At 38.9% G+C, this 144,179-nt stretch overlaps 1 protein-coding gene and 1 long non-coding RNA gene across 6 annotated transcripts; one reads left to right on the top strand and one right to left on the bottom strand.

Moving 5' to 3' along the window:
• Window positions 1–15,531: 15,531 nt before the first annotated feature.
• On the bottom strand, window positions 15,532–114,290 carry SATB1 (SATB homeobox 1). 5 transcript variants are annotated; one of them, XM_026496946.4, is made up of 12 exons: window positions 89,759–89,969; window positions 85,847–86,023; window positions 84,949–85,075; window positions 84,079–84,202; window positions 65,362–65,473; window positions 62,600–63,054; window positions 54,854–55,066; window positions 46,268–46,423; window positions 19,406–19,609; window positions 18,725–18,820; window positions 17,132–17,140; window positions 15,532–17,021 (listed from the first exon to the last, which is right to left on the bottom strand). In XM_026496946.4, the coding sequence occupies exons 1-12, from the start codon at window positions 89,967–89,969 to the stop codon at window positions 16,518–16,520; spliced, it is 2,388 nt and encodes a 795-aa protein (XP_026352731.1). In that variant the 3' UTR covers window positions 15,532–16,517. The 5 variants fall into 5 exon arrangements, with proteins under 5 accessions (XP_026352731.1, XP_026352729.1, XP_026352728.1 ...); XM_026496944.4 differs by lacking the exons at window positions 17,132–17,140; window positions 18,725–18,820 and adding an exon at window positions 114,108–114,290 and having other exon boundaries at window positions 89,759–89,993; XM_026496943.4 differs by lacking the exons at window positions 17,132–17,140; window positions 18,725–18,820 and adding an exon at window positions 92,697–93,208 and having other exon boundaries at window positions 89,759–89,993.
• Window positions 114,291–132,836: 18,546 nt separating this feature from the next.
• LOC130544408 (uncharacterized) lies at window positions 132,837–134,692 on the top strand. The gene is made up of 3 exons (XR_008960660.1): window positions 132,837–133,132; window positions 134,079–134,155; window positions 134,562–134,692. It is a non-coding gene; the product is annotated as an uncharacterized LOC130544408 (long non-coding RNA).
• The last annotated feature ends 9,487 nt before the right edge of the window (window positions 134,693–144,179 follow it).

Raw genomic sequence — 144,179 nt, forward strand, 5'->3', positions numbered from 1 at the left:
ATCGCATGCTTTTCTACTCATGATTTTTTTGTCATCAGTTACAAGATGTCCTGATATTCACCACACTGTTCCAAAACCCGGTGGAGTTGTGGAGGTGGCAATAGAACAGAAGAAAAGAGACAATGATATGCATGGGTGGGGCTTTAATTTGCAAATTAGTAGCTTCTAGTATGGAGTTTTTAAGAGTGAAGACAATTATCTTTATCCAATGTGCCATACTTTCCCTGTTAACAGAATCTTACTTTAGGAACTGGGGCATGCCAATCCATAGCTCTTAAATTTCAATATGAGTGCATCTCCTGACATTTTGTTATTGGAAGAGTCTCCTTAAGAGATTTAGAAATTTGCATTTCTAGAAAGCACCCATAGCATTCCTCTTCGGACCACTCTGTGAAAGCCATGGCCTTCCTCAATCTGTAGGTTATTAATGCCCCCAGGTAAGCAGTTACCTAGAATTTGGCCCATTAGCCTGCTCCACCCCCATCATATTTCTAGTAGTTCTGGGATTTCCTGCTCTATTTGAAATTTTGCCAATAAAGTTATATTAAGAACAACTACCACAGTGATGGAGATTTAACAAACCCAGTGCCAACTTGGCACCCATGAGAGGTAAGAATCAGTGGATAAATACCTCAGTCTTCCCATCCATAGCAGGGCAATTCTGAGCTTCATTCTACCTGGTTCCTCTGAGTCTATAATACGCTACTGTCACGCAGCTCTATGTCCTAGGGTTTGCTTTCATGGGAATCCAAAATAAAATAGGAAGTATTCAAATAAATACGTGTTGGGTAACTTTTTAAGAGGAGTTGTCTAAAAAGAACACACAGCAAATAGAACATTAAATAGAGAGAATGCACTAAGATACTGAAAATTTCTGGGCAAACACCTTCTCCCCTCTCTCACAACCTCTGATATTTAGACTCCTTTTCCTGGGTCGATAAGCAAGACTGTCAGCCTTGAGCTGTGAAGCCACCTGTTAAAAAAGAAAGGGAAGAGAGCTTCTTCCTGGTCTCCTTCAGTAATATTTCAGGGCTTCTCTCATCAGAGAATTCCTCTTTAAATATACTGGGCTGTGTTTTTAATAAATTTTCTTTTGTTCTGACCACATTCAAGACAGGATTTATGTTCACAATTCTTCGAATAAGATTGCCTATTAGTTTTCTCTTCCTCCTGACTGAATAACTGTTTTTTTTTCATGTGTTTTCCTTTTATTCAACTAGTAAGATTTAGGCTTCAATTAGTCAGCCATTATCACAGTAATGTATAATAAACCACTCAAAAACTCAGTGGCATTGAACAATAAATATTTATTCTTATGGTCATGAGTCTGCTGTTTCACTGTAAAACCAGCTAATCTAGGGTGGGCTCAGCTGGGCTCTGCTTCAGTCTGAGTGTTTGGCTGAGCTTGGTTCCTCACTGTGAGCTGGACTCAGATCTAATCCATGTGTGTTTATCCTGGGCTGAAGGGGAAGTAGTTACCCAAGACATTTAAAGCTTCTGCTTGCCTGCATTGACCAAAGCAGGTCCATGGCCAGCCCCAAAATCAAGGGGTGGGAGAATGTACTTGGCCATAGCAAGGGTGTGGATGTAAATCTAACCACATGAGAGCCAGGAACTGTAACTAATAGTTCAATCTCCCACAGAGTCCTGGATGGGATGATGAATGGTCTTGTTTATGATCTGGAAACCTTGCAGTCTGCAAGGTTGACACTATGTTCATACTACTAATAATGTGATATTATCTGACTAATTTACTCTTATTTTTTCATGAGTGTGCAGTGCAGTTTTCCAGAGTGTATGAGGTCCATAGCATGGCGACAGATTGACTGCATGAAGCAGATAATCCAGCTATCTTCTGAGAAGGCAGATATGAAGATATTTGCAAAATGTAAAATAATGCTATATTTTCAAGAATTTTTTTCAAATATATGGTATTTATTTATTTATTTATTTATTTATTTATTTATTTATTTATAAGTAGGCTCCACGCCCAGTGTGGAGTCCAGTGTGGGGCTTGAACTCATGACCCTGAGAGCAAGACCTGAGCTGGAACACATAACCAATTGAGCCATCCAGGTACCCCATATGGTAACTTTAAAGAAAAATATATCATTTATGTTAACAGGTAATGACTTTATAATTGTCATTTTAATGAATTTTTAAATAAATATTTTTAAAATATCTTAGTTTTGCCAAATATAGTTAAGTATTAATAGTTAAAATCTACATAAACAAAAGCTCTTTGAGGTCTTCTGTAATGTGTTTTAATTCTTTTCCTATGTTTTTATTGTGGAGAAAAACACATAACATAAAATTTACCATCCCAACCATTTTTAAGTGTACGGTCATAGTATATTTGCATTCTTGTGAAATAGATCTTCAAACTCTTTTCATGCTGCAGATCTCAAATTCTGTACCCATTAAAAAACAATTCTTCTTTTCCCCCCTCCCCCACCCCTGGTAACCACCATTCTACTTTTTGTTTCTATGAATTTGACTACTTTAAGTACATCTTGTAAGGGTAATTATACAGTATTTTTCTTTTTGTGACTGGTTCATTTCACTTAGCATAATGTAACATGTGGCAGGATTTCCTTCCTTTTTAAAGGTTAAATAATATTCCATTGTGTGTGTATATATAAATATATACACATATATTTACATATATATACATATGTACATATATATATACACATATATACACATACACATTTTGTTTATCCATTCATCCATCAATGGAAATTTGGGTTGCTTCAACCTCTTGGCTATTGTGAATAGTGTTGCTGCAAAAAAAGGTGTGCAAATATCTCTTCGAGACCCTGCTTTCAATTCTTTTGGATTTATACCCAAAAGTGGAACTGCTAATTTGTATGATAGTTCTATTTTTAATTTAATAATGTATTTTTAACTAAGGTTTTTATTTTGAGATAGTCATAGATTCATATGCAGTTGTGAGATATAATACAGAAAGATCTATGCACTCTTTACCTGGTTTTTCCCAATGGGAAAGTTATAGCACAATATCTCAAAAAGGACATTGCCATTGATACAATGAAGGTCCAGAACATTTCCGTCAACACAAGGAGCCCTCATGATGCCCTTTTATAGTTAAACCCACTTCCTTCCCATTTCCTCATTAACCTCTGTATTGACCTTTCTTTCTGGGCTTGAAAAATACTGTGCCACTTTCTTTTTGGTCTACATGGTTTCTGATGAGAAATCTGCTGTTTTTCAAAATGTTTCCCTCTGTATATTAGGTGTTATTGCTGTCTTTCTGTTCAAGATAATTTCTCTGTCTTTGGTTTTCAGAAGTCTGATCATAATGTGTCTTGGATTTCTTTGGGTTTATCATATTTGGATTTTGCTCAGCTTATTGAGTCTGTAGGTTTATGTCTTTTGGGAAGTTTTTGGCCATTATTGCAATTACTTTTTCAGCCTTGCCTTCTTTTTCCTCCCTTCAGTTTTTTTATTTCAATTATTGTACCTTTCAGTTATAACATTTCCATCTGGCTCTTATTTATATCTTCTATACCTTTGGTGAAACTTTCTACTTTTTTCTTTGTAATTGCTCATTAAAGCATTTTTATGACTGCTTTAAAATCTTTGTTGGATAATTCTGACGTCTCTATAGTCAGTTATAGTAAGTGTTTGTATCTGTTGTCCTTTTTGTACACTGTTGGAGATTTTTCTGGGTTTTGGTATGATTAATTTTTTTTTTTAACTGAAGCCTGGATATTTTGCTGAGTCTCTGGATCTTATTTCAATCTTCTGTGTCGGCTGACTTTTTTTGACACTGATCTGGCAAGGGAAGAGGCAATACCTCCTTACTGTTACCAGATGCGGGTACAAGTCCAGCTTCCCCACTTGGCTCTCCTTGACATCTGGTGGGGTTCTCTTCATTATTGCTGGGTGGGAAGTGGAGTTCCAAATCCCCACTAAAGCTCCAGTGATATCTGCCTGGCTGGGAGAAGTAGGAATACCTTGTTACCGGTCCTCACACGGTCTCCACTGACACCTCCTGGGCATGGAGGAATGCTTTGTCACCACTAAGCAGTGATGAAAGTTTTGACTATCCACTAGACTTCCTCTGACACCACCCCACCGGTTATAGTCTCTTGAGAGTGGAGGTCTAGGCTCTCTACTTAACTTTGCTGGTCTGGGTAGAAATAGGGTACAGGTTTTTTCTGTGATGGAGTAGGGCAGTTATTGTCTAAGTTTTCTGTGTTCCTGGCTGCCCCTTTTCTTTCCCTTTGGCTGGAGAGAGCAGGTTGTCAGAACCTTCTTTTGTTTATGCCTAATGGCATTTCTGGATTTCTGCCTTCTTCAGCTCCAAGTCTGGGATATATGAGGCAAAAGGGAACCCAGGGAATGTACCACTGTGTTGTTCTTTGGGTCCGGAGTTCCCTACCTGGTCTGCCTTCTTCTTGCCACCTTTTAGAGTCTTTTAGTGTTTATTCTACATGTAACATCAGGGTTTTCATTGTACTTAGCAGGAGGCATATGGAAAAGTATCCCTTCTCAATTTTCCAAGAAGTGGAAGTCTCAATATTTTTTACAAGTACAAAGAATTCCTGGGACCAGAAGGTTTGGGAACTGCTGATTATATTCAAAAGTTCTCAGGTTTTAGATTTCATGGATATATAGTACAAAATAAAGGACTTTAAAAGGTAGTCTCAATAAAGTCGCTTTCTATTCATTACACCACACAAAATAGTAAAAAAACAAATGGTCCTCTGATAATTTATCACCATCTCCTCACAAAAGAAATGTATTATACTCTCAAAAGTTATAATCCTTCAAAATGTACAAATATCACATCATAAAAAATTTTCCCTAAACAGTTTTTTTAATTTACCTAAACTTCCTCTGGTCCAGTGAACACTCAACTCTACATAAGTAACCAATAGAGAGACAGCACATGGGTGTTCCTGCTCTAGTTTACCTCTCTGGCAGTGGTGGTTTTAAACTCAAACTACCCTGGCTCATTGTAAGGAAAATATAAAATTGTGTTAAATGAAATTCTCTCCAGATTCATTTGTGAGTTTTCAGAGAAAGGCATCTTTTCACACTTGAACTATAGAATCAAGTTGCTTGTTTCATGTAGGACAGTGCACTACATAAACCCAGGTTCTGAGATAACTGTCCAATATGGTGGCAATAAGGTCCATAAGAAGGACAGTAATGGCAGAAGCTTGTTGCTATTTTTGGATAGATGTTTATTATAAGTTTCTTCTTTCTTATGTTTTTCTTCATGTTTTTACCTAGAGGCTGTTGTAATAGGTGTATTTTTAACACTAAATAAATGAATAAATAAATTAATTAATAAAATATTGGGTCCAATCCAGATAGAATTAAGCTCTGCAGCTGCTCTCCCCTAGACACACTGACAGCATTACTCAGTCTCTGAAGGTTTCGCGAGCCCAAGAGTTAAGAGAGACGAGGGCAGAGCCCTTTGATCCTCCTGGGTTCTCTAGTGGCAGTAGAATGTTTCTCCAGGACATGGTACCCAACCACTGGGTCTACAGAAATAGGATTTGTGAAATAGTGGAGTTTATGTAAGAAGGAATCATTGAAGTTCCTGTGGCCTTGGTTTGCTTCAACGGAATTCTCTCTAGACTGAATCATTCCCCAAAGGGCCATCAAGCTAAGTGCCAATTTAATCTCAAATCCTTGAAGCTTACAGTTGTCAGTGGTGTGTCCTTCTCTAGATGGAAATAGACAGATCTAGCTTTCTGCTGGGCCAGGAAGCACTGATTGCAGGAGAGAGCAAATGCTCTCACAGTCTAATCAATCTCACAGAGCAGATGGATATGGCAATTAGTGCAAAAACAATTTTGCCAAGAATATTAACACTTCTCGAGTTTATCAAGAAAGGGTGAAGTTTCTAGTCAATAATTTTCTAAATTTACAGGAGAGTCGCTGGTGAGCAACAGGGTGTGGGATGTCTAGTCTTGTGCTCTTGCATAGGCCAATGAGGTAACCAGTAGAAATGAAAGAATGGGGTTCTTCATACACATCAAGTGAAATCGTGGAGTTCAGAACAAATGAATTTCTAGTTAATATATGCTCTAACTCTTCTAAAAACTACTGACTGATAATTTTGTTTTAACACAAGTTATTCAGAAGATGTTTTAATTCCTTTCCTTTGCAAACCTTGGCACAGTTTAGTGATCTACAGCAAAGGTTGACAAACATTTTCTATAAAGGTCCAGAGAGTAAATATTTTAGGCTCGATGGCCATATGGTCTCTTTCACAGCCGCCCTAATTCTACTGTTGTAGCATAAAAGCAGCCACAGAGAATATAAATAAATGGGCATGGCTTTGGTTTCCAATAAAACTTTATTTATAAAACAAGTGGCAAGACAGATCTGGCCCATGGGCCATAGAAGTCTAATCGAGGGCTTTGGTATGGTCATTTGATCCCCTCTAATAGTATAGATAGAATACTTTCTCTTTCCGAAATTAAGGCACTTATTAGAAGCACCAAACTTAAAAAAAGGCAGTGTTTCTAGAATGATTAAAAGAGGTCAGTTTGCATGTGGTTTCCAGGATTTCTTTTTCACTCATAATATTTGTGCAGAAGGTATTCTTCCCCTTTGAGGAATCTCACTTGCCAACCAAAGTCTTCCTGTATCTTCCCCAGCATCTTTGTCCTTCTCTTCCTGAGTCCCTCTTCCTTCTTCTAGCTCTCTTCTCTTTTTTCCTGAGTTTTATGTTTTTGCACAATCCTCCCCTACTCCCTTTCCGTATTTCAACTTCATTTTCATCAAATAGGATGTTGTAGCATAGCCTATCAACCTAATCAAGAAGAGAATGTTATAGCTATGAACCTTTAGTAAGGATAAAGCAGTGAGTGCCAAGGCAAAAACTATAGCTACATTTTAAGAGGTGAAAGATTTGTTGAGAGATATGTTCACTAGGGCCAGTGACATAAATTCTCTGTGCCGCAGTTTAATATCAATAGTATAATGATAATAATACATCTACCTTATATGGTTGTTATACAGATTAAGTGAATTTGCATTGTAAATGGCTTAGAACAGTGTTAGTATTTAAGTTCAGGAAAAAGGCAAAGATGTCTTCTCCATTTTTATTCAACATTGCACTGGGTGTTTTAGAAAAGAAAAGAAAAAAAAAGAAGATATTTAGATTGCAAAGAAGATATAAAACTGTCTTTATTTTTATATGAATTGATTATCTCTGGAGAAAATGTGGTGGGGGTGTGCCTGGGTGACTCAGTCCATTAAGTGCCTGCCTTGGGCTCAAGTCATGATCTCAGGGTCCTGGGATTGAGCCATGTGTCAGGCTCCCTGCTCAGCGGGGAGTCTGTTTCTCCCTCTGTCCACAACCCCCCATAAAAAAAAATAAAAGATCTTAAAAAAAATTTTTTTTTTAATTAAAAAAGAGAAAATGTGATGGAATCTACAAAAAAAAGCTACCAGAACTACTAAGTGAGTATAGGCTAGGTTGCAGGATAAAAGATCAACATACAAAAAAAAAAAAAAAATCAATTCTGTTTCTATATTCTAGGAACAAACAGTTGGAAATCAAAAATTCTAAAAATATATGTGATAAGGTAAAAAATATGAAATAATTTAGGGATAAATCTGATAAAGATATGTGAGAACTGTACATTGAAAGCCATAAAACATTGCTGAAAGAAATGAAAGAAGACCTAAATAAATGAAGAGATATATCATATTCATGGATCCGAAGATTCAATATTGTTAAAAGGCCAATTCTCCCCCCAAATGATCCATGGAGTTAAAGCAATCTCAATCAAAATTGAGCAGATGTTTTTTTGTGGAAATTGACAAGCTGAACCTAGACTTCACAGGGAGGTGCAAAGACCCAGAATCACCAAAACAACTTGTAAGAATAATAAAGTTTGAAGACTTTAGATTGATCAGATTACTTGACTTTAGGACATCCAGAGCTATTGTAATCAAGACAGCATGGTCTTGGTGGAAAGGTTGATAAAGAGCAAAAAAATAAATAAAATAGAAATTCCAGAAGTAACACACACATATACAGTCAATTGATTTTTGACAGAAGTACAAATGTAACTAAGTGTAGAAAGAATCGTCTTTTAAACAAATGGTACTGGAACAATTGGAAATGTAGATGCAAAAAAATTAAAAAAGAAAAAAAAAGAAAAAAAATTTTGACCCATACCTTGATACCTTGTACCATATGTAACAATTAACTCAAAATACATCATGGATTTAAATGTAAATGCTAAAACTATCAATCTTCTAAAAGAAAAGACAGGAGAAAATTTTTGTGACCTTGGACTGGGCAAATATTACTTACATATAACACTAAAAGCAAGACTTTTAAAGGCAAAAACAAAATTGTTAAATTGGACTTCACCAAAAAACTTCTTTCTGTTCTCCAGAGAACACTGTTAAGGAAATGAAAATAGAAGCCATGGATTGAAATACTTGCAAATCACATATCTGACAAAGGACTTGTAGCAAAAATATATAAAGTACTTTCAAAACTCAATAATAAGAAAACAACCAATAAAAAAAAAAATGGGTAAGGGCGCCTGGGTGGCTCAGTTGATTAAGCTTTGGGCTAAGGTCATGATTCCAGGGTCCTCAGATCGAGCCCTCGTGTTGGGCTCCCTGCTCAGTGGGGAGTCTGCTTCTCCCTCTCCCCACTCCTGCTCTCTCTCACTATCTCTCTCTCTCTCTCTCTCAAATACATGAATGAAATCTTTAAAAAAAAAGAAAGGAAAAACTTTTTAAAAAATGGGTAAAAGAACAAACACTTCATAAAAGAAGATATATGGATAGCAAATCACATGAAAAGATATTTAGTAGGGAAATGCAGTTTATTACAGAAATCCAAATTAAAAGCATGAGTATCACTACACACCTATTAGAATGTTTACAATGAAAAAGTCTGACGATATCAATTGTTGGCAAGGAGAAACCATCAGAACTCCCATGCACTGCTGGGGGTGCTGTGAAATGGTACAACCACTTTGGAAAACAGTTTGTTAGATTCTTAAAGAGTTAAATACCTATGGTATGAGAAATTACTTTATTTCCAGGAATTTACTCAAGAGAAATACAAGCATATGTCCCTAGAAAGGCACACAGAGAAATGCTCATAGCATCTTTGTAACAGCCCCAAGCTGGAAACAACCCAAATATCCATCAACTGCATAATCGACAAAACAAATTGCACTATATCCACAAATGGTAATATTTCTCAACGATAAACGAACTGAACATGGAAGAATCTTAAAATAATTATGCTTAGTGAAAGGAGGCAGACAAAAGTGAGTGCTTTCTGAATTATTCTATTTATATAAAATTTTAGAATATACAAACTAAGAGTGAGAGAAAACACATCAGTGGTGTCATGGGGATGGTGATTAATGAGGATGAGAGGGTGGGAGGGAGGGATCATTACAACAGGGCACAGGGAAACTACTGGGATGATGGATATGTTCATTGTACTCCCAATTGTGGGGGGGATATCTATCTATCTATCTATCTATCTATCTGTCTATCTATCTATCTATCTATCTATCTATCTAATCTATCTAGCTATCATCTATCTATCATCTATCTCAGGGTCCTGGGATTGAGCCATGTGTCAGGCTCCCTGCTCAGCCTATATATATATATATATATATATATATATATATATATATATATATATGCATCTACATGCACACGTATCTATGTGTGTGAGTATATGTGTATGCATGTGTGTGAAAACTTATCAAATTGTATGCTTTAAATATGTGCAGTTTATTGTATGTCAATTGTACTTCAATAAAGCTGCTTAAAAATTTTGGTAGTGTACCCTAATAAATTGTATAGGACCTCATGATATGCATTTCTGTGTCAAGCATACCCTTCAATTTGTGTTATTTTCTATCTAGATTTTGGATTAATTTTGTTGTAGTTTTTCTTTTGTTGTCCAATGTTATTGCAGTACATATGGAAGTCTTAGCTAATTCTTTTTGTAATAAGATGGGGTATAAAAACACACACAAATACAAAAATGTCATATTGCATCAGGACAGTGGGACGTTAAAGGCTAACAAAAGGTTCTTTACATGTGTCACTTTAAAAAGCCCCACTGAAAGGATTGTCCATGGGATATGGACCTCATTCCATATTTCTTCTAAGTTGTCTGATCTCATTCATGCACTCACCAAACATACATTTCTGAGTCACGATTTGACTAATATAAATACATGATATTGAATTTACTTGCTCTCATACGGATGATTATAACTGTAGTTTAAGCATTATATGAAAAACTGTAGATACTAGAAAGTTCTGATGTTAGATGTGGCGTCTCATCTCTGTTTTATTATTTTTTCTTAAATGTTCAGTAGAATAATCTATTTTCAGAATCATTGTGACACATTCTGACATTGGAGTGGTTTGATTTTATTTGATGCATTACTCTTTTTCAAAAATAGGATAAATGCCAAATGCCTCTATGAACTTCAGTGTTTATAGCCCAGGATTATTAATTAAATGTAGTTCTTCACTTGAAAAATAAGGCTACTGGACTCAACCAATTGGAGTGTGATTAATTTAATGTAGTTTGAAATGTAGGAATGACTGAGTGCAGTTAACTTTTTAGTATGTTATTTCTATTTCTTGAAACACACCCCCGTTTACAGATTTTTTTTTTTTTCTCCCCAGGCTAAGAAGATTTCTGTCCTTTTTAGTTTAGCCTTTATGGGCACATTGCAAATATGCCACCTCACTATTTCTCAGGTCTATTGTAGTAGGAGCCAATTCTTCATTTCTCTGCTTCTCACCTGTTTCTGTCTATTTATTTGTGTATAAGATGTCAAAGGAAAATGAAAAGTAACACCTCAAAATACCACCTTGAAAAAGAAAATGCCAACAAATTCTTTTCTGCACCTGAAGCTTTTAATTCTTTAATCCACTATGGAATGTTGCTTAATTACATATTTTATTATGCATAACTGAAAATTATGTACTTTAGTTTCAACAATGATATGAAAGCACGTATTGTTTATAAATAAAGAGAGGTTGGGTTGTCTCTCTTTTTTATGTTACAAATATTTGTGGAATTCTCACAGGTTCTCCATCTAAAATTGGCTTTTTGAAAATTCTCAGAGAGTTCTGAGAAAAATTTCATTTCAATATTTTCTCTAGAAATCAGAAAATTCATTCCTTTGCAAAAAGTCAGATAATGTCAGAATATCATTATGGGCAAAAACCACTGAACAGTTTGAATATTTTCATAAAAGTTTCATCTTAATTTTAATGAGTTTCACAAAGTACTTATTAATGGGAAAATGTTGCAATTGTTGAACTGGGGATGAGTCATCAGGGGTTCATTACATTATTCTTTTTTTCATATATCTGAACATTCCTATAATAAAGTGTATTTTTTTTTTTTAGAAAAAAAATATTTTGTGTATATGGTTCTTACACCAGGACAGCACAATCTGGGGGTTAATATTTCGTACGCTTGCTCTCGATTACTCAGTGACAGACTTTTTCATATTAGCAAAATAAATGCTACATTAGATTTCTGAGAATTTCGAATGGCAATGAATGTTTTTACCTTTTCTGCATTTGGAAAATCTTTTATTAAGGAGAAGTAGCGATAGAAATGCGAGGGTAGAAGGTTTGGGTTTGAAACGAAGTGGCCACTTAAGAGCTGAACAAATCAGCCAGTTTGAGTTGCCCCCCCTCCCCACCCCGGGCCTTTGAAGGGGGCATCTCAGTGCCTCAGAGTGGGATGGAGACGGGTTGTGGCACTACCGTATATAACGCAGCATTCTGCAGATGGTGTCGCTGTTATCATTTTAAGCATATCCGAGTGCGCTGCTAGTAACAGGGCCTGAGAAGGTAAGAAGCCTTTGAAAGAGATCTGGTCAAATGTGGGCATTAAAATGGGAAACCGAGGCGAAGTAGGTGAAACCTGTCCCCACATTAAGATGCTCACTTTGCATCACTCTGCCACAGACTTGATGAATTAACAGACGGTAACTAATGGAAAGTTCTCGACATCCTCATTTAACAGATACTCTTTGTTCTTTTGTGAGTGGAATATCGGACCAGCACATGGGGGCATCGTATCTTTCGGCGGCGGGGTGTGTGTGTGTGTGTGTGTGTGTGTGTGTGTGTGTAGACATGATTAGATTCTTTCACTGTAATGAAAACGTATTTAAATACCACAAAAAGCAAATAATCAGTAACGGTTAAAAAAAAATCAACTAATAGGACAAAGATAATGTTCAATATTTAATCTAGAGCAAAACAGGTCACTTCAGAGTTTCGTTTCCTTGGCCAGGCAACCAGTATAAGGTGCTGTTTTACGGCATTTCCTCATCAAACATCATCACAGAGAATGGCGCCCAAGTCTCGTGCTTTTGATCACAATAGGGATATTAGCAGTTGAAAATAGTTGACAGAAGCTGACTTCGTGCACAACCTTGGTATAAGGCAAGAAGCCATAATGGAACTTTTTGGAATTATTTTTGATAAAGTTAAATTTGGAAATACATGATTCATATAAGTAGGGTAATGTAAGAAAGGCTTAAAAATGTTGCTCCTCTTTTAAACATTAATTCCAAACTATTTTTATTTAACATTTGGTATTGTTAAACAGGTAATAGTATTCTGGACATACACCTTCCACCACATTTAATAAGGGTACTTTATATTTTATCAAAAATGTGCATGTTAATAGATTGTAATTTAACCTTTGTCAAAAGACATGCAAGTATTTAGTATTTACATTAAACGGACTGCCTCCGAAGAAACACCGAATCTATAACATGCCCCCTTTAAAAGTCAAAAATATTTATTTGTAAGATAAACTATAGCATCAGTATCTTCTGATAGTTTAAATGTGATTCATATTTTTGGACCTTCATTGGTTTCCACACTATCATGCAAATTTTTGGCTTGCTTCAGCAAGATAGTCCTATTTTTATTGGCTATATAATAGGGTATATACATTTTAGCTGCTCTTTTTGAAAATATCACCAGGCAGTTCAGAATACCTCATTTATTGATAATATCGTGACAATCAAGGACCTTAATATCAGCTGATGATAACAATAGGGAATAGGGCAGAATTTAATAATGGCATGTATGGGACTGTCATTTTTACTCAATGTTGAACCATTTGAAAATGTTTTCTACTCAAGCTATATATTTTAGATAAGCACAGTTATAGATACCACTACTTGGGAAAAAAAAAAACCAAACACTTCTTTTGAGCTCAGAATTCCTTAGGACTAAATGTTAATCAATACACATTTTATACATAATATGTACAGACTTTTTAACCAAGCGCCACACAAGTAGGGCACACGGATTAGTTACCTTGGTTTTCAAAGGTTATGTGTCAACTCTGCATATTACGTGCCAAGGAGATACTGTCAACATTATTTTTTGCATAATGTGCAAGTATTATATGGCCACAGAGTGTAATACAAATTAGTGGCAAAGTGCTGAGGGAAGGAATCCATGACAGATTCAGACGCACAAGGTTGAATATTACCCGTAAACTACCTGACTCTGCTAAGGTCTTAGCACAAAGCGCTATGTCATGGGCATGCCCAGCTTTTAAAAGTTTCTGACGTACTTGGGCACAGTGAAGCTTGTTCAAGGAGTTTTACCATAGCCACTGGTAGTAAGAGAACTGGTATGAACAATAAATGACATTGGGGGAGCCGCGTGGAAAATCACCCAAACAAATCATTTCCAAATTGTGCCGTCTTCCCTGAAAACAATTTTGCTCACTCCATCATGACCATCGACTGTTTTTTGATATGTGCTTTTTATTTATTTATTTATTTTTGGTTTAAGATAGCGTTATTAGGAAGATTATGCTGCTTAAGTTGAAGGGTCTAAGTGAGACTATTATTAGTATCATATTGCGTTCTTACACACACTCATCAAATTCATTCAAAATGTTATTTCAAAAGAAATTAGATTATTGGGAATGGCAAAATCATATTTGCAACCCAAATTTTCCTTCTAAAAAAATTAAAAGTTCTGGCACCTTATATTCTGTTGGGCTGGTAAAAATAAATAAAATCAAAGTCTTTGATTTTTCCCTCTAAACCCAGGGCGGGGGGGGGGGGGGAGAGGAAGAGAGGATTTTGTAAAAAGCTTTACGGCATGTTAGTTTCTTTATTCATTTTTTACTACATGAAATCTAGTTTCTATTTTATTAATTCAAATTTCTTTTCCTCAAATGGTTTTCTCAACTCTAAGTGAGCAAGAATGTTTAAAAGTTGTTTTCTCATTTAATAGAAAGAATTGAAAACTTTTTCAATACAATTTTAAGTTACAGCAAACCAGCTGCCTTCAAGGCAGTTCAGCTGTGCTTCAAAAGTAAATAGTACTTTTACAGCTGAATTGGGAGTCTTCAATGATGCCATTTTAGTTTCTTAAGTAAAAGTTCAACATTAAAGCAGCCCAGTTGCCTACCAATGAGCTCATCAGTGCCTGGAAGAATGTTAGGCATGAAGAGATTGGGCAATTTCAGAACCAACTATCAAGGAACCCAGATTCCCTTATTAACATCTAGGAAGTCTTAAAAAGAAGCAGAAGAGATCAAGTGAATACAAAAAACTAATAATAATAATCAAAACCCGAAACCTTGGCCTCAAATCCTTTCCATGACCATTAGCACACCTCGTTTTATATCGTGGAATGTATGGAGTTTTATGTTGCGAGAATTTTGAAGAGGTGTTTAAATTCCGGGTGTGTTATTCTTATTTTCTTCCTTTAGTTCTTATAGTTATGACATGCACAACCAAATGAGCTCAGAGTTATTAACTTATATTCCATTTATAACTTTAAAAGATACATTGCTTACTAAGAGGTTTTTATACAGAAGTCCACTTTTCCCTACTTACTTTATGTTACTGTTAAAGGCCTTTAAAATATTTATACATTAGCTTTAAAAAAGTGTTGCCATAATTAAATATTGTGAAATAAATGTGGATGAATTCATTCTCAGCACATAACTCCTAGAGACTAGACTTACGTTCTTGGTGGCAGGTCTTCTGACCACCCTACTATCTCTGTTTAGTAGGCAAATTAACCCCAAACAGGTTATGGTCTTCATTGTTAAACTTAAAAAACGAGCATGTGTCTGTGGTTTAAATTTACAGTGTTTCAAGTGACTTTTCAATCGCTCTTTTTAAAATCAGTCAAATATCATCAAGAAAAGATTAACATGCACCTAACTGAGAGGGCCATCTCTGACTCTTTGAAGTTACTTCACATAAGCAGACAAACCCTATACCATGTCATACCATACAAACAATTTTAATTGTGTAGTTACAGTCAATAACCACTCCTAATCAGAACATTTCTGCATAAAGAAAATTGTGATACACTTATAAAAACAACCAGCTGTAACAAAATAGCTGGTGTTTTCATAGCCATAAACTCATAAAAAAGAAATACACCTTTATACAGAAATTTTATACAGATGTAGCTTTAAAATTGATTGTAAACCAAAGGAAGACACATTGCAAACATCAATTATTTTCACATTAATTGCATAATTTTCTAAGGTGATCTATTAGTTTTATTTACCTAAGCTTATTTGCATGATAGTAAAAATTGCATACAACAATAAGAGTGAAGCTTATAGTATGAATTGCTTGGATAACATAGAGCACTTTTTATAGGCAACTGTGTAAAGCACATTTTCTCTATTTAAAACTTTTAAGACACTTTGTTTTACTGCCCATCAAAATACATTTATAAATAGAAAAGAATCAGTATGGTAACAAGAGAAGCAATATTACATTTAACGGAAACTTCCAAAAAATTAATTACAACATGATGCTGCAGATCTACAAATAAATAATGAGGACTAAATTGTGTTTCACATTTTTTTTCATTTTTTAAAAAATCATGTAACAATGAGAATGAAAAAAATTACAGTGAACTTTTATTTCCAAAATAAAAACAAATTTGAATTACGGCAGTGCCATATAATACAAGGCATTTGTTGGCATATGTCATCTTTAAACTGCATTCCACAGTCTATAGTTCTTTTGTAACATACAATAGAGTAACAAACTCTTTTTTTTTCTTTTTTTAAAATAAGGGGCGAGTTTCCAAAGATCAGTGTGGAGTGTTACAGAAATAATTAAAGGAAGGAAATAATAATCACAGAAGTTATAATGCTTGTTTGAGGCTCCAGAATAATTAAAAAAGAAAAATCACTGGTATCATGCTTACGGGGTACACACCTTGATGTGTCCCGTGAACACAAATTTTAATTTTTAATACCAAACAATCCTCAATGCTTCACCTGGGGCTGCCCAGCAGTTTGTAAAACAGTAAAACATTTAGTGCAGTCTGTATTATCCTTTCTCAACTTTCCTGTTTGTGCAAGTTTCTGAAGATTCATTGGCCAAACAATGAACAACAAAGGTTTTCGGAGAGAATACAAGGTGGACTTCTCCTGTCGTTAGTAAATACCAGTGGCACTGTTGAATGAAAATAATACTTGGATCTCAGTCTTTCAAGTCAGTGTTAATGTCCGTGTTTCCTTCCACTGACAGCTCTTCCTCTAGCTTCACCGAGAAAAGGGTGTTAGCATTTTTGTCTTGGACACTCTCTTCCAAATCCTTGAGCAACTCCTCTTCTTTGTATTCGGCCACATCCACCTCTAAGCCGGAGTTGTCCTTCAGTTTGCCGTGGTGCTTCAGGTAATACCGCTGGTTCTGAAAGAACTTGATGATGGTGTACTTGGGCAGGTCAAGCTGCGCGGACAGAGTCTGGATGGCCTCTTCGTCCGGGTACAGGCCTACGTCTTGGATGAAACTCTGGAGGATGCCCAGGGCTTCCACGGAAATTTTCGTTCGCGGCCGGGTCTTCTGCCGGTTCTCGTCCTCGGCCTCGGCGGGCGAGGCCACGGTGGGCTGCCGCGGGGGGAGCCGGGGCCCGGCGGGCTGCTGCGCCTGCGCCTGCGGGGGCGGCGGCGCCGGCTGCTGCTGCGCCTGCGCCTGCGGCTGCTGCTGCAAAGAAACAAGCGGACAGTCAGAGCTCTGCCTTCTGCCCTGGCGGCCGGGCAGCGCCGGCCAGGAGGACCCAGGGGACTGGGACTCCCACCTGTAGCTTCTCCCACCTGTAGCTCCTCCGAGGGGGACAGGGATTCAGGACGAAAAGGGAGGCCAGCCAGATGGCCCACGGCATCAGGGGAAGAAGTCAAAATGGTAAGAACCAGGGAAGGGAGGCACGAGTAGGGTTTTGCGGGGCTACTGGGCTCCCTTATCAGAGCTCCGTGGAGCCTCCCTACCCTTCATTTTCAGGCTGGCTCACGGAAGTGAAAGCTCAGCGCGCTGAAAATGTGAGCCGTGAACTTCACCGGAAGGATACGCATCAGAAGGCGAAGACAGCAAGGCAAATTATGATGTAAATAATTAACAAAGATTTAAAATGAAGATTGAGGAGTAAGGATTTCAAAGGCATTTTAGAAAGGAGTGCTACAGAGCCGTGGGGTAAAGACACCCGTGTTTTGCCCCATTTCATCCATGGCTTTAAAGCATGGAGCGAGAAAAGTCTTATTTCAATTCCAAAGAAAATGGGATAAAGGCCTGCTCTTCTTCACCATTATCCCTTAAGACTCCAAAGGATTTCTGAGATTCTCACGTTTGCGAATTTCCTACCAGTCAGTTCCGATTTAATACACACAGAATTTCTTACCAAATTGCACTAGGCTGACACTGCAAGTTTTTTTTTTTCTTACCAAAAAATAAAAGTTTGATCCCCCATACAACGGCTAGCAAATTGTTTTGTCTATAGTAAACTCATGTGATTAGGATTTAAATTTAGTGTATACAGACACGTTTTCGTAATTAGTGTCTGTATATGTGCTATAATTTCCATACACAATTATACATAACAAATGTGTGCCACGTGCACATACCGTATACTCTATGTCCATAATTTTTATCATCAAAGCAAATCAACCTGAGTAAGCAGCAAAATATTAGAGCGTTTGTACTGTGCCTAAGCATTTCCTTTTATCCCAAGAAACAATTTTATTAAAAAACAATTTACATCTTCAAACAAGTACTATTTGTATTACTATACGTATACCTTTCTCTTTTTTTGTTTTTGCTAAACAGTAAGTTTTTCAGGCTTTCATGATTATTTTAGTGCTTGATATCCTAAGGGATTCTCTTTTCCAATTTATCTTTAATACACACTCAAGGATTTTTTTTTTTCCTAGTGGATGGATAACCCTATTATTGTTTTTAGCGCTATATATATATATTCCCCACCCACCCCCACAGCAATACCAAGAAATAATGCAGGTGATTCAACAAAGACAGTAGAATTTTAGGACTCTGGAAGGCAATGGCATTTTCTCTTAAAGGGAAAAGCTAAAAACATCCCCTAAGATGTGACAGAAATAGGTTCTAGAGCTCCAGTTCATTCAACATGCTTCCTTAGAAATCAAGGCCATCGGGCACCAACAAACTACCTGGTCCCAGAGCTTTCCAATCTCGATTCATAGCGGTGTTCCCTCCGTAGATGAATGGAGACAAGTCCCATGACAGGACTAGCTAAGCACAAGGCTGACTCTGCTGGCACAGTGCTCTCTGGCCACCACCATGGTTAGGATGTCCTTTGCAAGTCTGCAAATTGTGACCCAGGGAGCAGGTCTTTACACCACCCCCGCTCCAGCTGGCATAGGTAGCTTGTGCCCGCTCACCTGAGGAGCAGCACTGAGCCATGGTGCAGGGGTCAGCAGGCCTGGTAAGCAAACGCCTCTAGACTCTCCTTTCCCAAGGGTGGTGGGAGAGGGGCTCTAAAGGAAAGACAAACAGACGTGACTCACCCCTAACCTGTGTTCTGTGAGGGTGAGGGCAGACAGCTATAAGGTGAAGGAAGGGCCAAGGAGTCAGAGACAAGATTCCAATTAGGTTTCCCTCCCCTCCTCTCTTTGGACAGTATCCGAGGTAGGAAGTTGTGACTGTATAAACCTCCTCTACAGAAACAGCAGTAATTCCCTTCCTCAAGGGCAGTATTGGTCCTCATTAAAAAAGTGGGTGGTATTTATAAAATGGATTTTTAAAAAACAAAAACAGGACTTGAGCTCTCACACAAAAAACAAGCCGATTCTAACAAAGATGCAGTTGCCAAACCAGAAGTGTGAAAAAGGGGGTTCCTGCCACTTTGTGGGTGGGGAGATGAAGGAAGAGGAACACAATACACATGTTGGAAAAAGTGTGCGGATTTTCCTTGTATTCCCCTGAGCAAGATGGCAGTGTATCGTTATCTCTTGCTAAAGCCTATGTTTAGACTGGCGGGAAGAAGAGAAACGCTAATTTCCGGGCTAAGTTTAAAGCTCTATTTGCTTAGTGCTATATTCAATCGGCCAAGGTGAACGAACCTGAATCTGCTCTGCTGGAACATGGATAATGTGGGGCGGCCTGTCGCCATGGTGATGCACCGCGTTGCTCTCCTGTTCATAAATGGCATCACGTTCTGGCTGAGGAAGACTGAGGAACCTTCGGATCATGGAGAGGTTCTCCCACAGAGTCCTGTTTTCTGGAGAAGGATCTTCTTTCCAGCGTAACAGCTCACACAACCACCCCTTAGAGACAAGGGCATAATAGGTCAGTTCATGCCTGGGGGTGGTTGATATTTTCCATTAAGAGCTAAAAAGAAAAGACCCTGTGAGGTTAACTTTTTTCATAAGCTCAAAAACACTCCAATGTGCTTGAAAAAATGTTTTTTAACCTGTTCAGAGACAATAGCTGTGGCTGTCAAGGAGGCAGGCTCTGTTTCTAATAAATGTTCAGATTTGCATCTTAAAGGAGGGTCATGTTCTTTAAGATTCCAAGGGCAAGACACATTTACCACGGACTTGGCAATATGTGAAATAGAAAAGCAAAGTTGAACGTGCTTCTTGTCTTGCCCAGCTTTCTTGTCTGATGAGCGGCCATCTGAGATCCTGAAGGTCTTTAGGAAGAGACAGCACAGATTTTTATAATAATTTGTTTCCTAAAAGGGTTCCCGGAGTTTATGATTTTTGTACTAGGAAGGAAACTGTGTGCAAACGTGTGTGTGTGTGTGTGTGTGTGTGTGTGTGTGACAGAGACAGAAAGGACACGTGCAGTAGAGTGAGCAAGAATGTCATCCGGTGTAAAGCGTAATGATCAGAATGGGCGTTAGAAAACTTCTCCAAGAAACAACTTTCCAGAAAGACATCTCAGAGCCTGTTTTTTCTGCCCATTGCGGTGCACAACATATGATTCACCAGACAAGAATTTTAATAGATTTCCTGAGCTGAGAGAGAAGAAAATGTCCAATGAATGCTAAAACCTGAACCTCTCTGATGACTCCCCTAAGGCCCCATTTTTGATCCTCAGATTATCAAGAACGGAGTGGACCAAGAGAGTACATCGTCTAACATTTCCTAATCCTCATCCCAGAGGTTCTTCATCTCGGCTGCCGTGATGGACACTAGGCAATGCGGTGGAGAGTAAGAGGGAGGCTGTCCCACCCAGACCCCCTTCGCCAAGCAAGGCAACCACCTCTAGCTGGCGTGCTGCCTGCTGAAAGCTCACAGCCATACTCTTCTCTGGAGCAATGTTTGCAGTCATCTCACCTGGAGATGACTGGACAGTTACTCCACATCCTCACTGACCTCCTCACACCCTGGGGTGGCCAGTGATTGGCTTACCCAGTGGTACAATGTCCCTGCCCTCTTCCCCCAAAGTGACAACTCACTCAACCCTTCGATTTACTCTCTGGAGATGGCCCTCCCCCTTCTTCTTGCTCCCTCCCCCCATCAATACAGACTACCTGAAACCACATTCTTACTGGACCCCTTCCTCTTCTCTATCCTCTCTCACTTCTTCCAGGTCCTTCACCAAATCATAGACACTTGATTCCCTGTCTTAGGCTCTGCTTTAGGGACTTGACCTAAGATGAAGGGGCTTCTTGGAAATTCCAAGTAAATTAGTTGGATGGGAGTGGAACGAGCAGAGTTTCTTTATTATCTGATTTTTAGAACTAGCCAAGGAGAGGTGTGTGTGTGTGTGTGTTGTTGCGATTGTTGTGTGGGGTGAGACCAGTGAATGGTATGACTTTTTTTCCCACCTTCCCAAACTGAACTACTGGAGAAAATTCTCCTTCCCCTTCTAACTGCAATATACAGTGAAAAGAAATAAGGCCCATTCTTCCCCAAATGGCCTATTGGAGAGAATTTAAAAGAAAAGCTGGAGAGCTGATAACATCAGCTTCCCAAGGCCCACCTACTAACCAGCCAAGGGTGAGTGACTGTTGCTAAACCTCAAGAGACCTACTAATTTTTCTGAGACATTTGTTTCTCTACTCGGCAGGTCTTGTAATTAAACAAACACGTATGAGGGGATGGTCACGCAATCATGCACTCATTTAATGCCACTGAACGCGTAATTCAAGGCTAAGAGAGCAGGCGGTAAACTGCAGATTGACCTGAGAGAATATTAGTTAAAAAATAATAATTGTGATTAGAATGTCACTGAACATGCTTCTTTTCTAACCATGGCGATTCTGTGTTTATTTCCAGAAAAACATGATGATGTGTCGTATTTCAGCTCTCCTTCTAGGAGTGTAATGTTAACTCTCGAACTGTATTTGAATATCTGAGCTATCTGAGACCCACGTGCATTCGGTGCCCCAGAGATGTTTATTGAGCTCTTATTGGCCAATATTTGCTATCGGATTGAGCCATGAAAACATTTTACGTATTCCTACATCTCAGCCATTTCTTAACACTTTACCTGTAAGTTTTGATGCTGTGCAAGTTTTAGACCTACGTCTTCCTATAGGCTTGAATATTAACTATGGTTCAGATACCTCTCCTCCCCGCCTCTGTCTCCATTCTTCAGCTACGGCAACGGGCAGGCCCCCATGCCGAAACGGAGCAAATTGCTACAGTTCTGTTTACCTTTCAAGATGTTAGAAGGTTCACAAAAAACAACAGAAAAGTTGTTTTTTGGGGGGGAGGGGAGTTTTTTGTACTTAGCTAGTATCGTAGACTATTGTAGTAAGTGCTAAATGTCGAATATCTAAGATTTTTTTTTAAATAAATAAATGCATGTAACTAAAAATTACTAAAAGTTAAATTTTAAAAACAATTCACGTATGAAAAGCTTCTTGGAGAGAGCTGAAAAACTCCAATAATTTTTCCAATCCTTTAGAAACTTTTTAAAGTAACAGATCAGTTAGCACTCGGATATATGTGAAAAAACATGTGGATCACAGATGTTCTTTGGAAAAGAAAATCATTAGTTCTTTTAAAATGGCTAATAATGATAGCTAATTCCTAAACAATCACACTCATGCTGGTTTAACAAATATTTCAGAAAAGGAGCCCTGACTCATTCAACAAATATTTTGCTCATATTGTCACTTCTGTGTCTCTATGCTTATGAGATGGATCCTTATTTTTATTAATTGCCCATGACTAACATAACATTTCCAGTAGTTTGCTATTAACCTCTGCCCTTAAATAATACTTCTAATTCCTTATCTAAAAATAATTTGATGAATTATAAGTTTGAAGCATGTCTCTGCTAGCCTTTCAAGAGACATGATGATTTTAAGAGACTGAAATCAGATGCTTCTTAGAAAAATATTTAACGGTGCAGCTGGGAACTGTTAGTTCTACAAGGGTATTCCAAAAAGAAAAAAAAAAAAAACTAGAAGGGGGAAGTGCTTTTCTTGATGTGTGTATCTTTTAAAAAATAATGGAAAACAGACATTTTGACACGCTAGCTCTTTGTCAGCAGAGACACTGGCGCATTCCCAATTTACGCTGGCAAAAATAAGATTAATTCATTCTAATACTATTTAAATACTTGGAATATTCTGACTACCTCAAATCCTATCCATTGAGACTCGATGAATGATGACAGTAATCTGATCTATGTTTTGCACAAAGTGACTAAAAAAAGCCAAATGCTTTCTAATTCCCCAGTACCTTTTTCTAGGTCACTTTTCCATAAGTGATATTGTTAGAGCAAATAAACTTGGTAAGACAATGAACATGTCAGACTATTGTAATATTTGACAAATAATGATGATTCCCCTAAGTCCTGTATTGGTTTTTAAATGATAAATGTATAGATTTACTTGATAGAGGAGAGACAAGAAATGAAATGCAGTACTTTGTTGCAAAATGTGAACATAATTACATTTTTAAGAGCAGTCTCTGGGACTTGAAATATTGTAAGACCATAGGCAGGAGTAGTGAGCTACTCCCCAAATTAAATTAGGATCGCGACGGTTCTGTACAGTAGAAAAGACAGGAGAGTAACAGCCTTAAAATAATGAGACCGATCCCTTCTCAGAAAACTAAAATGGTACAAGGAACAACCTAAACTTTAAATGTAGTAAATTTGCCAAGCAACATTACGCTGCATATAAAGAGGGCAAAATATAAACAGTAGCCACATGTAAATAAATTAGTAAAACTTTCAGGATGCTACTACTTTTCAAACTGACGAAGTTTAATTTGACACCTTCTGTTCTAAACCCTTTGTTTCTACTCAAAATCACGCCTTGAGCTGTTGCTATCAATCACAGCGCTCCCCTTATTACTTAAAAAAACTGGCATGAACCCTGAAGAAGCTGAAAATGCCATGCAGATGAATTCTGAGATAATATGTTCAAACCTGTTATATACAACACAAATCCTGTAAAGTTATGTATTGTAAACCTACATTTATTGAGAACTAAAAGTCTTAAATCCATCTGCCACAAAGGAAATACTGTTATGTACTTTATAGTAACCAAGAGCCATCTGCAAATGTCTTGCTACCGTAAGCAAGAAAATGGTGCAGAAGATGCTAAACCTAGGACTTGCATGAAATAAATAACATTCGTTTGACTGGTTTTGGTGAGGGATCTATTAAAAAAAAAAAAAAAAGTAAGATCAGGGGGGATAAAAAGGAAAGGGAGAAAATGCAGACTGACTGCCAAACCAGTCCTGAAAAAAAGCAAAACAAACTCAATGACAACACAATGGCAATTTATTATGGTCCATGAAACACATGACTGTATGCTCATTTTAAAGGAAAAATTAGCAGTTCTAAACTCAATATTCTAATGATGTGCTTTACTGACAGAATCTTGTTGTACCACATTTAAATAAAAATCCTGGCACCTCCATCTCTCAGCTGCTAATTTCCAACCAAACTCAATCCCTGATTTCCACTCCACTCTTTTTAGAACAATTAATTCAAGTCAATTCACTTTGAACATCTTAACGGAGAAGGGGGTGCGCAATGATTTTAATTGAGTCAGAGAAGTAACCTTTCTTGAATGAATTTATTGTGCCTCTACAGTCTCACGCACGTAAAAAAGAGAAGCCCTTCCAAGGGCCTGTTCTGTGACAAAGCTGGGAGCACATAACACACAAGACAACTCGTTTTCCAGGGGAAAAGAGGCTTCAGTATTCTCTAAGAAAAAAAAGTCATTTCATACAAGATACAGAGATGTATCTATTACTGTTATGTACATATACATTTTAAACCCAAGAGCCATAAAAAAGAAAGAAAGAAAGAAAATGACAATTCTAGCTGCAACGAAGAAGGAGAAACACATTTTAAGAAACGGAAGGATAATTTGAGTTCTAAAAAGCAAAACATTTTATAGTCTGTATTTATTCCCCCTCACCCTCATCTTTTACGTGTTATTTGCAGGAGTATTTTGTTCCAATCTCTGGGGCATATAGTATAATAATATATGGTATTAAAAGAAATCAATCTAAATAGGGACGTATTTGATACAAACATTTTAGTGGAAAGCATGAATTACATTTTAGCTAGTAGTAGGAACAAGGATTAAATACATAATCCATTAAATAGTACTTCCAACACAAAAAAATTCAGTATTGTAGACTAAACTACACCAGGCATTTTGAATGAGTACATTTTCAACAACAACTAACTATAAAGCTAGCAATTTATCATTCAGCAAATAATTTTCTACTTTTAAAAGAATCCGTAAGTGTTACTTATGCTAATGAAGACAGTTTTTAATCTGCCCACAAACACGCTGATAGAGGGCAATTTTTTTTTTATTTACAAAGCTGTCGGCACTCAAGGGTAATTTCATATCAGTGTTCTATAAGCTGGGGGGAAAATGGGTTCTAATTGTCAGAGTTGCGGAATCTTTCACCTTTAGCACGAAGGTTTAAAGATCTCACAAAGATGCAAAGTGATTAGTGACGTTTTAAGCTACCCCTCTGACATCCCAGAAGCATTCCATTTTCACACTTTTTACGTTTTACCACTGCCTCAAATACAGTCTTAACACACAGTACTGCTCTGGGGGCCCAAATGCAGACACATAAAGGGGCTCATGGAGGGGACAATCCCGGCTTCCAGGCTTGAGGCCTGGATGCTTCATGCACCAACTTCGACCCTCTTTTTCACGAACGATCATCACACTTCAAACAGTGAGAAACAGAATAGTGGCAAAGCAGTATTGAAAGCATTTTTAAATTATTTACTAGGTTAAGAGGGTGAGATGATACTTTAAATACATCAAATTTCATCGTCTAGGCCATTTTTTGGTGGCAAAGTGGTATTGATCTTTCCAAATGCTTAAAATTAACTATTTTCCAGAAGGTCATTATTTGATTAAAGGCATTAAAGTTGAGGGCAAGAAGCGATGCACTTTTTCTTCTTCCCCATTCAAATCATCATATAATTTAATAAAAACCATCCCATCATGTCCTGTAATAAAAATGCTTATCTTAAGATACTGTTCTTTACCTAACATATTAACCTTTAAATGTTATGAAGTTCTTCAGAAAAAAAACCTTTGCTAAAGCAGATTATTCTATAACATAATGAGAGGCCCCCACCATTAACATTAATAAAGATACATGTTCTCTTCTATGGAATTAGTAGGAAATACATTAATCTTTCTCCCCAGTTTAATAACATCTACTCTGGGTATAGTGAAGAGAATCTCAGCAGGCGTCGTAACTTTTCCTGCTAAGTTAACAACGGTCTTATTAAAGAAAACATGGGAAATAAGTTTGAACAGAGACGTACCAATAAATTTTCATGCTAAAAGTAGCACATTACATTCACTTTATTTAAAGAGGGGTTTTAAAAAGAAATATTTAGGGTCGTGAGTTCAAGCCCCATCGTGGGTGTGGAGCCAACTTAAAAAGAAACATATTTAAATGGCATATGTGTGTGTGTATGTATCCCCAAGTACATTTATTTTCAAGGTATGGCTTCTGATATTTGTATTTGCTGAAAAGAAAAAAAAAATCATGATATTTAAAAATTACTATGATTTTTATACTTCCAAACTGGAATTTTTAAACTCTCTCCAGGTTATATAAGGGACTTAATATCTTAGCCAAAAATGTGTGGGTTTCCATATTGTGGAAATAGGACATACAATGGCTACCCGTAAATTTCTCATGAGTCCATTTTTGCTACTTTGTCTTTAAGAGGTTAAATACATCTAACAGAGTTTCTGGAGGTTTCTTCCCCACCCCCCACCCCCCCACCCCGCCCCGGAGGTTTGTGCTCATACAATCTGAGGAAAAGTCCCCATTAAAATTTAGTGAATTTTGAATAATCAGAATCATTGGTAAATAATTTTTATTATGCAATTTTGCTTAAAATTTAAGCAAGTAAAAAAAGGAAAGTGGTTTTTATGTTCCCCTCTTTTCTACCTTCTCAAAGCCACGGACTTTATAGCACACATAAATACAGTGTTTTCTTTTCCTACAGATTGTTTGATCCATAATAAGATCATCAGATGACAATCTGGCCAGAGTAGATAAAAACAGGCTCATTTAAAAAGGTTGTTGGGCAAGGAGATCTTACAGTTTAAAGAATATTTTCAGGAGGGAGAATCTGAGTAGGGAAAAGGAGGAATGAAGAGAAAAGCATGAAACTGTAGATAACATATTAAAACTAGAAAGAAAATAATCTTATAATTTGGAACAGAATTCCCACAGAAAGGCTGAACCTTCCTTTAAAAACATTAGATTTGAAAGATATCTAACTTAAAAGTTTAATTCTTCTTATACTTCATAAACTAACCTGCTTTCAAGACAGTTTCTTCAAAGGTTAAATGAAACAAACAAAAATCTGGCTTACATGCCTGATGCTTGAATATGGGCTTAGAAAATTAATTTTTTGTTTTTTCCCCTCAACCTAAAATGTATTTTTGACATTATAGAAGTTTCAGTGATATGATTTGGCTCCTGTTTAACATTTATACACACTGTGCCTTAATGTCTTATATTTTTTAAAAGATTTATCCATTTATTTTAGAGAGAGAGAGAGCATGTGTGCGTGAGCAGTGGGGAAGGGGCAGAGGGAGAGGGAGAGAGACTCTTAACTAGTCTCCAGCTGAGCACGGAGCCTGAGGCAGGGCTCAATCCCGGGACCCTGAGATCATGACCCAAGCCGAAACCAAGAGTCGGATGCTCAACGACAGAGCCACCCAGGCACCCCAATATCTTACTTAAGCTTTTATTCTCTCCTCATTCTCCACAGTTACTGTTGTTAAAAAACAGAAAACTCAGTACTGCCTAGTTTCATCAACGCTAGCCTTGTTTCTATCATAAAGAATCATCTCCTTTCCACCTGTCCATCAATGACTTGTCAGTCTGGGACCCTTCTTCCTCGAATTATGCTTTTAGACACCAAATATTCTTTTTAATTATTTCTGATGGACAATTATTTTGATTTCTGAACAAAAAAGCTTTTAAGTAATCATTCCTTTTCTTAACGCAGGGGAAAAAGTACACCAATGATGCCTAGAGCTTTGGTGAAGAATGAGAGAACAAGTGATGTCTAATTTAGCCTATGGAACTTCCTGACAGGTAAATTACAGGTGTAACTAAGCTTTCTGGAATCCCCCTAGCCATCCCCCTAGCCATCTTTGAGATGCCCTTGGACAAGAGACACTGGGATCACTGCTCTGGTCTTCTGTTTTCAAACTGCCAAAGTTATCTTACTGCTCAAAATGACTTTTCAAAGGCTTCCCATTATAGAGAAAATGCTCACACACCCTAGAGCGGCCCTGACGGCTGCTCCCAATAGCATTCATGTCCTAATTCACTGGACTATTTATTAGCTGTTGTCCCGCATTTCCCCACATTCTATTCTCCATCCTTCATACTAACAGGAAAACCTTTTCTCCTTTTTCCTGCCCATCCACATACTAAGTCTCCTTCAAGTCACGCTCGAGCACTCAGTATGTCGATAGAGTGTTATATGCCACGTAGGCGCTTATGTCCGTGAACTTGAGCAAATTACCTTTCTGAGCCTCAGATCCTCCTCTACAAAGAACGGACGATAGTATTAATAGTATTAATCTTGCAGGATTGTGGCTGGTACAAACGAAATAGAACACATTCAGCCCCGCGCCTGGTCCATGATAATTACAAAAAGGTCTGATGAACTTAACTGAAAGCACTTGCCTAAAAATGGTTCACAGTATATTTGGGAGGCATTCAAAAATAACTGCCAGTGCAAGGCCGTGCATGAGAAATAAAGGTCAATGCTGGACAAACACCAAGTGGGATCCAAGTGGCGAGGAGGAAGAGATGGGCTGAGTGGTCAAGGAAGTCTATACTGATGAAAAGTGATATTGGGGGGCGCCTGGGTGGCACAGCGGTTAAGCGTCTGCCTTCAGCTCAGGGCGTGATCCCAGCGTTCTGGGATCGAGCCCCACATCAGCCTCCTCTGCTATGAGCCTGCTCTTCCTCTCCCACTCCCCCTGCTTGTGTTCCCTCTCTCGCTGGCTGTCTCTATCTCTGTCGAATAAATAAATAAAATCTTAAAAAAAAAAAAAGAAAAGTGATATTGGCTTGGCCTTGAAAAATGGGCAATATTTAAAATGGGGTGGATAATGAAAAAAAGAGGAAGATGAATTAGCGATGTACCAGGAAAAACAGGTAGACCAGTCGCTTTTTGAGCGGACTATGCCCACCATTCTTTTGCTATAACTCTTTACCATACTGGACTTTCTGGGAATACTTAATTCCTGTGACCTCACCTCCTGTACAGACAGTACTTCTAAGATCCATTTGTTGAGAAAGCCTGGGTTTTCATTTGAATTCCTATTTTACTACTTACCAGCCCTGGTCAAGTTATTGAAATTCTCTAGACCTCAATTTTCTCCTCTATAAAATGGGGGTAATTTTACCACTATTCATAGGGTGTGTGAGAATTAAATGAGACAATTCCTGCAAGGAGATTGGCACACAGTAACGTTATGATGAATGTCATTACTGTTTTTATTATTGTTGTCATGATCACAAAGAGAATCCAAAGGAATGTGACTATCTAGGGAGTTAATGAAAATAATTCAGTTATTACGTCCTAACCTGAACCCACTCTCTTCCTCCCACAGACTAGGTTCTCCTCCGATGTAGTTTAACTCAATTAATAGCATCACCACCCACCCAGTCACCTGGGCTGAAAGGCTGTTATTTGAAGTATAAATTGGTATAATCTTACTGAAAGGCAATGTGGAAATGTTGAACGTAGAAATGTCTAGTAATCACCTTTAAAACACAAAAGCCTTTTTTGATCCAGTAATTCTACTTCTGAGAACCGATCCTAAATAAATGATAATTAAAGAGGTATACAAATAGTTAAGTATCCTAATGTTCGTGCTAGCATTATCTGTGACAGCAAAAGGAGAATATGACTTAAACGTACCTCAATAGGGAATTAAAAGGTATGTGTATCATCTGAATAAATGTAAGACATACACACGTACACACGTACGTATGTACACGTACATACACGTGCATGTGTGTGTCTAAAGAACATGAGGCTATCTTTAGTTAACTGGGATTATGGGTATTTCTTATTTATGCTTGCATTTTTTGACTTTGCTATAGTAGCTGTATGTTTTTAATAAAAAAAAATAGCAAACAGCTTCAATTAAAAATCTGATTTTTCGGGGCGCCTGGGTGGCACAGCGGTTAAGCGTCTGCCTTCGGCTCAGGGCGTGATCCCGGCGTTATGGGATCGAGCCCCACATCAGGCTCCTCCGCTATGAGCCTGCTTCTTCCTCTCCCACTCCCCCTGCTTGTGTTCCCTCTCTCGCTGGCTGTCTCTCTCTCTGTCGAATAAAATAAAAATAAAATCTTTAAAAAAAAAAAAATCTGATTTTTCTTGTCTGTTTGCTTTGTGAGGCAACCATCATGAATTCCTACCAGTTCTACCCCTTCAGAACGTTTCTTGAATTGGTTCCTTATTTTCCATTCCTACTGCTCTGGTTCAGGCCCGTCAGCACTTCTTCCATGAACTAAGGCTGATGGGTTACTTGAATCCAGGCCACCCCCATCTCAGCTGAATTACATTTATCACAAACAAACGTCCACACAAATAGCCCTTTGAATGGCATCCTCTTCACTTTCCTTCACCCAAAGGGCCTGGACAGGCCCCGAGGCTCACACTTCAATGAGTAAGTGTAAAAATGAAGCAAAGGATTCCCTGTAACACTGAAGTGGCAGTAAGGTCGGGGAGAGAGGAAGGTATAAAAACTGCACAGTCTGGACCCTTTAGTTGGGGGCAAGAAACCGTACACAGCTCTGTTATTCCTGAGGATACCATGCATTGTAGCAAAGTCCAACAACTTGCATTTATAATGATGCTGCATTTCAAAAATCAGATTCAAACTGAGCTCAGCTTACCAGGTTTCAGGAGGCCGGGAAGCGCTCTTAAAGGCTTCTGTCAAAAGCAAATACATCTGATTGTTCAAAGAAGCTGAATGGGAAACTTCTCTCTTCCCAAACCCCTCAATCCAAATAAATATGTGCTCTTATACGGCAACGTTATGAAGCAAATTTCTTACAAGTTGCCTCCTGAAGTCACTATTAAAATTTTACAGTGTTTATTTTTTTATTCAAAATTGTGAAGATCATGGAGAAAAAAATGTTGCTGAATTTGCACATATGCCATGTGCAAAGAAAACAAAAAAGAACTATAAAAATGTGAACTTATAAGATCAATCATTTTTAGGTGATGATTTACCTGATACAGTGGTTTGTTTGCTTACAGAAATAACTTACTACAGGTTATTTTAACAAATATTTCTGCCAATGCATTTTTAATTGATTTATATGAAACTTTGCAACACTGCAGATAATCTCCGAGAATGAGCTACACGTCCCATTATGTATATTTAGGGGCTGGGAATTAAAAATTTAAATCTTCCCTCTATGATATCCTAGGAAAGATAACAAAGAATTTTTAAAACCAGGGGAAGGCAATTTGGGGTTGTAAAAGTTATGGGACTCATATCCTAAGAGGAACAATTAAGCGGGCAGGGTCATTATGAGCTCCCGAGCTGCTTATGATTTTGCTGATAAAGTAACACCCATTTTGTGGCCAAAACCCACATCATTTTATCCATTATGCAAACCTACTAATCAGAGGTTGGCTTAATTGAGGGACTCAAATCTTGTGATTCACAAGGACACTTCAAAAAAAGAAAGCATAAATATTTCTAGAAGCATCATGTGAATCCCAGTGACAATGGCTGGGTTATAATTTCACCAATAAAGGGAGACAAGGGAGGCTGGGCTCTCTGCACAGGCCATGTCGGTCACTCCTCAAGACCACTGATTCTGTTTGATACCTGGGGAAGGCAGGCTCCGAGAGGGCCCTGGGGGAAGAGGACAGGAGTCTGACCCTACTCTGTCTTTCTGAGCACAGAGTCCCCCTCTTCCCACCCCGACTCCCTCAGGAATGTGCTGAGTTTTGTGAGGGCAAAATTGAGAGCCGAGGAAATGTGCTTCTGAATCGTTTTATCCCTCCACAAATAATTATTAAGTGCCATCTATGTGCCGCCTACTGTGCAGGCTAAGAGGAGATGTGGGGACAGAGAGACAGATACAAGAGGGAGTCACTTCCGCCAGCACTTACAGTCCAGTCAGGGAAGAAGAGCTTACACTTCAGACGGAAGTTGATATTAAAGGTGACGCCCCCTGACACACAGTCTCTAGTCTAAGGGCAAAGGCCCTCTCTCACCAAGTCCTGCACAGTACGTGGCATCAGAGAGTCGGAGAAAAGGCTGCCGATCAGGTTTCTGGTTTTGCTGTTGTTTTAAATGTTAGTGCAATGACTCTGACCTCCGCTTACATGCTCTGGAGTGAAGGGCATTTGAAAAATAAGCATACTATAAAATAATAAATAACAAACATTTCCCTGGTAAATTTAAGAACTGTTCAGCTAATGTACTAAAAAAATATGTTAAGTCCTCCCCCCCAAACATATAATTTATCTAATCATTGATCTCATTTCTTTTGTGCCATCGACCCTTCTGGCAAGCCGGTAAAGCCCACAGATGATGCCTTTCCAGAACAATGTTTTTGTGTGCTGAAATAAAATACCGAAGATTATGAAGAAAACCAATTATGCTGAAATACGGTTATCAAAAATTTGTGATATAGTAATATAAACGCTTCTTTATTAACACACTAAATAACGAGCTCTAACAACAGATCTGATAACTACTGTAATTTTATAGTGATGAGCAAAGATAACATTTTGAGATATCTGCAATAACTTAATGTGATGTGAAAATATCTGCGATTTTTACTGCTGACAAATTCATACCTATTGTTAGTACTACTATGATTTATTGCCCATATTGGTAATTGAATAAAATGTCAAATTTCAGTAACATGTTAATGAAAATGAAGATTTCTTTTTCTATCCAAGTTCATGGACCCCTTGGGGGAAGGTGGGCCACAGGTTAAGAACTCCCACCACCCCGCATATATTTCAAATATTCTTCTAGAACTATCTTATATAAACTCCCAGTAGTTTAGAAAACTTTGGTATTTATGAATTCATGGAACAGATTTCCTGGGTTGTTTTGTTTTGTTTTTTGGGGGGGGGTTATTTTTGCCACTAAAGGACCATGCCTGTTAGAGATGGGTTGGAGGAAAACAGTTAATCACTAGTACGATGGTTCCCAGACTGTGTCCTGAGGAGCCCCAGGTTTCCATCAGGGCGTCTCAACAGTGCCATGGTTGATGAGAATGCCCACCCTTACCCAGTCTTCTAGTCGACCAAAATGGGGGAAGACTTTTACTTGGTTTATTTATTTCAGTGCTGGAGGAGATTTCATTCATAAACCAATAGTTTGACAGCTTAACCATTTTTGATTAACAATTGTACTAGCACATACAGACCTGTTTCTCCTGGTCCTCTTACAAACTCAGAAAATGGGTTTATAACCCGTGCATAAAGCACCCATATTCTAATTTAGTTAACTTCATCCCATCCAAGTAACCGTTGTAAAGGTAGACAAGATTAGCAGATTATCCTTTGAGAAATTCTGTCAGAAGAGGAACTCTAATGAGGTTTTCCGAAGAGACTTAGGTTTCCCAATCAGAAAGGGATAAGGTAGCAGGGCAGATGGAGGATGGCAGCAGGGAAAGGAATAGAACAGTGACTTGGGCATGCCATGGGGTGTGGGGAGCTGTGCAAAGGTTAGGAAACCAGAGGTAAACAAATAATGGTCCTTACTCTCAGCACCACTTTTCAAAGAACAAATGGTTTTAAAGTATTTGCCTTGAAGATCTGAGGACAGGGCAGAAGGAGTCTAGTCAAGTAGAGCGTTAAAGAAAGAAAAAAAGTGAAGAGGCAAGATGGTTGGGGGGGCGCACAGGTAGAAAATAACTCCCACACAATCATCTCCTCACTATATATTATAGGTAGCACAATGCTACATTTATCCAGAAATATAACACAACTTTCTGTCTAGAAATTAAGCTTGATGGATAAGGCTTTAGTCCTTATGGTTATCCAGGGTCCAAGTTATTTAGTCTCTTTAATCAAAATACTAAAATAAAATCATTACCCATTAGGCTATTACCCTTCCCCCAATCTCCAAACACACAAGCAAAAATTAATTGCAAGCCAGGAAGAAAGAAGGCAATTTAGACAGTAACAGCTTGGCATGGACTGAGCTGGATTTCCTAACAGCATTTGTCTGTTTGTGAATGTATATTTTATTTACAGCCTTCACTTCCTTGACCTTATTGAAAGTAATTTATTTTTAGCTAATCTGCATTTCATTTAAACCACCAAATACTCCATCAATGAACCAGCCAAGTAGCACCCATAACAAGTAGCACTCGTGTTGGTACCATTAGTAAATGGGTAAACATTTAAAGGAGACATTTGGGAACGGGCAGTCCTCAGCAGCTATTAAGTGCTACAGGTACCAATTTATGAACTTGCAAATACGGGCTTCAAGATATTCCTTCAACTCAGTTGTCATGCCCTGCCTCGTTTTTCTCATTTCACTAACCTCTTCCAAACCTGGACCGAGAATATTTTTTCCGCTTTAATGTGTTATCCTTCCCAGGACTTACATCAGTCCAAAAATCGTGAAATGTTAAAGGTAGAATTTCAGGCATCAGTTAAAAAAAAGAAGCAAACAAGAAAATGTGTTTAAGGAGGAAACTCTTTACAACCCTTCAAGCCACATGGTTTTGTGGCCAACACCGCCCCGCTGCATATGAAGCCAAGCCCGTTCCCCAACTGAACAGAGCTCATCTCATCTCTATACTGCCCTGGTTCTGCTAGGTCCTTGATGATGACAGAGAGGTCATTCAGATATGTAATAATCAGTCTCAGATGAGTTCCATCAACCTTCAGCTCATGTCCCGCTGTCTAACATGCAGTTCCTACACTGGATCCCACTCAATTCTCCCCACTCTATCCCACCCATGAATGCTTTTTGGCTACAGACCCCAAAATAGCACTTTATCTGTCCAAACCCCCCAAACGAAGCCCTTTCATTATTCAAAACCTTTCCTCCTCTGTGACTCATTTTCAGACTAACACACCTGTCGGCAGTACCTTCAATCAAAATAGCATCCTCTTTCACACTTGTGCACCTGTTTCAGCAACAAACTCGCAGAAGCTGGAACTGCAAGGACATTAGACATAATCTGACCCAACCTATTTTGCCTTCCTGAAGGGGAAGTTCCGAGCCTGAGAGGTGAAACGACTTGCCCGAGGCTATACAGCGCTAGCGGTGGAAGTGGGATCGCCATTCTTTGCAATCCTCAATGCTTTCTCTGAAAGATGAAGTTTATGTCCGAGTTGTTACATAAACCATCTGTGAGTTTGTCAATTAGCTACCATTACCCTGTTTTTATCTGACACAGACATTCAGGACCACGTTCTCCCATTCCCGTCAGCTTCGGAAGACAAAGGCGAGCTATTCTGTAAATGACATTGACGATTTCAACAATGAAAAATGCAAACGGTGGGTCCAAAAGAAAATGGCTAATAGCCAGTTCTCCTTCCTGTATATTTTCATGAGGATCGAAGAACATTGCAGAAGAACAACTGCACAGCGCTAAGGAAAGTGGACTGAGCTGGGCAGGATCAAGTTTTCTGAACTACCTTCTACTGACTCTTCGACTATGATTTGTTACTAGATACGTGAAAATTGTCCTTTTATTAGACAGGGATCTAGTGGGGTCCATAAAGAAAATTATAATCTTTTTTTGAACAATGGGATTCTTATAGTCTAATTAAATTTAATGAAAAGACATGCTCTTCCCTCATACTCAAAATATTGAATATTCTCAAACTCTATACATACCACAGCAATCCCTAAACTTTTTTTTTTTGCTCTTCTTACTGTTCCCTTTTGGATCAACAGGTGTGCCGGAAACAAAAAAATTCTAACATACGAAAACAAAAGTTTACAAGCATGGAAAACTAGCGGATGATTTTTCAGAATGTTAACGAAATCTTTCACTTGCTAAGGAACAAGTTAAGTTTCCTTTCTGTGGTGAGCTCTACCAATGACGGCAAGATGCGATGCCATCTGCATGCTGGCTTATCCCTAACATATCTTGAAGTAGCCGTGCAAAAACGTCAGGGTCATTAAAGCAAAAGCAGTAGCAATGATGTCATAAGGTATCGTTTTTTTTGTTTTTTGAACTTCCACTTTCTTATTTCTTGGGCTCATCCCCATACAACTATGCTATGTATATCAAACCTCTTCTTGGGAATCCTAAAATACAAGCGACTGAAGCAGCGGTGAGTTGAGCTAATGATTAGTGCCCGGTGCCTTCACCTCTGTGTTAAGGATTCTGAGGGGACATCTGTATTCAACAGGAAATAGTGTTGTGACAGATCGCTGAGATGGGGATTGAATCTTCCACAATATCTGCATCTTGCAAAATGACTATAAAGGCAGATGAAGAATGTGAGAAGCACCTGACCTAATAATTTGGTCTTAACTGCATGAACTGCTTAGCATCTGAGATGGGATAAGGGTTCTAACTAAAACGCAAACATTTTTTTTTTCTTCAAAGTGATATTCCGGCCAGAAGAAAGCATAAAAAGGCAGAAAAAATGTTAAATTTCAAATTTGGATGATATCATGGAACAAACCCAAAACACACAGAAAATAGCCAGGGTAAGGGGAAAGAAAGTTCTGGTGAAAAACTTGGGCAGTGAAGTTTTTTTTTTTGTTTGGGTTTTTTTTTATTTTGTTTGTTTTTTTTTTAATGTGAGAAAATAACGAAGGAAGACACGATGAATTAAGGGAACAAGGGTAACAAACCCACTAGTCTCTGGGAAATGGCATCTCTTATCAGATAACAGGAATCACCACAGAATCCTAGGACGCTTCCAAGAGAGGTTCATAACTGAAGTAGTAAAACAAAAATAAAGATAAAAGAATAGGAGTGTATTTTATTTGGCATTAAAAGACATTCAACTAGGCTATAGCTATAGTTTTAAATGTTCTCTAAAGTGGATTGTGGTGAATCTTCTCTAGAGGTACGGTTCTAAATCACCACTGATCCTATTTCTTTCTCCTCTCTTAATTTTAGTTTTCTACCAGCTTATTTGCCTTCTTATGGCTCCAGTACTTTAATTTTTTTATGGCTGGATTCTTCTGAGACTGGTGATAACTCTGGCCTTATAGGGTAACCCACTGGGCCTGTACTTTCTGCCAGGTTATCTCCAAAATTTCTGTGGAAACAGAATTCACTGGTTTTGAACTCTACCTTTCAGACTGATTCTGCATATCAACAAACATCTCTAAGAAATAAATTTCCTCATTGGGTCCATTTTCTTTCTGAATTGTCTGGGATAGGGACCATAAAGCCTAAACTATCAACTTTTTCATTTTAAAAAATAAAGAGACTGACCTTTAAAAAACTATACATACCCAACAGTAAATATGCTTTCAGAACTTACATTCAAATAAAAGGTTTACCACTGAAAAAAATACAAAGGGGTAGACCAGAGGGATATCATCTCCCGCATCCAAAATAAATCTTAGAGAAAATAACGGAAAGCCCAGTGGAGAATCTTTTTCTCATTCGAGTTTTGGTGAAAGTGGAAAAAGGGGATTTGATGAGGATTTTGATAAAAGAACCTGGAAAAGCCTAGGCAACTTCTCCATTTTTACAGACACTTAACTTCTTTTCATTGTATTTTATTTTTATTTAAGCACATCTTCAACACACACACATCCATACCCCAACTCTTAAAAAAAAAAAAGGGCCTGAAATTTTAGTTACACCACATGTGGTTTTCATTTGTGAAAAATGAACAAGCTGTTTGTGGTTAAACTGTCTAATCGCCTGTTATCAATCTAGCGCTGCATTCAAGATTTACAGGATACATCAGCTTCTGTGCCACATTAGCTGTAAAGGGGGGGGGGTGGGAGGAAAAAGGAGGAGGAGAGAGTTTATCCTGAGGAATAATATTTCCAATGCAGCCACACTCGCACTACATCTGGTTGTGCTGGTAGCGGCAGTTAAATTGAAATATTTCACAGCGTGTGTCAGAAACATGCAGAATGGTAATTATGACAGATCTGATTAAGCCGGAGTGCCACAAGCTCCCTGGCCAGCGCCGGTTGTGCAGGTGTGACCTTGTGCGTGCCTGCGTGTGTAAATAAAATTAATTACAAGCGAGAGGGTGAAGGCTTCAGTGACATCACAAAGCGGAGAAACTCCCAAGGGGGAGACCTAATGGAATATTTTCCCTCAGTCTAATAATACAGTTCATATTGACTTGAGGTAATTAGTGGGATCATTAAAGCAGTTTTCCCGGCGTATTTGGCTGCCTGATCAGATTAGTGAAAATGTTCTTCAGAACAAGCCCTGTGTGGTCTGCCAGAGAGGAGGAAATAAAAAGCAACAAAGCATATTTTGGAATGATAAGCAGCGCTGGACTTTTACTCTAGCAAAAAAAAAAGAAATCTCTACTTCTCTCTGGAGCCCACAGCTCTAAACGTCCTGTCCATTTTAATTCTTCTGTTCAGCTTGGGTATTCCTGCGCTACATTCGGGGCTATTTCTTTCCTTTCCCCTTCCTCTCCATCAAAGCAGACTGCTTCGTCACCAAGAGCCATCCCAACTCCCAACAAATCTCTCTTAAACAAGGCCATTTTAAAATTGGGAGAAGTATTGTAAATGACTGCTTTGCCATTAACTGACCATATGGGGCCACTGGGAGAGACAAAAATCAGGGGAAGGAATGCCACTTAGAATTCACCTGCTAAACAAAAGATTCTTTCTTACGTAACACAGAACAGAGATTTAAATGTTTATACGCGTTTGGATCTCCAAAGGCGTGCAGCGCAGGCCAGAGTTGGGGGCGAACATTCTTCCAGTTGAGCAGAACACAGAGCCCTCATCAAGAAAAGGGCCATTTGTTTGAAAATACTCTACTGAGCAAGCTCTACCTTGCCCCTGGAATATGCCAAGCGCTGTCACAGATGGCAGGCTCTGACAGTTCCCATCCGTAGCGCCGATACTCGACAGTTCAGCACAAGATCAGTGACATTCTGTCTCATTAGAACCACGCTAATTATCACAGCTAGTTTCAGGGGAAACCATGTGTTGCAATGGTCAATTTGAAGGAGTCTGTGCATCAACAAACTGGTAATAAGGATCAGACACCTTATTATATGACAGCATGCTGCCTATGATCTGATTTACGGAATCAGAGGCACTGAGGCGGCCGAGGAGGCTGGCAGTTTATGAAACAGTGTGTTTAAACCCAATTCCTGAAGCATACTGGTTGAAAAGGGAATTGTTAAAAAAATACACAAAGGCAACTGGAGTTGGTGAATCAAGCAATCAGAGGAGAATAGATTCTCTATTAACACACAACAGAAGCAGATTAAGACTCAGAAAAAAGACAACTTCATCAATTTAATAATTGTATGGCAACTCCACGGGAGGATGGAACTTGTATTTTTACAAGGTATTTCATGATAAATTACAGGAGGACTATATTTCTGCTAATCTCTAAAATGCACTTATTTTTACAGGAGTGGTCTATGATACTGTTGTGTTTTGTCATGCAAAAGAATTGCATGTGTAAAAGCTTAACAACTGTACTTATAAAAATGAATAATCTTAAAGGTTACTTTTTAAGATACCGAAGGCATTCTGGCAGCGCAGGAAAAAATCCACCTGAGATTCGTATTAGCAACATAACTTCCTCCATCCTTCTCTTAGCACCTTTCACTGATGTGAAATTTTAATGGTGCAGTTTCTTTCAGGGCTATTTTTCTATTGTCATTTTGCATAAATGCATTTTCATAGTTCATTCATTTCATAGGGCCTTTATTTTCCTTTCTCATATGGGGAAAAAAGAATGATAAAGCTAAAATAAAACCTACCTTTACTACCCAAAACATAAAAGACAACTGTTGAGACTTCTGAGAAAACACTTTTCCTTTCAACTTGGTAGTCTGTCGAAGGATTCTATCAGTGTTACAGTTACGTGCTAAGTTTAAGCGAGTTACGTTCCATTTGAGTTAAACCCCATGGGCCTGCTCTCTTCCCTGCTCCCATTCTGTGGAGGCCTGAGCCTGTCCTAAAGAACTCACTCAACACCTGTCAAAACTGATTGTATCATGAAAGAGCTTCCAGAAAGAGTAACTCCCATGGAATATTCTTTGTCCACACTTTTCAACTTTGTCCTAACATTTTAGGACAAAAGGTGGCTTCCGATTAAAGCAGGCTCTATAGATACATAATTGGTAGACTCAGGCTTTAGAACGTGTATGCTGAACTACTTTAAAGTGACCCACCCTTGTGGTAACCACCTTCCTTGGACTTCCTCATAGGATGACCCTCTTTAAAGAGCTGGCCCAATATTCACAAACTGATTCCTTTCAAATATTGTCTAAAATTTTCCTGTGACATGTTCTCAACATGGAGAAAATGGGCTTAATGAATTATGACTATATTTGTAACAGTTAAATTATCAGGTGGGTCAATGAAGAAAACGTATTTATATGATTTGGGGGAATTAATTTTAAATTTAAAGGAAAAGAGTGAAATTTTAAATGATTTGGAAGTGGCAATAAGGTAACTGAAAACCTCCCGTCTAACTCATTTAAAATAGACAGCATCGAGTGTATAGAAGGAAAAACATCCCTTTTACGTGATTTTCTAGCCCAAAATATAATGAACAAGTGTTCTATGTAATAATTCTGGGCCTCCGTGATCAAACCCTAGATTTATAAAATATAGGCTTGTGTTTAAAATGTAGACAGGCTGATATTCAGATCCACAAATTTAGCTCTTAAAACACTGTAACAATCGTGTACCCTTTAAACTGTTAGAGTATGTCAATATTTGTGTATTTAAAATCATTGATTTCAATAGCAACCAACCAGAAATATAAAGATAGGTCTGCATTTTAGAAAATTAAATCCAATATGGATTTCCAGTATTTAGACATAAGAGATTTTTAGGTGGTTACCAACACAGGACACCTTAATCAGGAGATGAATGGAACTCTGCACCCTTCCTACTCAAGAATGCAGCACGGGGGCCTCCCACATGGGTGTTAAAGTGTGTATGGGCAGGTTACACCTGGTGTTGTCTTGCTTCTCTCCTTGCTTTCCCCTCATAGTACTTCTCTGGCCCTTCCTCTGCCAGGAAAGCCGATTCAGGGAAATCTAAGCTGCATCTCCCCAAAGTCACCTCTCCCCAGTAAAAAATATAAATAAAATAATAATAATCATCATAATACTAAAATAAAAAAAAGCACTAGATGGAGAGTGTGTAAAGAGGCAGGTTTCTCCCCAGACCCTGCCTGAAGAAAACTCTATTTGCCCAAGAGAAGGGGCAATGAGGACAATATGTCACGACTGTTCCACAGACTCCCAGAAAAAGATGTGGCACCAGAAATAACAGAAACCGTGACTCTCACATCTGCAGGGGCCTCCTCTGTGTCTTCCACAGGAGCTACACAGGTGAAATCGTGTTGCAGCAAAGTCTGCTGCATGAACATTCCAAAAGCATGAATCAGCATAGAGCTTCAAAGTGCAGTTTCCCTGAAGTGTCATTTAATTCTAACCAAATAAAAGATGCCTTCACTACCATGCTGGAGTACAGGGTGCGATCATGGTTCCGCGATTTCTTTTTCCCTGGGTTTTGTCACGATACATTCCTGTTCCCAGCAATGAAAATTACATTTTTTGCCCCATTTCTAGCCCCACTGATTCGTGACACATCATCTTACTTGAATTTAAGACATTCCAATCACCCTCGAAGAATTTCCAAACCCAAAGGCTAAAGGCCAAAAAGATGCCCCAAAGCTTCCTTCTCCCTCCCACTCCCTTCTCTTCTCCCCCCCTCACTAAAGGCTTTGAATCTCAATGACAAAAGGGTCTGAAAAGTGAATGGAGAAAAGCAAAAGGCTTTAAATTATTTGCTCTCTTCCACTGGTTGTGCTATCTTTGCAGAGGCAAAAGCCACTTTTCTTTTCTTTCTTTTTTTTTTTTTAAAGCACTAAAACCATCCCTATCAGTAGTGGAAGTAATAGCAGCCAGGGTCCTGTAACTCTACGGGACTAGTGGGGTAGAGATTGCCAGGTTATATTCAGCTATGTTCAGTCAAATAGAATTTTCATCATCTAGCCACTTTACCTAGAAGAAATACCCCGTTCAATAAAGCACTAGAGAGAAATCATTTTCTAAACACAAGTGGGGATGCAGCGCTGCTCCGTCAAAGCCTTTACTCCTACATGACAGCGTCTGCAAGCCACACCTCTGCAGACACGAAATCAATGTAACAATTCGATGTACAAGGCGACGCCTATGGCGCTGCTAATGTCCCCTTGCTGGACATACACCTTAAGTCTCAGAGCTCTCCGGAGGCTTGCTGTGGAATAAAATTAGATTCCAACATCTGCCACCATTAAGGAAAAAATTCCATTTCCATCTCCCATATGAAAACACTATAACCAATGAACAGTAACTGAACCTTGATACCGTAATGGTTATTACCCAAATCAACTATTTTTTTTTAAACAGTAAAATTAGCGAATTCTGCTCTCATAATTATTTGAATGTTATCAGACTAAATGTTTGATAAAATTCCAATATGATTCACTTGGAAAAACTGCTGCTTATTTGAATACCCAGAATATAAAGTGTATTCATTTGTAGCTGTTCACATTATGTTTAAAGCATATCATCTTTTTAAAGTTTGCATTAGCCTGCTTTCCTACCCAAGCACAAAAAGTAGCCTACCTTCGGTTTTTACTTGCATATTTTATTCAGACATTTCTATGGGAGTTAAAAACAATCTCATTTCTGTTACTCATCAAAGAGAAGACAGAATACATGTGAAATGGAGGAATCCACAGAGTTGGTTTCTTTTACTGAAAATACTTCGTGCATTAGTCAGTACATAGCACGACTATGATGTGTCTAGTTTCATAATATTCTAGGACTGTAGAAACTTCAAAAAGTGATTATGCTGCCTGCCACTCAGGATACCTACCTAAAGTTTTACCCTTTAGTCTAAATGAAAAATATTTGAGATAAGTACACAGATAATAAATAAGTCACTCTGTGTAGCGGTCTGAGCCTCTCGCTTAGCACGTGATAAGACGTTATCCATTTGTGTAGAGTGCTGTATAATTTAAAAGCTCTTCTGCACCTATTCTAGCATACGATCTTCTCCCATGTTAAAAGAATCTTGGGCTCAAAAAGGTTAAGTAATTTCTCAATATTATAACACCAGTGATACAGACGGGACCATAGCCTACTTGGAGTCCTCTACACCATGTTATCTCCCCTCACCCCAACTGGACATGAAAAAGCCTGGATTTCTAGGACCCTGTGCTGATAAGAACCTGTAGTCCATGAAAATGTCAACGAAGAAAGGAAAGCTCCCGCCATTTCCTCGATCAGTTAGTCCAACACCCCTAATTCCTCTTTCCCAGAGCAGGGTACCACTTCAGTCCTGAAGCGCCTAGAACCCTGAGGAAATACTAAAAGAGGACAGAGGAAGAGGACCGAGAAATTGGGGTTGGCTCTACTATTTCTTAGTCTGGTGACTCTCGTGTATAAAATGAGGAAAGCCAGGCTAGCTCCGCAGGTGACTCTGAGAATTAAATGTAGGTCGTACATAACGCACGGCGGGGCCTAGCACAAAGATGGCGCTGGACAGTAAGCCAGCTGCGAGGGCCAGAGGCAGACGGCGCCGGCCGGCCTGAGATAAAGGCGACTCCAGCTCTTCCCTCTTCACACACGCTTCATTTTCAGGAACCTCTGCCTCACTCTGACAGGCCGTGGCACATACTGATCTCAGAAGTAAGTAACTCTTTAAGAAGTTAAAAATGTTGACCACGGGAAGGTCAGTCTGATTTGAAGATTTTGTTTATTTGTTTGCTAGTGCTTCTCTTTCCTTCACAAAAATTACGGCAGAACAGAAGTTAACGAGTGACTACTTTCCCTTGTTAAGTCTGACTTCCTCTCTCCGTGACATACACACTTTTTGGACTGCTTATTTTTAAGTAATCATCAATCTTTCTACCTATTTTCATCCTGAGGGTGGTGCTGACACTAAACTGAACGACAAAGGGAAAAGTACAAAACATCCTCTGTTAGGAAGGGACAGGGTATTAGTAGTTAGGAATAACTATCCGAAAGAAGGAAAGTTACCAGTATGCTTGACCCCACCGCCAACAATCGGCTCCTTGGATTCCTTCTTAATCAGTAATGAGGGGATTAGCTAAGAGCTTTAGGGGTTCTGGGAAACACACCATCCTGGCAGAGACAGAGAAGCTGCCAGTCAACATTGTTGAAAGAGACTCACGGGCAGCTTTGTAGGACAGGGGTACACACAGCAAGCATGTTTAAAAAACTCACCGGAACATCACTCACATGACATTACCGACCAATCGTTGCCTCTGGACTAAACAGCTCCCAAATCGGTAACTCAGGCCAGATGGGCAGATTTGGGGATGCCGTTTAAAAGAAAGAAAGAATCAAGGTAACGAAGAGGCTGCTAACTGAAAAGAGCTACGCTGTAGTCAGAAAGGAAATGGGGAGGCAGGAAATGTCACCAAAGTAAGTGACAGATGACAAGCAATCAAATGACAGCTATCAAAAAGTTTTAATATTTATTTTTGTTCGTTTTAAGGCTGACCCTTATTACAATAATACACGTCTACTTTCTCTGTTTCTCTATTTTCAGGATTTGGAGAAAGTGTTTGGCTCCGTAACAATACAGTCTGTGATTCTTGATAAATTTAATTGGACAGGTCAGAAAAGATGCAGGATCAGAAAGAGAGGCAAGATAATATACGACTGAACACGAGATCCTCATCATAATTAGACTAAATAGCCAAAACAAGAATGTGCAGGGTGGGTGGGTGAGGGGCAAAGTGAGAGCAGGACATTTCTCCTTAATGCATAGTCTTGGCATGTAAATGAAGACATCTGAAGAAGCACACAGGTTTGAAGCGGCTCTAACATTCTATCATAATTAGAAACATTTCAAGAGCCCTGTAATTTCCAATCAAAATTACAGTAATTTCCGATATACAAGCCATGATTCATGACAGAATTTTACATTCCATGAGAGATTACGGTGGCCTGATGTATGACACGCTGAGTACAGCACTAACATAAACAATTCAGTTTAATGTTTAAACAGCACTTGATGTTTAGAATCTCACAATAAAAGAAACATATTATTGTAGAAATTATCACTTTGACAGTGATTGAAGGGTAGGCAGGCATGTGGCCTATAAGGCTATAATTTTTACAGTCCACAGCTTGAGTTTAATCATTTTTATATAACATTTCCAAGATATCCCTTCAGTATTTCATCCAGCCTATAACTTAAATAAGAACAACCTTTTCTAAAGCAAACCCCTATCAAGCACCACTATTAACTCTGATAGAGAAAAATTTAAGAGCTAAAAAAAAAAAAAAGTATGATACAGTAAATGCAGCTTACTGTAAATACTCTCAGAACTGTCTATTTCTACCAGAAGTTGACGGCAGCCAGGCTCTTTTATAAAGGAGAGTTCATTAATGATCAGGAAAATATATCTGTTTAAAATGGCAAGTTGTTAAAATCTCACCTGAGCCCTTGACTGCCTCTAAATTCCCACCTTGATAATGTTACCAAATACTGTTGTAAAGGGGAAGACAGTTTAGTATTCTTCCGGTCCTTTAAAAAGTATTCTTGGCTTTGAACGAGGATTTATAAGTAATTCTAAGTTTGTTCCTATAGATGACCCTGCTTTGATGAGCATAAATTTTCAATATCTGAACACTATACTGCTATAGGACTGCATTCTCTCTCCTTTGTTATTTTTTTTAACTTGTTTGGTAGGGACTTGTAACGTTTCCAATTCAACCGTATTCATTTATAATTCATCAAATTTGGGCAGGTTTTCTAATTGTCATTCAACCTGTATGGCTTATACAGCGTCTACCTATGGGAAAGGTAAGGTCATGAATGGGCAAAGATACGTGTGGCGGGCATGCCAGTTTGTTTTAGTAAGTGTGCCTAATAGTTGTGGATGCCTGAGTTGGAACAGAAAAAACTATTATGTTTGTAGTCTTTTAGGATGGAAATCAAGGTCATCTGAGCAATCATGAAACAATAGTAATTCCAGTTACTTGTACCAGTACAATGGACCACCTTGAGAAACTGCCTATACATTACGATACTCTTCGGAGAACAACTATTAACTGACCCCGAGATTTCCTGAGAAATCCCTGGTCAGGAGAGTGGGTGTTGGAGGAAACAAAACCACGTATCTGCGACCCGAATCTCAACAACACTTGGTTTCATCACAGAGCTCCGTCAACAGTCCTGGAGACCGTGCCCTCTGGTGATGCAGGTTCATACTGAGAACAGACACCCCTCTGAACGAAATTTTCACGGGCATCGTGGATCCAAATTGTCAGTGCCTAACCGAGGTTCTTACCTGGCTTTTGGTCGCTGCAACCTTTGCAAACAGTGCTTGGGACACTTTAGCGCGCTTCATTTCCTGCTGAATCTCATCATAAATGGAAGCATTAATGTTCATGGTATTGTTCTCTGGTTTCCCATTCCTCTCAGTGGCAATCGTAGCTGTTTTCACCTACAAAACATTTTGAACATGACTGTCATTTTTCATTGGCCAAATTGTGTTGAAGCTTTTCAGGCTCGGCATCCAAACTGGACACTGTTGCTCCTTTTACGATCAAGGTGATCAACAGTGCAGTCGTTCAACATTAGTTATTACCCCGAGATCAGATTGCTTAAGTTAAGAAAGTCCCAATGTCACAGGTGATTGCATCTGTAATAAGACAGCAACTGCCAGCTGACATACAGGAATTAGAACGCCATAAAGTAAGTTTTCTGGAAAACAGAATAGTTCCAAAGACTTGAAAACCCTAAACTAATTGTTTCCCAATTACTGTCCACTGCAATTCTAACAAAGGAAATTCACAATTAAAATCATAATGCCCAGTGCTGTATCTTCACTGGGTGGCCGGTGCCTAATAGACAATTGCATCACTAATAGCTATTACATACTATGGCCTTTTTAATTTTAGACTCTTTTTTTTTTTATGCCTGTTCCGCTTATGTTTCATTTAAAAAATCTTCCATAACAAAGCCATTTGCAGAGCTGCATATTTAAATCTTCTATCCATCCATGAAACAGGTAGAGTGCCTTGCTTAATCATCATAAAGGCTGGTTGCATTTTACACGTGCATGTCCAAGCTGTTCTGTATAATTATTTCATCTTTTCCTGGCACCTTTGTACATAACTATTTCCTTTTGACTTGTGGAACCAGACAATAAGAAAATGTTTCACGATATTTAACAGAACGTTACTGTAAGTTACACAAATTATATAATCAGTGACTTTATAAATATATGCAAAATGAATACTCTTGAGTAAAGAATTAGTATCAGTGCCTTTGATAATAATGACAAGCAGGTATCAGCAGTAAAATGACACAAAATTTTGGGGTAAAAATAAAATCTCATCCTCAAAATTTATTGATACTATTATTAATTTTTAAAACTCTAAATTTAATTTTTATTATGCAGTTAATGTGAACCAGCCTGGAAGACTTACGTGTGAACTATGTAGTTGCTTTTTCACTAGGAAAGTGGTGAAAATGTAAACAAAAAGTTACCACAGATGCAGGCCCTTGTTTCTTCCAGCCAGATGATTCACTATGGACCATGTTTCTTAGGATTCTTTCCAGAACCCAGGTTTCTGTTCGCATATACAATGAAGTCCAGTTTGGAATAAATGAATGATTTCTTTTGTCACGAAATGATATACCCTTTTAGTCCTGCTACAGTCTTTCAGGTCTACTTCATTCTCCCCCTAGTATTTGGTATCAAAAGACGGGCAGAGGTTATCCTAAGCAATTCGACCCTCTGCACTTAAGAGAGTAAACAGGAGTCTTTAAAACATGACTTCTAACTTCTGGCCAGTTAGCAAAATAACTCAGCTCTTGCTGTCTGGAGGAGGCAGCTAGATCCTTCCACCTCGACACTACCCTTCTAAGCACTGAAAGGCTAGTGGGGGAAATGGGTGCACCACAGGCCCAGGTGAGCACACAGAAAGTAAGACAGGACAAGTGACCAATTGCTGGGGCCTCATTTGCTCCTGCTAACCTCTAAGCTGGAGACGGGGAAGGCAAGTGTGTAGGCTCAGTTTCCAGAGTCCCTCTTCAAGCTCGGAGGCTCCAGAAAGCAAGGGCACTCACGGAGGTATAGGAACGACTGGAGGCCACTAAGAACGTACACAGGGCTTTGAGGCAATAATCTGCTAAATACCACTTTAGGAGCCAGAAGAGTTAACGCATTACCATAAATTGCCTACAAAGTTGCTTTGGTGAGATTCGCAACTTTGCTCTGGGGTGGTCTTGCTTTGAGGCAGAAGGATAGATTTGATCACCCCATGGGGTCTCTTTTAATACCTATTTTTCTCACTGTTTAAATGAAAGAGAAAAGAAAAGCCATTTCAATCGCTTTGAAAATTGAATGTTATGGAAATGGGGGCATGAAGTCCAGTACATTGGAAGAAATAGTTCCTTGGTAGCAATCTGCTTAGCAATAGTTAAGAGAGCAGGCTTTGGAAACTTGTTGTTTCACTATGTTTTTATAATAATTTTCATTCTTTTGTAAAAACTATGTTTAAGAATTTATCTTTGAGGTGGGCTATAATCATTTGTTTCAACCCTGTGATTTGGTTTCTAAAAATTTCGTTAGTTTAATTTTTTTTAATGAAGCAACTGCAACTTGAACCCAAAAGCAAGAATTTCAAATCATAAAAAAAAAATCAAATAACTGTTTCCTAGTAGCCAACACAATCAAAAGTGGAAAAGACGTACACATGAAACGTTTAAAATTTAAAAAAAAGGGCAACAATTTTTTAAAATATAAAGTAAGAAACTCTGTATTACTCATTTTAAAAATATTTAGAAAAGCTCTACTTTATCATCTTGTTGGCTCAGATATGCATCTTATCATAGATAAGCTATTAGAATTCTGGAATCACATTTTTTCCTAAACACAAGCTATTGCTTAAGGGGAACTGACTTGGACAGCTTTTCAAAAATATGAAAGCTGAATTTTTCCCCAGGTAAAAATGGAAACAAAAATCTTTTATACCTCACTCTACTAAGTACTATTTTAGCTTAGTACAAAAAAAATCTTCTTTAATCCTGGTTTAGCTTTTAATATTATATCACACATTAAAATTCATAAAGTAGTTCATTCCAGGCAAAACAAACTACTCTTCAGCTCTTCTCCGCAAATAGCACAGGAGGTAAAATAAATGCAGTTGCTTTCCGAGTAGCTTTTATCAAGGTAGGGTGTACTACTCCGTCATTACGGCGGCGCCGGGGAAGTGGTTAGGAATCGGGAGCTTCTACTATTCACCCTCCCACGGCAGGAGAGGGTGCAAGCACCAGGGTCAGCTTTATAGTTCTCTACAATTGTGCAGGACACAAATTTTCCATGAAAATTCTATTTGTTTCTTTCTGGATTGCTGAATGCATCAAACCGTATTAGAAAATGAACTCCACATCCCATACGCATGCTGGATGCCACCCCCGTGCTGCACGAAATGAACCCTACTGTGGTCCTGACTGCGAAACATACCGTTCCTTGGGGGAGGAGGCACTGTCCGGAAACACACAGCTCATGCGCGTGCACACGCGCACGCGCACGCACACACACACAAGTGCAATTACAGTTGGATGTAGTCTTAATAATAATTATGATTAATAACAAAGGCTGGCATTTATTACCTTTTTATCTAACCTGCACAAAAGCCCTAAGGATTATTATTTGCCCCATGTTAAAATTGAGAAAATCTCCTAAAGCAAAGAATTTACCCATAAGGCAATGTGAGATCTAAATTGAAGTCTGTCTAATGCTAATGCTTATCTTCAAAACTACTGCACTGCACTGAAGTCATGATGTTATACAGGATTTCTTTATTTGGAAAAATTCTAACTTTTTAAAGACACGCTGGATCTGCTTTTTGGTGGCCCTTTGCTAAATCTGGCTCATTAAGATCTAATTTTTAGCAAATGGCTTTGTCATTCATTTTACAAATCCAACCTGAACTTATCTGTCAAGGTATACAAACTATACATGCTTTCTTGGTAATGTAATATCAGAAAGGTGCTATTTTGAGGTATTCTTACTGGTGACAGAAAATGGTCCCCATTTTCAAATTTTTATCTATTAACACTGTCATGAATATCATGGTTCCATCTTCTTATACTTTTCTTTCTGTTCTTTTTAGGAACAAGAGTAATTATTTTCCAAATATGGTCTTTAAAAAGTCCTCTAGTATTTTAAAAGATGACTGCTAATGGCAAGCCATTTTATGAGCACGTAAGATCTTAAAAACATGCTGGCCAAGCAATTCATAACAAAACTTTTATCAAGTGCTAAGTTCCTGCCCATAACTGAACCTATGTTTCATCACATTCTAGAAGACTTTGTTGGAAAGAGACACAAGGGTGCGGCTACTGAATTAATTATGCATTGCTTATATGAACTTACTACATTTTCTAAAGCACTGTTACAAAATATTCCATCTTCCTTTAGAAGAAACTAAAGAATTACATGAAGATTAGATATAAAAATATAAAGAAAAAATCATTATGTAATTCATGTAGAATTTATAACTTGATAATTACAGGCTTTCAAACAGTCCTTATGGAAACAGAAAGTGCTAACTTAACTCCAAAAGTCACACATATTAAAACACACAAACAAAATCAGAATAAGCACACACCTAAGTAGAAATCATCAACTTTAAACTGATCTGTGGAACAGACAAGTTCCAGAAAGTAATCACTAATTATTATTAATCAAATTCCTCTTATAAACTCATCTGTATAATTTGCTAAGCATAATAAGAAAAGAAGCCTTTAGGACCAGGGAGCTTTGGAGGGCTTGGGTTCCCCCAACATTTTCATAGGAGCAAAGTTTGGCAAGGGCTATTTTCTCCACCATTTCAGAAAAGCCCAACTGTCTGAAGTCTTCAAGAGTAGATCATTTCTATGGACTCTGAGAAACAAACTGAGGGCTTCAGAGGGGAGGGGGGTGGGGGAATGGAGTAGGCTGGTGATGGGTAGTAAGGAGGGCACGTATTGCCTGGTGCACTGGGTGTTATACACAAGTAATGAATCATCGAACTTTACAACAAAAACCAGGGATGTACTGTATGGTGACTAACATAATATAGTTAAAAAAATATTACTATAAAAAAAAAAGAGTGGATTTGTCAAACATTTAATGTATTCTATCAGGAGAAGGTTCTCATACGTGTTCCCCTTCCTAATCTAAAAATAAAACTTCCCACCCTCTGTGAGAAACAGAAGAAGTCCCCAAGTTTCTTTTTCCCCTTTCTAAAGTGTTTGTGTTTTGAGGAGGTGGCTTGAGGTAGGAGAAAGAGCAAGAGACTTAACAGGCAATGTGAAAACTGACTCAATATTAAATTTGGTTTTCTCTTCTTTCTCCAGCCAAAAGGTTGGACTCAATGAATTCATGGGCATGAAGGTGTTAGAGAACTGTGAACTGTTTTCAAGTACAAGATATTCTTATTTCTTGAATTAGAACATGTAAGTTATGAAAATGGGCTTCCAGCAAACAGGTCGGGCCTGGAGCCTACTGCTGTAGAGAGAGGACAAAGCTCACGGCACGACTGTCCCTCTTGAAGCACAAGGGACAGGACTGCACCAGAAGCTTCTCACCTAGCCAAGGGCTGTGGTGATTTCTGAGGCTGGCCTAGATCTTCCCAGGGGAAGTATCCCTTGGAATAAAACTTGGGGCCTGACTAAAAGCAGGGAAATTTCTTCTCAAAGATAATTTAGAATCTGAGTTCCTCAACAGTGTAAGTCCTCAGTCTGGTGTGACCCAGGGAGGATGTCTCAATAATCTTCTGTATGACCTCAACTCTACAGGGTAGAAGCTGGAGGAGAATCCAGCTCTCTGGGGCCTCCAGGTGGTTTGGATCTCCTGTGAGCCACAAGGGACCTCTGCCTTTAAAAAGCAGTGTTTTAGGGGCACCTGGGTGGCACAGCGGTTAAGCGCCTGCCTTCGGCTCAGGGCGTGATCCCGGCGTTCTGGGATCGAGCCCCACATCAGGCTCCTCCGCTGGGAGCCTGCTTCTTCCTCTCCCACTCCCCCTGCTTGTGTTCCCTCTCTCGCTGGCTGTCTCTCTGTCGAATAAATAAATAAATAAATCTTGAAAAAAAAAAAAAAAAAAAAGCAGTGTTTTAGGGGCAAATGCGTGGCTCAGTCGGTTAAGCGTCCGACTCTTGATCTCAGCTCAGGTCCTGTTCTCAGGGTTGTGAGTTCAAGCCCCGTGTTGGGCTCCATACAGGCTGCAGAGCCTACTTAAAAATAAATAAAAATAAAAAACCGAAGTTCTTTATAAAGAAATCAGGGTTCGGGTCCAACCCAGGCCAAAGCCTTGTCTCAAAATGTGTTTCGAATCTTTTCATTTAAGGGGAAATGAAATGCAGTAACAGATTCCTCTTTGTCAAAATATAAAATTAAAAAAGACAAAATTCTGCGGTCTGTTTCTGTATTTGTGGTTTTGTCCTTTCTCCCCCTTCCCTTTCAATCATTTGTAACATGCATATTAAAACCTTAAGTATAGTGTATTGGTTCCCCTTTAAAAGCATCCGATTTCAACGGTTGCAAAATGTTACCAATTCAGCTGCTTGAGAAACATTTGTCCAAATCTTAAGTACCTATTTTACATTGATAATACTTTTAATACATTAAAGATTTCTTAAAATGTCATTCATAAAGTCACTGTTCAAGGGTAAAAGGTGAACAAACTGGTTGTGAGCTCTATTACGATAATATGAAGTAATGCAAAGGGATTCTCAGTGAGGCAAACTCAGATCCCTGAAGATGCACGTGACAGCAGTGAAATAAAATTCTACACACATCAGACAATCCCTTCGGAATTTGGTTAGATGGCCAGTAATATCGCATGAACAGAAACTTTTCTCCTTTGAAAGAGTTTCACTAAGAATCTGTGGTATCCACACACCTTACGTGGCTGGATCATCATTGGCTGGATATCCCAGCTAAGGGCTTGGTCTCAACCCCTCTTGAGAACAAATACAGCTATGGGTGGCTCAACCAGTTAATCAATAATGTAGGCCAAAATAAATTATATTTTCTATCCCAACTTAGCAGCAGACGTAGTCTTCAGACCCATATATAGGAGAGCTACCCAAAAGTATCTTAATAGCACGTGAAGAGAAATACCATTTAAGAATTACTGTAAATGTGGCGAAAGAAAAAACCTGATGAATAAGGACAGCAGAATCACACTTGGAAAAACAAAAGCACTGCGATCATAGAAAAATTAGAAAACAAAAACTGTATTAAGGAACTACTAAGTCAAATATTTGGATAGATTAAAAAAAAAGAAAAAAGAAACAGCTCAATGCTGAAGTTCATACTGATCTTAAGTAAGCAATTCTTTTGTTAGTATTGCAGATTAAGTGATAAGTAAAATAACTCCTTGCCCAGAGGCCTTCTTGTGTTGACTGTGGAAGCAAAGTTAACTAATGATGGTGCATTACCTCTAAACAGAACAAACTAAGTGTTAAACCAAGTCCAAAGTACAGTATTTTTTGTTTAGTCACTCTTAAAAAGTCATATACATATATATGTATATAATATATATATCTTCATTCTTTTTCTTAAGAAATATTTTATAGAAGGCTTTACAGATCAAATTCAATAATTGTGTGTGGAGACAGGTGGATACGTACATATGCAGATAGATACCATTCTTCTCTGCTAGAAACACATGACTTTCTTATTCACAATTACAGCAATGACTTCCTTACAGTCTGCACCCTAGACATTAAGACCAAGTTGATACTCATTGCATAAAATGGAGAAAACGGACTTCGGACGTTTCTACAAAAGACTCATTTCATAACATTACAGCATAGAGCTTAAGGACCTCGACAAGTGGCTGAAGATTATGTCTATTCCTTATTAATGAAGTATCTGTGGCAGTTCCATTCTTAGCGCTCAATGTGCTTTTTCTGTATTTCCATACATGGAAAGGTGTTTTGTTTTGGTTTTTTTACTGTTGATGGAAAAGAAATTAACATCAAGATACAATTTCAGGATGACATTATATTGTAAGAATACTTTGAATTTGTGTTCCATATTCAATTTTTATCCAGTTTTAGCTTACCTTAAGAGCTGTACACGCAATAAATTAAATGTGTAAGAAATATATTTGCCTATTGATTTTAAGTCTAATTCATTACCAAACTTTTATCTAGTAGTTTATACCACAAATCAACTTCTTGAAATCTCATAATTATAACTTGATTAAAAAAAATTAAAACTTGATTAAAAAAATAAAAATATAGATACATGTACCCAAAGTTACCTGCATGGTGAGTTGTGTCCTTTCTAAAAAGTGCGAGAATTTGGGAAATAGAAAATGTGCCCATTTCTGGGAATATGGGTGGAATCCCTTATCAGCCCCATTTAAACCTGCCTTCAAGGATTGTATTAAACTTAATTATGAAAGATTACAAACGAGATGATGTGTAATTGGTACCAGCTGCACTTCGTATTGGAAAGCATAAATACAAATGGAATTATTTATTTATTTTTATTTATTTACTATTCAAACAGCAGTTCTAAAACTCATAGGGATAAAACTGACTTTATTACTTTTTTTTCCTATTGAGCTTTAAATGTTTCTTTGCTTAATAATAGTAGTAGAGACAAACGTCCCCTTTAAAGACTACTTTTCACCCCCAAAGAACCCCCAAAAGGAAGCGACACAAAGCAATTTTCTTTCCTCTAATTAGTAGCTTATTGTTTTTATATCAGAATCACTGATTTGGGACCAAATTCTCCTCAAGCAACTCTATGAATCATTATTTTTAGAAAAATTGATATCTATTCATCTATCTTTCCAATTGCTTGTTGAAATTCTTCCTCACACATTAAAAAAAGAAGGGCAAAGAGGACAGGAGACTTCACCTGGGGGGGGCGGCTGGGCGGTGTGCTTATCAGGGGGGCAGGACCCATAGCCGAGGCAGCATTCAAGCTCCTTTCCCTTTCATCCTGGTAAATCCGATCTCTTTCAGCTTCTGGTAACTGCAAGAAATTCTGCATAGCCCGAAGGTTTACCAGCAAAGACTGGGATGCAGTCTTGGGGTCCTCTTCCTTTCGGAGGATTTCTGAAAGCAAGCCCTGCAGGGAATGAAAGGCACAGGGTGAGCTTGCTCCTTAGCTCGGCCCAGCCAGCGGAGATCCTTCCCTCTCCTTCTCCACTCTGTTTATAGAAAATGAAGAGTCAGAAGCATTAATTCTGCATAGAAATATATTAGTTACAAGTGAAGTGGTAGAGAGGAGAGCCTCAATTGTATTCTTAATTTTATTAAGCATCTGCTTTACATATAACACAAACTGAAACTGCCTAATTGGTCTCCTTCCTTTGAGTAGCTTAACTTGCCATGAAATCTTTCACAGAGAGACGATCGAGGGAAGTTAAGAATAAACGAAATGCTCATAAGACAACAGCACTGAACTGTATAGTTCTCAAGCTGCCTAGACAAAGGCAGTGGAATGCCGACAGCCCAATATGTAAAGATACAAAGCCACTTCTAGAAAAGGAGACTCCTTCTTTCAAAGAACATACCAGAAAATGAATTGTAACATACCAGGAAAAAGAATATTACTAAAGCATGCTATGTTTTCACAGTCAATATTTTAAGTTTTCTCCTAATTTTCAAATTAATGACAAGTGATTCCTTCTATTTAGCATTTAAGGAAACTATACAGACCAACCTGAATAATTCTAAATACTATCATGCCATAACTATACCTCTGGGAACAGGCTGAAATTCTGAACTTCAGAAACCATTGATTAAATCCGAAATACATAACCCCATTTTTACATTGCAAAAATCCATCACGGTATGCCCAGGAAAAGAACACTATCAAATTCTGTAGCTGCTGAATTTCTTAAGGAATAGAAGTCTTTATTAGTAATGGAAGAAATTTACAAACCATAAGTAACGTCCTTTAAAAGGTGTCTCTCTGTCTCTCTCCCCCCAAATACTAGAGCATTAACGGTCAACCAATTTTTTTTTTTTTTAATTTTTGGAAGAAGCCTTTCAAAAATGAATGGGTATCCTCATTTTTTTAAAGGAATTATATGAAATAGAAGGATTACCAAAATTTGCTGCCCATTTCGTAAGAGCTGAGTAGCCTTTACCTTTTCTATCCTGTACAATAAATAATGCCTGGACTACCAAGACACATGTGCTTTCTACATTTAGCCAGAATATCAGTTTATCACAAGATAGCTCCAAATAAAACGCTGTCAAGATCTCCATGTCATCTGCAAATTTCACTCTCCAATAACCCTGCAGAAACGGTGGAAGGGAACATTTGGGGAAGGGGAGGCAAAGTGTCATATCAAAATGATTGAGACTGAAGATGATAACATTTGGATTTTTTTCATGGTTTTCTAGAAGTGCAAACCTAGTTTTGTTCCTAATTCCTCAAGGATAAGGTACCATATCACCCAAATATAACACCTAAGCGCAGATAGTTTAAAAGCACTGTCCACTTTAGAAATGATTAATAGGCTATTTAAAAGAAGCTCCAACAGGCTGAGGGGGCTTACGAGTAAAATTTTAGTCTCTCACTTGGTCCTGCATCCAAAACCTGGAGAGTGGGCCCGCACTTTCAGTTTCACCATTAAAAAATGTGACTGAAGAATGAAGGGGACATGTCCTTTCATTCATAAGACTGACAAGTAATGCTGCAACTGTGTTTATACAAGAATACAACATCCAGTCAATTTAACCAAAATTCAGTCAAACAGGCAGTCAATCATCCAGCTATTTAATTTGCACAAGGCCAACTAATTAGATTGACTGTGTTTTTGATGTGTCACGCTGAAACCAAAAAATACAGGTCTCAAAAAAATGCTGGAAAAGAGGTGTAAAAAAACAGTCCCTGCTCTCTACCTTTCCCCACCAAATGTTATATATTAAAAGACGTGCTTGGCAAAGCAATATATATGAACTACACAGAAATCAAGAGACAGAAATGGACAGTACAGATAAATACAATGTTATCGGTTCCTTGAGCGTAATAACCTAATATTCATTTTTGTCATCACAGTACAATGCCTACCACGTAAGTATTTGATAAATATTTACTACATGGATTAATTATGTGCATTCAGACCACAAAAGGAAAAAATTATAAATGAATGATAGAAACTTAAGAACAAGATATGATACTCATGGGTAAATTCTAATGATAATTCTTAATTTAATCAAGGTAAGGCTTCAATGAAAAGTTATATGGCACTTTGTAAGACGTTTATCTACATTAACCGTTCAGTAATTTAAAAAAAACAGATTAGGTCAAAAGAGATCCTATAAATATGTAGGATGTTATCGTATTTGGGAAATTTGAAATTAGACATTTATAAATCTCAAATAACAAAATACTGTATCATTTCTATTAAAAATGTTTTCTGGGACAGCAGAGAACTATAGTGAGAAAAGAAAACACATGAAAAAATACATAATAATATTCCCTATCAAGTCCTCTTAACATGAAACTAAGTCATTCCTGCATGCTTAAACGAGAAGAGAGTAGGTCACTTGGGAGAAAATTTAAAATTTCCTCCACCCATATTTTGATGTTGGTATGACTTCCCAGTTGAGCATATAAAGTGTTTTAGGGGCAAAGCATTTATTTCCACTTAATATTCTGCCTGCAATATGTTTTTCTGCCTGCAATATGTTAAGGTCTAAAGTGATATTTCAAATCCTGGAACACTCAAGGAGCTCTAAAGTAGTCGGTGTAGACAGTGTCAGGTGTTTTAGAAACCCTTGGATTTTTTTTTTTTTTTTTTTTTTTGGCCCAGGCTTTCAATGAGGGGAGTGCCCCCTGGTGGAAATGCTTGAAAATATTGTTAGAAAATGTTTTGATTAGAATGTGTTAATTACCCCCCCTCAAAAAAATCATGTCACTTGAGAATAATTCTGGATGCAAAATGAGTATTAGAATCTGAATCTGGGAATCCATGTTCTGGTCCTGTTCAAGTTGTTGTTATCTGAATAGGTGCATTTACGGACACGAGATGTACATGGCCCCTGTTTCCTATTTCCCATAGTTAAAAATACGCTTCAGACTTAGGTCAAGGTCATTTGTAGTAATCCCCCATGAAGAGTAAGAAGTATCTAATACCAAAATTTTTTCTTTGTGCTAAAAAATCATATGTCAAGGTCATCATGTACCTTACTTGCTATCTCAGAGAATATACGAAAACACCAGGACTGAAACATATCATCAGTACTGTGCACCATAGGTGCTCAATGAATTTACTGAACAAAATCAAACAAAATCATCAGTCATTCTTGTTTCTGAAAAGAACCTGAGAATTTGTGTTATGTCGTAGGTTACCAACAACTCATGAATATTAATTTTATTGGAAATGAGAAGCTGCTTTTCATTGGGACTTTACATCTTCAAATAATGCACTATGTGCTTTATACATAAAAACATAAAATTATTCTGCATTGTCATTACATAGGGGTTAAGTGAGAAGTCTAATTTTTTTCACTTAAAGAGCGAACTTACTGATGAATTCCTAAACCTTTTTTTACATTCCAAAAAGAGTTTACAAGTTATTACAAGTAAAATTCATTAGCAACTGTAAAAGAAAGAAAAAACCTTCAATAAATATTATCGGTACTTCCAAAAGCTAATTATGAATTCTTTAAAACAGCAGATAAGCGAAAGAGACTGCCAATCGGAACAAAAGGCCTGTCTGGCCTCCCATTTGTCTCCTCTTTGAACATAATCACTGATTCAAATAGATTTTATCAGCTTCATGGGACTTCAAAGCCCTCAGAAAGAAAATATGATTTCATGAAACCTCCCTCTCTAACAAGAAAATACATCGAATATTCTTCAAGACTACCTGCTTCTGTTGTTTTGTGAATTTTTAATCACATGTCCAGGTGAAAGACTATTTTCAACTCCACCTACTACCGTGGACTCCTGCCAAGTAAGTTACAAGCAGACGCATTTATCTCTGTCGCTTGGGAGGCTAAACGAGAGCTGTCACGTTGGGGTAATAGCACCTTTTTACCTTTTATTCAATAGTGATATGGATAGTGGACTTTCCTTAAATTACACTGTGAAGAATTATAGGAACACAGTAGCAATTTCTGTTATACTTAAGCAGGCAAATTTCTCTCCACCACATAATTTACAGAACTCAAATTCAATAAAACATTACATGATGGTCCATTACTGTTATCAGTTTTGAATAATCCATCTTCATTCTTTATTTTACTGGAAAATAAAGTGTGCCAAAGACAAGAGGAGGGGGGAGAAAAAAGGGAAAAAAGCCACAGAATGGGATCAGAGTTAAACTCTGGGTTTTATTTAAAAAAAAAAAAAAGGCACTAACGAATATATTTGCTTCTATCACAATCCTTAAATAGCAATAATACAGAGAAGTGAACTGAAAAGTATAAATCTAGAAGCTTCGGCAATTATTTTTAGCCATAGGTTTCCATTAAAAAGACATCGAGTAGGCATAACTGAATGAATGACATATGCTAAAAGCTGGTATCTTCAGTACCAATTAAAGAACATATGCCCATCAATTCAGAAGGGGAAAAGGTCCTTAGAACAAGTAATTATATAAATTTCACCATAAATTTTCAGAAAAGGTAAACTTTTTTTTAAGAGTCAAGTGTGAAAGTCTTAAGAGAGGCGTTTTAGGAGACCCAATTAGGATGATGAGAAAATTCTCCAGTTAAGAGTTAAAATATGAAATCCAGGATTTTAAAGTTGCACAGAGCTGTCAATGATGAAAACAGTCTCAATTCATGATAGTATTATCTATTATATTAGTGTTTCGACATACTGTGTATAGGGTACCAGTTTCTTTATCCGATCATATCGTAACTTCGCATTTGCGTGTACATATTTTACATTGATTTTTTAAAACTTGGAGTTGGAATTGCACATTGTAATAAGTGCACACAAAATGTGTGATGTGCGATTTAACTCTGCAGAGCTCCTTGTCTATACATATGCATTAGCATGTGTATTTTCGTACTCCACACTCACACCATACACTCTCACTCTGCACCTGCTTTTATTGAAATGCATACACTTTGAAATAAACACACTACATGCATTCATATGAATGTATAATCATTAAAATAAATGCAGCTGTGTGTGTGCGCGCGTGCGCGTGTGTGGTTTTTAAGTATGACCACCAGAAACACATGTATGCTTGCATGTTCAAATGCTCTTTCCCAAAAAGTGAACACTTAAATATACATAGAAAATTACTCTTATTTAAGTCAAACAGCTTCAAATATGGCCAATAGCCACTTTGACTGAGGATACCAATTACCAATATAAAGGTTTAAAACCAAATCCCTCTATCACCCAGGGCTCCACATAATTTTTATGGTAGTAACTTTTTTCTAAATTAGCTATTATTAATAAAGAGAGGTCGATACTAAAGCTGTCACTGTTTTTATTCCCTTACCACCCTCAGAAAAATGTAAGTCACTGTTTTTGACGTTAACCACAGAGATAACTATCTTTTCGAAGAAATTAATATGGTACAAAAAGAGAGCGAATTCTAATTCTGCCTTCTTTCTAGCGACACATCCTAGAGATATCCATGGAATCAGTCAATGTGAGAACCAAATGCAGAACAAATGGTCAACTCTTCAGAGTAATGGTGTGACATCATAACCCAAGAGAAGAAAAACTATACCGATGGACAATGACTTCACACATCCTTCAACTAACCTCTCTTGTCATTCTTCACCATATAAAATACATTCCTTAGTGCTTTAAGAAATAACAAATTGCTCAATTTTTAAAACACTTATCAGTAAATCTGTATTTCATTTGTGTTCATGTCAATGTTGTCTTTGTGGGCTTTCAACTAAATGGACAAGCATTTTACTGATCTTTTATGTAGAGACCTATTTTTTGCCCAGTACTGAGAAATACTAGCAGTTACTGCTATTTCCAAAAATAAGGAATGCTGCCAGAAACAGGATTATCTAGATGGCTGACTCTCGATTCATTCATTCACTCATTCATTCATTCAATTTTTTAAAATAATTACTCCCCAACTGAATATGGTATCATGAAATTTACCACCTAATAATGAACACATTTTTTAAGTTGTAAAAATAGAGAACTAGGTAAAATCATACATTTTTAACCTGAGGCATAACCTTCTGCAACTATCCTTTATAAAAGACAACTGATGCACCAAAAAAACAGATAAAGTAAAAACAAACACTGAGTTAGTTAAAGGCTTTGTCAGGCCTCCTAACTTTCAACCCAGTTAAGGCAAGCCAAAAATAAGTCACTGCCGGGATTCTCCTAGGTATGGAAACTGCCAACAAGGAATTAATACTAGATTATTTTTGCATCAGAATCTCATTCTTATAATCATGTAATAAACAAAATAACTTAAATATGAAAGGAAAGTATGAGTCAGGCCAAAAAAACAAATTGACAGAAGAACAGTGGTACAAGAAAGTTGAAAGGACATAATGTCCTCATTTCTAACCAAAGTTATATGTTCTCTTGGTTTTTTTAGTGTGCCTGGGCCAAAAATAAACACCATACATATCATACTAATTTCCAAAAACAGAAATTTAAAAAAAATCTTCTCATTCACAATTTAATAGAATGGATTTTTTTCGGGCTTTTCATCTTAGGCCTTCCCAAATCATGTTACCACTCTTTCTCCAGGTCCCTCTAAACTTCTTCCCTGCTGATAATATCTTCACAGGTATTTGCCCAGGAGGACAAAGGTGTGAACAGAGGGGTGTATGCAGATCTCAGGGAGACGTCTGCATACTAAGGCCTGCAGGCCAAACCTACCCTGGGGGGCCTGTTTTGTGAATAGTTTTACGGAAACACCAGAACACTCATATCCATTCACCTATTGTCCATGCGGCCTAACACAGGACACTGTGACACAGCCCTTAAGGCCCTCAACGCCTAAAATGTTTGCTATCTGGACTATTACAGAGAAGATTTGCTGATCTCTGACCTAAAGAATGAAGTTTGGAGGAACATTAACAATAATGTAAAAAGGGGAGAGACAAAGCTAAGAAACAGTTTAGGTTAATAAGCCATATGTATACCTGTATGTACCCCCTCCCCAAATGCCGGTTCAAATCAAATGGGAGAAATTGCTATTGAGCACCACCATGTTTTTGGGTTCCCCCCACCCCCCGCAAAGTTGTAGAGGAATGCAGATTGGCATGTCTACATACTCATGTCTGATATGGGGGTAACAGGAAAGATACTAGGCTAGAAGCCCGGAGTCCTACCAATGGCTCTGACCAAGTCATGAAATGTTTCTCAATCCGTTACTATTACCAGTCTATGATCTCATTATGTAAAAGGACAGGTAATGCCAGCTGGAAATATATTTGACACTGAATTTATTCTTTCAAAGCCCCTGCATCAAGATCCGTCTGTAGATAGTTCTTTCTTGGTAAAGGAGGTTTATGACAGGGAAAGGAGTGGTAAAGCTCAGGCACCACCAGGAATGGGCAATACGATCACCAGACAAGAAGGATTAAATGTTAGCACAGAGTGAAAGAATAAGCATTCGTAAAAGACGGGACTAAAAAGAAAGAAGAGAGAAAAAGAGAGAGAGAGAACCATCATCAAGAGAACACAACTGACCTGAGTTCTGTTAAAAGCCACACGTGCAAATACTGCCTGGGAGATTCCTGCCCGTTTCAGTTCATCACGTACCCACTGGTAGATTTCGGAAGACACCTCTGTGTTGGTTGAAACCTGTTGCTCCAAAGGCTTATTCATAGATCTACTGACAGGGGGAGGGTGGTTCAAGTATTGTTGGTTTAAGGACTGCTGGGCTAAAAGTCTATTCACTGCATACTGCTGGTTCAACAGCTGAGCCATCACCAGCTGCTGGTTGACCAACTGAGGACTGATGGGCGTTGACACAAGCCCAGGGTGCAGGTTCGGTAGAGGGGTCCGGACAGAGGGCTGGCTGCCGTGGGAGAGCTGCGCGGGGGACGGAGGCTGCTCGGCTGTGTTCCCTGGGACCGGCTGCTGGCCAAAGTTGACGTGATTGGCACCTTGCTGGGATAGTTCAGAAAGACTATCCATTTCAACTAAAGAAGACAAAAGTAAAGTCATGTTAAGCCAACAGTGATGGGCACTGATAAGGATTTCTGACCATTTCCTAAACAGAGACAGTAGGCACAGGGCACATGAAAGAGCCAATTACACTAAGAAAATTTTAAGATGGAACTCAATGGCTATGTTTTTACCTCCCTCTTCTGCACAATTCTATAAACTTTGAAAGGGGGACTATCAGGTACTTCAGGTCTAATTTTATAATGCAGTTTAGACTTAAGATATAAAATTAATTATTTTCAAATTCTATGTGACTAGTTTTGGGGTCAAACTATTATACACTCTCACTTACTACTCCAGGAAGGCTTATAAGCAATGGTTATTTTAAATTAAAATAGCTTCTAGAAGAACACTGATGGCTTAATAGCAACTAGAGCTAAGAAAATACATGCATTAAAGAAAAACGAAATATACATGTACTTTTTCATGATATATATTAACTGTTATTACTCAAGGCAAAAGGTTTGAAAGGAAAAAGAAGACATAAACGTTATCTCTGTTCAATTTTTACCTAGCCATGAATATATAAAGAAGTAATCAGTATAATAAATAAAGCGATCATAATGATAAGTAATAATAACTGAGTACATATTGAACACTGGGTTGAGTATCCTATATGGTTTGCTTCATTTAATTCTAACTATCAAGGGTGACAGGTATATCTGCAAGGGAAGGAAGCAAATGATTTACTGTATTGCAAGCCAGTAAACCCAGTTTCGCTAAGATCCAAACGCTTCTTGAAGAAGCTATGGCTATCACCAGATGCTCAAGACAATCTTTCAAGGAAGGGGCGGGGAGTCATCATGGTACAATGGTGATACTGTCACGATTTTGCAATTTATTATCACCTACCAGGATGAACGCTTCTCCCTTGGCTAGGTCCCTAATATGGATTGGCTGAGAGTCAGCTGTAAGTATGTCAAATGCTTTGCTGTCGCAAGGAAGAGACTGGTCTAATGCTCTTAAATGGAAAGGCTGAGCATGGCTGGTGTATCTAAATAGGTGAGTCTTTTCCAAATGGCACACCATGTTTCTCGTGTATAGACTCTGGCTTGATTTCAATCATCATTTCTCTTTTTATTAAATATTCAGGCTTTATATTTAGAGGAACTTATCATATTGCTATAATCACTGATATATGCAAAATATAACTAAGAATTGGGAAAGAAACCTTCCATTTCTACCAGTGATATCAGCCCAAGTGGGCCATTCACAGGGAATAGTAATTCAAGCAATTATTCCAAAAATGATGCATTGTCTTCATTACAGCTCTAAGCTATAAAAGGCAAAGAATCTGTTTTGGTAGATGGATGGCTTTGCTTCAAATATTAAAAGCTAAAACATGCTCAAAATTCAGGTTCTCGTTTCTTAAAATCTTTAGGAGAAGTCATTATTGTTGTTGTTGTTATTAAATGGATGCAATGGAAGGAAAGAGAAACAGATTTAAAACAGGGCACAATGCTACGCATATTAAACATCCTATTCCTATATTATTTGGAAGGTACGAGCACGTGAAAGAAAACATTAATAGGCATTAAAACATTAACCTTGATCACAGTGTTTGCTTTTGTAACACTAGCAAACTCGAAAGGGAGAAAACGTCATAATCTCAACTATCGGGTATAACACACAACTTTTATCTGCCATTTTTTACACCGCCGATCATTTTTAATGCACTTCCTGCATACGGCATGTTGACCTGAAGTTACACGTGAAGATGGACTGCCACACCGGAATTAAAAGTTGAGAAATGGTGTGACGAGGTCTCCGGTATGGACGGTAAAGCGGTGTGTTCACCGAGGTGCCCATCTACAGGGGCTGGGGATGAGAGCTATAAAAATCACTTGATCTCAATTGTGGAAACTATAAATACAATTTAATTTCCTTAAAAATCGGGTGTAAAAATAGGCACTTTCTCTTTCTCTCAAACAAAAACAAAACACATAAAAGCATGATTTATCTCTGAGAGAAATCACAGCTAATATTAGTTATTCAAGGGCCTGGTTAGGTCTTCACTGAGATGTTAAAAAATGACAGCTTCCCTCCTCCCGCCTCGATTTCCTGCATGTCTGACAACCAAGTCAGTTTGGCTGATTTAAACACAAACATTTATTGAATTTAATTATCTCATTATACTCATACCCACTCCCCACCCTCAAAGAAACATTCTAAATTGATCTCTAATTGGGCAATCACAAGACCTGGCTTTAGATGTGACTTTGATAAACCCCCAAATGACACATAATGGTATGTAGCCATCACTGCAACAGTTTTTTGCTTACCCATCATATCTTTTGTCTTCTTGAAATGTTTGTACCACCTTCCAAATTCTTGACATTTTGCTGCTGAGACATTTGCATAGTAAGTGCTGTTCACAATGGAAGAAATCATACTCTGCACGAAGAGGGGGGGAAACATTTGTAATACATATCGGCACAAGATGGAACACAAAAATGATTTCAATTGTGTAAATGGTTTGTTTTTTTTTTAATCAACGGAGTACCAATACGTTTCTGTTTCACACTTTGGCCTAAAGCCTCGACTTCTTAAAATTCATTAAGTAGCACATCAAATGCTTATTTAAGTAGAAAGCAAGAGTCCACTGAGACCGGTATAAAGCTATCAAACCAACAGACTTTGCTCTAGTATTCATGGAACTTCTATCAATGTCATCTATTCTTAGACTGACAAACCTTCACTGATCCCAATAAATCCAAGTACGTGAAGATGACTCCATGACTGCAATTCATAAACAAACACTACGTCGAGATGAAGTGATTGTACTCTACATTCCTGCTACTCAACTATGGCCCCGGGACCAGCAATATTGGCACCACCTGGAAGCCTAACAGAAATGTATAGTTTTGGGGGTGTCTGTGTGACTCAGTTGGTTAAGCATCTGCCTTCGGCTCAGGTCATGATCCCAGTGTCCTGGGATGGAGCCCCACATCAGGCTCCCTGCTCAGCGGGGAGCCTGCTTCTCCCTCTGCCTCTGCCCCTCCCCCCCCCACTTGTGTTAGCACAGGCATGCTTGCACACGTGCGTGCACTCCCTCTCCCTCCCAAATAAATATATAAAGTCTTAAAAAAAGAAAGAATGCATAATTTGGGGCCCTACAGCTTAGCAAGACCCCCAGGGGATTTGAGTGTGCATAAAGTTTGGGAAACACCACTTGCACCTGCTACTCCAATTAGCTGGGTTTCAACTGGAGGTGCACTGACTGCATTAACACTCTTCCAAGGTTAACTGACCACATTTAAGGAAAAAACCAAAACTATTCACAGAGATCCTCATTCAGAGAAAGAAATATTCTACAGTCTTACTGCTACCTTCAAGTACAGTAGAGTTCCGAATTTCAAACTAACCATAACATTTTAAAATATACACATTTCATGCTTACTAAATTTCTCAAGGACACCACAGAAGAGAAAATGACCTATTTTGTCATTTGTCTTCATTCTGGTTTTAGCCAAAACCCTGAGAACAAAGTCAACAGTTTAACATATAAAAACAAAGACCGGAATGACAATAATTTTGGAGTTTTTTTTTTTTTTAAACTCATTTACAACACACAAAAATGTTTTTTTCCCAGCAAATTTTGGTTATGGTAATTTCAGTAACTTAATTGTTATTTTTAACCCTACCACCCATTACCTAGTAGCGGTTCAATTAATTCCCAACCGCATTTTAGGAATAATTAGACTTGCACCACCCACCCTTCCCCCACTCCTTTGTGTAGAAACATGAGAACTTACATTTCAGACTTCAGTTGCTCTGTGGTGAAATAGTTTACAGAAGGCAGCATTGTTTGGGAGGCAGGGAACAACCAGAAAAGCCAGTTTGGGGACAAAAGTATTTTTATATCATTATCTTCTTTAAGCTACTTCTACTTAAGCTCTTTTGGTTATTATTGATTCCCCTAACATCCAATATCAGCGTTAATTTTGTAACACGAACACATTCCTTTAATATGTAACTCTTGGGGATCTTTGAAGAACTTCCAGTGAAGGATAAGCCAGAGTTGTATTATTTATGTAAAACACGGCTATCTTTCCTAAGAGGTACCGTGATCTCTCTTTTTTTTTTTTTTTTTGGACACTTCCTATTTTATAGTCATTTTCACATTTTATTTCTCTAAAAAGACATTCTTAATGTGCTCGTCGTTCTCTGCCATTAATCCAGTAGCTTGTAATTTTACTAAGAGCCTCCCTCAGTCCAGAGTACAAAAAGATACTTAGCAAGGTTGCCAAAACCAGAGCCAGAAGATTACCTGACCCAGTTAACAATCCGTCAGCTTCAATCACACTTACTCTATTGTAATAATGGATCAATAAAGTCAGACACTAATAAAACTACTGCGATTGCTGATGGATAATGGTGATTCTGCAAATGGATGACAGTTGATGTTCTTCTACTTTGGTCCAATTTTTTAAAACTTATTACTCTTATTTCTCGACATTCTGGCAGTTTCTTAAATGTCAATATAATAGTACATACAACTTTTAGATGTAGTTTATGTCTTAGTTTTCAAAAAAGTACGGGAATTACCTAAATTTTGCTGAGGTTTCTGACAGACATTCAGTCCATTTCAGTTTGCCAACAGTTCTGTATATGAAATTTGCTCTTTGCCACACACCTACTATGTGCCTGGCTGGTACTAGGGACACAAAGGCGGGTTAAGACACAGCCTCTGCCTATAAGAAGTTTACCATCTGTTAGGGAGACAGATACATAAACAGATCACTTCAATTTAATGTGATTTAGGAGACCAACAGTGGAAAATATACGGGGGGGACAAAAGGAAGAATACATGGTACGTGGAAAACAACCCATCTGAAATATTTTTATAACATTAGAGCCCATATGTAATAGTGCTATGTAGTTCATTATTATCCATATGTGGAAAATAATACCCATATGTGCATAATCATCAAAGCTTCCTCCTGCCCTTGTTTAACCCTAACTTGGAAGGCTCTGTCCTTAAGTGACTTTCTGGATGCGTCCTACTCTGTCAGGTGGTGTGTGCTGAAGCAACGCTGATTAATGTAAATATTAGCCTGAGCAAGACGTAAATCGAAAGGCTAATGTGCTGGTTATGACACATGCCAAAGCCACTATTTCAATCCTCTGACTTTCTGTGCTTTCAGGGGACTGGGGAATATTTGGTAATTCAGGTAACTTGGGGTAACCTTTATTTTTATTGGAACAATATGCAGTAATCTGGACAATAAACTGCTCAAGTGGCCACCGCATGAAGACTTTTTTTTCTCGCGGTAAAATTCCTACTGGAGACGTAGGTGTGGCATCTGACTAGACTGTGAGTTTCAAGGCAAGAAAGAGAGATTTCGGAATCTTGTGGGGCACAGGGCATTTGAAAGATCATATTCAGTACTGGTTCTTAAATTTAGAAAATCATAAGGAAGCACCTATGACTTGGATAACACAAATAACAAAATCAAGGGGGGAGCACTATTTTTCCCAGAGGATGGGGGTGTGCAGGGGGGTAGGCAGACCAAGATCCACATTTTTCAGGAGAGATGCTTGGGATTCTTATGTGAATCAAAAAAGACTCTGGTTTAAACAGATTACACTAAGTTGTGAGTTTATGCAGCTCTGGGGCTCCATATTCTTTTCCAGCCCAAACGTCTCGCATATACTAAACACACACTAAATATTCATTTGATGAAAGAGAACAGCTAAATCTGCATTTAAGTCCAAAATGCGCAGCGCACGGGCAGTGTAACCTTGTTCAAGGTAACTGACCCTCATCCTAGCATAATCCCGCTTACCAAATGGGAATCATAGCAGCACTCACTTCATAGGGCTGTTCTGAGAATCCCCTCATTCAGGCACCTTTTTCCATTCACTCGGCATGTATCTACTGAGCTCCTACTAGGTGCCAAGCACGAGGCAAGTTACTAGAAAAATAATGACCCGAAGACAGATACTATCTACACTGACACAGACAATAAATAAAATAATGAATGTTATGCAATTAGCACAGAGCTGGGAACACACCCGAGGATGGACTTGAGACGTTAATTACTATGACAACCCTCTGCCTCCTCCTCTTCACTGGCTTTTATTATATGATCACATTTCAGATCCGTCTAAAGACTGTGCTTTAAATAACAGAAGAGTATCAGACGGAATTTTCAAAATGATGTATTTTAAGTCAAATACATTTTCTTACGAAGAACAGAGAGCATACTAACTAAACTCGTTAACTTATAAGTTGGGTCAAGGGACAACGAGAAAACACCAAAGGAAAAAAGTATTCCCCTCATTTGTTTCAATATTCCGACCTGGCAGTATCTCGGAAGGCCGGCCTGTACCCGGTGGAAGGCCGGCCTGTACCCGGCAGCAGGCCTCAGGAAGTCAAACACCACTTCTTTGACGGGATTTCCGAGCCATGCCCTCTCCCCTCTCTGGCTAACAGCAGCTCATCTTTCAGGACACGGTGCGGGTATGCCCACTTCTGCAAAGCCTTTCTCGACTTGGAGTCCATCCGGCATGTAGCACCTCCCAGCTTTCCTCTTGCTGCTGTGAGTCTTGGGTCTTATCTCTGAAAGGCCTGGACTCACCACAGGGCTGGGCACGTATTAGGCGATCAAAGGATTAAGGGTCACTGAAATTAGCCATTACTGCAGCCTACCAGAAAATCTTTTTTTTTTTGGTTCCTAAAGGTCAAAGGTAATGGCAGCTTGTCCCATGAATCTTTCAAATGCATCACTTTAAGCTGTCATGACAGAACTCATAGTTTAAAGAAACTTTGTTCATTAATTTGCAAGAGATCCCTTCCCAGGTTTTTCAAAATACATCCACACAGATGTCTCGGAAGTCTCAGTGCTCGGTGGTTATGTTATTCCAGTTCTCTCTCTCGGTGTCTATTTATACAAGCTCTCCAAAGCACTTCGAAAAAGGCACAACTTGTATCTCAAGTTTTCCTATTCAGTGGCCAGTCTACGTAGAATGTCAGTATTCTGGGAATAAAATAATCAGGCTGACCGAACTCGTCAGCTCAAATCCCAAGTTCAAATGCTACACAGTACACCAACCAATGAACAGGCCCCCAGCTTCCAGTGTTGGGAAACGCAATCTGAAAGTTGGCAGAAACTGGCTGTGGGTCTCATAACCCCAGTGTGACACAATATTCTCATCCTAGGAGCCAAGTTGTAAGCTTTTCTAAGATCCATAAAGCACATGTCTGCTCCCTATGAAGAGCTCCGGTTCTTTCTGAGAGTCTGCCGAAGTTCCGATCTGAAAGAATGCCATCTTCACAGAAACCCCAGTACTCTAGAATGATACCATCTGCCACAGGCTGAGCTTCCTTTTCAGCCAAATACATTATTTATAACCTTTCTAATTGTGAAAAGGTAAGGGTGGAATTTTTCTAAAGCCTGACTTAGATAGAGTTAGAACATTCTGAACCTTTGCTCTCAAATACTGCAGGTCTCCAAAAGTGAGAAACAAAAACAGCAAAAAAACCCATAAAGGAACGGGCTGAGGTCATATCCTTTTTCTAAATATTATATATTCTTTCAAACCCCTACTAGAAAATAACTACGCTGTAGGTGTATCTTTAGAACACATTTAGAAACTGAAGGAAGACTGTTTTATTTTTCTACTTGGTCATCTTTAGTAGGCAATGAAGAGGTTTAGGGAGAGGTGAGGCCTTCTGAAAAAAAAAAAAAGGTTTAGCAACTGGGGAAAGGCAGTGATCTGATTACCCTTAAAATTGCTTTGTTGTGCCTTTAACGACAACAAAAAAACCCACCCCAAAACAATGCTAATCAGGTTATTCAATCATTTAAACCAAAACTGTTCATGCTTTTCTGCCAAATCAACCAACCACAGCAAAATCTGTTATCTCTGATTGCTCAGCTTCCAGTCAAAAAACAGTTAACCCCCACTATACCAAAAGTTTTCCAAAATACCCTCCCAGCTCTGCGTGCTCATGGAGAATAAAGGGAAAGCCATGTCATCTTTAAAGGGTAATTGAAGTGCTGTACCATATTTGCATATTACAATATACGCTAATAAACTAAACAGCCTGTCCCGGAAGCCAGCAGCTCCCTAGCATTTCATCTGATCTCCATACTGACTTTTTGTGCACTGTATGTACCTATTTTAAACAGGGCTGGGAGATCACGATCAAAACTTACTAAGGACTTGCTGACGGTCTAACTGAGGTGGGAGGAGGTAGCAAGAGCATCTACAAAATGGTGGCTCGCCCATGTTTAAAGCTTTCAGGCTCCATCAGCAGAGAGGGCAAAGGCTACCACATCTTATTTACACAATTATCTAAATACGATTAAACAGCTGATGGACAAATATTAAACTGGAAAATGTATAGTCATTTCAGCTTAATGTAATCCTCTTTCTGTAAACACCCAGGATGATTTTTTTCAACCAGAACAGTCCTGACATCTCATAAGCCTAAGGGTGAATAGCAAGAGATTGTTTTTGATAGTTATAAATATTCAAAAGACATGCAGACCATCTGCTTTCATAATACAGGTAAAGCAAGACTGAAATGGTGAGTGCTGTATAAAAATGATTCTTTTAACAAAGTCTTCCTCTCCTCGAAAACTATAAAGACAGATGTCAAAAACTGTTTACACAGAGCAATCAGGAGCGTGCAAAATGTAATATTCCTTTTACACACAGTGCTTGCTAAAGAGATTTTTTTTTTCTTTTTCTTCCCATCTGTGTGTTGCAACACATTTCTACAAGTTAAAAACATTTTTTTCAAACAGAGATCTCATGAATACCCAAAAACATGCTATCTGGTTTCTGAATGCTAATTAATTTCAACTAAGGAATCTGAATATCTTTTTCTGTAGGAAGGAATGTATGTTTTGAATTGGAATACTCTAGAGACGGCAAGGGAAATAATCTTGCTCAGGTTTAATTCTAGAAGGCGATTTCCATGGGTCTACCTTGTCTGTAATATATATCTGCTATGTCCATGTTTTAAATGAAAGCACATTACTGCTAATGTCTTTGGCATAAAGTCTAAAATAATTGTTTTCTGAAATAAATGCCCGCACATGTAAAATGTATATACAGAAACCTTTCACTTCTCAGTCGATGCAGAGTGATGCATAAAACCCCACAGTTAATTTTCAGGACTGGAACACTAATCTTGACAGTAACCTTTTTATGTATTGTATTAATGGCACAGAGGCATTAAGCACCTTTTTATAATTTTCAATAAAATGAGCATTTACTGAACAATCTGTCAAACTGCTGGCTCCCTATTCTTTCACATTTTTATTTTTCGCGAAGTGTAACTTCATATACTCTGATGGCCCTCCTCTTTCCCCATAGTCCCATCTGTCTATGGCCTGAATTTTCATGGCAGTTATTCTTTATATGCGTGTGAAAAGCTCAAAGGTCAAACTTCAATTTTGCATCGAAAGGAATCAACTTCATATTCAAATACAATTTTAAGAGGGATTCTCAGCAAATGGAGTTTTCTCTTAATCCCAAAGGATATCAAATACTACAAATAAGTTCTAACAAAAAAGGCATCACGTGAGATGGGGACACGGAGCGAATTTGTTGAAAATTAACAGGTAGTCCCCCATCTGGTATTTGGGGGTGGGAAGGAAGGGAAATGGGTTTCAATTTATGAGAAGCAAATGGCAGGATTTCTAAGTGTAATATTCTGTTTGTGCATGTTAGCTTATGTTCCCCAAATCTTTCCCTCTGGATCCTCTATTGCTTTCTAAGCCATTCTCTTGGGAGATACAACTGGGGCATATTCGGAACCTCAATTTGTTGAGAAGAGACTAATCACTTATAAATTTTACTTAAACTCCAGTTGTCATAGTTATGGCTTTTGCCATCCTGATGAATCCCAGTGCCTGAAAATGGCATTTTCACAGAAAGTAATCCTTGTATCATGCTAGAAATGGAAATCTCAGAACAAAGCTCGAAAAGAATGCAAGAGGAAGCACAAAGAGAACACACCTAAATCTGTTTTAATTTTCTTACTGCATTCCCTAAAGATGAAAATGTGATCACTGCAAAGCACAGACATTTCATTTATTTAACTATCCAATTCATAATTTTTAAAGAAAATGTCCGTTCACTGTTCATATGGCTTTTTGACATAAAGTAATTTTACATAGGGCCGGGATAATATCCTTTGACCAGATTCTCTACTCTTTTTGTATAAGTACCTATTCTAGATCTTTCTTACCATACCTAAACCTTCTTATTCGAATTAACTGAATATGTTAGTAAAGCGCTTAAATTAGAAAGTATTTGTTAAAACATGTATTACAACTAAGGGCATGTAATATTTCAAATTAACCGCACATAGAGGCTTACATTTGTTCATCTGCAACAGGCACGGGATTGAACTAGATAATCTCCAGGGTCTCTTCTAACAGCTTTCAGAGTCTAGGAAATCTACATGTATTCCCAAACAGGGGTCCTATAGGGTCTTCTTCAATGACTTAAGAAGATTCACTTGTACGACACATCATCCATTTGCAGGCACTCACTGCAAATGTCCCAACCACAGTTTTACTATTAGGAAGGTTAAAGTATCCCCCCCACACCCTGGTATCTTGCTTATAATGTGATTATTAAAAATACACCCATTGTTATTAAACATTATACTACTCCAAACTGACTTTTTGGAAGTTTTTCGTTAGATTAATCTAAATCCAGTGACTTTAATTTTACAGCAAAAACTGTGTTCTAAGATTCTAAACTTTAGGTACTCTGTACCAACTTGCAAATTTGGGGGAATGCTTGCTTATTCTTTCTCTGATGGTCCTTGTGTAGTTAAATCTCCCAACCTCTATGGAGATTAAAATTTCTAGCATCTGCACGTAGACATAACAGGAAAAAAATAGCAAATTTGTGTTCAGTTCCAGGGGTCCTAAATAAAGGAAACATAAAGCCACAGAGTAAAAGGACTGAAGTAGTTCAAATCCATTTTTTCAAAAGTAAGTACAGTTGACCCTTGAACAACATAGGTTTGAACTGCATGGGTCCATTTATATGCAGTGGCATTTTTTTTTTTTACAGTACTGTATTTTCTCTTATGATTTTCTTAACGTTTTCTTTTCTCTAGATTACTTTATTGTAAGAATACAGTACGTAATACATGTAACATACAAAATAGGTGTTAATCAACTGTTTATGTGATCTGCAAGGCTTCGGGTCAACAGCAGGCTGTTAGTAGTTAAGTTACTGAGAAGCCAAAATTTGTATGTGGATTTTCGACTGTGCAGGGGGTCAGTGTCCCTAACCTTGAGCTGTCCAAAGGTCAACTGTACTAGAATTAGGCTCTCTATCTCTTTATAGATTACATATTCCTTCTCTGCATTCCTTCTTCATATGAATGTTATTAAGATTTTAAGCCGTATTGCCTGAAACTGGGGGAGAAAAGACAGTCCAGCTTTTAGCTTTCTACGGAACCACAAAACTCTCTTTGGGAATCTCATGAAACCTTTCAAAGGTCTCACCACATATACTCCCGAAAGTAACTCTTCACTTCTAGGTCGGCACAAACCCCCAGAAGCCCATTTAGGGTCCATGAATCCCCTAAGATCTGATCCAAGATTTCCCAGGAGGCTAAAGGCTAAATCATGTCGTTGATTTCTGTGTTTTACTAGTTACCTTCGTCAACCAAGACTTTCCATGTGTACTTGATAAATATAAACCAACGTCACGTTGGGATTAGGTCACAAAGCAAAATCAAATTAATCTGTCTCATCTTTATCAACAGCATGACAATGCTTCACAGTTTTGGAAACTGCCATATCCTGGCAGTCACCTCTTCAGGAGTCACAGTAAAATGGTAAAAATGTGCTGCACAGGTTGGACATCGAGACATAATGAGCCCCGTCCGTCACGGGAGGCTATGTGCTCCTGGCTGAGATGGGGCTCATGCGGAAGGACGGACAAACCAAGCCCCCGAGGCCCATTCTGGAACGGCGGGACAGTTATCTACGCTTGCAGCTCTCCCTAAATTCAGGTGATTCCGAGCCTTTGTACAGCTGACTTTAACGCATAATGCGTTTATAGCTCTAAACGGAGTCTCCAGTGCCAAATGTGGACTTCAGAGCAGCAACTGAGGAATGGACATTGTGAGCCCATACAGGGTGGTACAGACTGTTAGCACTTCTACGTTGGCAGCACCGGCATCTTTGTATATAAATCACTTGACTCTGCTTTTGAAATTTCCCTTCTTTAGATATTTTTAAATATGAGAAATGGACAAATGGAATTAACAGTAAAAAAGCAAGGACCTCAAATATAACACAACAGAGCTAAAATGAAAAGTATTAACCATGCTGAAATATACGTTTGATTATGGAAGAAAAATTTTAAACATGCATATAAATATAGTGCTAAAGACTGCGCCTAACAGTGACATATAATTACGTCTTTTACAGCATTTTTTACATCTCTGGGTCCCCTGTACCTCTAAGACCACTGTTCTGCTTAAGAACATGTAAATTTGTATATATATTCAAGACTATCACAACATGAGCAAAAAGACGAGACAGCCTGGGATAACAGAGAAAAATTTACTTAGAGAAAAATTCAGAGGTAATTTGCTCTTAGTTAGATAAATTAAAAATTCAGAATTAAGTAAAATAGGAAAAATATTTTGTACAGTAGGATACTATAGATTAGAGTATCTATAAAATACTACTAATAAAACTACCGACATAGTTTATTGGTTCATGAAACGAATACGGTGAAAATCCTATGAGGCTATGTCAGCTCCACAGATATTCCTGAGATCCTACTGTGTGCCAGGATTTACAACCGCGGTGACAAATCAAACTTAGTCCCTTTGTGACAGTTAATCACAATGTAAGCCGAGCCTAGTTAGTCTGCACATAATTTCAGAACAGTGTGGAAAGTACTGTGATGGGTGCGCAAAGGCAGGATGGAGCCCTGAGTGCAGGGAGTGGGAATGACAGGAGTTCAAGAAAAGGACACCAGACAAACTCCCACCTGAGGCATCGTTATCCTCTCTGGACATTGTCTAGTCTAGAGTACCTTATATGCTTAACTTACAAATGGGCATTTAAAGTGCAAAGTTCAGGGGCGCCTGGGTGGTTCAGTCAGTTAAGCGTCTGCCTTCAGCTCAGGTCATGATCCCAGGGTCCTGCATCAGCTCCCTGCTCAGCAGGGAGTCTGCTTCTACCTCTCCCCCACCCCCATTCTCTTTCTCTCTCACACATAAATAAGTAAAATCTTAAAAAAAAAAAAAGTAAAGTGCAAAGTTTAGCCTTCCTCCACTTCCATCTTAAAATACATGGGAACTTTATAATGATTCAAAGGATGATGTTAGAAGTGTCCCTCACAGGTGAGAATGGACTACAACACAGTCCTTTAATTCTTCTATGAATGAAATGTTCTTGGTTGTTTCCATAAAAAGTGAATTTTGCATCAAAATCTTCTATGGAGCAGCAGTTTCTTAGACTACGCGGCACCCCCAAGGGAAATTTCAAGCTCTCAATCCCCATGTTGCAGAAAAACAGCCAAAGTTACTGTACACCTTAGAACTGAGCACTGTTCTAAATGTGTAACATGTATTAATTCACATAATTATCATAACAATCCTGAAAAATTGGTACTGTTATCTTCCTACTTTATAGATGAGGGAATTGAGGCATGGAGAGTCACTTCCCGGAGCTTACAGAGCTGGTAAACGAGAGCGCTCACATTCTTGACTCCTAGGTAAGGAACTCTATAAGCTCACTAATGAAGGTGATGGCACACACGGACTCACATAAAAAGTGCCAGAATGAAGTTGTTGAAGAAACACATCACTTCGACAAACAGTTCCATTAAGAAATAAGAAGAAAACAAAATCAAGCTCTGTCCTACCTTAATATAACCCAGGAGTTTCAATACCTCTCTGGAAATCCTATTGTTACGTTTCATAAAGTCCATACCTGTTTCAGGTAGCTCCACATTTTTAACCGCCTGGGAACAAATGCTGGATTGGCAGCAGAAAGGGGCAAGCCTAGGAGAACCAGTGGTACCCAGACACGAAGTCCCCTGTCTTCTCATTTGGGTAAGAATGTGATCTTAGAAGAATAATGTTATGGTGCTAACAAACAGTTAATCTCTTCTTAACTTTCAACCTATCACATCTGGTTTGCATCTTTAATCCCTTTGAGTAAACTAAATTAGATTAGCATTTTTATGGGAAAATATTGCAATAATAATATTTTTTTAAAGAAGAAAGAAAAAAGATGATGGCTAAAAAGGATAAAGTTTTAGTGTAAATATGAAAGAAAAAAAAAAGACTACTGAAGGAAGTCAGCTACCTTCTCCACAATGAGGAATTCTGCAACTTTATGAATGTCCACGATGAAACTCCAGCACCCCGTAATAATTCTGCATATTAGAACACAATACAATCTTACATTTCTGAAGCGCCCTTCATGCAAGCATCCCAGGGTGCTTTACAATCATTATGAGTTAAAATTAAAACTGAAGCACATACAATTCCTAATAGAATCATTTTAAAAATGCTAAACAGAACAAATAACTTTTAAGTCTAGATTTAAAAGTCCCAACAGCCAGAGCGTTCCTTACTTCAATTGGCAATGAGCTGCAGAGCCGGGCTGAGGCTCTCTCCTGTTATGTTAAAGGCTCTCTTATGTTTTTTATACTCGGAGCACGTTATGATCAAGCAGTTTCCCATGAAACAGGAAAAAAAAATTGGGTGCAGGTATCTGTTTGTTTTGATTATTCTGAATTTAAGGTCTTTTGTTTATTTGTTTATGAGTCTGTATGGCCAAATCTGACATGAAATAAAGCAGGTTTAAAAAGCAAATCCAGGTAGAGCCCAACTTGAAATTTAAGTGGTAACTGTGAAAAAACACACTCCAAAAGCACTCTTAAACTAGCTCTGTTTTAGCAAGAAAATCAGATTGATTAGCATGATTTGGTTAACTTTTTAAAAAAACAATTAGAAAACAGCATTTAGTAGGCTTTCTCCAGGCCATATTTACTCCTAAACCTCGGCAAGTATTTATTATTCGGCAAATCAGAAGAAAATAGGGGAAATGCTCTCATGATATGGTAATTTTCCTTGCATTAGTGATTTTGAGGTCAAAGGAAACCTGTTAAGATCTAAAACAAAGCACAGGTAAAAATCTATTAAGTGAAAATGAAGTACTTACACATTGTAAAGCACTCTCTAAACTGGCATGACTTAAACTCTTTTATGTTTTACTATTGTGAAAAGATAGTAGCTATAAAATATTTGAGATCAATCCATTTTAAGTTAGATGCTTTATTAAGTTTGGCTTTTTTGATTAATATATCTGAAAGGTTACAGACAGCTAACATCAAGCTACAGTAAAATCCTTATGTATCTAAATCAGCTAAAAATGAGCCTGATATATGAGATTCAAAAAGGAAAACTTGCAATTTGGAGCACATTTTTATTCTTCTATTGTAGATTCTATATATTCTAATAGTAACACAAAGCAGATAACTCACTAAGTTGAAGGAGAAAGAGTAGTAACTGGTTCAAAAAAGAAGGCAAGAAAAAGTATCAGCAATTCACACTACTACCCATGGAAGACTGGTTTACCATTCCCTTTATGGAGCTCACCATGAATACAATTGCTGAAAATGCTTAATAAAATCCAATCAGTATCAAGTACTTCAGTGCCTGGCAAAGCGGATGTTCATAACCTTGGATTCCCATGGTCAGTAGGGTAAGGGCTGGGAAAAGTTTGGTAATTTAAAAAAGGATACGTATTTAAATAACAACAAAATTTATGTATTGCATCAGGAAGGGGCAAGTACAAAATCCTACAAGCACATCTCAAACAGGAAATGTTCTATTTTTAAGTGGAGCTGGCCAGTTATATCCTCATCCATCATTAGCAGGCCAGTGGCTGACTAAAGTCTAGCCTTGCAAATAGACTCAAGAAATTCAACTGCCCACTGCTTCCAATGCAAATGCCTAACATTGTCTTGGGGGCCAAAACAAAGGGCTGGTAGCTCAATTATACCAACCGATCCAGACGCATGTGACAGGATGGGGCAGGAAGTGACTGTCATAGAGCTGCTAAACTCAAACCTTTTGGAACCTCCCAAATACCCGGATTATCCCAGAAGTCAGTCCCTGTGGTCTGAACTACCCTCTCACTCTAAGCTAGGGGCATGAAATGATGATACTTTTAAAGCAAGTCAATGGACAAACAACAGAATCAAACCCCATATCCTAAAGCAAAATTTCAGCAGTGAGAATAAATCCAATTGGAAAACTGTAAGCAGTTATCAGGACTTAGGGAAAAGGAAGTCGTTTATAAAACACATCAAATTAATTTGAGAAAGGCTTCAAAAAAAAAAAAAAAAAAAGTCCTTCATCTATATGTGACCCAGAAGGATATTTGGTTAAGCTCACAGGCTCTGCGCATGAATTCTCACCCCTCTGCTTTACCAGCTGTGACTCTGAGACTCATGCAAACACTCTATACCTCAGGTTTCCTCAACTGAGAATGGGATACAAACTATCTAATGCTTAGGGTGATAGATTTGCCTGTGATACATCAAAAACACTAAATAAAAATTGTTATTATTTCAACTATTAGAGTGTATCATCCTTATTACTACATAGGAAACAGGACACCTGTCACACAGCAGAATGTCAATATATATTTTTGAATGAATAAGTATGTGAATATGTGAATAAATTTCATAGGGTCAGACTCTCACATGAAATACAATATATGAATATTGATGTTGGATATTCTCGAGAGAAGTGATTACTAATGTTTCTTTAACTATTTTCAGCAATGTCATTTCAGTCTTAAAATTATGAAACAATAATGCAAAGTGCAGCTTAAAAAACATATTTATAGCCTAACTGATAGCAATTTTTAAATTGTTGCTCCGCTGTGTTATGCATCATACAGACTGAAAATCAACTGAGCACAGAGGTTTATTAAATGTCTATGGCAATGACTGTCAAGTTTCACAGAATCAGCGTGGTTAAATGGTAAGCTCCAGGAGGGCAGGGTGGTTTACCTGTTTTGCCAATACCTAATGAAAAGCCTGGCATATATTAGATCCTTAGATGCTGTCAGGAAAAGGAAAGGGAAAAAGGAAAAAATGATTTACTCAATATGACTTCTAAATGGAATGTTCAAACCTAAATATATTTTATATATATTTTGCTGCTTGAAAATAAAAATGACAATTCTCACTTACTTCATGAAGGACTTGGGCCTAGAACGACGTTTCCTCAGGTGAGAAAGTGACCCAGTGCCTTAACAATGTGAGAGTTGTGATGTATGAGTGAGTGTGTGCGTGTGTGCGTGGTAGGGGAGGGGTGGGGTGGGAAAAATGTACCTAGCAGATTAAAATTTCTCAGGAGTATCTTACCTAAATATTTTTAGAAGACATTAGGCTGGGAGAAGTAATAATCGACCTTTTACTTATGGTACTTTTAACAAAATGAATCTATCCTTGTACTGAATGTATACATATTTATCCAGTTCTTAAGTTGAATTTCTAAAACTTCAGGGAAAACCAAAATGAAAATGAAATGCTTTATTGTAAATCAAAATGTTTACATTATTTAACTCCCCATTTACCCCCCGAATCCATACTCTCAATGTTCTCATGACCACAGGCTTTCCTGTCCCCAAGCCAGATTTATTCTCTCCTCCTTACCTGCGGTTCAAAATACAACACCCAGCTTATCCAATCACATTCACGGAAAAAGGGAGAGTAACAAGAAAGTGACCAACTTCAGATCCATAAGGAGCTAAGGTGTCTTAGCAGGTTTTTACAAAAATAAACACGTGGTATAAAAACTTAATAGATGGATGTCAATCTATTCGGGCAGATTTATGATTTAGGAAAGTAGTAATAGAATAAGGGCATAGTTATAAATCAAACCTTTATGCACCCTTATGGAGTTCCTGCATCTGGAGAAAACCTTGCAAATGTTATCAGACATTATGGCAAGACAAGAGAAGTATTCATTTTAAAATCAACACACTCTAAAATTTATCACTGGGAAAGGACTTTTGGGTCGGTCACTAACCAGCACTTTGACTTTGATCTCCAGGGCCACTGGCTCCTTCATCTGTGCAAGGAGGAGTCTGGGTAGGATAAAACCTAGTTCTAAGATTCCAAGGACATCTGCCCAGCAAGTGTGCAGGAATCCTCCTAAGAGCATTGGAGGCAGGGCTTGTCAGATACCCCAGGCACATTCCCGCTGGATTCCCACTGGTATCCACTCCCCGCTTCTACTCTGTGAAGGGAGCTGAACTGAGGTCTGCAGGGTGGACATCCTGCTCAATGTCACAGTAAAGGACTCTAGAGCTATACTTGCTCCTGAGATATTTTATCATATTAAATAAAACTCTTAATGTACGGCAAAATGCGGATGCCAGACTGTATGTTCAAAATTCTCAAGTGAATCGATCAAACCTCCACAGGGGGGTAAAACAAGCCTTAAGAGTTAGCATTTCTTGATGTTAGGTTCCATTTTGTAGAAGACTGAGGCAGTATTTTTCTTGCTAGGCATTTTTCACAATGCCATCATCCTCTACGGTCTCTCAACCACAGGGGAAAGAAAGAGGAGTTCTGTCAAGCTCGGCATATAAGTTGGGCTTAGGCCTTACAGAGCTTGGATTTCTCTTCTTTAACTAATAACTCATGAAAGAAAAGAAAATAAAGAAGCAAGTGGAAAACAGTCCATTATTAAAACTTCCTGCTTTGAGTATCAAGATTCATGGACTCATTCTAGAGAAAAAAATAAAAGATGACACAGCTGAGTATAAAATAACTCACTCATTTAAAAAGAACAGGTTGCATTTTTTTCATCATATTAAACATTAAATTAATTTCAAATATTTGTTGCCGCTGGTAAACTACACTCAGTTTTTGTCAAAAGATATTTTTAAAGAAAGGACAATTGTAATTATAACCCATGTTGAAGTTAGAGCCTAGTTCCACCGCTCACTGATTACGGCAGGGTCTACAACTACACACAGACGCACATTCCTCCAAAGGCCTCTCTACAGAAATTCACCAATGTAGGACTCTAAAACCAAGCCCCGAATTTCATTTTGTCATTCTGCTTAATGTTATAATTGTCTGTATTCAATTCATTTCCCATGATAACATTAAGTAAACTCACAATTATATTTAGAAGCTATAGTGAGGTGGAGTTTACTGGCTGAATGTTGATGTCATTTAACAATTAATTCTCACTGCTTCTATCAGTAAATACTCGTACTAGCATCCTCTTCTCCAGCTCACAGTAAATGCCTTAAATCTTTGCCTGAATTTACTTCCAAAATCAATGGGACATTTAGCAACATGTAGATACATGGCCTTCCTGTACTGGGTAAATGTTTACGTGCATTTTAACTCTGAGTTAAAGAAAAAAAAGTTTATTTCTAGGACGTTTCAAATTTTCAAATGCTAGCAACCAAGTGACATATTATCTGGAGTTGTCTGCAAAACCTAAAGTCCCCGATGTAAGAGTCACCTGCTTCATTATATCATCCTATTGATTTAACTGTGTTTAATTAATTTAAATTACTTTTATTTGATAGTTATAAATTCACATCCTCTCTACTCCAAAGATGAGAGAAGGAAGATAGAAGGAAATAAGCTAAAATGACAAAAAGAGTTTGCCCTGAATTCCAAGAAATTGACACTTGCAATATAGAAAATATTTTACCTATGGCTATAGCCTACCTTAAAAGAATATATATAGAAAGCCATATTTAAGTATCAACTTAATTCATTTGCTCTATTCCTACAACTGCTAACAAATATCAAAGTAAAGCTGATGGACTGTAACCTGAGACGCATGGAGTTTCCATAAAACAGTAGCACAAAAGCCCACAAAGCTTCCTTCCAAAGGTCCCAGTACCCTTGCGACCACCACACTGGAAATACAATTTGGGAACATCTCAACTGCAGAAATGTTTATAGCAGAATCACACGATTCACATTCAAGGGACTGAAGCCTAACATTCAGAATTACATTTTGAACTTGAAATAAAAGAACTTCAAAATGGGGTAAAAATCTAGTTAGATCGTACTTGAATTATACTATATCATGGGATGACCTCACATGGGTTTGACACTGAGGGATGGCATTCTAACACAATTACATAGTGACTACCCAGGCAGCCCATTAAGAGCAGGTTCATAGCACCCTTTTTTATGTGAAATCAGCTGAGCATTATCAAAAATGATGTCTGGTTTTAAATTTAGAGACGGGGCAGTCTCTATCTAGAGTTTTAGTTACGCTTCACCACAATTCATTCTAAAATATCAAGTACAATAATAATAAATCTTTGTCTCATTTCAAGAATCTCTGATGAGATGACAGGAATCTCAGAGGGAAAAAAAAAAAAAAAAAGATTCCCCCAAAAAACAAAACAAAAACACAGTAAACCCAAATGCCACAAACCTCGTGACAAAATCCCAATAAGTAACTACTCAACCTTTGGTTACAGGGAAGAAACTTCTTATTTTTGTACTTGTTTATACGAAATGCTTTTCTCCCCCTTTCTGTAGCGAACAAAATATCCCAAAACCGCACTCTTATTTTATTCAGGTAGCATGGCGAAGTTTTCCATTAACACTCTCACTGCCATTCCCACTCACCAAAGGTTCCTGGAAGTTATACCACCTTTACTCTTTCCTAAATAAGGGCACTCTGGAGAACGCAGCTTCCATGCTCAGAGCACTCAGGAGAAGCATCTGAAAACAAGCTAGCACAGTCTTCTACTGAGCTGTTTTTCCTTCGCTCTTTTCCCCCAGGGAGAAAAAGTGTAAAGGCTCTGTCCAGAATAAATCAGGCATACTGTTTAAAGTCACCAGTGGTCAAGTCACTTTGCGATTTTGACAGTCTTGCTTCACATACCAGTTGCTTTAGACTATGGAGCCCCATCAAACCTCAAATCAGGGCTGCCCAGGATGGCTTATTATTTATTACATGCTATGCTAAGTACCTGTGAAAGGGGGCACTCCTTGGCCAACGAACTCTGATTCATATCTTTCAGTAAGTCCTTCAGAGCATTCCTTACTGTGGTGTGCGACCATTGCTCGGGAGGCAAGTCTTCTAGTTTGGGGCAACTATTTGAGACATAGATTAGAAAGGGGATTATTACAAGATTGCATCCCGCTGCAGAACATTCCTTTAAGACAGACAGATTTCATTTTGCGCATCAAACAGATGCATCTGGAGATTGCTCTCGGTCTCCTGATTGTTCCGATTAGTTAATTACTTTATACAACACATCTGCTGTATCGATGCATGAATTATACATCAGCTGCCTGTGGTGGCTATTTTTTCATGTTACTTCTACCTTCCTGCTCTGATGCGCTTGGGAAGACAATTTAAGGTGTACTGCTTTCTCACGAGCCATCGTGAAAAGCATTAACGTATTAACCGTTTTCCTTTCGTGACTCTGCTCATACGAATTAAAATGGTAAAAAAATATAAATAAATAAGATCGCGGCAATGGTGAATAAGGCATTCTTTCACAAAATGTACACAGATGGCACTGTTCATGATATGCAAAAATATTTTTCTCTTAAGTAAACTTTATGTAAAATGCCTTCTTGTAATGCATCATTTAATTGACTAAATATAAAAAGTCTTGTCTTTTGATATCCTGCACAAAACCTACAAATTTCGGGGGGGGGGGGCTGCTTTTAAATATACATTGAAGTTAGGAAAATAAGGCAGAAGGGATAAAGCAATAAAATCAGCTTCTGAAACACAGGGTAGATAAAAATGAAAGGCTGACCAGAGACGCTTTATTTCAAAAGATCAGGCACATAGAACGTTTTGCCCTAGAACTGCTGTCCTGACTCACCTGTGTAACTGAATTTTCAATGTGACCACATGATACACATCTTGAAGCATATCTGCTACCGTAGCGTCAGGGGCATCTGTCACATAAGACAGTGGAACTGGATTCCACTTTCCAACCTGGATTAGCCCTATTCCAGATAAAGAGAATACGTCACTAAATATTTTACCTTTCAGATAATACTTCTCGTAGAAGGTGGTGGTGGTGGTTTTTTTCATTGCCCCCACCGCAAGCAATATTGTTATTTCTGTTTGAATGATTCCCTTCCCTCTAAAAGGCAGGTCAATGAAAATATTCACAGCTTAGCTTTCCAAATTGTGAAATTATGTAAATGACTGTAGGGTTGTTTATTATTTTGGAAATAAAACCCCATCAATAAAACCTATGCATAGGCCACATTTTCCTAAGTTACAGGAAGTTCTAATAAGACATAGCTGAACCAGTTCTAAATGGCTTTACGATTTAGATAAGATTCTCTATTGCAATGGGAATCAGCATTGAAAAATACTTTACAGCCCATAAAACCATCAGAAACAGAATAAAAGAAACAGAACTAGATATTCAGTCATAAATGCAAATTGACTCTCAACAGTCCATCTGCTCAAATACGCTCCTCACTTCCTTGTGGGTCCTCAGTGGAGCAGATTATTAAGGTCAATAAGCATACTAATGATTCAGCTGAAGTAATTTAAAAAAAAAATCTACCTCGACATTCCACACAAGCAAAATGTGTGTTAACTAAACCAAACTGAATTAAGCCAATTTTTTAAACCCACAGTCTATAAGGAACCAATGTAACACACAGGCTACAGTTCTTTGAATAAAAATATTCAGTGCTTTCTCTGCAAAGTAAACAAAGGATGCCAAGCAATTTTTCCAACCCCACGTATGCATTATTTACCTTTGGCCTGGGCAGCAGAGCTATGCGAATAACCCAGAGACAGCAATGCCATTTCTATCAGCTGGTTGAAAAGCATATCCTTTCTCACCAACACAAACTCCGCATGCTCCTCCTTGCAATCATATTCAATGGCGTTTTCATAATGTTCCACCACGCAGAACACCGGTAGCATGGTTCCTATCGAAGAGACAGAGGAAAAGAGACGCAAACCAACAATCTTCAGGAATACAATCTGGGGGGAGGAAAAACTAGACCATGAAAATAAATCTTCCCAATAGTGAGAGAAGGGGAGACTGTGTTTCCGAGGCAGACAGGGCACAGAAACACAAGCACGCACACGCAAACATATACACTCTTTTATTGTTTGAAGTTGGAAGAGAAATATGTAAATAGAATATGAACTTGGTCCTAAGATAACCTGGGCTCTGCTTTAACATTAACAGTGAATTTTCCGAAATCAATGAATGCAGAATTACCTTTTTGATCAAAGGATAATGCTGACGGGAGAGAAGTGTCTCGTCGGATCTGCTGTGAGTGGTATACAGGGTGCAAATATAACTCACTGTAGTTGTCTTCCGAAGAACCCACCTTGGTGCTTCCTACGTGCTTTTGTTAATATTAAACTTCTCCTGTTTGGGTCCAGATTAGCTTCGATGCTAACATTTTTAGCATGTTCTTCCTTTTTTAAGATCTTTACTTAACAGCTCCATAAAGGAAACACAAAACTTAACCAAACTGATGTCAAAATATATGATTTCAATATGTGCATAATGTAAATAAATAAGATCAATTTTTATGGCCACTCATTTAATCTACCTGACTAAAAAGATATCACAGCAACCATAGGTCTTGAAAACAATCTCTGTTACATGGTATGAGACAGAGAAAAGGAAAGTGGCCTCAGAATGACATGTGAGGATAAAGGAATCTGCATAGATTTGATGTGTTCTCTCTTTATTTACTTTAATCCCGTGTAATAACTCAGGAGCCAGATGATTAATAAGCACAGGCCACACCACCGTGAGAAAAGAGGCTTCTAGAAACTGAAATCACGGAATGCTGTAGGACTCAAGGTGTTTATGCAGCGCACTGTCAGACTTCCAGTGATATACGGAAAAGGGTTAAAAGCAGATGCATCCGAACTGTACTGTGGCAAACTGCCAGGAGGGCATCATCTTTAGCATAAATGATGACAAGGGTTACTTTAACAGGGCACCCAGGATCCCCAATTAGTCCTATAACATTAATGCCTCTATAAGGCTCTGCCCTCTGGACTCACAGAACCCTACCAACTTCTGCAGATTTCTAGTGCACACCAACCAGGGCTCAAAATCAGGATTTCCTCCTGACATCAGGGATGCCCTTTAAAAAGGCTCTACTTTCTTGTTTATGCTGAACAAAAGCCGGCAGTAAAACAGCTACATTTTTTCACATGTTCATCCTCACCAAAGCCTGAGTGAACTGTTCGCTAGAGATTCTAGCTCCGACAAATAAACCCCTTTTGGTTTACTTAGAAAAGCTCGCAAACTCATTCGGAGGTACCCAACAGGCTAGGCATGAAAAACAAGCCGCAGAGCTTGCCAATATTCTTGTCATTCATTCATCTGTTTTATACCAGAGAGAGAACCTGTCAGGGATCAGAAGAAGACTTGGGAAGACCACAGCAAAAATAGCAACATGCAAACTGGTGATTTCTTCCTTGGCTTGAAGGTACTTTGGCAAAATTTCCCAAACAAATAAACAAAAACACCCAACCTCTTTTTCTTAAGTAGTGCTCTCTCATCTCAGCCACAATTTTTATCTAGCACCTGTCAAACAGAAACCATGCGCATGAAAAAGATTTAAAAAACACAAAAAACAAAAACACATCACCACCACCAAAAAGCTTTAGTAATTTCGTTGTTTGAAGCAAGCTGAGAACCTTCTACAATTAAACTACATTTTTAAAATAAGTCACTATGAAAGCAATGTTTAAAAAAAAAAACACAACAACATTTGAGCAGGAAGTGAAATTACTGTACTTTGGTTTCTCCTCCCCCTGTTCTGATGGCTTCAAAGAGTTGGGTTAGTACAACAAAAACATACGCATTGATTTTTCCTCTTACGGAATGATACAGACGTGTTCTACTATATACTCCTCAGACCTATGAAAATAACTCAGGCTCCACTAACTGCTGAAACATAGCGGATTTACTTTGGACTTTATTTAGAGATACCCTATAGATAATTAAGGTGGCTACTGAGAAAGTGACAACAGAATCATTTAATGACAAATCTAGCTGTTACACCTTCTAGCAAACTTGTCACCCTTGCCTTCCTGATACTGCGAGCAATGCTGAACAGAAGCCTTCTCTGTACTGTCTGATTATTGGTGCTAGTGTTTGGCGAGACTTCCAACTACAGCAACTTCATAACCTTCCAGCATTAAAAGGGGAGTGCACTGGTCACTGCTGAATGCTAAAAATACCACATGATTTAAACCTGGAGGCAGTCTTAGAAGCTTTTGCTGAAGGTTTATGAGCCTGTGTAAACAGCACGTCTGCCATAAGGAGCAGTGAAGTCTGTAGAATCCTTGTCTAAAACTGTCCTGGCATTAAAGTTTGCTGTGCAAATATCACATAATACCAGAGACAGCTGAAATCTCCTATTTAGGAATTTATGGAACTTATATGTTTGCAGGCGTCAGAAAGTCTTTTTTATAGAGCCCCAGTGCTTCACAGTACAATATTAATGCACTCAGTTTGAAAAGCTGTAATAAATTATATTTTTAATGCTCTTACCCTGGCTTTCTTAAGATGCATACATTCTTGGCAAACAATCAATAAATAGGGTAATCATGAGTAGAGGCCAAAGAATTTGCTGAAGTGCTGTTTTTCCATTTTTAATAGATAAAGATCTAACAATACGGACTGCTGTGTCTGTTCATTTCAGGATCAATATATTCTTTGTTTTCGCCAAACCAAGAAAAAAATAAATGATTGTATGATAAATGCTATGCATCAAACACAATGAAATTCCTCTGCCTTCTAACTTTATCTACTTAATATTCTTGGTTGCTAAAAGATGGCATTTTTATCCTTCGCTTAGCAAGTGTAAGGAAAAATCTGAATCCTAAACACAGTTATTCACAGACAAAATAAAGACCATTATGAGACACACATGTTACACCCAGCATAGGCACTGATTTACATAAGCAGCAGCGCTGAACACGAAGTTGCTAAACTTCATCAATTTAATATTAAATGGGCAGAAAGGAGTCACACAGTTACACATCTTCCCTTTGTCAACTTGCCTAAGTCTGCCCTTCCTTTATCAAAAAATACTCAACCGTAGCAAAAAATCAAAAACCAGAATCATCAGGCTTTTCACTGCTAAATAAATAAATTTGCTCTTAAGAAAACAAGCCACAAAAAAATGACATCGCAAAACTTCTATATCATATCACATAAGATTCCCATTATCTCTGAAAATGACTTATAGCTAGTAATCCTCTGATAAAACCTAAGGCAGTCCTCAAGCAATCTAAGTGTCTTAGTCTTAATCGGGGTTAGTTTAAGCAACAGCCACGTACATATCCTCTACTACAATAACACCTCCTCAATGGAAGCCCTGTGCTACGAAGGCCATTGTATTTAACTCAGTCCTTACCATCAAACACCCAACGATTCCACTCTAATGTAGGGTAAGGTGCTCCAGTCAAGCCCAGAGCCTACACTTTCCAAACATGACTGACTGGCACTGCAGCGTGGAATGTAACTAATTTCAAACCAGAAAGAGAATCAAGGAAGAGAACATACAAAGACAGGTTCTGCCTCTCCACACACCCCCCCCTCCCGTGAACACACACACAAAGTGGCCTTGAGTAGACACAAGGGCATGCAGCTTTCCAGGATTTGGCTCGAAAGTATTTACCTTTCCTAAGGTTGGTTTTCATCAGATGGCCCGAGTGTTTTAAAGGCACTCCCTGCATTTTTGCACCTGTACTCCCAAGCCTTCCTCTTCCTAGCGGGCTCCCGTTCTGCTCCAGGCGGGCAATCTTGGCTGGTGGACCCTTCGGATCGCTCACATTGTTAGACATTTCTGAATGTTCTTTCCCCTGAGTTGCCTCGTTCAAATGATCCATACTCAGTTACCCTCTAAAGATCACCTGCCAGAATTTAAAAAGAAGACATGTTATAATTGGATGGGGGTCTCTCTCTCTCTCTCTTTCTCCCCCACCCTCTCTCTATATATATATTATATATGATACACCAAGTAAATATTTTATCCCTAGCTATTTCTTTCCACAAATTTAACATACTTGTAAAATTGCTTAACTAGGTAAATAATATACTGCAAATGTTAATATATTTTTAGATAACAGTATTACATTTCCATTCAAGTTAACAGAATAATTTGTGGAAACTAGCTACGCATATTAGAATGAAAAGGTAATTTGTCACCTACCAACAAAACTAAGTTGGGGGAAATGGGCTTACTTTTAGAACAAGAATTACCACAAGTATAGCTAAAAAGGAAACAACATTTTTATGTAGTCCCAATTTTTAAAAATTAGAAACTTATTACAGAACACAATAGTAACACTTTCATCAAGAATGGGAAGATTATCACAGTCCAAAATATTAATTAAATCTGATGTTCATGTTTACATTTTTACATATAGTTTAATTTTTATGAGGAAATATATGTATATATATACCATCTCAAAAGAAGGTAGCAAATATCTGCTTTTTAAACTCCTCATTGGCTTTACAGGTTAATTCACAGAAAAAGTTTTCTACTGTTTAAGTTTCAAGAATTCCATGACCTGTTAAAGATCTAGTCAAGTCCTGGCTCACACATGTGATTGGATCACATCGCCCTTAAGAAAATGGAAAGAAATGGAGGATTTCTTCAAATACCCCAGGTGCTGAAGCATTACAACTTATGTGTTTTAGCGTTAATATTTAGGTGTCCTTTAGTAATAGAATGCTGTTAATAATTTAAATACAAAAAACTTGAAAATACTTTGTGATATACATATTAGATTGAAGTGCCAAACTCACTTTTTAAAAAAACCTCAATGATTTTGGTAAAACACAGTCACCAGCATTTAAAAATAATCTGGGTACGCAAGGAAGTCAGCATCTTAATTGACTTCAGAAAAAACATAACAGATAACTGTTTTCTGTTATATTATACATTGGACATCAATTTTCATACTGTTTTAGTACAATAACAAAGTCACTTCTAAATGCAGTTTTAACTGAACTGATCAGAACAGGTTTAGCAGAATTATTTTATAAACTTTCTTGGTACTTTAAGTATGGAACTCACCAATACTAAGGGAGAGGGGATCATATTTAGAAAAGCCAACGAGAGTATAATAATTACCACTTTCTTCCAGCTGTCTGGTAATTCAACATATCTTGTACTCTTAAAAAAATATATATATATTGTACCAAAGAAGCTACTGAGATCTGTGTTTGTTGAAAGCCAGTTTGTATTAGCATGGCCTTTCTGTAAGCATTTTTTCCCTCTTTAACCATAGATTACTTTGTCCATTATAATCAAGAAAAGAGGTAAAGGGGGGGGCGGAGAAATGGTAATCTGTAGGTTTAAAAGCAACCTTAAGAATGCCAATTGAAGAACTATAAAGTTTGAGAAATAATGGCGATTTATCCTTGTACTCTAGGGTGGCACGCTGAGAACTAAAGGTTTACCGTTGATCGGGGTCCCATCTGTTTTTGGTTATGAGGTTCATTAACAATAAATGTGCCTCTTTTAACCACTTTTTATCAAGATTACTCTTTTCCATTATATTAAACTACAGTCTAAAGCCAAAATTAGAGAGCGATGATTATTAACTTATTCAAAACACTGTTTATAATGTTTCGTGTGGATTATAATACAGAGCTGCTTTTTCTGAAATTGGTTGCCTTCCCCTAGAGCAGAAGATGAATTTTAAAACATACGATTTGAAAAGAAAATACTTAACCCGTGGGGCAATTTGAGAAGAAAAGGGGGGAGGGGAGTAGACAACAGCATCAAAGTTAATGCTACAAAACATATTAAGTAGTCATGAAGTTTAACAGCATTATAAGCTGTACAGCAAATGAAAGTGATAGATTATAATTTAGTTAATGTATTGACAATCAAAACATCATACAGGTCATGCAAAATTATCCTTCCAATACCCACCTATAAGAGTCTATTAAACACTCAGTCATCTTGTAAAAAGCTTTACATTATAAAGCAAAATTACATGCACATAAAACACCCAATTTACTCATTTAAACTCCATGCCCAAGGCTAAAGTTCACCAAACCTCAGTTTGGTATTGGAAAGAGCAGCCTCCACGGGGCCTGCTGGACTGACAGCTCGGGAACTAACTACGGTCTCAACAGATGCCAGGCTGAGAGTTTCTTTTGAGTTACACATTTTAAAACGCATTTTTAGTGTAAAGTCTGGTTGGCACACAGAATGCAGGCTACTTTCTCAAAATCCCATTTCCCTGTCCATAAACCAAGTCTATATGGGATAATTACTGAATAAAACACTGAACTCAGACACAGCTATTATTTCCTCCAAAAAGAAAAAGAAAAACACGAAATTCCGGTTTCGACCATCTATTTTTTGCAATGTGGGATCTTTTGCAACGAGTTCCTTGCTGGATCGCCTCGTTCGCCCCCAAAGAACCCCATAATCACATTTTAAGAGACTGTGCCCTTATCCATTCCATATGGCCGGCACGATCCAGGCCAAGCTTTCACTGTGACCTTTTAAAGAGACAAAGAAGCAAAGTACTATCTAGAAACAGAAACACTGCAGTTTTACTGAGTGAAATTAGCAAAACCGACCTGAAACTCACCACTTCAAAACTTGACAGCATATAAATAACAAAAACAAAGGAGATTTCCTTTGCAGCCCGGGTTCTTGAAGAGAAGTTCAAGACTGATGTTTTCTATGTCCTTTTTTTTTTAATTTAAAAAAAAAAAAAAAAGCAGCAGACCTGAAGGCGACTTCCCCTGAAATTGTATTATTTTCTCTTCCCCTACCCCCGCCCCACTAAGCGGGGGAAGGGCAGAAATAAACGTCTAGAAGAGTAGCCATGGGAGAGGGGGTTAAAAAAAAAATCACAATTCGAAAAACAACATATATGGTTTGTAAAATGTCTAACCTCAGAGAACGGGGTTTTCGATGGGGGAGGAGGGGAGAGTGGGAAGTGGGGAGGAGGGAGAAGATAAAATTGATCTGACAAGTGATTCGTTGGGGGGAAAATCGTAAAAACAAAGCAAAACCCGTTATGAGCTGTACACTGTGGTGGTGCTGGGGAGGCGAGGTGGTGACTGAGGATTCTCTTTAAAAAAAAAAAAAAAAAAACCCACTGCGGACAAGGTCTCCAGAAAGGAAAAAAAGGTCCCCTCGCTTCCCTCCCTCCCTCCCTCCTGCTCGCTTGGGTTCTTCGGCGTGAGGACAGAAAGTCTACTTCTGGCTGTCACTTGCAATATTATTCTCCAATAACCCCGGAGAACGCAGAGAGGGGAAGGCCACCTCGCCTCCCTTCCAATCGCCCCCACCCCCTCCCCAACAATTGCGACTAATTATTAACAAACCTTAAACTTTCTTCCCACAGCCTCGCACCCCCAACGAGGGCATCTACCGGGGGACAGCGAGGGTGGGGGGCAGAAGGTCGCGGAAAGAGCCCCGGAAAGGCACTGAAATGCCACTTTTGATTCGGCCCTCGCTGATTGCAGCCCCGAGGACCCTCTCCCAGCCCATTGACGCGGGGCTGCGAGCGCCTGGGGAGCCGAGTGAGTAGGGAGAGAGAAAGAGGGTTTGGGGGGAGGGGGAGGGAATCAGAAGGCACCCCCAGCCACCTCCACCGCCTCAGCAGCGACAAACTCCCCGCCCCCTCCCCCCAAAAAGTCGCCAAGCTCTCACTCAGCCAGAGTCCGAGGTAAACAACGAGCACCACAATGGCACTAGGACTTGGGGGGGAAAAGAAACCCAGAAACCCCAACAAAACTGATGAGGAGTTTCCCGAAATGCAAGAAGGGGTGGGAAGCGTCCTCTGGAGTCGCCCCGGCTTTATGCTCGGTCCCCGGGCCGGGCTAGAGGGCGGCTGTTGCTGTTGTTGTGACGAGGCCGGTTGTTGCTGGGTGGCACAGGGAGAGGTGTGTGTGTGTGTTTGTGTGTGTGTGCGTGCGTGTGAGCGCGAGTCCCCGGACGGGGCTGCTTCTCTCTCTCTCTCTCCCTCGCTCGCTCTCGCTCGCTCTCCCCCGCGCTGCCGTCTCTGCCCCCATTAAATTATTAGTTGACTCATCCCGGCCGCTGTCGCCGCCGCCGCCGTGCCCAGCTCGGCTCCGCGCGTCCGCCCGGGCTGCAGCCCTCTACGCCGCTGTTCCTGCTGCTGCTGCTGCTGCTGCCGCCGCCGCCGCTGTGGCTGCCTCTTCTTCCTCCTCCTCATTTTAATACAAAATCACCCCGCTCGCAGCCCCAGCCCCGAGCACGCAGCCTCCTCCCGGCCGCCCGCCGCCGCCCCGAGCCCTTCCCCAGCGGGGCCGGCTCATCCGCCGCGTCCGGGGAGCGGGAGCGAGCGAGAAAGTGGCGGCGGCGGCGGAGGAGGAGGAGGGGGGAGGGAGAGGAGGAGGAAGGGGGTGCGGAGCGGAGGAGGAAGGCGGCGGGGGGGGGGGGGGGCAGGGTGCAAGGAGAAGGCGGAAAAGGGATGGGGATTAAAACCCGGGCTGGAGGGCCGGGATTGGGGGAGGGGGCGGGGGCGGCGAGTTAAAAAGCAGAAAGACAAGTAACTAGTGAATGAGTGAGGGAAGGGTGGGGGGGGAGCGCACGATTTCCGGCCCCGGGCGCGCAAGAATTTGTAATGAGCTTGATTAGAGTGAGGCGGCCCGACATTTATTACACACAATACCGAGAATAACAGGGCGCCGCGCGAGGGGCAGCGCCGGCCGCCGCCAGGCGCGCCGGGGAGGGCGCGGAGGGGAGGGGAGAGGGGGCTTCCCTGGCAGCGGCCGCCTCGGCGGGGAGGGGAGCGCGCGGCGCGCGGGCGGCAAGGGCAGGTGTGCGAGAGTGAGCGGGGAGGGAGGAGGGGCGCGACTGGCGGGGGGCGGGGGGGGGGGGGGAAGAAAGTGCCGGGGAGGAGGGGGCGAGGGCTAGGGGGGAAACTAACCAACCACCCACGCGCGCAAAAGCCACAGAAAGGAGTACGACGGGAGCGTCGCGGGCGGGCACCGGAGGGACAGGCCAGGCAGGGAGGGCGCACTGGCCCCGCGGGAGAGGGGCCCGGGCGTGCAGGTGACCGGCACAGAGTACTGAGGTCGGGGGACTTCAGGAAGTGGCTGAAGGGGACAATCGGGAGGTAGATCTCTCCGGAGAAGCGCGTAGGGTACCGAAACGATGCACAGGAATAAAGGCCGGGAGCCCTGAAAAGCTCTAGAGAATATTTATCCTCAAAGGAGGTTGAATCCCAAACTATTAAGAGCCGACGTTAAAAAAAGATGAGTAAGAGCTTTCTGTATCTAGTCGGGGTAGCTTCAAAACTCCCTCACTTCTGAGCCATAGAACACGTTAGAGGAAGAAATACGTGGCCCACAGTGGCCAAGTCAAACAAAATTTGGGTCACTTGAAAGAGATGTGACTTATCACAAAGGAGAAGACGCCACCATTCCTAAATTAATTTATGCCGGGTGAAAGAAAAGTTTGGGTTGGTAAATCTGTCGTAGCAATAAATACTTCTGTAATCTAGGGTAAGTTACCCAGTTAGATTAATGGTCATTAGCACAGAAGTATGATCCTCTTATTTAGATAATCTATTAAATACAATTCCTATAAAAGTGAAGAACATTACAATCTCATTCAAAACAGAGATGCAGCGTTTATCGCTTGGGTTTCAATACTAACATCTTAGAACCCTGAAGGCAGTTAATCATTAAACAAAAACAAAAATGTTGTAAGAATTATTTTTTCAGAATACACTAGTAGGGAAAAGAGAAAAATCAGTCAGATAAACATTTTGTTACACATAAAAAAGCAACAAGTTAGCACAAGTACTGAGATAAGAGGGAAATATGCAAATTAAGCTCTTTAAAGCTACCAATACACTCTTAGAGACACTGTTTACATTAGAAATCTAAGAAAAGCAGAAGGTAAAGCAGGAGATAAAGTATAGGAAATAATGGGCTCCTGGGGAGAACAAGTTTAGGAGAAACACAATGAAAATATATCACTCTAATGGCACCCAAGTTTCACCCACAAACCGGATAGGTTAGTCAAAATCGAGGAAGGCAACCGTGAATCTTGGCACAAATAAACCCAAGCCTTGAGCAAAAGGAAGAACGTGATAATAAAACACAAAACACAACATCAAAAACAAGAAAATATAAGGCAATCTTTACCAAAACCCCCAAATGATAGATACCACATTTTTAAAAGCTGAAACGTGAGGAAATAATGGAAGAGGATTTTTTAACTAAAGTATAAGAAACACAATCAATAAGGAAAAATACAAACATGGCAAAAATGTAGCATGGGTGTCCAAATTGGTATTGTGGATGGAAGTACTTAAATTTATTTTAGAAAGATATTTGATATTTAAAAGAAAAAACACAGATAGCCAGCTATCATCAATAATCTCTATGACAATGACTTTTGCAATGACAGGTTAAATTAGGAATTTCCAAGATGTATATTTTAAGGGTTGCTTCAAACTGGTGATGCCTGACATGTTTCCCTGAAACCTGCTTGGTTTTCAGAAGGAACAGTGCATTCTAGTATCACGCTGTGCAAATTTACAAATAGTAGCCAAATTTTTAGAAAATAGACAAAACTATAGTGGACTACAAAACAAAATTTATCCATGCAACCTCAGCTCAAGTGAAATATTTTTAAAAAGAAAAGAAAAAAGGGAATGAAAGTTGTTAGATAATACAGAACTTGAGCAGAGAAAAGACTAAAAAGGGCTACTGAAAATATCAATATTAAGACACAATGGGATAAAATACCATCAATATGCTTATCCTATCATTTACACAAATAATATAAGACAAAAAGATCCTGATTGCCTTACTGTCCTAATGACTTGGCCAATACTGATGTAACTAATGAGAATTAAAATAGTAATTTTAAAATTTGAAGAGCACCTTTTATCCAGGAATTACAAGCTAATTCTTAAACGAGACCTAAGTGTGTAATACGGATGGACGTGGCCTTGGAAAATGATAAAATAAATGAGGATAGAGACATCTAATAATGACTTTATTATAAAGAATACCGATATAGTACAATTATGTACACAATCACATATATATACTAATTTTCCTTCAAGTACGTTATTTCAGAACTATATAAGAAATGACACGAGGTTTATGTCCTCCAAGTGGTACAGTACACTGATGAACTTATTTACTATATAGTATATCTCCCTCTTTAGCATACTTGTAACCACTGAGCATTGGCCAGTGGAAACCCAGGTTAAAATAAAGAAGAAAAAAAGATAATTAGGAAAATAGCACCTTCCTAGGCATATGGAAGAATAAACTATTATGCTGGAGGGGGAAAAACATCAATTTATTCTATACAGGCATCTTATATTTGGCAATAAAGATGCAAGCAGGTATAGAAAAAAGTTAAAATAAACTTTATAAATCTAGCTATCAAAATAGAAAAGCTCAGGAACATGAAATATTGCAAGTCAAATACATGAACTATTTAACATGTGGATGTACAGTTAAAACAGTGCACCAATTTTTTTATCACATGAGAAGGCATTCAAACTGGCTACACAAAGGTAGCAAAGATAAAATATTGTAAAAGATATACAAGATTTTTTAAAAAACTTAATAATGAAAGGACTACTGCATATTTCAGATGGCATCATATTAAGATAAATATGCAGGCAGATATCCGAAAGCATTAAAACACATTCAGAGTTCTGAATAGCACATACATTTGTAATAAACAGAGAAAGCATTTAGAATTTGAACGCTTTTAAGATATGGCAACTCCGCCAGTGACTGTGTTAGCAAAGCAATGCTCACCACCATAGCACTTTCTAAGGACATGTTTTGTTTTGTTTTGTTTTTTTCATCTTTTTAAATTCAAATACAGTTGGCTATCTCCCTACACTCTTAGAGCAGCACAATTTACGTAGCATATTGCTCTTTTTATCGTGTCAACTCTTTGTTTTTTGGCTTTAGCTGCAGGTGGTGTTTTCCATATATGAATTTCTGGGAATATGGTCTGTGTTGGCCATATAAGGATGTCTATTTGAGCCATATGTTTTGCTGTCATGTGTCTCATTTTGTCTGTCTGGAATGTCAGGACTGATTTCCACATCGTTTCTTGAATGGACCAAATACAAATTTGTAAGAACAGAGAGGAAAAAGCTGGGGCTGGAACTCAAACAACTTTGTCAAAACATATATTGGAGAGGAAATGCAATATCCTGTAAACATTTGCACCCTTCTTCTCACATCTTATCTGTGACTGACATCATCACAACGGCACAATTTAGGAGAGAATCTACTTGATCAAGTTCAGAAGTTTGCAGTATATGCGGATGCATGAAGCTCAATCAAACAGACCCCGTCTTTGGAGGTCCTGGCATGGCACATGTTAGCTGCCCCACTCTGAGAGCCCTGGGTCCAGCCTTGAGCTCGAGGAAGGGAAGGTGTTCTTCTTGCTCTTCTTGAATAAATGGAACTCTGATTAAGCTTTCTGACTAAACTCACAAGAAGGTATGGCCCCCATTTCTCATAGCCTCTTGCATTGCTCCTTTATAACAGTCAATTAACGATTTGGATAATTATTAGCTTAATAAATTTTCGCATACTAGACTGTAAGCTCTATGAGAGCAGAGACTGTCTTGCTCACTGCCATATTACCAGGAATTCATACGCCGTCCTTGCAATATTTACATTACGAATAAATAAATGAGAGCAAAAAGCTCACGGTGTCACTTGCAACCAGCCTCCACTGCTAAATGAAATGATAATTCCTTTTAGAGTTCACAGGAGTAAGGAGGCGGTAACCCGTGAGGAAAGGTGGCTATAACATTTAAATCTGAAATCACTGAAATGAAATGCAATTTACAATTGAGTGCCTCAGTCACGATTCATATGTTCAATAGCCTCATGTGGCTAGTGGCCACTGTGTTGGACAACGTGGATCACAGAACATCTCCACCACTGCGGGAAGGAAGTTCTACTGGACAGCACTTCTCTAGAGGACTTCTACTAAAGACAACCAAGCAGATTCAGGACCTAGCCAGGAAGAGTCTTAGAGGTGCTGAATGGCTTTCAGACATTCGAATGATGTCCAAATCGAAATCATTTTCCATTTTAGAATCAGCCCGTAGATCTATCAAGTTGCATGGAATGGGGCTTGTGTGTGGCTGCACACGAATTTAAGACGACTTTCTAGACATGTCTGTATTTGAAAGGGTCCTATTGTACATTTGGAATAATATGCATTTACCCCAAATGCTGCTTTCCGTGAACACTTAAATACCTCATAGGTGAAGTTAAAAACCACAGAGTCATTTCCCACCCTCATACCCACCCCCGAATTAAATAAGCATAGTTGCCATTAGAAATGGCCCTTTTGGAAGCTTTAAAGTAGGTACCTACTTAAACTGAGGGGCAGGGGGGTGTTCCAGATACTAAACAAACAATGGTGTACTGCAGAAACCAACTGCAAAAGGCTTGAATATGTTTCAGGGGAGATAAAAAGAGAAATGATAATGGACTCTAAATATGGGGCTTAAGGTTTTTTGTTTTTGTTTTTTCCCTAATAAGTGAGGTTTCAGTTATAGCCAGACTGATAGTGATCAAAAGTTATTTCCTGATTACTCTGGGGTGGATGTAAATCCCCACTGGTAGTTTGTGAGACGGCTTTAATAGACAAGGGTCATTATTAAAACTGAGCAAACAAAAGCCAAAGCTTAAGCTAGTTTGGGGAGTGATGGATAAGGGAAATGAATAGCATCTTCTAAAACCTGACAGGGTATCTGGGTATTTTACCCAGAAATATTACCTTTTTTAGCAAAAATTTATTGAGCAACATTTTTGTTGCCCTTTGTTGAAAAGCTCCCTTTCCTTCCACAGATGTCCATATGGGTCATAACCTTGACAAGGCACAATGGCAGTAATTCCATCAAAACTGGTATCTCTATTTAGAAAAATAGAGTAGGGGGCGCCTGGGTGGCACAGCGGTTAAAGCGTCTGCCTTCGGCTCAGGGCGTGATCCCGGCGTTCTGGGATCGAGCCCCACATCAGGCTCCTCCGCTATGAGCCTGCTTCTTCCTCTCCCACTCCCCCTGCTTGTGTTCCCTCTCTCACTGGCTGTCTCTCTCTCTGTCAAATAAATAAATAAAATCTTTAAAAAAAAAAAAAAGAAAAAGAAAAATAGAGTAGGGATGGAAAGGATTGCTGTCATTGCTGTTGATCCTCCAGTGTTGATATCACTACCAAAGTACTTGACAGTTTCAGGTTGTCACACTTTTCCCCCACTGCTTCTGGAGTGACCCTTCCTCCCCCTTCGCACCTGGGGACCTCCCTTCTGCCATATCCTCTAATATGCAGCTTGACTGCACCTCTTCTGTCTGAATCCTTCTCCAGCTTTTTGTTATTCCCTCGGACCATCCGTCATACTACCTGTCCTTCAGTGGGACATTCTGTATCGACCTGCCTGCTGCTCCGAATGGCAAGTCTGTAAGCATTCTGAGGGTATACTTAGGTCTGCGTCCCTGGAGTCTCTCACAGCGTCATCACGGGAAAAGGGATCCAAGAACTGTTCTTATGAGAGAGTGCTCGTAAGAGTCTTAGGAAGATTCTCAACCACCTTAGAAGGTAAAGCCAGGTGCCAGGATCAGAAGTTAGCTCAGAGGCTCCCCAAATTTGCTGCACATTGACATGAACTGAGGAGCTCCTTCAACAATCCAGATGCCCAGGCTGCACCTCACTGCAAAAAAAATCAGAATGGCCGAGAGTGGGAGCCAGGCATTTGGCTGTTTAGAGCTCCCCAAGGTGATTCCCATCCATGTACAGCCAGGTGTGGCATCTACTGGATACGGTCATGTTTTGGAGATAGGAAGTCAAATACACCTGCTAGGACATCTTCCAAGTGAGCTTTTTACCCAATCCTGGAGTCACTTGGAAAAGTTAAGGCTGTTCGAGGAACCAGCACCGGCCCCCAACTTAAGGAATGTATGTGCAGGCGAGCCACTTGTTTCCAACAAGCAAACAAAAAAAGGTGGGAGCGAGCTATTAGAGCATTGATCTGGTGAAACAGGGATGCTGTGTGAGGAACCACGATAAATTAGCATTTGGGCACTTGCTTGAGATTTACTGAGGTGCCAGAAATCCTGTGCAGGTATATGATTTATCATTACAGACATAAGTGACTAACCACAAAATTACACATGGGAAGTAAACCTCTAAAACCAGTCTATTATTTACTGGAGCCAGAACCATCCTGGTTTCCTCTAAGTCTTTTTTTCAACATAGATGAGCACAAATTTTTCTCCCAGAAAACTTCAACCTTGAGTAGGTTTCCCCTTAAACAACTGAAAACTGTTCAACTTATTTCCAGGCTAAGTTCTGCACTTAAGCAGAACTGAAGTATCCACATTGTCCATGCCAAGGAGCCAATGGCAGGGCGTCACAGCCCCCGCAGCTGTGCCACACTCTCCGGAACCTCAGGGGATTTTAATTCCAGTGAAGTCAAACAGCAACCGTTCCCAATCAACCTTTAGCCAAGAGGTATCAACCAAATCTTCTTAGTGATGTGAATGTTCTTGCTAATCTTTCTTGGCTTAATTGGAGGGAGGAACAGTTTGAAGTTACAAGAGACCTAAACGTTTGTCCAGATCATTTCTGGGGGGTATCAGCCAAAGGCAACACCTGATATAGTACTGCCATCCCCCCGGCCACAAGGCACTGGACACGGGTTGTCCATTAGGAAAGCAAGCCACCACCAGCAACAACTACATCACACCCGGACAATGATGAAATGCCACTATCATGCTTGAAATGTGTTGCAGTAAAGGAGAAGTTGAATAGAAAAACTAAAGTACACTCTATTGGGATGATGGATAAGATCGGGAAGCAGATTGTGATGATGGTTGCACAACAGTGTGGGTGTAATTAATGCCACTGAATCGTACACTTAAAAATTGTCAAATGGAACATTTTATGTTATGTATCTTTTACTCCAATAAAATAACTAAAAACAAAACAAAAGAAAAAAACTAAAGGAAAACAATCTTTCATATATTCCTAAAATTGGCAGATACATATTATCATGAAAGCATCATGCCAAACAGAAAAACAAGGAGCTACAACGTAGTGAACAAACCTCTCCTCACCGCCAACCTTCCATTGCTTTGTCCTTACCCGCCAACAGCCACAGTCCAGTCTATGCTAGATAATTAATTCATATGATGAATACCTGACCCAAAGATAATTAACACGGATTGGTAATTAGAGACCAAGATCCCACCCAAAGTAGGTAATTTGATGGTCCTCTGATGCAAGAAAATGGTTCTCTTTTCAGATTTTATTCTATTCTATGGCATGTTAGCAAAAGCAGAGAAAGAAACATAGACAAAAACAAACAAATAAGAGTACTGTTAAGTCCAAAAACTCTTTTTGGGTGTTTTCAAATGAGTAAAAATTAACTATACTCATGAAATAGGAGACCCTCCCAATTAAACAGCACTTAAGAGTGTCGAACACTTACACGCAGTACAATCACGGGTGTGCAGCAGTGTGAATAAGAGTCAGTGTAATAATTTCTAAATTGTCTCTGTATAAAGACTTCAGATTCTATTTTTTTTTAAACAAACGAATAGAACGTTTTGGTTATAAAGAGCCCAAATGGCTTTCAAATTTAATCACTTGTTAGGGATAGTAATCAGGATTATTTACCTCTACATGCAATAATATCTAATACCATCTTGTTCCCATAAAATATTGTCCTATATTCTGTTTTCTATCATCTATTCTTACTGATTTTATATTAGGGACTTTAATGATGGAATTTTCAATGTATTAGAAATTCATGTATAAATTACATCTCACTGAATTCTACCTACCCATACGTATTTTCCTGATGGATGCATGAGTAAGGAATATGAACAGTGAAGCCAAATTAAAATTACATATTTATTATGTATAAAATCATAAATAAAATACTAAAAAATAGCTGCACAGTCCAGCTGTTGCTAGAGCATATACGGTTACCTATTTTGTAGTTGCCTTTTTCTTAACTCATGTGTTTATTGTGGGATTTAATTCATTAGATAACTAACATGGGCTATAAATATACATGCAAATTTCCAGCTGATATGAAGCAAAAAGTTGATAAATAATGCTACAGTATAACTTTAAAAACAGAACTAGTGAGCCTTGAGGCTATTTTTTAATCATTTATTTTTATTTATTCTGTAAAGACTATTTTCATTTGTATTGTTTTTATATATATATATAAATACACTTAGGAGAGAAACAAACAGCATATTTATGAAAAATTTTGATGGGGACCAGCTTGTAACTGTTTTGAGATTGTACTGCTTTAAAGATGGACAACACCCACTATTCTATTATTTCTACAACTGAAAGAAGCACCACAGATTCACATTATACTTGATGAAAATTAAACTTATCTCTCCATAGAAGTAACAAGGCTCCCTAAAATAACTTTCCAGGTCACTTTGCACAAAGGGGTTTTGTCACTAAGAATTGACAATACCGCAAGCAAAGGCATCTTTGTGGCTGGCGTATGCCGCAGTTTAAGATATAAACCAAATCTTGGGGCATTCTCAGTGGGTTTGGGAAATCCAATTGTTTGGCCAACATCCGAGTATGAATAAATGTATATATCTAATATACATGGAGCATAACATTATACATGTTCACAGATAACATTTGTTCACCATAGAAGAGAATACTACACAATTTAACACTAGTCTACCATAGTTTCCATCAGAAATTCTTAAAAACCCACAGTTGTTGTAACACCTCTATTATTAAGCAACTCCTACAAAAGAAGAAAAATGACAGTGGGAAGAGTAGTGGAGAAAAGGCAAGGAACCGAGATTTGGGTCTTGCTTCTTCCTTTTTGTGAGCCTGCTGAGTGACCCTTCATAAGTCAAGCAGAAGCAGGTTCTGTATCTACAGAGCGATAGAAAAGAATCTGATCATCTTTAAGACCACATAAAAAATTCTCTGCCCTCAAATGTAATTAAAAAAAATCAAGTTCACTTTAAAGAGAACATAAGATATAAGGAAATTTCTCACACGCTACATTAGATGTTTATCTCTATATAAGAGACAGGTGTCAAACAAACAAATAAGAAAAAAAAAAAAACCCACTAAGGCAAAGAGAAACTTTAACTCACCAGATTCCATCTGTTACATTTGAATTCATGCATAATTGATTATCCATGACTGGTAAGTTCTTTTCTCACTAGCTGACCACAGTTTTCTAAACATTAAGTATTAAATCACTACTAAAGTAGACTACATTTTAGAAACAGCAAGGGCAGAATAAGAATATTTTAAATGAAAAATTACATGCCGGTTAATAATAATACAGCTGACCTATGTTTAAGGGAGAGAAATTTTAATCATGTGCATATTAAATATTAATAGCCTATTCTGTTATTGTTATAATAAGGTTAAGTAGGCTTCTCCATGCTTAAGGAAAGAGGGAGAAGTAGGAATGCATAATGGTGCAAAAAGATACAGAGACAGCAGACAGACATAAGGAAAATGTGTCAACAATAAACAAGAGGAAATGAGAAAGAAGGAAAAGATGAAGGTGGAAACTAATCTCTATGTGTCATTATGACTGCCAGAGTACTGGCAAAGAAGCAGCATCCTTTTATTTCAATTTTAATCATTTCTGAATTTTAATACCCGGCTCCTTTTGTAATTCTCCTGGCATTCCCCATATGCCTCCATCCCAGCCAAAACACCAGTGTAAATTAAATGGCAGGCAACCACACCACTGATGTAGCCTCCCCAAAGAACCTACCAGGTGACCAAAAGCAAAAAAGGTATGTCTACCTTACATCCCTGAGGACCTCTAGCCAATTAACTGGCTGAATGTTCCCTACTTTCTTTAATTTTGAAAAGAAGGACAGTAGTTAGGTAATCCACAGATAGAGGATCATTAAAAAAAATAAAGCAAGCCAGTAGTAATACAATAATCAGTGACCATCAGGGCCTGGAAAAATGAGTTTGCTCTCACTGGCACTAAGGAGCATCACATGATTATTTAATTACAGCTCTAATTTTTGTCTCGTGGATGGCAACATATCAACAATTAATAGGGCAAATAGAGGAGACTGTTTTTAAAGAGACAGAATGTGCATGATAATGTAAGAGGTCACACAGCAGTGTACCGCTGGAGGAACACTTCCTTTTGTGGAACTAAACAGGACTGTCTTGCAAATAGCTCCATACAGGTCTTAAAAAGAAAATAAATTTAAAAAACAAGAGTGTTTTTTAAATAACTTTCTTTGAACGTTTCGGAATGTTTCAGATGCATTCTTATTGCAACTCTAACATCAACTGTAAGGAATGAAGTGAAATCTTTGTTAATATAAACACCCTAACTTTTAAAATATTTTTAAAACAATGTATATAGCTAAATGAAAAATTCCTTTTTCAGCAATAATCATGACAGATATTTATTCCGTGGGATCCGGGGGGGGGGGGGCAATCATCATTTTAGTGAAGAACAGGTAGAGGTCAATCAGCCATGGGCCACTAGTCTGTAGTGTTTTTGGTCCTATGATATCAGGAGGACCATTGCATGCGTGACCTCACTGCAAGGACCTTAGGGGAGCGCTCTCTGTTGACGCCAGTGCAGCCTGTTACTACCCCAAACACCAAAGGACCATGAACCTCAACTGAGATTCTTCACCTAGTCCTGAAGGTCAGAGACAATGAGGATGAAACAGACCCTGGTGCTATTGTCAAGAAATGATAGAGCACATAGTTAAAGAAGAAAAACATTCAATTATCCAGAAAACTGGGACATGTGTAGATTAAGTGTCCAGATAACCCCAGCAAAAAGAGAAAATTAGAGGAAAAAAAAAGTCTCTTTTCCCATTAAGTCATTCTCAGCACAAGCTAAATTCACTATTTTATTATTAGTTTAGCAAATCTTTAATGAGTGCTCACTATGCAAGGCAAAAGATGCTAACTGTGGAGTTTCTCCTATTTTATAGAACACAACAGACATGCATCTTACACTGAATTTCTTTTTTGTAGTCTTTTACTACCTTGTAGAAATAAATAAATAACAGCAGCACCTAAAAATTTATGAAGTGGAAATATTCGTGGACTTTAAAGTGCCATATAGTATAAAGTTACAAGGTCTATATATCCAGATTAACCAGGGGAAATCAAATAGTTAACCAATTTAGTAGCATTGTCTAAGAAAGGCTAAGTCCAGCTTTAAGCTCTAGCTCCAGTCACCTTTGTTCTGCCATGCCAGTAGCCAAAGCAAAGCCACGGGCTGAAGTTTGGAAAAGGAAATAGACTTAGAACTACCTCTATGATCAAGGGCTCAAATGTATCTTAAAGATCAGGTTATAGAGAATTGTAAGAAAACATACCTTGGCTAAAAAAGCAGTGCCTCAAATCATTCTACAAAAAGAAGTAGGAAGAGGTGCTAAATCAACTCAATAAGCTTTTCATGGCTTCTGTTGGCCAAAGTCATCAGAACATCAGGAAATGTAGGCGTCTCAAAATACAACGTGGGAAAGCTAAAACTGCTGAGGGGCAACAATTTCTAATGCCACTGGCGAAAGTGACCAAGTCAATAACAATGACAAAGAAAGGAGAATAGAAAAAAGAAAGAAAGAAAAAAAAAAAAAACAAGAAGAAAATTGTATATCCCGTGAAAAGTTTTAAAATTAAGTTGTAGTAGAAAACATTTTGATGATTCTGGACCAAAAATCTGACTTTATACATTCTAAAAGAATATTTTTAAAAGAGTCTAGCAAGCAGCAGCTTGTATGTAAGAGTATACATCATTCTTTTTTAACATGACTGTTAATATACAGTTAACATGTCTCAGAAAAGGCTGTAATTAACTGTCTACTGCTCTAATAACACTAATAAGCATACAGTATTATTAAAATACAATGACTCCATACAAAGTAAGGCTGTCATTTTTTTTTAACTTTTAAGATAATGTTCTAAATTGTTTTTGAGTCCTCTTAAACCACCCAAAAGAGAGCCCACCTCTAAGGATTTTTTTAAAAGAATAGTTATTAAAATATTGTCCTTTCCTTCCACAGTCTGGAGAAATCTGTCTAGCATTAAACAGGACATCCAGGTATCATTTCAGCTGGTGAAATTACAATGGAAAAACACCTGGATTATTTTCTCAATTCTATACATTCTTTCAAAATTTAAAACTCTAAGCAGTTTAATTTAGCTCTTCATTCACTGATAAAAACATTTTATCAGTGAATGGGGAAAGGTTTGCTATATCAAGAATTGCATAGCCCTGCTGTTAATCCCCAATGATCTCCATCGTCTGGTTCACTGGAACAGGAAAACTCAATTGCATTCAACATCAAACAGCTAATTATGGATACGCTATCTATTCAAGACTATCTCCATTTCAAAACATATCTGCATACACTAGGTTCTATTTTATTTATAGTAATTATCACAATAAAATATTTATAACATAAAACCTCTTTTACCTTAAAGTCCTTAACATTATAAACATTAAAAGGCCAAATTGTCATTTACAGGCTCTTAACGGCATATCTGAAACCATTGAGTAAGACTAGAAAGGAACCTCCAGCAATCAACTCTACTATATGCCTGGCTTCCTGGAAAACAGCATCTCAAGAATTCCCTCTCACACAGATTAACCACCTTTTCCTTAAATATCTCAAGGAAAGAGGGTCTAATAATTTCTCCTGGGAGCTGCCCACCATCTTTCACCACCCAAAGAAGAATGCCCACTGAAGAATTTTTGTTGGTATCTGGTCCCAGATCATCTCTAGCTGAGAAAAAGCCACATCCCAACACAGAGATGTCCCCCGAAACACTAAATGCCTGTCTCTCCTCCCTGTGGCTGTAGCCCTAATTCTCCCTATGAAACTGATAGGAACTTTTTTGGCACTTACCCTCCAAATGTCAGAGGCTGCTCTCCAAATCTAGCCCTATAGGAAAGCTCTCCAAGAGTAGTCTTTGATGAGGTGACAATGACGAAGTTCTCGCTGGCACTGCTAGCAAGGCAGAAGCATCCCCAAATGAGGTGTTACCAGTTGCCTGTGAAGCAGCTGGACCATTACTGCAGCTCTGAGGGTGCGTCACAAATCAGGTCATAGCTCTGGGTAGAGTCCACCCACTTCACCCGGTACAACGCCCTCCACTTCCTGCACACCTGGGGGGAAGGGGTACTGAGGAGGGGGGCCAGCGCAGGTCCACAGACATTCTAGTGAAGGCACAACCAGGTGCAGCCTGACAGCTGCTTCTTCTAGCAAGCATTTCGGCTTCGTTTGGGGGACCTGCACCCGGAGGTACTCAAAAATTTGTGCAACAATAAGCGGGCTCTAAAGTGAGTGATGAGTGTAATAAAATATTGCACAGTTAAGTGTTTTACCAGCAAGATCTTTCCTCCACTGGAAACTGAACCAACTCTTAATTTTTGATTACAAGATACTTCACTACCAAATGTCAAATAACTGGACTGAATAAATTTCAGCAGAATCTAGGGACATAAATGCTGGGGTACCAGTTAACTAATTTTCATCTCTTACAACTAAACTAGACCATCGCATAAACCGAATTACATCCTTGAAAGTCCATTGAAAGAGGTGATTAGAATTTCTATTATGAACCTTCAGACAGCAACAACTGTGGAAGTGATACAGAATAACTTGAAAGAATAAAAATAGGCCAATATGCTGGAGAAATGCTCTGCTACTAAATCTCACCCTGAATATATATACACACAATCTGTATCTATTTACTCTGAAATGAAATATCTGATCTTAAAAAAGACTTTAAAAAAATAAACAGCAAAAGGTACCGTTGGCATAAGTTCAAAAGTACTAAATAATGTGTGTTAATGTGTTGATCACACTCTACGAAGACATCAAGTTTAAATAGACTTACCATTGAGAATAGCACTTAGGAACGATATATAAATTACCATAGTAGACACTTTTTCTTTGGTATAGTGAAGAAGAGAAACTTTGTGTAACAGATTTGATTTATATGCTGTATTAAGACCACATTCTGCTCTGATGTCAACGGAATATGTGATTAGTGATTGACAACTGTGTGTAGATGATGGTGTAAGAGCTACTTATAGAATGTAAGTGAAAATAAGCGTTTTCTCAAGTTAATCCTAAGTTTTAGAATTCAACTTTCACAGTATTTTGATGTTTCCAGGGGTCTTGGAAAAGAAGGGACTTTTCATTTAAAAAGAAAACAACAAATGCATTTAGTATTATTCTGGTAAGAAAGTTGAAATCTCTCTTATCTTAAGGTTGGCAGATGAACAAGGAGACAAACAAAGGGGGCGAGAATATTTTCAGAGGAAAGCTAACAGTATCAATCAATCAGTTCATCGATCAATGTGCCCCACCTTGTAATCACATTAGCAGATCTCCATTAACAACTGAAGCATTCCATCTAAGACTTGGGGGCACCACCCTTTATCAAAGTTATTGTCTAAGTAATAAGATAATTTAAGAAACCTGTCTGGAACTTCGCAGAAAGTTAATTGAGCAAACACTCACTTCAATACGTTTGCACATATTTGTCCTGAGGTTGCTCTAAGATGACTATTTTTTAAGTGGCGTGCAGACTCGGGGGGTTTTGATGTTACAGTTGAGGTACGTATAGGAAAAGTGCATAGCATTTCTCTCGACGGGTTCTCGCACGACAGAAATAAGAAGATGATATTACTCTTCTTTAAAGTTTTGCCACTGGTAAATGGTAAGAAAAACTCCTCTCGACCCCTACCCCCAGCCAGGAAGAGTCTGAAGCCCTGGATTATAGTACAGGTAGATATTAAAACGGAGACAGAGCCGTTATTTAGTGGTGACAGGAATATAAATACGTGCACTAACCTATAAACTGGTATTTACTTCAGGAAGGTAAGTAATATTTTTCCTCTGATTGCTGAGCTGTCAGTTTAATGCAGCGTAAATAAACAGTAGGTGCCTGCTAGCTCGAAGTAGGAAGTGTTCATTCCACACGAGGAACAGATTACTGAAGCCTGATGTTCATCATGCTGAAACGTAACTTTCATTTTACCAGAAAATACACCCTACCGTGGATGATTTTTCGTGCCTGATCTATTAATTAACTTAACTCTGTTCTGTCAAAATGTAAACCAATTTGTTAAAATCATCCCAGAGTTTTGGAGTTTGAAAAACAAATCAATTTGAAAAGCAAGAGTAAGGACTATTCTGTAATCGGATCACCAATGCTAAAAATGAAGGCTAAATATAATAAGCATAAACTATACAAAACTAAAACAAAGTACATATTTAAATACAGAATTTAACAATCTGAGTTACCGAATTTACTCAAAAATCTTCCTCCTTTGCCTAGTAAAAGCAACTGGCACTTTTAATATTTCACAACCTTGTGCTACTTAGGTCCATTCAATATGTATGCTTTTTCTGCTGTCTGAAATAACTAAAAGTAAACCATTCATAAAAATCAATCACACTCTCTAATTCTAATTGAAATATTACTGAACTCTCCTGAGAGAAGTGGCAAGTTTGAAGATCAAATGATGATTCCCTTCCTAACAGCATTCATGTAAAACGTGGGTTTCTTCCCATTTTCTATATACCACAAAGCTATGACGGTATATACTGCAACTAATTTTTTCCTTATACACCAGCATTTAGCAAAATCTTTCATGCCATTATTTAAAATGGGAACTTATCTAAAAAGGACAGAAGAAAACCTGGAGAGGTTTCTATTTACAATATGGACAAATTCTGATAATTAAACAGTGGACTGTAAAGGAAAAAGTGGGGCTTAAAAAATGATATTTTTGCATTCGATAACAACATGTCTAGACATGGTCTGAAGATTGATTCAGTCATGTGCATTTATTTTATATACTTCATCAACCCCAAGTAGTAATATAAGAGTCATCCAAGACAACACGTCTTGGAAGAAATGATTTGTTTGTGTAAAGGGCATATCAATGTATGGCCCTCTTGGAAATTTACAGAGCAGATGAAAAACCACTAGAGTGCTTTACAGAGTCCCTGCTGTATATCCATGTTGTGTTTAGCTTAATAATGTTTGTAACCAAAAGATTTTTACAATAATGAGGAACAGGTGCCTGTCACCTGACCTTTTAGGCCTAATTTACAATCCACAACCTGTCACATGAAAAAATAATTGAAAATCTCCTTCAAATATTTCAGTCTTTGCTAATTTAACGTAGTCTTTCTTAACCATCATTCAGCACACCATAGCTTATTCAGTCACAGGTTCATAGAGCTGGAAACAGACTTCTCTGCAGAAATAAACCAATACTCATTTTGTTGTTCTTGTTTAAGATGCTGGGAGACAAAAGAACTACTTTTGTAGATTATCAACCAAAGAATATATTAATTTATTACAACAACTAAACAAAAGGCATTCCTTGTGAATACTTTTACATACAAAGAACTATTATTTATTACATATTTCAGCTTGTGGGAAAATGAGGAATGCATTGATTCTGGAAATAACTATTCAGACTTTTGGAAGTTCTTTAGGTCTTCTTTCTCTATCTCTTTTTTCCCCCTTCTCCCCCTTGCTCTCCCCACCCCCAACCACACACACATTTTAAGGCACGAATTACTTTAGGAGGGAAATCCCTATCCTTTTTTCATCCATCATTTGTATTCAATATTCAGAAAGGAATACAAAATTGAGCAGTGATTTTTGTTTCTCTTGCATAATCTTGTTACACATAGCCATACTTAAATTTAACAATGCTTTGTATTTTATAGCCGCTGTTTGCATATTATGTATTACATATGACTGAACAACTCTACATTTAAAATATTGTTTCCATTAGAAAAACTATGAAGTAATAAGTGTCAAATGGAGATGAAGAATAAACATGCCTGGTATATTTATAAAATGCAGAGTCACTTAAAATGTGCACAAATAGGATACATATTTTGCTACTGGTACATTTTACACAGTATACACATGGTCTAGAGTGTATTTAATAATGTGCCTAACCAAGTTAATTAAAGTATTTATGTCTGGTGACTGTGTTAAACACTTGGAGAGGTAGTGAAAGATACAGCCAGTTACTTCTGCTAACTAAAGTTGAAAATTATGCACTTATTATAACCTTTTCTAACAATGTGAGAAAAACAGAGTAAATATATTAAATTTGTTTCACAACAGATGCTTAGGTTGTTAATATTTAAGATGCCTATTCATGCTATTCCTGTCTGCACATTTGTCAAAAATGTAAGCTTGAATGCTAATGTTTGCCAGCAGACTGGAGCAGCCAGTATATGAATGTACTACTGTTCTACTCAAATAATATGCAATAGAAATAAAGGACTGCTGCTAAATCATAGCATTAGTACCCCATGGCAGATTAAAGGTTTTTAGAGCAAACACCTCAACCTTGGCTTTTTCCAGTCTTAAGGTACGGTTTTTGCTGTTGTTGTTGTTTGCTTTTGCAGCTACGTTTTACTATAAAATAAATCTTACAGTCCTGACACCTCAGAAAAATCCACTTTAGATAGGGTGTTAATTTCAGTAAAGTTTGAACGGCACGCGTTACTCCCTCAGTAGCACAAACACTGTAGATTTTAGGGACTGTTTAGGACAAAACCTGACACCTACCAGTCGCCTTTCACTCATTTCTTACCCCTCCTCTGTCTTCTTGGAAAAGTCAGGTCCCCTGGCCTCCAAGGATGCAAGCAAGGAACCCCAGCCAGTCCCGGTAGAATGGTTTTCTCCTGAGAATAGGACGTCTTTCTGTTTTCCCTGTCTCTTATACAACCGTGTAGAGTCCAAGTCTTACAACATTTGCCTGGAAATCTGGAATGCAGCGAAGGAAAGTTCGCCGAGGAAGGGCGCAGGGGTCAAAGTTGCCAATCAGGGCACTTTGAGAGGCGATCCTGTGGTTGACACTAGTAAGTGAGATTTGCAACGCCCCAGTGGAAGTCTGGGCCAAGACCTCCAGCAGGAGCCCTAAGCCCCTCTCTGTCTTATGGGGTCATCCCAAGAGTGCTGCTCAGTGCATTTCCCCGGTACACGCGTGTCACTCCCCGTACCTGCCACCTGCCCGCTTTGTGCCTCGTATCGTGGTTGCCCAAACCCACGCTCCGCCGCCCCGGGAGCCTCCGCAGTGAAGCGCTCGGAGAAGGCCGCCACGCTCGGGTCGGGACCGCAGGAGGGAGACACGGTGCGGACCCCGAGGCCGCACCTGTGATGTCTCGGTCCTGCTAAGAGGGCAGCACCTCTTCCTGCCTCCAGCCCTACTCCAAACCTACATTCACTCCAGGAGCCCCTTCAGGACCCACCTCACTGCCGCCAGCGAGGGCTCGAAATGCGGAGTGCCGCGGCTTTCAAAATCCCGGCTCCAACTTGAGCGCCCGGGTGCCCAAGTGTTCCCGGGATGGAGAAGTTGCCACTAACTTCCTAGGCCCCTCTCCGCCGCCGCTCCCAACCAGCCGCGCGGGCGGGGGGCGGAGGAAGGAGGAGATGGACCGGGGAAGGATGCTGGGCTTACTTGCGATCCGGCGGGGAACGTTTCCACTCCCCCAGCCTACTCCGCCGGGCACCTTTCGGCCAGCCCAGCTCCGGAGCGCACAGAGAGGCTCTCTATCCCTTTTCCCGTTTGCTTCCTTCGGTCTTTTCGGCTCCCCTTTTCTCTTCCAAGAGGGGTCATACTGACGACCTGAAGGAGTTTGTTCAGCCAGGGTCTGTCGGGCAGGTGTGTTAGGGTGCCCACACCCTGGGAGAGAATGAATGGCATCTCCAAGTCCCCCATCCCGGGTGCTCTCCCACGCTCAACCGGCCCACCCCTCCCGGGTTCGGCTGCGCACGAGAGAAGGGGCTCGGAAGACCCTTGAAGCCGGACGTCCACGAGAGGGGAGCCGCGCCGCCCCAACAAGGGGCGCCGTGGGTGGGTGCTACGGAGAAGTTTGGATCGATTCCGAAAAAAGAGAGAGAGAGAGAGACGAAAGAGCAAGAATAGGGGGGAAAAAGAGAGGCAAAGGAGCAGAACTCACTCAGGCATGGGCGTTGGGGGCGGCGGTGGCTGTCGAGTGCGGGCCCGCGACCAGGAACAGCTCCCCGGGCGGGCGCGCCGGCGTCGGACTTCCGAGGCGGCGGCTTCTGCCTCTTGTGCCGCCGCCGCCGGAGCTGCGGCTGCCGCGGAAGTTAATTGCAACTTGACTTCAAGTTGTCTTCTTTCCCCATCCGAAGTGGGCGTTTAAAGGGGAGAGCGAGGCGAGGAGCGAGCTAGCGAGCGCGCGGGGCCGAGGGAAGGAAGGGGGGGGAGGGAGGGGATGTTAACGGGGGGGGGAGGGGGAGGGGGCGGCGGCGGGGGCGGGAGGGGGAAGGGGCCGGCGGGAGCTGCTCTCCGCTCGGCGGTCGCCGCGCCCGCAGTCTGGAGGCGCACCGGAGCGGCCGGGGCGCCCCCCGCGGGAGCCCACAGCCCCCCGAGGCGCGCATCCAGCCGCGGCTCCTTCGGCCGGGCACGCTGCGCCCAGGGGCTCGGAGGTCCCCGCGTCGCCGCCGCTCCCGAGCTTGTGCGACGCGGGCTGGCCGGCGGGGCGGCGAGGGCCCGGCCCGCCTCCCCAGCGCCCGCCCCGGCTTCTCCCCCTGGCGGTGGAGCCTCGGCGGCCGCCGGCTGCACTCAGCGCGCCGGAGCCCGAGCCGAGCCGAGCCCGAGCCGCTGCCGCCGCCGCCGTTGCCGCCGCCGCGCGCCGCTCCCAGGCTCCCTCCCAGCGCGCCGGCCGGGGTGTGGGGGGCGGCGGGCCGGAGGGACGAGGGCGGGCGAGAGGCGCGCGCTGGGATTGGCGCCGAAGACCGGACCCTCAGCCGCTAGGGGTAAGTGTGGGCGCCTGGGAGTACGCTTAGGGGTGCGCGGCGCGGTTCTCGACGCCCGCCAACCCTGCCCCCTCACCTCTCCCGGGCCCCCACCACGCGCACCCCTCCTCTTGCCGCCTGCGGCTTCCTCTTGTTGTTCGTTGTTTGGCTGGGCTTTTTTTGGGGGGGGGGGTGAGAAGCGGGTGATTGTAGTGTGTGTGCCAGCGGAGGAGGAAGTCAGGTGAGAGGGCCCTACGCACCCCCCCAAACCCAGCCCGCGTGGGGTGTATCGCTCCCCACTAGGGGCATGTGGGCCAATTTTTTTTTCTCGTCAGTATTCGGTCGAGACGATCTCTCCTAGGGGGCCTCCTTCCCTTACAGCCTGCTCTGTCCGTCTCCTTCCAGCCTACCCTCGCCCCTCAGCACCCATCCAGGAGTGCTGCACCCCAACTGAGGAGCACGTGGTGGAAGGAGAAGGAGGGGGCCCTCTTGCAGACCCTCACCCCGCGCCCCTGCCCATTTGTTTAATATGTATCCTCCCGCTGGCCGCTGTACTTCTTTAAAATCCACTGGGAAAAGACCCTGAACTGAGGTCCAGTTTCTCCAAAAAGCTGGAAGCAAAGAGGGCAAGTGATGAGAATTTAATGACAGGGGGTTCGCGGAGGAGAGGGGCAAGGGAACCTTCCCAGAAGGTGAATGAAACTCCAAAAACCTCTGCAACAGCAGAGTGACTTTGAGGTTCAGGAGACCAGGCTAAGGAGAAATGAGAACTCCATCAACTTTGCCCCTCTCCTCCTGCCATCCTCCACCCCAACCCCCACCCCGCCTGTAGGAAGCTAACAGGTCTTTTGTTTTGTGTTGTGTCGTCTTTGGGAAATTTGCATTGAGTATGACAACAGAAAATTACTACTGTTTACTCAAAGTTAAGGGGATTGCAGAAAGGAAAAACAGTCTACTTTTTTCTTCGCGTGTGTGTATGTGTGTTTGTGTGCGTGTGTGTAGTTGTTAGGTTTGTAGCTCGAACTGCAAAACGTCAGTTTGTAACAATAAGGACTGTAGAGCCGCCTCGGTGTATTTTTAGAAGCTGCACTTTCCTGAGTTCCTTTCACACAAGGCTTGCTCTCTCATTAAGTCCCCATACATAATTGTATTTAGAGAGAAGGAAACTATGGAAGCAGGAGGGAGATTGCTAAGATCTCCATCCCGCCAGCGCAGAGCACTGTTTGCAGTGAAGTTCCTGGAAAGTGACTGTGGGCTGAGAATTCAGTTTTTCCTAAAAGCTCTGTTAGGTCCTCTTCTGTCAGATGTCTATGAATAAAGCACGCTGGGAAAATCCTCATATTCGTGCAGTCTTATTTTATCTTTTACACAGTGGTTGATTCTACTTTCAAGTCCTGGTAACAGCACATCAACTGTGCTGTATTTTTGTGTGGTTTTTCTAAATAAAGGAGGATAGCGCATGTATTCTTGCTGCTTTCTGATATGCCAGTTCTTTCCTATCAGTGGTGTTGGATTCACTGGAATGTCCGTCTCTTTCAGTTGATTGTCACTTTATGCAAAGACAACAATTCCAAAGACATAAGAATATAAAAAGTTTATGAATTAGTGTTGTTTTAGAGAACTAGCCCCTCGTTTCTAAGATGCAAGTGCCCATCTCAACTCCTGGTTCTGTAAAGCAAAGCAAAAAGGTATAAATGGGCAAAAACAAAGCACAAGTTTTCCCTCCTGGACCACTTCCTGCATCCACAGGACCCAAGAGACAACGAATCTCCTGCCTTAATTTACCAAAATGCTGAATTGCCTAACTAGTACAAATATCTCCATCTGGGAATGACATCAGGTTTGGAATGGGAAGAATAAATTCTCAGTCTTTAATTACTGCTTATTAGCAATTTCTTACAGCAGGCGGCTGATTCTCCAATTCTGAAAGGCTGAAGTGAAGCTTAACAGAAATTGAAATCCATAAATAAATAAATAAATAAATAAATAAATAAAGTGGGTTTTTTTTCTCCCTTACACAGTCTTACGTACTCATTTATTTCCCAAAGTTATCAACTAAGTTCCCTGAATCTGAAGTATGATACGCTCCCCTGCATGAAACCAAAGGAACATTTTGCCCCAGCCTTTTGAATTTGCTTTTTTCCCCCTAAATAGTCTTGAACAGAGAGCTCACAGGCTCTATTATAATACAGAATTATGTAATGATGCGTACAGTGCATTAGGTAACATAACTTGATAAACTCTTTTGTAAACCTTGCCCCCTGGCACATAGTAGGAATACATTAAATACTTACTGAATTAAGATGTTAATGAAATATTGTAATTGGCCACAAATTCAATAGTACTAGGATAAGCCTTTTTTTTTTTCCAGAAGAAATAGGTATTTTGCCTGAAAGTTATTAGGCTAATATATTTCTGCTCCTAGATTTTTTTTTAACAAGTCCAAATCTGATTTAAATGGTCAAAAGGCACATAAATATGAAACATATCAAATGGTCAATAATAATAACTAATGTCAAAAGCTGATTATTTTCCTAGGAGAATAGACAACAAATCCTGCCTACTAAACAGTGTGAGAAAGATGCAAAGGAGGGATAAAACAGTATTGTCCTGCAGGGAATTTGTTTGGTGGCAAGATCACATCAAAATGTGAAAACACAACTCACTGTATCAGTAAATGGATGAAATCAAAAGAATATTAGAGAAAATAGATTTTTCTTTTCTTTTTTAGACCAGAAGAACTAGACATCCTGAAGTTCCTGGTTGGAATGTATTTTTGAAGTTAATTTGTCAGGTCAAACCTTCAGGGGCTATCAGGGCAGACACCTTGAGTGAAGAGGAACTCGCCGCTTACCGACATACAGGCAGAAATTTTATCTACAGAATAGTTACCGCAGGGTAAAGTTCAATGTCTATTGCGTGTATAAATGAGAAATATCCTAAGTAGTTCATTCCATCTTTGTATACTTTATTACATTTTTTTAAATTGAACAAAATTGATGCAGACTTCCCTCAAACTTTCAACCCTAAAACTCCTAAATCCTATAAACCCTAAAACTTCCAACCATTAGTCTCAGTTCTGCCAAACAGAGCAAATCTGTTATAATAGTTAGGAGAGGCTATCTTATGCCAGAATAACAAACAATTCCAGTGTTTAGTGATCTGCAATGACCAAAGTTGTTTTCTTGGTCGTGCTGAGAACGTTGCAAGTCCACTGGTCTGTTCCATGTCTCCTCATTCAGGGTCCCAGGCTGACAGAACAGTTGCCATCTTGAATGTTTCATGTCACTATGGGAAGAATAAAGGTCATTCAGAGGGTGTCAGGGTGGCACTGAAATGCTGTGGCCAGAAGTGACACACAGCATTTGGGCTCACGACTAATTGGCCAGGATTAGTTGCCGGGCTCCATAGAATCATCACAATAAGGCCAGATAGTACAGCCTACCTTGTGCCCCAAAGTAGAGAACTATGGTGCACAGCTTTTAAGGACTAACATACTCTTAGTGGCCCTTGTGCATTGATATCCTCTAGCTAAACGATCCCACCTGCTCCTTTGTGGCCTAAGTGTTTCATTCTTCAGGGTAAACTCTGCTGGAGAGGCCACCACATTATAGGGAGACAGGCATGCTGTGACTTCTTCTCCATCTATTCTCTCTTTGAATGCAGCACTACCATCCTACCCCTTCCCCCCAAATTGCGGTGCCCCCATCAATTTTAAGTCATTCTTTATGTATTTCTTGATATTATATGTATTTTATTTTTTCAAGGCTTGTTTTCCGAGAAGGGGTACCATGAACAGGAACTTTTCAGAAGTGTTATCTGGGGGAAAAAAATGTTATCTGAAGATGTCACGATCATTATCAAATTTTGAAATTTTGTCTTGAATAGTTACTTCCCTTATTTTAAACATCAAAATTTTGCAACACAAATAAAAACTCTCTTGGAAGTATTCATTCATTCATTTAGCCATCTTTTTGTTCATTCAATAAACACTCACTTATTGATGGCAGATACTCTATTAAGGACTGTGTATATGGAGACTATTAAGAGTTCTTCTTGTTAAGAAACACATTTTCCGGGGCACCTGGGTGGCTCAGTCGTTAAGCATCTGCCTTTGGCTCAGGGCGTGATCCCAGAGTCCTAGGATCGAGCCCCACATTAGGCTCCTCCACTGGAAACCTGCTTCTTCCTCTCCCACTCCCCCTGCTTGTGTTCCCTCTCTCGCTGTCTTTCTCTCTCTGTCAAATAAATAAATAAAATCTTAAAAAAAAAAAAAGAAAGAAAGAAACACATTTTCCAACTGGGCACACAGAAAGAAAAGTCATTGCAAAGCTAATAGAGGCACATAGTGCTATGGGAACACTTGGGAAGAAGCAAATAACTCTGGCAGGATTTAGGAAAGTTCATAGAGGAATTGAACTAAGTCCTGAGGATAAGTGAGACTCTTCTAGGCAGAAAAGGAAGATAAAGGATATTTCAAGCAGAGAGACCAATATGAGTAAAGGTGTTCCCTAACACCAAGCTTGGTGTTTAGGGAACTACCAGGAACTCAGTGTGGCTGGAACATGAGATCTTTGGGAAGCATGAAATCAAGCAACTACAAATTGAGAAGAGCCTTGCAGACCAGCTAGATCCCATCTATCAGATTGCAAACTCCTCCGTTTACTCTGGGCCAAGCATGGGTACAAGTAAGCAAAGAAGACCAAGTTGAGACCATAAGCAGTGGTGGAGACTCTGGCAATCTGGAGAATATATTCCCTGTCCAAATGGGATAGTCAACGTCAATGATGCTGAATGTCAGGTCTTCCAATTGAGGTTACTTTTTTTTTTTTTTTTAAGATTTATTTAGAGTGGGGGAAGGGCAGAGGGCCAGAGGGAGAGGGAGAGAGAATCCTCAAGCAGACTTCCCACTGAGCGGGGAGCCCCCCACCCCCACAGGTCTCCATGCCAGGACCCTGAGATCATGACCTGAGCCGAAATCAAGAGTTGGGGCTTAACCAACAGAGCCACCCAGATGCCCCTGGTCTTCAAGTTGTTAAAGAGAAGTTGCTAATTTGGTTTTATATGAAAAATTGAAATATTAAATGTTGAGAACTTACCCACATCTTAAAGTACACATGTGGGGAGAAAACATGTCTACGGATGAAAATGAGCATAAAGACCTCCAGTCAAATGTCTCCTACCGTATGAGATAGGGGGTCATTAAAGATCGTGAGGACGGGAGTAACACCAACAGAAAACTCTTCAGAAAGATCACTGGGAGGGCACCCAGCTGGCTCAGTTGGTGAAGCACGTGACTTTTGATCTCAGGTTTGTGGGTTCAAGGCCTGTGTTGGGTGTAGAGATTGCTTAAAAATAAAAATCTTAAAAAAATAGATCTCTCTGGTGGCAAAGTAGACAGGAAAAGTCTGGAGCTTGGGAGGCTGTAATTGATACTCAATAATATCATTTGAGGGATGATGCAAAGCCCTTTATAACACTGCCTTTTTTAAGTATACAACTTTCCATGTATATGGGGGGCATCCGATAAATATTTGAAGAGCTAATGAATGAAAGAGAGAAAAGCTAAAGTTTTAGAAGGAGGGCACATTTTTTGAGGACTCCTTATGCCATATGCTTCCTTTGTTAGACTTAATTTTTCAAGAGCACAATGATCTTACATTGATCATGTGTAATTTTTGTATCTCTCTGTGATAAATATTATTGGTTTTTAAAAATGCATAAATCATCTAGAGAAGGACATAAAGATCAGCACAGCATCAGAATATTATCTAGGACTAAGCTTACTGATCCTACCTTGTAAAGGAATGCCAGCTAAACACATGACTCTTGGACCAGGCCCTAAAAGTCTGTAGTCCCAGGCTTTGTAAAACGACACTACACCCTTTTGTGTAGCTTATGCATATTTATAGTGAAGGCCAAACTCTGTATAGTATAGTGTGTGTGTGTGTGTATATATATATATACATATATGTATATATCTATATGTATATATAGATATGTATATATGTATATATATGTATATATGTATATATATACACACACACACATACATACACACACACATATATACATACACACACACACACATATATATGTATATTATATATACAGGGGCACATCCATGTTCTTAAAGCCACTCAATTCATTGAACAATCAAGTCTTTAAATTCTTAGCAATTTGGCTCTACAAATTGTAATTTTTTAGCTCAACTTTCTTGAGGTATAATTTATGGACAATAAAACCCATCCATTTTATGTGTCCCATGAGTTTTGAATACAAAGAAGCAGCATGAGCAGATTATAATATTTTAAGTGAATTTAAGGGAAAAAATAGACAAAATTTATAGACATATAGGCAAAGCAGCCTTAGGGTGTCAAACCACCTGGATTCTAATCCAGGTTCAACTGGTCACTAGCATGACCTTGGGCCAGTCTCTTAGCTTCCGGCCTCAATTTCCTCATGCCTTTGGTGGGGATTATCCTTGTGCTCACCTCCTGGAGTTAGCAAATGCTAGAGCTTCAACAGGGTTAGTGGTCAATAAAGATTATGTTTTCTTTTGTTAATGTTGTTGTCATTATTATTCTGATAGAGAGGAAATCCTGGGATGTAAACAAGAGGACAAAGTGAATTGACTGGAATGTAAGGGGGATAGAAAGAAGCAAGTACCTCCTGGGTGACTTGCTTCTGTGCCAAGGGGACTCAAAGCCAGAGAATAATGATGGCCTCCATTTCTGGAATATTTATTTTTTACTGAAAGATTTTGGAAGAAATTATTTTTCTATTAAAACAGCTACACACACAGTGGAATGCTTTTTCTCTTCTATAACTTTTGTGGAAATGTTTGCCAAGTCCAGAACATATTCACTAGTAACATTTATCTTAAAATTGTTAAAGCACCTCCTATTTTTATATGCTATGAATGCTGCCCAAATGTAGACTCTTTGCCATTAGTAAATGTTTACATTTTAGATGAAAGATGTGTTGGAGTAGGAAAAAAGTAATAGAGCATGACCTTGGGGAAATCAAGTCACCAGGAAGAAAAGAGGAGAACTGGATTCTAGTTCTGATTCTGTAACTAACCAACTGTTTTGTTGATGTCAACAAACATCAGGGTGGGGATTGTTTGTTCTTTTCACCCCTAATTTCCGCATACTGGTAGATCTCAAACTTTACTGTGTCTAGGAATTAAATAGAATGCTTATTTAAAATGCAGATTCCTTGGCTCCATGTCCATAAATTCAGATCTGGTAGAAATAGAGCGGGGATCCAGTGATCCATGTGGATTCGGGAAACTTGGGTTAAAAGGGACAGAAATCCAAATCATAAATGAAAGTTATGTTTCACTTTTGATTCTCGACCCCCCTCAACACACACACACACACACACACACACACTCACACACACACGTTGGAAATGCAGCGTAAGGAGTGCTTTAGGCATAATTAGATCTATCTGCTCAAATAATGTCACCAACTATCTCTTGCTTCTGCTTTCTTCTGTGTCATCTTCTGCTTTAACTTCATTCTTAGTCTAGTTTTCCTTTTACTGTAGTAAGCTAGTCCTTCCAAGCTTCTATTCTTCTGATAGAGAAACTCCAACAAAAGAGCACTTTCTTTCTCAAAATTTCCATCAAAAGAACTACACCTGATTGTGATTATATCAAGTTGTATCGTGTACTTATACCTGCACTTATAACCCTGATCAAGGGCTATGGTTCTTTAACTCACCAGTCTTGGGTCAAATGCCCACCTTGGATTTAGGGGTGTAGCCACCCTACGCAAATTGTATAGGCTGGGAATGGGGGAGGTATTGTTCTCCGAGATAAATTGGAGATAATTATTCCAGAAATAGGGAATGCTTATTAGCCAGACCTATAAATTTTCCATCCACTACTGTACATTTTTTAGAAGTACTTAGATGAGGATGAGCCAAGTGCTATGGTACAAAAGGATAACAGGTGTGCCAAGGTATTGAAACTTTCAACCTTAAAGATGACCCACAAGAGCCTGGGAAGGGCTTAGGATGCTCAGAGTTCCTGAGCCAGTTGCCTCATACAGTTACCCCAGAGTTTTTGGCAAATATTAAACATTTTCTATGTGTGCCGTGAAGATGATTTGTATGCAGGTCATCTGTGACTTGCACATTGGGAATCAATGGATTTCGAAATCACACTTTGAGGTCATCTTAAATATACAATAATATTATTTCTTTTGGATTTTCCTGAGACAACTTGGAAGCTGATTTATATGATTGAAAGGGCAGTAAAAGTTCCAGGTATGGTACACAGAAGAGAGACAAACAGACAGGACCAGCAGTTGAATCCTGCTTTGACTTGGTTATTAGTTTTGTTTTGTTTTGTTTAGTATTCCTGGACATAGGTAGTTTGTTCCATCTAATAGATATAGTCCTAGCCTGGTTCTCAGTATGCCTGGCTCCTTTTAATATTTGGAACATAAATGGATGCACATTATACAGACAATGGAAAGGGGTAAACTGGCAACAGCATGAAACAGAAAACGGATTTGACTGTTAGTCATGAGATATATTTTAGGTATATTACATGCAAGTTTATGGAGGAAGTGAATTCTGATGAATGAATTATTAACTCATTCTTTTAAGTGAAGAAGTTACTATTATTTTCTTAAACTCATTAATAAAGTTAATAAAAGAAGTCTGCCTCAGCATTTTAGTACTGAGTCATTAGTTTAGTTTCAGATGGCTTCAGATGATCCTTCCCCCAACTTTCCCCTCTGCCAAAGCAACCCAATACACAAAAGAAAGTGTTTTCAACAAATGGTGCTAGGATAACTAAATATCCATACAGAAAACAAACAAACAAAAAAAACCCTTCATCCCTACCTCACACCATACACAAAAATTCCTTGCCAGTGGATTATAGCTCTAAATGTGGAATGAAAACCATAAAGTTGTAGAGGAAAACATCACTTGGAGATAGACAAAATTTCTTAGATAAGCCATAAAAGCAATAACCATAAAAGAAAGACTAGATAAACTACATGTTAAAATTCTTAATTTCTCATCAGAAGGAAAGCAGGGGGAGGAGTAAAGCCTCATGATTAAAAAAATCATTGCTACCAGTAGGATTTTCTCTCCTATGCATTAGTTCAAGTTCTTTTGACTTGTAAGTGATAGAAGCTGACTCTGTGAGCTTAAGGAAGAAGGGAAAAGCACAACTGGAGTTTTTGTGGAATCCAAAGTCAAGGGTGCAATGGGGTTTCAGGAATAGATGTATTAAGTGCTACAGGGAACCCAGTCAATCCTCTCTCTCCATATTTCTTCTCTGTCTTTCTCATGGCAGTACAGTTACCTCTTCTCCTCAATTACATAGCAGATCGTGATTGCCAGTTGTTCTTGAACCATGGATGCTTCAGTCAAGCCACCCAGAGAAAGGCCCATCTTTCTGTCTTCACAATTCGTAGGGGTGAGTCTGATTGGCTCACTTGGATCTGGTGGCCACCCATAGTCTAAGAAACTATGACCAGAGACAGGATGATGTTTAAAAACATAGCAACTCCTTTCATCCATGGGAATGTAGGGTGAAAAGAAATAGCATTCCAGTTGATATTCTCTCTACATTTCCTCTTTATTAGACAAAAGAGAGTTGATGGAAGTTTGTACTTGGTCAGTTTTTAATGGCTACTAGTTTTGGTGTATTGATACACTATCCCTTTGTGTATCTAACGTTGCATCTCCACATCTCTACCAGTTGACTAATACATATTAAGGACCATAAACAAAATTAGTCCATTTAAAAAATGGACACATTTATTTGTAAATTATTAGCCAAGATCTATTCAAATGCAGACATGCTTTGTTCTAGTCTGGATGTACAATAAAATTAATTTAAATAACTTTAATCAGCTTCAAAAACAACAAATTCCAAGACAATTAGGTTAACTTTAAGAACTCATATTTATTAAGTTAACAGATGGTAAATTAAAAAACAATGAAGCTAATTTTTTAAATCATTCATTGAATTTAAAAAACAGACATTTAACAAAACTGTTTTTAAGCTGTTTTTTCATCCCAATATGCATATTTTAAGATTCCAATTTGGGGAACTTCGGGGAAGACACAAATGAGTTGCACTATAGGAACATTCTTCCAGTGAATTACACTTTTTAAAGGATTTAGAACCACCTGGAAAAGAATTTTATGAATCCAGAAGGGGGAATGAAACATGAGAGACTATGGACTATGAGAAACAAACTGAGGACTTCAGAGGGGAGGGGGGTGGGGGAATGGGATAGACCGGTGATGGGTAGTAAGGAGGGCACGTATTGCATGGTGCACTGGGTGTTATACACAACTAATGAATCATCGAGCCTTACATCGGAAACCGGGGATGTACTGTATGGTGACTAACATAATATAATAAAAAATCATTAAAAAAAAAAAAAAAAGAATTTTATGAATCAGCAATAAAAATATAACAAATAAGCATATTCTAGAGAGTGGGAAGAATGAAAAGTCTACTTCATCAATTCCAGTTTGCCCTCTAACATGCTCCTATGGCCTTCTATGTTGCTGGCCCTGACACACTCTGGGAGTTTCCTATGCTAGCAGAGTGAAAGTTGTTCCTGGCCAGAATTGTGTTTCTGCATTTTAACGGTCAAACATAAGACTTCCCTTTGATGGCTTCTTGGGCCTTGTGCACCAGTGACTTGAAATATGTCGTAAATGCTAGAAGCTGACTCTGCAAACTTACAGGAAAAAGGGAATTTTGTGGGAGCACATTGAAGACCTGGGGTCTTTTTCTCTTGGGCTCCCACTTTGTCGGGTCTCTTGGCAGTTTTTGGAAATGGAGCAATGAACATATACCAACACATGAAGGATACCAGAAACTGGTTGTTTCCATAGGAAAGTTCAATCATTTCTCCCACTTCCTGTGGTTTTGTAGATGGAATTAGAGGTAACATCATGGCTACATTAATATACATCATTTGCATTGTACTTGCTATTATTAGTTTTAACATGATGGCATATTTAGAACTATAGCTATATATGTAGACATGCAGTTACTCCATAAAAATACCCGGAATAGATTTGTTTGATCAGCTGGTTGATCAGTTAGTGTTATAGTTTTTTCTTTACTTGGAGAGTTGCAAACTGCAATATAATTTATTTTATGGTCCTAGTAACACATCGTCTAAGATCCTGGTTTTGCTTTATGTTGTAAGTCTTACATTACTTGATTGGTAATGTTGAGAATCGTATTTACTTGTTTTGATAGATCAATTTATTGGTTACAATTTGAGTTAAAAACAATTAGAAATATAAAAACACATTTATTATTGAAATTATGGTAGTAAAATTATCTTATTATTGTGCATTTGAAACTACTTAGCCCCAGCCCCTTTTCTCCTTGAAATAATTGTTTTTATAATAACCTTCTGATAATACGAGGCTTTTTAGGAATGTAATTATAACAATATAGCAGGAGGGACTATATTGTTTTTAATTAAACAAGAACAGGTAAAAATAAGAATAGATTGTGACTAAATGAAAAATTCAGTAGGTGAAATTTCTGTTTTGCAGAAATAGAAATTAGGGATACAGAAGAAAAGCTTCATAACTAGTCTAAACATCCAAAGAAAATGAATAAAAGTTAAAAGGGTTAAAGGAAATTGGATAGACAAATTATGGAGGTCTAACTTAGAATGTAAGCTCCTTGAGAGCAATAAACATCTTATTATTGTAACACTAGTCCCCAACAGAGGGCTTACCACATAGTATATGCTGTTAATATTAGATAAACATTTCTTATACTTATGAATAAAATAATGGATGTTCCCCTGAAACTAGAGCAGGTGGATCAGAAGTAAAAATCGAAGTTTACAACAGAAGAAAACTCTGTATATAAAAACTGCACTAAAGTTGTAAGGTTTCTTTTGAGGAAAATTAAGGGGTAGAGATAAATGGCTTGTCACAGGCTGGTAAATTTTTAAATTTCTAGAACAAACAAAATTCCTTCAATGTCTAAGAAAACAGATATCTATTTTTGTAGATCGTCTTCATATTTCTTTTACGGAACAAGAACATTTCTAAGACCAAATGTAAATTTTTACATAATTTTAAGCAAAACAAGTTTGATTCTTTAAGTTTTATGCCTACCTGATTATTGGCTCATACATAAGAACAACAGAAGAACATTTTTAAATCAGGAAGGTGTCAGAAGGTATAACAACTAAGAGTACTTTCTGTAAAAATTGCAAAGAGATATCGTCTAGATCACTAAGTGGTCAGATACATAAAAAATCAAGAACAGGAAATACCAGGAAAAAGCTTAGTGCTAACTAAGCACTGAGGGTCAAGATGAAGTAATAAATGAATAAAATATAGGGGAAATTGAAGGGAATTAAGAATTGATGTTAATGATTAGATGTTTTTCTTTACTAAGGGAGCAATGCTTCCAATAGAATAATCTTATAAGGAAGTTTTTAGAATTTAAAATAAGAATCTGTAATTAATAACCACAATGTGGAAAGAGGACATGGAGAACACAAAAGCATTAGAAGTTGCTGTTTTATTTTTATTTATTTATTTAAAGATTTGTTTATTTATTTGAGAGAAAGCACGTGGTGGGGAGGAAGAATGGGGGAAGGGAGAGGGGAAGAATCTCAAGCAGACTCCCCACTGACCTGGGAGCCTAATGCAGGGCTCAGTCTCACGACCCATGAGATCTTGACCTGAGCCAAAATCAAGAGTCAGGTGCTTAACCAACTGAGCTACCCAGGCACCCCTGTTGCTTTATTTTTAAATCATTAGATAAGAATGCATTTAAGGGTAGTTGTGAACAATTTAATATAGATACTAGTTGAATGGGAAGGAGAATATCTATTTTATAAATAATTGTAGGAGATAAAACAGTTCAAAAGACAAAATGGAAAGGAAACAATAAGGAATTATTGAAAAGAAGAAAGTATAAAATAAGTACAATCAAGCTAAAAAATTATGACAAGTATAAATGTCTTAAATTTCTCTATTCAAATGGAAAGATCTCCATATTAAATTAAAATGAAAGTCTTATGATTTGGTGGTGCTTGGAAGAGTCATACTTATGGGGCGCCTGGGTGGCACAGCGGTTAAGCGTCTGCCTTTGGCTCAGGGCGTGATCCCGGCATTATGGGATCGAGACCCACATCAGGCTCCTCCACTATGAGCCTGCTTCTTCCTCTCCCACTCCCCCTGCTTGTGTTCCCTCTCTCGCTGGCTGTTTCTATCTCTGTCAAATAAATAAATAACATCTTTAAAAAAAAAAAAGAAGAGTCATACTTAAAGAAAAATGACATGGAAATATTTTTTAAAAGGGCAAAGATTTTGCAGCCTAACATGGTCACAAGCAGAATTTTTTCAAAAAAAAAAAACAGTAAATAAGACAAAAAGGACTATTTTACAATTATTGTTAATGTAATATTAGTAAAGGAAAAATGGCACTGAAAAATAATGCATTAAATAAGCTTAAACCTAAAATAACTTAACATGCTTTTTAAAAATGCAATAAAGCTCATCATAAGAAAATAATGAAAATAATGTACACCCAAGCAGTGCAAAATTAGAGGTTAAACTAATAAAATATTTCATATTGGTAAATTAAATAAGAAGTAAATTATTATTTTCATAGATTGTTTTGTAAAGTGTTGGATAAAATTTAATACTTGTTCCTGATAAAATGAAAAGAAAAATAAAATATTTTTAGCATGATAATAAATATTTTTAACTAATAGTATTAAAATTAATGTAAAAATACTAGAAATATACATGTTTAAAAACAGGGATGGGGTAGAAGTTGGTATAATCATTCTGCCATAATAATGTTATTAAACATTATTCTTAAAGTCCTTATCAATATATAAAACATACTAAAGAAAGAAGACCTCGGGGCACCTGGGTGGCTCAGTCGGTTAAGTGTCTGCCTTTGGCTCAGGTCATGGTCCTGGTGTCCCAGGATCAAGCCCTGAGTTGGGCTCCCTGCTCAGTGAGGAGTCTGCTTCTCCCTTTCCCTCTGCCCTCCCTGCCCCACTCATGCTGTCTCTCTCTCTCTCTCAAATAAATAAATAAAATCTTTTTCTTAAGTAATAAAAAAGAAGACCTGTAAAGAGTGAAAAAATATACATTATCATTATGACTGGAAAAAATTTTTATAGCTTGAAAACCCAAGGAAGTGGAAAAGATGTAAATAAACTTAATAAATTAGTAAAATATTGGCAGACATATGACTAGTAACATAAATCAGTTATGTTACTAATATTTCTAAATATTAGTAACCATTAGCTTAAACATAAACCTCTAAGAGAGATTTATTTTATAAGAGCAACAAAATATATAAAACTCTGAGTTTAAACAGAAATATGTTACCTATCTAAATGAAACTTTTTTGAGAGCTCCAAAGTATAGGTTTAATGGGAAATCTAGCAATAATGTCTCTTCTGTTTTTCACATTTTGAGGTAATGGTGAGAGGAACTTGATTTTGACATAAATCTGGAAAAGAAAGTATGCAAGAATAGTGGAAATCAGTTCTCAGAAAGAAAGGTAATGAGGACAGACTAGTTTCATCAAATATTAAAATATATTATAAAGTTATAATAATTAAAACCATGTGATATTGGCACCAAAATAAATTAATGAGGCAAAATACGTGGTCAAAGTAAATCGTACTTTATATAATAATGGAATATTTGTTAATGTCAGAACACAAATCAATGGGAAGGAAAAATATTTTATAATATATGGACAGATTAACTGAAAAAATCAATTTGTATACTCATGATACATGTATAATACAATAGCAAAACTCAAAATGTAGGAAGTCTAAAGGGATTTGTTTTTATAGGTTTAGAATACTGTAACAAATTGCAAAGTAAAGATAAAATATATTGGTTATATTAAGACAGCAATAAAACAAACAAACAGTAGGCCAGGTACAATTATTTGAACATAACAAAAGGTCAATAATCATATTATTAACAGAAGCTCATACAGACTCCACAGCTGAGAACTAATACATGAGATAAGAATAGAATCATGTATGAGATGACTAAAATCACATTTCACAAAAGATGAAATATAACACATTTGCAAACAAATAAAAACATTCAGCCTTACTAATAATCAATTGAATATACACTAAAACAAAAATAAGCTGTATTTAGGTTTAATCAATTATTTTAAAATTAATGTCAAGGATTTACATTCCCAGCTGTTACAGATTATTTTCATTTAGATCAACTTATCCTCTGAGAGAAAGTGGAAAACCTGGATAAAATCTAGCAAATATTTGTTTAAAAGCATCTCAGAGATTCAGGGCAGAGAGGATTTGAGAGGCAGAGAACCCAGAGGGCAGGGAATCCAAAAGAGATCTCATATAAGATCTTACGTAACTTCCTGTTAGAAGCTAAGGTAAAACCCCACTTGGGAAAGATTTGATCACCCAGAGGTTCAAATTATCTCTACAATTTTTCATATACAATGTCTGGCAATAAAATTACCAGCCATATCTGTACCAGATCATAGACTTTAAAATATCTGTGATTAATAAATTAACAAAATTAGATGAGAAGATAGGGAATTGTAGCATATTATTGGTAACTGTGATAAAAATCAAATGGAAATTCTGGAACTGAGAAATAAACTGACAGCAATTAAAAACTCAATGGATGGGTTGAAGGGCAAACTAGAAACAGCTGAAGAACAGATTGATGAACTGGAAGGCAAAGCAATAGAAGATTTAATGTTAATACCTAAAGTCAGCAAAGTACACTGGAAAGTGGTTTCTTCTTACATAACTGGTGGCATATAAATCTATATAATACTTTTTGGAAACGCTTTGGCAATGTAAATCAGATATTAGAACAAAAAAGATTCGTCTTTTGACCCAGTAATCTTATGTCTGGGAATGTCTATTAAGGAAATAATTTTTAATGTGAATCGTTTTATGTATAAAGGTGTTTACTACAAACTTACTCATGATACTAGTAACTGTGCAGACAATGTTTTAAGTGCTTTACTTCAATTAATGCAATTAATCCTCCCAAAAACCCAAGTAGGTGGAGGTGGTTACTGCTAATACCCTCATTTTACAGATGAGAAAACTGAAACATTGAGAGGTCAAATAGCTTGCTCAAGATTATGTAGCTAGTGAGTAGAGAAACAAACATTTGAACCAGGCTGTCTGACTGCACAGCCTGCACTTGAACCTGCCCTGGGCTGTTGGAAACAACCTAAATAGCTAACAACTGGAGACTTGTCAAGTAAGTAACATACTCAGTCTGTGTAATATTATGCAGGAATTAAAAATGAGCATCATGAACACTTTTAGCAACATAGGAAATACTTCTGATATGATATGAAGAGAAAAAAATCAAAATCCTAGAACTATGACAAATAAAAAAATATGCATATAAATATGATTGAAATCAAATATCCCCAAAGGCTAATGACAATTATATGAAGTTGGTAGCACTTCTTCCTTTTCTCTTCTTCCATCTTTCATTTTCTCAAAATTGTGTGTGTGTGTGTGTGTATACACAATTATGTTTCATATATAAAATACCACTATCTATACAGAAAAAGGAGTAGAGCATATTGGGTAAGAGCCCGGGCTCTAGAGTCAGACTGCCTGTGTCACCGCTTACTAGGTGTGTGACCCTGGTCAGGTTGTTGAACTTTTGTTTCTGAGTTTCTAAGCTTATCCTATAAAATTTGGATAATTATAGTACTTATCTCATAGGCTGATTGTGAGGATTAAATATGCTTGAAATGTATTTATAACAGTGTCTGAAAGTTAAATATGTCAGCATGATCTAGTATTGTTATTGTTATTTTACAAAGAAACCTCATCGTTTTAGACCCTGAGTGACCAGATAAAAATGACAGTTCCCTCCTGCCAGTCTTTGATAGGCACACACATTAGCAACAAGTTTTGCTTCTATATATAGATCTTTGTCCTTTCTATGAATTCCCCAATGCAGAGATGTCAAGGAACCAAGAACCATTGGCTGAGGGGGCACTTCTGAACTCTTTCCAAGAAAGCAGTGTAATCAAATGTCTGAGATATGTTTTTTATTTTAGAGAAGTTCAGCCTCACTGCTTGGGTCACATCTGTGAGGACAAGAGTGATTGAAACTGCCCATTGAAGCCAATATTATACTAACATCATCGTCAGTGAATTAGAGAAAATATTTGTCTATTTCCCCAATTTTTACCCTTCTCTGGATGAGTGACTTTTTACCAGCTCCCTGATCTGACAGTTTGAGTAACAATAGAAAACTGTTTATGAAACAGGACATTTGTCGTAACTTAATTTTTCTGAATTGAACACCCCAGGAAGCCTGAAAATGTGCTTCGAAACTTTTTTCCACCTGGCAGATCCAAAAAGTTCAGAAGATTTTTATAGAATTTCCTCATCCCTTAAAACATTTGCATTGAAATCGTAAACAAACAAAAAATCTGTTAGATGCCAAGATTCACTGTTAGCTGTCTTAATGGCTAATGAATATAAGACCTTGCAATAACCCTCACCAATTAAAAATTAACAGGTACTTGTCAGGTAGAATATTGCAGTACCTATAGGAGGAAAGGATGCACATTGGTGTTTCATACATTTGTGAGAAAGATCACCTTTGATGAGTCTGTCTGGTTTCCAGGATGTTGCAGGTCTCTGCTCTTACAAGACTTTGGCTGCAGAACCCAGGGCTGAACCCCTCTAGGTGTTAGCTGTTTCCTGAATGCTGTCTGTCTCTTACCTGCCTCTGTCAAGGCCCTGTGATGTTCATTGGCAATGTCCTTTGGTTAAACTCTCTAAGCATTCTCAGCTCTATGATATGGTCAATGTCCAACAAATCACCTTAATGTCTGAGCTTTACATTGTTGCTAAAGTTACTGTGCCTTTTGGAGTTATTCATGGAACTGGATCTATCTACTGGATAAATCTATCCTGGATCTATTCTGGATAGATCCCACCCCCACTTTGTTTCAGGATTTATCACAAACCTTTCCAACTCTTTTTCCTAATAGGCATGTTCTGTTATAACACGATACCACTTCTTAAGACAGATTCACTGTCTAAGTCACAGGCCAGCATTTCACAATTAGTGGTGACTGGTCACATGATAATAGTGAAATTCCTTTCCCCTTTTGCAGAAATGGATCAAAAGATTCAACCAGCAAATGGTGAATCAATGGCAAGTCAATAATAAGGTGAGAGATTATGTTACTAAAGGATGACCTCAAGATTATTATTATACAATGAATTAATTTCTTATGTAGATAAATGCTGGACCATTTATTATTGTCATAGTATAACTGGAGGTGATTTCATGCGTTCGTAATGCCACATGAGGTTAAATGGAATTGGGCATGGTCCCCTCTCTAACATGTTACCAGTGTCTGAATTTGGGGACATTTCTAAACAATTCTGGGCTTCAGGATCTCCGCTTGAAAACAGGAGCAATAGTATTTATCTGTTAGGTTATGAAGGCATTGTTCTAACATTCTCTGAATGTTAGAACAGGCAAACACCTGACACCCAGCAATCACTTCTTGAGGGCTAGTCCTCCCTACCCCTATTTATGGAGATAGAAGATAAAGAGAGAAGACAGAACTCTGCTTTCATCTTCAAATATATTTTTCTTCATTGATTATCTGATGAATATAACCATTGACTCGGAAAATAGGTAGAATTTTCATCTCTCCAACCTTCATTCTTTTTTCATTTCTTAGAGCTTTAATGAGCGTCTACTATAAGCTGAGAGCTGAGTGCTGTGGAAGACAAAAAGGAGAGTGATCCTATTCTCATGGAGATTGGGATCTAGAAAGAGAGGATATATATATATAAATGCCAGTAGAGAGACAAAATATTGCCTTCGTTTATTAGAAGGAGAAATTATTTTAACTGGGGTTATCACAGAAGGCTTCATGGAGGAGGTAGTGATAGATCGGGCTTTAAAGACGAGGTATAATTTAGGCAGCAGTGAGAGAGGGAATACAGTGAACCAAGACTGAAGTAGCATGATTGGGTGGGAAAAACACTAACCTGGGACTGGAAAGACCTGGGTTGGCAATACCTCGGTTGAACTACTCCCTGGCCTTCGATTTCTTTATTTGTGAAATGTGTAAAATAATCTCTGCCCTGTTGGTCTTTCAGGGGTCTGGAGAAGATCAGAAGGGAGCCTGCACGTGAGATCTCTTTGGAAACCCTGAAGCACTCTGTGCATGAAAAGGGTAAATTTTTTCTCTCTTCCGTTGTACCATAAACTCCGTGAGAGCATTTGACAGGGTCAGTTATGTTGGTCTTTAAAAAAAATGTTTGAGGAAGTATATCCAGACAATCACACTATAAACCTTAAGTCGTTATGATTTTTATTTGCCGATTATACGTCAGTAAAGAGGGGGAAAGTTTTGATAAAACAATGAAGCATTGATTGAGTGAACGAATCCATGAATGTTATGGACTGACGTGTCCCCCCAGAATTCATATGCTGAAATCCCACTTCCTAATGTGGTAGTATTAGGAGGTGGGGCCTCTGGGAGGTACTTAGGTTTATATGAGGTCCCGAGGGCAGAGCCCCACGATGGAATTAGTGCCCTTACAAGAAGAGGAGGAGACTCCAGCACTTTCTCTCTTCAGCATGTCATGATACAGTGAGAAGGCAGCCATCGGTAAGCCAGGAAGAGGGCCCTCACCAAGAACTGAATCTTCCGGTACCTTGATCTTGGACTTCCCAGCCTCCAGAACGGTGAAAAATAAATGTCTGTTGTTAAGCCGCCCAGGTGTGGTGTTTTGTTAGTCGCCTGAGTGGACTAAGACAGTGAGTAAATAAATGACTGAAACAAAACAAAGGCACAGAGGAGGAAAACATACAATATGAACAAGGAGTAAAGGGTTATCTTTGAAAATATGTGGTACAGCCAGGGGTTAGGAGTGTAACCCAGAGCTAGGGGGGTGGATGGAGGGCCGCAGTCCTCAGAGGATGTTCTGTGGACCAGCAGCGTCAGTATCATCTGGGAGCTCGTTAAAAATGCAAGTTCCTGGGCCCCCACCCAGGCCTGCGGAATCTGAAACTCAGGGGTGGGGCCAGCAGTCTGTTTTAGCGATCCCTCTAGGTCATTCTGGTGCAAAGAAAAGTTTTAAGAACCATTACTTTGTACTAACATGGGGAGTTTGGAAATTATTCTGCTGTAAATTCAGTGTTAATGAAGGTTTTTAGCTGTGGATGGATATAATCAGAGCTGTATTTCTAGGATGATGAGGCATGAAGCTTTGCCTAAAAGAATTTATGGCTTCGATGTAAAAAGCACCACTGGAAATACTGGAAAACACATTGTATTTGCCAAGCCCCAGAGTGAAAGATTTTGATTTTTCCTGATTCCAAATAATATCCACATCATCAGCGAAGAGGCAAAGCAGAGCAGGCATTGCTCCCAGGCCCTGGAGAAACCTGCTTGGTCTACAGAGACCAGGCAGGATGAAAAAGTTTCTGTGAAAATACACGAGATAACTGTCAAATATGGTCCTAACTGATCTTAGCGAGGCCTCTTAGTCCTGAGCAGCTGTGGGGAAACACGAAATGGAACCTTCCACACCACGACAAACAGGCAGCTCTTCCTACTATTGGCCTAACTAGCTATACTGGCTGAAAACGCAGCTCTATTTAGGGCTGGTGGAGACAGGTCTGCCAAAGGGGAGGGCATCGTGTGGAAGAGAAATGAAGAGCCTCAAGGGAAAGCAGTTACCTTAAGAGAGAGTCTAGAAGCCCAAGATGCCAGTGTCAGGTGGGAGAGAGTGGAGAGGAGAAGGATGAGGGCTGTTCAGAGAGGTTTAGGACTGCTGGGATGACCAGTCATCTGGGTTTGCCCAGGACTCAGGATGTTCAGGACAAGCCCTGTCAAACCAGGGCAGTTGGTCACCCTAGAACTATGCACCCTCGCTGTGTTGAAGATCTGGGGAGAAGACTTTGTGAAAGCAGAAAAATCGCTTCTCTAAAGCTTGTGTCTCAAAATATTGTCTACAGACTGGCAACGTCGGGGTCACCTGGGAGTTCGTTAGAAATGCAGCTCCTCAGGCCCACCCTAAACCTACAGGATCAGACCTGCACGACAGCAAGAGCCCCAGGTGATTTGCATGCACACGGGTTGAGAAAGACTGCCTTAGAGGATCCTGTGAGCCCAGCATGGCTTCCCCCAGTTAAAAAAAAAAAAAAAAAAAAAGGAGCACTGATGGGGAGCCGAGAGAATTTCTTGGCTGTGATAGAGCTTAGGTCCAGGTTGGCCAGATTCTAAGCTGTAACTGCATCAACCCTGCCTGGGAAGGAGCAGAAGCATTGAGAAGGTTATATGCGAGGGGTGCCAGGAATTGAGAGCAAAGAGGGAAAAGGACAGTTGACACAAAGTAGCCAAGAGGGGCCTCCTGACCTATTCACAGTAGTTGCAGGAATGCAGGAAAGCCAGAAATCCAGCAATCGTGTGGTGAGAATAAAGCTAGAGAAATACTCTTCTGTTCTAATACTGTGACCCTGTTTTGGTGAAAAACAAGCTGATGTGGGCTGGGAAATGAATTATGCTTGAAAATGTGGAGTCACAGCACTGCGGGTAAGCTTTCAGAGAAAGACAAAAAAGGAGCACCCACTAGAAGTATCCAGCGTTAGCATCTTGGCCTCCCTCACTTGCATCTCACTCAGAAATGCAAAGCAAGTTTAGTTTTTTCTTTGTCTCTACCTGGTCTGATCATTATGGGTTCCAGCTCTGCATTCTAGCAAGAATAATTTGCACTTAATTCATAGTGTTTCATTTTTCTCCAGCTTGAACATGATTCTTTGATTTTAAACATTCTAATGTGCAGCAGAATCACCTAGAGGGCATGTTAAAACACAGATTGCTGGGCCCACCCCAAGGTTTCTGATTCAGTACATCTGGTAGCAACTTAGAATTTGCATTTCTAAGGAGTTCCCAGTTGATGCTGATTTTATTGGTCCAAGGAACACACGTTAGAACCTCTGATTCAAACTATTCAGCATATTATTCCCATCCAAAGGTCATGGTTTCAAAAGTCTTAGATTAATACTTCTCAAATTGGTTGATGTTTCCGTTCCATCTTGGATCAAATACATGGTCTTCCTACGTTGGACGAGTACGCAGCTCGTGGCACAAACCACTCGCAGGGCCGGCTCAACACATCTGCACTGGGCTGTAGCTTGTTCAACAAGACACGTCCACTGGTCACGTGCTAGGATGTCCTGGCAATGCCAATTTGTGATAAAAAAAATTTGTAGATACCAATTCTCACTTGTATTTCTCTCACTCCAGACCAGTAATAATGTATGGACTGGCACTGGCCCATGGGCCGCATTTTGAGGAATGCTGTTTAGATGACTCAGTCTGTCTCAAATTCTTTACCTTCTCTTTCCCAAGGTAACATTTGGGTATACAGGGTGACGGGGAGTCTTATTTTATCCCTGTGGCACCCCTGTAACATGCACCATCCTCTAACTACTCAGTGATCCTCGGATTCATTTTTTCTCTGGAATGGGGACCATTGAAATGCAGCTAGGTCCCATCTGGTCTTTAGGAATGATGTGTGATGCCATAGCCCTGAACACGTCCCCTAGTCCCCAAGTTCCATCCCTGTGGCCTCTTTCCCTGCTCCTGCACGGCCACTGGTCTACCAGTAGTCTCACTGGAGAGGTAAGAAGTTCCAGGGACTCCTGTTTCCCACATAAAGGCCATTAGGAGGCAGGAATGCCTTCTTTTTTTTTTTTTTTTTTTTTTTTAAGATTTCTTTATTTATTTGAGAGAGAGAGAGAGCGAGAGAGCAGCGGGAGGGGCATTGGGAGAGGGTGAGGAGAGAGAATCTCAAGCAGAATTCCCACTGAGCATGGAGCCCCACTTGGGGCTCAGTCTCATGACCCCAAGATCATGACCTGAGCTGAAATGAAGATTCAGGCACTTAACCGATTGAGCTACCCAGGTGCCCCGGCAGGGATGCCTTCTAAGTCCTATGCGTCTACCACCTGCTGCCGCCCCTGTTCAGTTGCTTCCGAGCCCCACGGGATGTGATGCTGAGCCAAACAGTCCGAGCCCCCTAGAAGCAGTGGAGTGCTGGAAGGCGCTCATAACCTAGCCAATTGTTAGTTTCTCAGGAATTGTGCACTCCAGTTGTTCAACATGGCCATAATTTAAAATTAAATGTTAAGAACATGCATTTAAATAAGTTATATTAAAAGCAAAGGTAATTAGTACTCAAAATCATCTCCTATTTATTTTACTACATTGGACTATTAACCTATGTTTAGCATATGCGTGTGGTGGAAATAGTATGTAACAGCGTACTACCATACAGCTTTTCTAAGCTCTGTTCAGTGCTGTCATGTTGACAGCTTCAAATCAGCCAACATAGGAGTATTTGCACCATGGAAGTGAGCAAACATTATAAATCAGGGCCCCATTATCCCTCATCTCCACTTCCCCAAGGCCAGTTGTTAAACATTTACCAACACACCATTGCTTGGAGCCTAAATCTGGGAGTGAGCCACTAACCCAATGGCTTCCGGTCACCCTTTACTTACCTACATGTTACAAAACTGCTCTTCCCCTGACGATTAGCCCCTAAAAGGTGTATGTGGAAGAGAGATATTGATGACTAGAACCCTGATACCATCTTATCTACTTGCCCTACTTCTGTCTCTCTCCTCTCCCTACTGTCTCTTGGGACCAGAAGAAGCAATCTTCTGACTTTTTATTTCCTCCACAGCATATCCTTATACATTAAGGATAAACATTCATGGCCTAACATTACTCTCTTGACATTCTTTCCTCAAACCTATAAATTTAGTCTAGTCATAAGAAAACATGAGATCAAATTGAGAGACATTCTATGAAACTTCTACCTACTCCCCTTCAAAACTGTAAGATCATGAAAGACAAGGAAAGGCCCGGAAACAATCATAGCTTGGAGAAGACGAATGTACTAGATTCAATGTGGTATCACAGATTGGACCCTGGAAAAGAAAGAAAATTGGTAGAAAAACTGGGGAGATCCAAATAAAGTCTGAGTATGGTACCAGTGTTAATTTCTTTAATTCCAATTATTGTATCATGTTCTGTAAAATATTAACATTCTGTGAAGTTGGATAAAGGTATATAAGAACCCTATACTCTATTTGCAGCTCTTCCATAAATATACAATTATTTCCAAGTAAAACTAATGAAGGGAAAAATTCATGACCTAGGTAATAGGTGGAATAGATATCTTTTCTATTCTATGGAAAAAACTTACAATCTGCATGCACTTGCTTTGTGATATGCAAAAGGGGAGAAACATAGGGATGGTAGAAAATCTTTTTCTCTTACTGAAGCTTGACTTTCAAGTGTTTTATCTTTTGAAGAATAAAAAAAAATTTTTAGATGTTGTAGGTTGAGCAATAACTCGTTCTTTCCCTTTCTTTATAATCTTGCTGTAATAAAAAGAATCCCCCCGCCCTGAAACTGATGTTTTCAGACCACGTAAAAGGTCAAATACATAGAAAATAGGTGAATATAAATTGAAAATACTACCTTTATTTTACGCAGATCTGAAAATGGGCCACTGCTCACACAGCTACAGTTCTTTCTAAGTGGAAGGATAGCCAGGAAGAGAAATCCCTGAACAGGGAGGAATAATGTGCTCTAAGGCAGTGCTTCTCAAACTTGAATTTGCATTTGCTTCATTTGGGGATCTTGTTAAGATGCAGATTCCTTTTCAGTAGATTTGGGGTGGGGACCCCAAATTAGTCTGATTTTCTAGTAACTTCCCAGGTGATGCCATGCTGCTGGTGTCTGAGTAGCAAGAGTCAAGGACCCTTTCTGAGGAATTTCCTCTTCCCTTGCCACAGTAGGCATAAGGAAAGTACTCGCTGCCCAGAGGCTTAAAGACACATAGGAGATGCTCAGTACCTCTGTAAGACCAGAAGTAAAATAAACCAGTTAAAACAAAGAAGAAACATATTAATCAAAATAGGACATTATTGCACATACTGAGATGGGGTGAAAGAAGGACTTTTCAGGAGGTCGCTGGACTTGCAGAGCTGTTTTTGAAGTTTAACTGGAAGCCCCGAGTAAGTCATTTATGTAAGTCATTCCCTTTCACTACGTAAGGAAAATTCAACATTTTCTATTAAAGAGGAACTGCAGCTTTCGGAATTCCTGAGTTGTACAGTGCCAATTTACGTGAATCTCTTCCCTCCTCCAAAAGTTTCTAATGATTATAGTTCCTGGAAAATAATATGTCATTTTTTCAATGCATCCTTTAAACCTACAAAAAAGTTCTTCCAAAATTTTACGCTAGAAAAACAGGTCATTTGCCTGGATCAAAGAGACAACTTATGCTAGTCAAAAAACCATTACTAGGGGCGCCTGGGTAGCGCAGTGGTTAAGTGTCTGCCTTCAGCTCAGGGCGTGATCCCCGCGTTCTGGGTTCGAGTCCCACATCAGGCTCCTCCGCTGTGAGCCTGCTTCTTCCTCTCCCACTCCCCCTGCTTGTGTTCTGTCTCTCTCTGTCAAATAAATAAATAAAATCTTTAAAAAAAAACAAAACCATTACTAGGAGGAGAAAGTGTTATTCACGTGCACGTGCATGTCCCCCCCCCCACTCCCCGTCATTAGGAGCTTCCAAGGTGTAACATGCACCTACAGAGTCTCTCTCAGCCCTGAAACGAAGGTGTTTTTCTGGAAGACTTGCTCCGTGGTCCTGTAGACCCTCTGGCGATCTTATACGTTACTTGTAAATGTCGTGGTGAACTTGACCAAAGCAGATCTGGCTTTGCTAATCACTTATTCATTCTTTCAGCCACCATTTCTTTATTTAAGAAGCAATGTTGCTTTGTCTTACAGATACATATTATCCAATTTGCAGGAAATATAAATAATATTGCAAATAGCAAAATGAGATCCAGTGTGCGGATTCCTGCATCCTGGTGGGCACAGTCCTATTTAGTAATAGCTTTCCCTTGCACTATTGCCATTGCCAAACAGACTGCTTATGCGATCTTTGGCTTTCTTAATGTCTCTTCGGGGATCAATAGAGTGTTTCTTTTTTCCTAGATGCCAACTTCATCTTCTTTATACTTCAAGAATACAGTATTAGTTTAAGAATACTTCGGAAATACAGTGTTAGCTTAAAGGACCACTCAATTTAAAGCAACCTGGTAGAGATTTCATCACCCATGATTGATAGAAGAAGAGTAGAAGAAAAATGTAGGTTCGTTTTATCCTCTGCCTTACAGATCTTTGAAAGAGAAAGTGGACTGGTTTTGAAAACTGTTCAGTTTTTGAAAGTAATTATAGCCTACATCATTCTTCTGATTTTTATGTGTAGATATGGGGACGTTATGTACCAACTACTTCTTTCAGCACTTGTGTTCATTTTTCTCTTGAAATAAATATTAATAATTGGAAATTAGAGAACTGCTGTTTTAATGTTTCAAATGAAATAAATCTGATATGTGAATTAACAACAAAGACTTATGTCTCAAATGGAAGAACAAGTCATGAAACCAATTTAAAGTTCAAGTCCAGCTTCCATGTTGGATTTATACTTTCCTTTTTCTTGGCTGTATTGGTCTGTTTTTAATTTTAATGTTGTTATTTTATTTGTTATTTTTGTCATTTCGAAACATAAACTTGTCTCAAATTCTTTGTGCAGTGGTGAGTGTATAAATAAGTACAAATAAAGAACTACCGATCCATTTCTACTGTGAACTTTGTTATTTTAAATGTGACAACTATTTCTCAATTGTTTGTGCACACGCAAGTGTTGGCTGAGCCAAATTCTTATGTATAAGAAAAATTGATGACTCTGAAATAAAAGTGCAAAATATTATCTCTCATGCAAATAATGCCAATAATATCCAAGAAAGCAAGAAAGCTTACTTAAAAAAATAATTGTCCGAGGGCACCTGGGTGGCTCAGTCAGTTAAATATCTGCCTTCAGCTCAGGTTGATCCCAGGGGCCTGGGATCGAGCCCTGCATCAGGCTCCCTGCTCCGTGAGGAGCCTGCTTCTCCCTCTCCCTCTGCCTGCCACTGCCCCTGCTTGAGCTCTCTCTCTCTCTTTCTCTGTCCAATGGGTGAATAAAATCTATTAAAAAAATAATTGTTCTTGACAAGAGATTTATAAATAGGAGCCTAATGAATAAATTTCACTATTGTTCTTCTTAGTTGCGGCCATGCCCCTTCGGACTTCTTTACTTCAGATGACCTTGTACTTTCTCTGCAACTCACACTAAATAATGTGTGTTGTTTTGCATTTTTTATATCAGAAAGCAAATATTAAAAAATTAATCAGAGTTGCAGGAAAAAGTGCACTCGCATAAGAGAAAAAGGAAATGTAACTATTTCATCATCTTCTTAGAGATTCTCTAAAGGGGAGCATGGTTCCTTTAAAAACTTGAAATGATACATGGTTTGAAAGTTGCTTAAACTATCACTGATTGCCACGGTGAATTGGCACAACTTTGGGCCACGACCATTTAAAAAACAAACACAAAAATCTTAAACCGTGTATAGGCATTTTCATACAGAGCCATTCACTTTTAGAAATTTATGCTAAGGAAATATGAGTATGCTCACAATTAAGCCTAATAATGTTCGTCATGGCACAGCATATATTGGGGGACAATCAGAAACACCCTCGTGTCCAAACAAAGAGACTAGTTTAATGAATTACAATACATCCAACCTATAAAATTCCGTTCACCAGCACAAAGAAATAATGTCGGAAATGTTTAATGATGAGAGAAACAGGAAACATTAGGTGAAAAAAGTTAAGTTAGAAGACAATTTGTCTAAAATGATCATATACACACAATCCCCATATGTACACAGATGGTATGTTAGACAATACATTGTTAACAGGTTAATTATATCTCAATAAAGCTGAAAAAATATTAATGAGATCTGTTTCTGGGTGTTGGGATTATGGACTTCTTTTCTTTTTGTTTATATTTGCTTGATTTTTTCAACATGTGCGTATTGTTTTTAATAAGAAAAACAATGATATTTAACCTTTTAAAAATCAGTGAATTCCATTAATGCTCTCCCACGTGTCCTTTGAAAATCTGAGAGCTTTATATGTTAAGTTCTGTAACAGGTAGTTGATTTTTTAAACATGGAAATAGATAGTTGTTTTAAAACAAATCAAGTAGGGGTCGTGTAAAATATTGTAGTGACTTACTTTATTAATAGATAAGCCATTAATATCCTAATGAATTATTTCCTGATGAGACATAGGAATTGTCCTGGCAGGAACTGCCCTGGTGAGACATAGGAATTGCCTGGGTTACATTTTTCTGGAATACCATCAAAACCACAAGCAATTTGCATAACTATTCTAACTTTGTATCTTAAGGAGTAGTTTTTCACATTCCTGCATAGATAAAGTAGCTCCTGGAATCTTCCCGGTGCCCAACTATTTCTTTGAAGACTCAGTAGAGTGGTTGATTTGTTGATATGAATGTTAAACTGAAATATATTTATTAAATGTCTATTAAGTATTTAAATGTTGCTAACTACTGAGCACACCAGAGAGTGGAAGATACAGCCTCTGACTTTAAGGCGCTACAGTACTATTGGGAAATAAATAATATGAAACAAATAGAAACAATTTTAAAAAGAATATAATCCAAACACTAAGTTAACTTAGTGTAAAGAGATAAGAACCAGAGTATTTATAAAAAACAAATGATAAATGTAGGCTCAAAGTTTGGGAAAAGTTTCCAGGAAAAGGTGCGACTTGCCCTGACTTTGGAAAGCTGAGTGGGATTTGGGCCTGAGAAAGAAAGGGGGAAACATTTCTGTTAGAGGGTGAAGGTCTAGGGTCCATAGGACTGAATTTGTTAGTTGTGGCTCCGGTACGTGATTGGTCGGAGTTAGGGATTTGGTTAGCTGGGGGGGGGGGGGGGGGGGGGGGAGGGGAGGATATAGAACAATAAGGATATCTGGCTGGAAGAGGTGAGGTGGCAGAGAACAGGGTAGGATGCCTTATGCAGGGTAAACTAAAGTTAAGCTGAGAGGTGTGTTTTCTTGCTTCTCTGAACATGCTCTGAGTCCTCCACCCCCTTCTCTGACTGTTCCTTCTCCGTCTTCTTCTTCGGATCCCAGCCCCTTCTCTCTTCCACCTTTGAATCTCGGGTTTCTCCTTGGTCCTTCCAGCTTCTTTTCTGACTCCGTGCTTCCCCCCAATGAGAGTGGAGGCTTCAAAACTATCTAGTCCTGTG

Source organism: Ursus arctos, unplaced genomic scaffold (genome assembly GCF_023065955.2).
Source record: "Ursus arctos isolate Adak ecotype North America unplaced genomic scaffold, UrsArc2.0 scaffold_20, whole genome shotgun sequence".
In the NCBI taxonomy this organism is placed as follows: domain Eukaryota; kingdom Metazoa; phylum Chordata; class Mammalia; order Carnivora; family Ursidae; genus Ursus; species Ursus arctos.

What these genes read in the sequence shown, in the direction of transcription:
- SATB1 (XM_026496946.4), bottom strand. Translation starts at nt 89,969, where the DNA reads ATGGATCATTTGAACGAGGCAACTCAGGGGAAAGAACATTCAGAAATG. An exon ending in TGGCTTTTAACAGAACTCAG is followed by an intron (nt 55,067 to 62,599) that starts GTCAGTTGTGTT and finishes CATTCCCTGCAG; the next exon opens with GGCTTGCTTTCAGAAATCCT. An exon ending in TTCCAGCAGAGCAGATTCAG is followed by an intron (nt 18,821 to 19,405) that starts GTTCGTTCACCT and finishes TCTTTCCTTTAG; the next exon opens with AGCCCCTCTCCCACCACCCT.